Source organism: Lissotriton helveticus, chromosome 4_1 (assembly GCF_964261635.1).
Source record: "Lissotriton helveticus chromosome 4_1, aLisHel1.1, whole genome shotgun sequence".
NCBI lineage: Eukaryota > Metazoa > Chordata > Amphibia > Caudata > Salamandridae > Lissotriton > Lissotriton helveticus.
Window position 1 is genome coordinate 253,708,007 of NC_136063.1, and position 144,179 is coordinate 253,852,185.

The following is a 144,179-nucleotide window of genomic DNA, read 5'->3' on the forward strand; positions in this document are numbered from 1 at the left end:
CCACCACTGCTTCACACCCACTTTTCATCCCAGCCTCATCCTTTTCATCTCCCCCTCCCTCTGCCAGCCCCTGGGAGGAGCTGCAACAAAGGTGTGAAAGTGTGTCCTCATGTAACGTAACTGGTGCTATGTAAAGTGCTCTGTTACCTGATTCGGTTCGGGTCTAGTTCGCGCTATATAAAACTCTGCAAAAAAAAAAAGGGTGAGTGAGAAAGTTATTGCTATACTGTTCACTTGGTGTTTTACCTACAGCAAACACCGGATGGAGCCAAAGCACTACTTAACTCTGCACCCAATATAAGACTCATTAGCTCAATCCGCATTAAAACACTGGAACTGTCAGCATGGCTGGGATAATGAACGCAGTGTCCATGCCCAGCACCTTTTTGGAAGTCCCTGGCCCACTTACAGAAAGTTGGACACAGAGGGTTAAATGTTTTGAAAAACACCTGGAGGCAATTGATGGAACTGAATACAACCCAGTCAGGAAACAAGCCATGATGCACAACTGTTTGGGGGTAGAATGAAGGAGGTTATTTGATCCCATAACTCCCATTGAAAAAGAAGAGGAGGACGAAGAGTGGAATGTGTTTATTGAAGCCAAATTGAGGATGAAGAGTGATAATGGAGAGGTACAACTTCTACTACAGGCACCAAGCACCGGGTGAGGCAATTGAATCTTACGTTGCTACACTAAGGATGTTGGCCACAACATGTGCAATCAGAGATGCAAACGAGGTGATGAGCGATCTGGTGGTGATGCGCACCACATGTGTGAAAGCGCAGGAGAAGCTGTTATGTCATAGGAACCCGAACCTAGAAAAGGTGATTTCCACCATCAAGAGCATGGAAAGATCAGCTAAAGGAATTAAGTTATTGCACAAACCTGACAACCAACAAGTCTGTAAGGATGAAGAATCTAAATCCAACAGACCACGCAAGAATTTCACTAGGAAGATCTCCAGCACATACAGCGGAAAGCATAGCTGTTACCGTTGTGGATCCAATGCGCATGTGGCATCAAACAAAGAGTGTCCTGCACGGGGCAAAGTCTGCCAGGGATGGGGAAAAATGTGAAATTTCCTTAAATTTTTGCAGACCTTCGCGTACGAAGACGTTTATACAGTGAATGAATCAAATCAGAAGAAGACTCAGATGAGAGTGAACCACTGGAGAACTTGCTACTGCTGGTTGCCATCATTAACAAGTGAAGATACGCACAACCAACCCAGGTGTAATGTTGGCGTTAACTGAGAAAATGTCGAGATGTTGGTGGATACTGGGTCAAGGATTACAAAAGACCTACAGTGGTCTTAAGTGCAAGACACCGTTGGAATGCAGCAGAATTGTTCTAGGTGCATATGGCGGACACAAGATAAAATTGGAAGGGATATTCAAGGCGGATTTGTCTTTCAAGGAGAAAAACACTTCCACAAGGATCTTTGTAGTGGATTACAATGTGAACATTCTGGGTTGGTTCGAAAAAAAACTGAAGATGATGATCAACCCTTGCCAACCACCGTATGTATTCAGCATTGAAGAGGACGACTTGGAAACCATTCTCAAGGAATTGAAGGGGGTCTTTAACGAGCAATTGGGATACTTATGGGACTTCGAACACCAGATTGTCCTGAAGAGTAATGCATGCCCAGTGAAACAAAGGGTCAGGAACATACCATTATCTGCCTGCGCTGAAGTTAAGACAATTCTAGAGAATTGGTGCATGGACAATTTAATCGAACCAATCAATGCATCTGAGTGGTTATCGCCATGGTTATTGCGCAGAAAAGAAATGGAAAGATCCGCTTATGCATAGACCTTCCCGAACTAAACCACCATGTAGTAGCTGATTGCCAACCCCTACCTCTGATAAATTAAATGGTGATGACGTTAGGTCAAGCAAAGATCTTCACTACACTAGACTTCACCGCAGCATACCATCAAATACAACTACAAGATGAGTCCAAGAAATATACAGCGTTCATCACACTAGAAGGCGCTATATCAATTTTGCAGATTATCCTTCGGGGTGTGTTCAGCACCAGCTGTATTCCAGCGCACAATTAATCAATTGTTCAGCAGCATGGCAGGTAAGTCATTCAAGGATGATGTGCTGATCTACAGCAAGACGGAAGAAGAACACCTAGCCGTTTTAAGGAAGGTTCTTCAAAGGATTCAGGACAGTGGTCACAAATTCCTAAAATGTACTGTAGCGTACTTAGGTCATCTCATCGATGAAAATGGAGTACGACCCAAGCCGTTTTTGATATCTGCTATATCCTGTTCACCGAATCCCAAAAATAAGGAAAAACACGCATCCTTCAAGGCATGTGTGAATTCCACCCCAAGTTCATACAACATTACGCAGCCAAGGTCGAACCACTTCGAAAAATGATAAAGAAGGATGCAAAGTTAATTTGGAATGAAAAATGTGAAAAGACCATAAAGAAGGAACTGAGCAAGCACCATCATGCCAGTCATTCAACGAAAAATTGCAAAGCACTGTAACCACAGACGCCAGCCATATCGGGTTGGGGGCTGTGCTCCGCAAAAGGACTGAAAAAGGTGATAAAATCATCACATTTGCACCCCGAAAGTTAAGGAGCCCAGAGATAAAGTACTCAGTAATTGAGCGTTAATTATTGGCTTGTGTTTGGGCTGTTACAAAATGTAAAAAATGTTTGTGGGGCAAGTAGTTCACCAGCCACAAACTGTTGGTCAGTATACTTAAAAGAAAGGGTTCTAGCCGACCCTCTCCAAGAATTGCGAAGTTGGCATGCAAATTGCAGGAGTATCAAGTTAGGATAAATACATTCCAGGCAGAGTGAATGTGTCAGCAGATTACTTGTCACGTAGCCCCAGTAAGGAAGTATCTGAGTGTGATGAGGATGAGGAAGATGATTTGCTTGTTGCATGCTTGTTTGAAGGTCACGAGTCCAATGGTAGAGATATGTGGTCAAAGGTTGGCCATGTGAAAGGACACTAGACGAGGCTCTAAGACCATACTGGAAAATTAAGGATGACATCGGTGTTGTCGAAGCTATCATTCTCCGGGGTGAGACTTTGATAGCACCAATGTCCATGAGGAGCAGGTTGGTAGCATTAGCACACGAAGGACATGTGGGGATGACCGGCACCAAACAGAGATTAAGCGAGAGGCACTGGTGACCCTCCATGGATCGTGACGTTGATGTATTTGTCACTCATTGTTCAGTTTGCGATGAGGCAGACAAAACAATGATGACGCGCCATTGCCCCATGACTTCTGTTGAACTACCTGAGGGTCCATGGATCAAAGTAGGCATCGACTTTATTGGACCAATGAATGCTTTGAGTCTAGAAATATGCTATGCCATAGTATTAATTGATTAATTCAGCAAGTGGGAGGAAGTCACATTTGTGTCTCAACCCACCACACTTGAAGTAGTTGACTTCTTGAAGGGATTGTTCTGCAGAGAAGGTTTCCCTCACCAGCTCATCACCGACAGTGGTGCGCAGTTTGTATCCTCCGAGTTAGTCTCATTCCTAAAATAAAACAGCATAGAACATGTGATGTCCTGTTTATACCACCCACAGAGCAATGGCCAAGTACAATGGGCCAATTGCTTAATCAAGGAAACTATCCAAATGGCTTTAAAATCACACATTCCTGTTGAAGCAGCACTATGCACCAGGTTGTGTTCATACCGCACCACCCGCACAATACCACTGGTTGAACCCCATTTGAACTAATCAGAGGTAGAGCAGCGGTTACACGTTTGCAGCCACATTGGTCATTGGCTTGGAGAAAATGGGCAAACGAGAACCACAAAGAAAAAGAGAGCAGAATGAGAAGTCTGGTGGACAAACGCCAGGAGCTCATGCACATTCATTACGATGCAAGAAATGTAGTGAAACAGATGTCTGTGAAAGCAGGTGATGTGGTGAGAGTGAATTATCCAAGGAAAGGAGCTAACATGAGCAAGTACAGTGAACTTAGGTGTGTGGTCAAAACTAAGGGCACTGCGGTCCTTCTCGACAATGGCCAGTGGTGGAACGGTTCAAAGGTTCCTAGAATCACGGTCCCTGAGCCTGTGAGCAGGACTTACGAGTTGCAGAACAATGTTTTGGCATCCCCAGCAAAGGCACGCGAAGGTGAAGTGTGCGGTGCTAGCACCTATTCTGCAACTGTTGGTGATCTCTCCAATGTGTCTCCTCCAGGGCTGGCTAGTGGTCCTGTTGATACGGTTCGGGACAGGAGAACAATTGTTCCCCCTGTAAAATTTGAAGATTATGCAATGTACTAGTTCACTCTTAAAGAAAAGTAGAAATGTATTTCCTCTGCTTATTTGAAAACTGTGTAATTTCTTAGTTTGTCTTAAAAAAACGGAAGATGTAATATGCTGTCAATGCTTAACCCTTTGCCTTTGTCCCTTCCCCGCTCCCGTCCCACCTACTGTTTCTGTGCGTGTGGGTCCCGGCGCGCTGTTGGAATGTTCATGTGGGAGCGGGAGTGTGCCGTTGGTTAATGGCATTCTGTGAGGACTTACAAATAAAGAAGGTCGCATCCTCATCCTCTGCTTGTCGCCTCATTACTACACCTGGTAGTTCCATGGGCTTTTTCGACTCCAATCATCTTGAATCATAAAAGTCACAAAAAGCACATTCCAAATGCACTCCTGTGGCTGCATCTGGCAGGCACTAAGGCCATCTGGTGACTGACCAGTTCAAGTCCACTGTTGTCTTTCATGCTTGCTCCTTGCAATGGTGGGCACACATACCAACCTTTTCGTGCAGAGACCCTTCTACAATCACAGCTGACAACAGGTTCGAGGAGCTCTTTTTGAGACCTTTCTATTTCTCCCTTGAGAGACAGGTCAGATCTTTCTCTCAACATAAAAGTTAGACCTAATGGTGATGTTTCTTGAATTGAAAGGCTTCCTGGCAGTTCATAAGAACCAGATAGATGATGACACAGCAACAGCATCACTGTTTTCTTGTAAGTGAGAAAAAAAGGGGATGCACACTTGATGTAGCCCTGTCAGCTGTCAATAAACCTGTGGGAATGCGTCAGGTATTAGCAACATAGGATTTTTTTGACAATCTGCCTGCTCCCTAGTATGCACCTCTACGCCGACCAAAGGGGTAAGCTGTAAGCCAGCATTAATTGAATTTCCCAGGGGTAAGATAGAATGGATTCAAGAGAGAGAAGGAGAGAAAGTTTGGCTTTTAAACACAACCAGAATGGTTTTTTTTTTCCTCATAATATGACCAGGTAATAGGATGCTGTCAAGTGCTTGCTTCTTGCGGTTCTTAAATATAGTTATCACAAGTAAATATGAACAGTTATACGAAAAACACTTGCAGCAACAGAAGATTTCCCCCCTTTGTTTTAGTACTCACAGGCTTCCGTTCAGTAGGGCACAGTGAACCTAGGGCCATCAGATCCATGCAGTGAGGGGTTACCAGGCATTAAACCTCATTACTGGTCTTAAATGCTTCTCTGTCTTTGTTGACCCGGAAAGCCCAGCCTTTGACCTGTAGGCCACCTATCACAACACCCACTGCTCTGACAACCCAGTCGCCATACGATGGCCCGCCATAGATGCTTCCCTGCCTCGCTGTATTTTAGGCATTGAGCCACTCTAGTGACTCAATACCACATATTCCTAGAATTTCGGACAGAATGGGTGCTACAGCATAGCATGCAACAGGGCATAATAAAAAGAGCAAGATGGAGAGGAAGGTCTTCCATACACCTGGTTCCCAAAATATGGAACTCACTACCCAGGGATATGCACATGATAACCAACAAATTAGCTTTCAGGAAAAGACTGAAAACATTGCTCTTTCCCTAAAACTCCCGTCTTCAGGCAGCCTGACCTAGTCCACCGTTGTTATGTTTTTTCTTAGCGCTGGGAAGCCTAAGAGCAGCAATGCGCTTTACAAATCCATAAACATGTTATTGCTGGTGTCCCAAATCTCTGGCAGCAGCATCACCAGAGTAGAATCCTGAGCAGATGTTTGCATTCTCCACCCAAGTGAGAAATCTATAAGAAAGCCCTTGACACTAATGGCAAGGCCTTAGCTGCCCAGCAGTAGACGCCTTTGCCACCCATTTAGCCATCAGACATATACCCACTTTCCCTGTTAAATAGGTAGATGGCCCAGGCCTCTATCAATATTTTCTTTAAATTATTTGCTTGCAATGTAAGTTATTACGCAAGCCATTGACTCAGCACAGTTTTTTTCTTTTTATCTAGCAATTTTTCCCTCAATACAAACTAGGCTGCCTTTCTAATGTTCTTCAGAGGTGTTTTGGGGTAGCCACTTTGAGACATTCCGTCAATGCGAGTGCAAAAAGTAGTCTTCTGTGGTACAACAGTTACTTCGGAACAGTAAAAATCGTCTAAATGGTGGTTAAGTAAATTCCTCGGGTGAAAATGTCTGTAAAGCAGACTGTTTTTACCCATTGCTTTAGTGTGTAGCGAAGTGTGAGGTCCTTCGCCTCACTAGATCCAGCTATCTAGATAGCTGATCTTTTGTGTGCTCATGTGCATAGTGCACTTCATGTCTGGTGATTGATTGTTCAACCAAATCATATTCTTCAAGTTCGTTTTTTTCCTCCTCTTCAAATGCAAAGAACATCTTTAGTCGACAATTGGAACACATTGCTGTGGTGTTGATGTAGATTATTTAAAAAAAAGAAATCGTTTTTTAATTTTGCCTTATAAAGAATGACCAATTCTGTTGCAAAACAGCATCCTATTGCCACTCCTTTGTTTGCAGGTAGAACGCTCTGTTGAAAATGAATAATTATTTTACAGTGCAGCCTTTGCTAAATCAGTGGTGAAACCAGTGGGAACCCAGTGTGGGCTTGTTCGCCATTCCCGGTTGGGTTCAAGCACTTCTATAGCTTTGTCTTTTGAAACATTCATGTAAAGTGATTCCACATTGAGATTTACCAAGATTTGTTGGTTTGCATCAAATTTGAATCCTTTATTTTCTTAATTGTGCTTTTGATTGGGACCAGTCATTAGGAATGAATGGTTTGAGAAACAGATCAGTGTATTTGGCAACTGGATACAGTACTAATTAAATCCAGATACGGTTGGGCAACCAGGTGGATATTCAGGATTTTGAATGACTTTGGGAAAGGATTACAGTGTTGGTAGGCATGGATGTTTGTTATTCCTAAAGTGATATTTCTCTTAGCTTAGCTATCCCTTTTCTAAGCCCTTGTGGATAAGATCATTAGCCATGTTCTTTTAATTTCTGTTTTGGGTTATAGTGAAGGTTCCCAAAGTAATTTGTGTTGGAAACCTGTTGCATACACTCTCTTAGACATGTATCTTTATCTTGAATTCCTATGCCTCCACCTCTATCTGCAGGCTTAATTGACTGCTTTGACCATATTAGGAATTTTCTCTGGGAGGTATTCTGATTGTGCTTGTAATTCCTTCTCTTGGTTTCCATTTTTTTGTTTCATATAGAATTTGTTTTCAAAAGCAATGATCTGTGGCAGAAAGTGTAGGCTTGGGATAGCGAAAGAGAGTAACAACTAACAAGGAGTGGAGGGTCTCAGGGAACGTTTAAAGACCAAGCGCGGATCTATTCCCCAATAGTAACTATCAAAACAATGAAAAAATCTGCGGGTGTAGTGAGTCAAACAAGACTCTTATTATAGCTCAAGACCTAAAAAACTGTAATGCTGTCAACAAGGGAAGGACAGTCCTCAAAACATGGGACCCTTACAAAAGGAAATCTTTAAAAATAATCTTTAAAAAAAAGGACGGATTCCCATCACTCACAGAAGTGACATGCTTCATCATCTGGGTCTCCTAGTCACACACTAGTGTAACCAAGGGCTACAACCTTCTCAGTCAGAAAAGGGAGCTTGTGCATGTTTTTAAAATAGTGTGACGAAGGAGAAGAGAGAAAACTCTCTAAGGTCTCACAGATGTGAAGAGAAAGTTATGTAAGAGTGATGGGCGCAGTGCATGAAAGTGAGGTTAAAAATGGATAGCAAGAGCAAAAGACTAATAGGTATCTCCTGTTATCCATATTAAAAACAGTTCAAAAGCAGTTTTGACAAAATAGCTGCAATTATGTAATAACTAGGTCTACATGTTTCTTCCAAACAGATTGTTAATCCTTGGTTTTCTTCAGGACCACAAAAACCTATATTGCTACTGCGTCGTGAAAAACAAAAATGTAAATTTAAATGAAAAAAAGCAAGGTTGGAATGAATACAACCATGTAACCGGGCTATCAGGTGCTCAAATCCTCCGTAGTCCACGAGATGCTGATGGCACCTGTATCTTACGAGGAGTGGGCCTCACCTCACCTGGCGAAAGCTCAGGATAAGAGGCCAGCTCTTTGTCCGGGTCTAGGGTACCGACAGACAAACTGAGATGGGTGGGGTGCAATCCTGAGAGCACGGGGGTGGCGTGACTATTTGGAGGTAGGGGGTAATCAGCACACAATTTGAGAAAGCGAGAAAACACATGCACTCTCATGGACTGCTGAATTAAAAAGAAAGCAGTTCTCTGAATGTGAGAAATCGAAAGATACAAGTGATCCAATCTTAAGGATATTAAAAAGTCTTTGCTCCAGTGGAGGAACCATCACAAAAAGACGAAGAAAAGCTATTGAATAAGAAATTAGCAAAAGAGAGTGAGAAGAAAGCTAACCAATGGTAAGCAAATGGTTGGGCTCTAAACTTACCGAGGGTTTTTGGTATGGTCCACAAGGGGTCTTTCAACAATTGTCAGCTGTATGCAAGATTTGAAAGGATGGTTGGCATCTTCAGAGAATCGAACCCTAGGCACTTGAGCCATAAAAAACATGTTTCCTCACACAATACAATCCAAGTTCATACTTAATATGGAACCCTAATGAATTATACTCTCAGTTATCAAATGTGGATTGACGGATTCTTGCCTATTTTTTCCAATAATGACTTTGTAAAAACTTACATATATAAATGTATGATTTTAATTGCATCACTGGGTGGTTTTTCAATTTTCATGTGGCACATTGCATGATCATCCATTTAACATTACCATAGTTTTAATTGATATGATTGGGCATAATAGACTAAATGAACTATAAACGTAGTATATTGGGCCTCTTCCAGTTCGTATCATTTTCGAAAAATAATTAACTATATTCTTTAAATCTGATCAAAAATGATGCTCTTATAATTGTAATTGTAATTGTAAGACATACTTTTATAGCGCGAACTGTCACCCAGAGGGTATCCTGGCGCTTTGACTCTACATACAATCACGCAAAGACGGAATCACACTGCCTTAGGAAAAAGGTGGGACTTCAACCCTTTTTTAAAGAGAGACAATTCATCCAGACTCCTCAAGGAAAGTGGAAAGGGATTCCAGAGCTTAGCAGCAGTAAAACCAAAGGAACGGCCGCCCATCCGTGTCCTCTGGATTCGAGGAACTGCCGCCAGAAAAGCTGAAGAAGACCGTAAAGGTCTGGCTGCTGAATACCAAGAGAAGCGTTCTTGAAGCACGAGAGGTCCCTGTCCATGGAGTGCCCTGAAAACTATACAAGATGCCTTAAAGCAGATGCGTTGATGGATGGGCAGCCAATGAAGGTCCCTAAGCACCAAGGTAGATGAAGATGAGCGCATCCAGGAAAGAGCCAACTTTGCTGCCATGTTCTGTATCCGCTGTAGCTTTCTAATCAGGGAGCTAGGGGCACCCAGGAGCAGTGCGTTGCAGTAGTCGAGTCCACTAAGTATAATACTGCGCACTACTTCAGGTCTAGCCGAAACGGGTAGAATAAGAAGGATCTTACGCAATGTCCGTAACAGCATCATGCATGGCCCAATGTTCTTGTTAACAAAGACATCCAACTGGAGGTGTGGGCCAAACATGACGCCCAAGTTACGGGCAGCGTCCGCTGCTCCGACCGTGACCAAAGAGTGGAATGGCCAAAAGTCCGTGGGCAGAGGACGAGGGATTTTGTCTAATGAGCAATGCAGTACCTCTGTCTTAGATCCATTGAACTGGAGAGAATTATGTCGCAACCAGTCCGCTGTGGCTAACAGACAATGATGAAAAGTCGCCTTAGAGACGGCATCTTTACCTTCAAAGGAGAAGATAAGCTGCGTTTCGTCGGCATAGTTTATTGCAGAAATGCCAAAGGATTTAATTAGCCTGATCAGAGGACAGAGGTAAAGATTGAACAGAATGGGACTAATTGCCGATCCCTGTGGCACGCCTTGCCCCACCTTTCTGATACCAGATCTAAAAGGGGGCAAAGCCACCACCTGATGCCTGTTATGAAGGTAAGAGACTAGCCAGTCCTGGGCCAAACCAACAACCCGTTCTCTTCCAGTCTGCTAATTAGAGTAGAGTGGTTGACCGTATCGAACGCGGCCGACAAGTTGAGCAGCACCAAAAATGCTGCTCGACCAGTGTCGACACGCGAACAAAGATAGTCCAGGACAGCCACCAGTGCAGATTCCGTACCATGAGCTGGTCGGAAGCCGAACTGAGCTACATGTAAACAGGCATTAGCCTCTATAAAACTAGATAGTGATTTGGTAACAAATTTTTCCAAGATTCTAATTGGAAAAGGCAAAAGCGAAATAGGCCTATAATTCGCAGGACATAGAGGATCCAGTGTAGCCTTCTTCAGCAGTGGGGATACCACCGCCAGTTTCCAGCGATCGGGAACTGTAGCAGAGCTAAAAGACTGGCAGCAGATGGAATAAAAGGGTGGAAAGAGCTCCTCTTGGAATAGTTTCCAGAATTAATGAGGCAACGAGTCCAACGGGGAACCCGAGGAGACACAGTTGGCCATGGTACAAAAGTCCTCGTAGGAGGGGAGGGTAAAACTGGACAGCGTTGAGTGCACACCAACTTCCCTGGTTCGTGCAGATAGTAACTGAGAGACAGACTGGGTACTGGAAGTGCTAGAAGCAGCAAGGCCGTTCAGAATGGTGGTGATCTTGTCCTCAAAAGTAGAGGCCAAGGAATCACACAATGTCTGAGAGGCCGGAATGCTGTTAGTTGCACAGGCAGGATTGTAGAGATTTTTAATGATTTTAAATAGAGTTTGTGACTTATTAGCGGCCCGTGCCAGCATATCCTCCAAGTATTTGGCTTTAGCTCGTTTAATCTGTGTTTTATAATTCAAGAGCAATTGTTTAAAGAGAGTCTTCTCTGCCTCAAAATAATGCTTCCTCCAAGTTCTTTCAGCCTGTCTGCAACGTAGTTCCAGCTGAGAGAGTTCATTAGAGTACCAGGGGGTGGCAAGCTTGGGTCTATCCTTCACTTTCCTTAAAGGGACCACTTTATCTAGAGATTCTATAATCTGTTGGCAAAGGTTAAAATAGCTTTCCTCCTCCCCTTTCTCCAGTGAGAAGCCACCAGGTAGCAGGGCAGGCAGTGTAGAGCATTTCAAAAATCTAGACCACTGTCTACCGAGTTTGGTGTTACCTATGCAATTATAATGCATATTATAATGAAGACATATATTTGCCTACTCCTTGGTATCTACAGAGAGGTACCTTCTATAAATGTAAACTGCACTTTGAGCCGACTCAGATGCTATATGCCTGCAGAATTAGTTATCTATTCGAATAGAATCGATCGTTTGTGTATAGTTATGGGGAAGTCAGTGTTTGACAAAAGGAAATATTAAATCCATGGTGTCTCTCAGAAATCCCATTTTGTCTCTTCATGGATGCCCCTTCAAGTAAGTGACTGCAACATTTTTCAATCACAGCCCTCATATGCACCATGTAATCAAAAAGCGGAGCATATGTGGACACGACTTTTTTTTATCTCCACTTATGTTCAGGGGCACATTTATTGAGAAAGGAAACAGAAGTCATTCAAAACATATTAAGACTTCCACCTATAATTAATAAATGCAAATTGGAGAATAACGTACATTTTATGATAATTAATTTCACTGACACCATCCTATTTCCCATGTTGCCTTTTTTTGGCCTCTAAGTGTATATATGGTAACATTACATTTGTATTCGGAATTACTTTGTATAGTTGAGGTATATTTCTGTGAAAATAACTTTAAAAGTAGAAAAACACGCCAGCCTGTTGTATGAATAATAATGAAGCTGAGCAAGTTATTTAAAAATGAAAAACAAGTTAACAAGAGTCCTTGGTGATTCGTGAGGGCATCGGTGCAATTATTCCTGCATTGTTCTTATATCGTTCATTTCATCATCCTTCCTGCGCCCATGTGGCAGTTGTCGAAGAAAAGGTGGTAATCTGTTCCTCCTTCCCTTACAAAATCACTAACCGTTTTACCTTGCACCGGCTTTGACTGGATAACCTAGAAATAAAATCTAAAATCAGTGAAAGTGAATAGAAATCATAACTATTTGAGAATGCATAGGAACATTGCACACAAGCACACACACCACATAAACACACACATCCATAGACATGCAGTGCTAAAAGCAAGAACATGCCCCCTAATGCAAGCTTCATAAATAATATTAGATCTAAAGTAACTCAGACAGAAATGTATCAGTCCATACCTTCATTAGAGCATCACAGGGATTAACAGAGAACCTAAAACAATGAAAATATGGAACCCCACTGGAAAAGTGTCCCCTAACACTGCGTGTGTGGCAGAGGTTTTGGAACACAAGCATGTTTATATATTCTCCTGGGATGTCGCACTAAATTGAGAACGTGTTTTGGGGATTCCAGTTAATGATCAAATGGCCCAATAATAACTGTAACACAAATTCATACACTTAGGTTTTTTTAGTTCCTTTAAAACCTTTCAAAATTCTAATAGGTAACATAACAAATAACCTTTTCCTCCCTCAACTGCGAGCCTCTTCTGCTCTATTGGCTTAGAAAGGAAATAAACGCTTCCAGTAACACTTCAGCCCTCATTACGAGTGACACTTTTAACTACAGGACAGAGGTGTGCACTAAATCTGCCCTTCAAAACTCAGTTCTGTTACAAAATGCATTTAGCCGGACAACAACGTACTATATGGTCTAATATAGCAATGATTTTAATTACCACCAGCGTTATTGACAGCTTCATTTGTTCAACTTTGTTTTCCCAATAAATTCATAGGCAAGAAATTAGTCCAAGATATTTGACATTTGAGCGTCCAGCTGGGAAGTACAAATACAAAAAATATATATATTGTAAATTCTTCTTTCTTTCTTGTGGCTAAGGTCCTTATTCAATTTTTGACGGACAGCACTCCATGGGACAGACAAAATCATTCGGTCCTCATGGTGAAGGGAACAGCCATCCAATTTACATATTAGCACCAAGTAGGTGGTCATTTATAATGCATGGCCATCACGGTGGTTCCTGTCAATGCATATTGCTGTTTTGTGCCAGGCAGTGTCAGCAATACGCAAACCTGCACCAAACCATTTTCTTTTTTATTTAAAAAAAAAAAAGATTGGAATGTTCTTTTTGGGAATAAAAGAAATAATGCCCCCCTTCCCCACCATGGGAATTATCTTCTATGGCGGGGAGGAGCATTATTTGATTTTTACTCTCCCTCACCACCAGGGCTTGCCTGGCGGCGACAGACAGTAAACAAATGGGTACATGCCCACCCATCCTGATTGGATGGGAGGACATGTAGCCATTTCTCCGACGGCCCTTACTGCATCAGAGAGGTTTGGCTATGGCAGTGATGGAGTAGTCGCTGCCATAGCCAAACCAAAGCTCCGCCTACATTTAAATCAGACGGCCTGTCCTGCATGTTGGTGGTGTGTATACTCTGTCACGACAGATTATATATACTGCCCACGTTTAAATCGGGCTCTGAGTCATGTGGATCCAGTGGCGTCACTAGGGTTGGTGTCACCCGGTGCGGGTAACTCATGGTGTCACCCACTCACGACTTTCCGCATGGACCTCCTCCGCTCCGAGTCCACCAGTGGGCACAGTTGGCAAATAACGGGACCACAGGACAACACAAAACTAGAAAACATGGCAGCATACCACCAAGGTCAACACCAGAGATCCACATTATAGCATCATTGCTTTGGACAACTTAAAACATGGAGCCACAACGCACAACACAGCATGAACATTACACTAGAAGATATGAAGCCACAGTGGAAAACGTGATGGCACCATATTAAACACTCTGTCCATCACCACCCCTTGTTGTTAATTATTTTGTCCACCCTAAGCGTGGAAGGGTATGCTCAGACATGAGTCCCTTGCTCACTGCACCATCAGGATTCAAGCAAGCCGGGCCGAAGAGGCTGAAATGCCAGAAACCGGTCCCCGGTAGCTTGTTTCCTTTCCAGTGTAAGAATTGGCTTTGTAGTTTGGTTTGCCCTGTTCCCATCATGCACTGGGACAGGAACAGACTAATTTGCATACAGCCAGGTTCTGAAACTGGGATGATGCAGTGAGCTAAAAAACGGTGTTGGATCTAGCCCTGATCTCTTGACTGGGTGAGAGTTTTCTGCTTAATTCAGAGACTCTGTCCATCACCACCCCTTGTTGTTAATTATTTTGTCCACCCTAAGCGTGGAATGGTATGCTCAGACATGAGTCCCTTGCTCACTGCACCATCAGGATTCAAGCAAGCCGGGCCGAAGAGGCTGAAATGCCAGAAACCGGTCCCCGGTAGCTTGTTTCCTTTCCAGTGTAAGAATTGGCTTTGTAGTTTGGTTTGCCCTGTTCCCATCATGCACTGGGACAGGAACAGACTAATTTGCATACAGCCAGGTTCTGAAACTGGGATGATGCAGTGAGCTAAAAAACGGTGTTGGATCTAGCCCTGATCTCTTGACTGGGTGAGAGTTTTCTGCTTAATTCAGAGACTCTGTCCATCACCACCCCTTGTTGTTAATTACCATATTAAACATGGCATCACAATGAACAGCACAGCAACACACTAGAGAGAAGGACACCACAATAGACAAAACATCACCACACTAAATGCAATGGCCCAGCAATGGATGATATGACACCAGCTTAGCAACATGACACCACACTAGACGAAATGGCACCACTCTGGATACCCCGATGGCGCAACACTGGTCAATATGGCACCAGACTAAACAGTGTGGTACAAAACTTGCAGGGTCAGCCCTTAGATGGCTGGAATCCTTTTTGAACAAACGATCTTTCAGGATTTGGGAAAATTGCATCATGTCTAAATCTACTCCCCTCCAGTGTGGAGTCCCCCAGGGCTCGTCCTTGAGCCCTACCCTATTTAATGCTTACATGGCCCAGCTGGAGGAGGTAGTAGCCCCTTTTGGGATTAAATCCATCACCTACGCAGATGACACACAACTAGTCATCTCGCTGACGCAGCAAGCGGGATGTGCAGATAACCTCTCGGCCTGCCTAATTGCAATTTACTCCTGGATGACCGGATCAAAGCTCAAATTGAACGGAGCTAAAACCGAGATCATGATTCTGGGCCATCAATTTACATATTTGCCCAAAGCTTTCTGGCCGCCATGTATGGGCGAGTTGCCCCAGCCAAAGGAGAAAATTAAAAGCTTAGGGGTCTGGTTCGAACCTGAACTAACTTTTAGGACACATGCCCAGAAAGTCGCAGGGGGGTGCTTCGGCTTGCTTCGGGCAGTTCGGAAAGTTCTCCCCCTCCTGCCTTTTCAGTCCAGGAAGCTTTTAATCCAGGGATTAATCCTATCCAGGCTGGATTATAGCAATGGTCGTTTCCTGGCAGCACCGAAAGCCACGATCAATATCTTGCAGCGGGTGCAGAACGCTGCAGCTAGGTTGCTTTTGGGGGCTCCAAGAAGAGCGTCAGCCAAACCATTGCTGAGAGCTCTCCACTGGCTTCCAGTCCATGAACGAATCGCCTTCAAATCATCTTGTATTGTTCATAAGACACTTCAAGGCAAAGGTCCTCCGGTTATGAGGAGCCTGATTCGTCCCTACAGACCCGCCCGGGTCCTCCGATTGGATGGGGATAATCTTGCCATAGTCTCGAGAGTGAGGAAGGCCCGTACAGGAGGCCGCCGCTTCTCTATAAATGCGACAAAAAACTGGAACGCTCTCCCCAGGGATATCCGGAATGAATCTTGCTATCTTAAATCCCGAAAATCACTTAAAACTTTTCTCTTTCCTAAAACCCCATAAAAAAATTCCAGATCCTTTAGAGTTTTCTGTTATCAGTTAGGTAGCGCTGGGACGCTCGAGGGCAGCCATGCGCTTTACAAATCAAATTTCATTTCATTTCATTCAATACTGACCCACAGTAGGCCTCAAGAACCCTCACTAAACCATAACACTCTACTGCACCCCATGTTATGTGGCACTAGTCAAGAAAAACAGCACCACACTGCACAGGCAGGCGCGAGACTAGACTGAAAGACACTGCACTGAACAACACGGCAGCAACACCCTTGACAATATGATGACACAGTCTGGCTTGACAACACAGCACACTCTGGGCGAAACTAACTGCCACGTTCAAATGTTGCGAAAGCTCCTAATACAGTACCTCGAGACTGACAAAGCAAATAGGTACGTAGCTGTTCTTAGTACAGCAGTTGCAGTGGCACTGGGGCTCTGGGGTGTAAAGTGCCCAATCTCAAGTCAATTGTCACTATTTATTGCTCTCACACATGGAGGTGGTGGTCACATTTCCTCCTGCTTGCACTAGGGCCCCTAGTGCCCCACGGAAAGCATAAAAAAAACCAGTAAATAGCCATTGCAAAAACGTCCCGAGTTTCAAAGCGCAGCCCTTCCTGCGGGGGGAACACACTTGGCAACCACTGTTTGTGGAAACCAATATCCATCTAAAACTGTTTCTTTTCTAATCACTGTGCTAATAGTCTATTCGCACGGCGTGCTGCAAAAACTGCAAATTAATGGGTGCCCTGTCTGAGTGTATATGCGTGCAGAAAAAAAACCACACACATCACGGAGGGCAAAGAGAGAGAGAGGTGTGGCGAGGCGCAGAGGGCTCGAGCCACCAGCATCCTGAAAGGAGCCCAGGCATGCCTTTCTGGAAAAAATCATCGTGTACAGCAGATATCTGTATTATTTAAAGAAATCCATATTTATTTTTTTCACACTTATGTGTATAATTCAGGAATTCATAGAATTAACTGAGATAGACAAATATTTGTTACAGCCACTCAAATGTTTTAAAGTGGTTTAGCAATCAAGCTGCTCCTGGATTTTTCCCTAACTTTGCTACTTTTATTGCAGGTCTATGGCCCCTCTGAATTTAACCATTAATCAATTCCAGCCTACCCCTCTTCATAGGAGCACTCTGTTTCGGTCCATAAGATTTAAGAATGGAGTTTCCACTAGTATATTAGACTGCTACTGGACTTTTGGGAATAATAACCTGAATTTTATGACAGCCCAATGTGGCATCAATAAGGACCACGAATTGTAGGAATAAAGATGAAGCTCCAGATTTCAATATCAGGCTGTGCAGTATCTCACCTCAGTTACCCATTAAGGACTGATTGGGAATCCTCAGGTAAATAAGGTGGAAATGGCTGTAGTTGCTGCTATTTAGATTCTGGTTCAAAGATTTGTGGAATCAAAACTAGTCATTACCGCACGTATCTTGTGGCAGTAAAGGGCTGCTTGAGACACCTATGACACTATCACGTAGTGACATAGTGATACCACACCCCATGTGTTACTAGAGTTTCACCGTTGGGCAAACTCATGAGATGATGTTTATGTTGCAGTGGTGAAACGAGTCAGAAAAGCCATTTTTACCAGCTTTGCACCTGGTTCGCACCACCTGATCTCCGCACCTACTTAGCGCCTCGCCGCTCCCGCTTCCGCGGGAGCCACATCGCTGTTTGGGACGCTGGTTGCTGCCTACAGAGGAACAAGGACCGGAGGACTACAACTCCCAGGGGGGCACGCTGTTAAGCCCACACCTGGTTCACACCAACTGATCTCCGCGCCTACTTAGCGCCTTGCCGCTCCAGCGGGAGCCGCATCGCTGTTTGGGACGCTGGTTGCTGCCTACAGAGGAACAAGGACCGGAGGACTACAACTCCCAAGGGGGCACGCTGTTAAGCCCACACCTGGTTCGCACCACCTGATCTCCGCGCCTACTTAGCACCTTGCCGCACATCGCTGTTTGGGATGCTGGTTGCTGCCTACAGAGGAACAAGGACCAGAGGACTACAACTCCCAGGGGGCACGCTGTTAAGCCCACACCTGGTTTGCACCACCTGATCTCCGCGCCTACTTAGAGCCTCGCCGCTCCCGCTGCTGCGGGAGCCGCATCGCTGTTTGGGACGCTGGTTGCTGCCTACAGAGGAACAAGGACCGGAGGACTACAACTCCCAGGGGGGCACGCTGTTAAGCCCACACCTGGTTCGCAACACCTGATCTCCGCGCCTACTTAGCGCCTCGCCGCTCCCGCGGGAGCCGCATCGCTGTTTGGGACGCTGGTTGCTGCCTACAGAGGAACAAGGACCGGAGGACTACAACTCCCAGGGGGGCACGCTGTTAAGCCCACACCTGGTTCGCACCACCTGATCTCCACGCCTACTTAGCGCCTCGCCGCGCATCGCTGTTAGGGATGCTGGTTGCTGCCTACAGAGGAACAAGGACCAGAGGACTACAACTCCCAGGGGGGCACGCTGTTAAGCCCACACCTGGTTCGCACCACCTGATCTCCGCGCCTACTTAGAGCCTCGCCGCTCCCGCTGCTGCGGGAGCCGCATCGCTGTTTGGGACGCTGGTTGCTACCTACAGAGGAACAAGGACCGGGGGACTACAACTCCCAGGGGGGCACGCTGTTAAGCCCACACCTGGTTCACACCACCTGATCTCCGCGCCTACTTAGCGCCTCGCCGCTCCCGCTGCCGCGGGAGGCGCATCGCTGTTTGGGACGCTGGTTGCTGCCTACAGAGGACAAGGACCGGAGGACTACAACTCCCAGGGGGCACGCTGTTAAGCCCACACCTGGTTCACACCACCTGATCTCCGTGCCTACTTAGCGCCTCGCCGCTCCCGCTGCCGCGGGAGTCGCATCGCTGTTTGGGACGCTGGTTGCTGCCTACAGAGGAACAAGGACCGGAGGACTACAACTCCCAGGGGGGGCACGCTGTTAAGCCCACACCTGGTTCGCACCACCTGATCTCCGCGCCTACTTAGCGCCTCGCCGCTCCCGCTGGAGCCGCATCGCTGTTTGGGACGCTGGTTGCTGCCTACAGAGGAACAAGGACCGGAGGACTACAACTCCCAGGGGGGCAGGCTGTTAAGCCCACACCTGGTTCGCACCACCTGATCTCCACGCCTATTTAACACATCATCACCCACGCTGCGCGGACGCGCGCGGACGTAGCCCGGGCCAAGGGCGGGCCTGTTATAGCCCGTTGGAGACCGGACCGGGCCACCCCTCTTACTTGGTGCTGTAAACATAGGACGTCAACGTGTTCAACTGTAAGTACCTGTTGGGTTATTCTGATGCACTGTAATATGTCAGCACGCGACAGTAGAGGCAAGGGAGCGATTCCAAATGGGAATCTAACTGGGACTTTGGACAATTTTATTATCCGGGCAAACTCTGTCATTGACCAAGGTATTATCCTTATGGAACGCCGGGTCTCTCAAGATCTCGCCCTGGCAAAAAGATCTTCCATGGGATATTTCGCTAATGCCCGCAGCCCAGAGCCTTTATTACGAGCAAACCTCACTGATGTCCCGGTGATCGTACATAAGCCTTCTAACCCCCAGACCCATGGCCCTATTTTATTAGTGGACCAGTCTAATACAACTATGGCCGCAGAAACGACTATTGTGTCTAATTATAGTTCACCTGAGAGGGCGAATACAAGGCAGACGCGAGGGAGGCGTGAGGGTGCGATACCCAAGAGAAAGCGGGGGCCAAATGATGCCACTGGAGGAAGGAAGCCTAAACTCGCTAAACAATCTTTTAACATCAATATATCTTCAATGGGTCTGGGTAGGGTGAGTCTAACTGAGATAAATGGGCCACCTTTGTCTCCTGATACTGCCTCATGTGTGACTAATCCTGAGGACACAGCCTTGACATTGGAGGGTTCAGACCTTGCCAATTTTGGCCTTCTCTTAAAGTCCTCTTTTAAATCATTTGAAGACAGGCTCACACAGATTGAGAACCGGTTAGCCAAGATAGAGGATGTAACACTGAAGATTGCGGATAATGTCAAGTTGAGTGTGCTGTCTCTGGGCAATATACAACAGAATACTTCACAGGGGGGGGACGTACCGTATAAGGTTAATGTTATTCCCTCTTTAGTTACATCCACTCAAAATGTACCTGTAGATATCCCATCTGTTCCCGTGCAACCAGCTGCTAATACAACAAGAGGGGTCAATGCTGACAAGTCAAAAGAACCCCTTAGAGCGTCATCGGAAGCAGGATACCCTGAGAACCTGGGAATTAATTTACCACCTGAATCGAACCCGTATACTGTAGTTTTAGCAGGGGTCCCTGCAATTTGCAACCCAAATAAAGAATCATTCGTGTCTCTAAGAAACAAAGCTGCAGACTGGTTGAACAAAAATAGACCACTCCCCCGTAATGTTTCCAGTGAGATCCTGATGGTGCGCAGGGTGCCTTGGGTGGGGAATAGACTCAAAAATATACCGGGTGATTGTGTGCTTGTGAATAATAGAGACACTCGTACTGTGGGACACATCTGCAATTGGAATCACTATATTTGTGACAACACGGGATCCTCCATCCAACCCCTCCCATTGACATATTTTTATCGCTTGCCCAATCGTCCAGAGACGGAAGGGGACTGGACGATAGTAAAGTATCAGGGAAGAGGGAGGGGGGAAGGAGGTCGACAGGTGCAACCGTACATATTCAATCAAATACCTTCACAAAACAGGTATAGCGGACTTGAAATGGTCGATTGACTTTATCATCTTGGTGTCAGTGGCGGAACTGTGTGTTATGAGGGAGCAAGTGAGGTACGAAGCAGCGAACCATCCTGTGTCCCCCCCATCGCCCACGAGGGCTCCCTTTGCAGTTAATAATGTTGGGTCCTTAGGGAGTATGTTGGTAACCCAATCGCCACTTCTAGGGGAAAGCAAGGCAATGAGTTATAATGTTATCTCCTGGAACATTGCCGGGCTGGCCGGAATGGTCAAGAACCCGAGGTGGGTAGATTTCATTAGATCTTTTTCAGTAATTTGCTTGCAAGAGACATGGCTGGTGGAGAACGACATATTTATAGAAGAATATAAAAGTTTCTTTATACTGGCCAAACCATCACGAAGTGGTAGATCAAAAGGGGGTTTGGCTCTGTACATTGATTTAGCCTTCGTTTGTGTTGTTAAAATAATTTCCACTAACAATACTGACATTCAAGCTGTAACAATTAAAAGAGGGAAAAAAATGGTCTGCTTGATTAATTTAACACTGTAAATGCCAAGGGGGAATGCAGGATTGAAGATCTGGGCAACTTCATTAGGCATCACTGTGAGAGCCTCTCCCATCGGGTCATTATCACTGGGGACTTTAACGTGCACCCTTGTGGGAACCCCATGAACACTGCAATTGGAACACTGGGTTGCCACAGGATGGGGGGGCTTCATTATGAACACTCTGGCCGGGGAGACATGCTGAATCAACTCTTGAATGAATTTGATCTAATTTCTGCCATGTCCCTGGCGGATGCTAGTAGTTATCAGCCCATCCCTACATTTGAAGGATATTCAGGGGGATCTTTTATTGACCACGTCCTTTTTTCTAATAGCCTTCACAAACTTTTGTCGGGTTTTAAAATCCTGGAGAGCGCACATAGTGATCATAATCCTGTCTGTGTCTCAGTGGTCGGCAACCTCCTACAATCACGGGTGAAGACGCCTAATTATGGTGTCTTGAAAAGTATGGATGGAAGGCGCCGCTTGAAATGGCCTAAGGTGAACCCGGAATCACTTTATGACAAGATAAATAAATCCTGTGCCTCCGAGTTATCACTATGCGTTTCTCCTGTATCTTTTTCACCGGACATTCTTCTTGCTTTTGATGGCATTGTGTCTAAAGTAGGTGTTATGCTAACCGTATCATCATCGAGCCCTGTCAGTAGGGACCCTAAATGGTTTGATCATTCTTGTTCTAAATTAGGCCGTGAATTAAAAGCGGCTTTGAAGTCAAGATCTAGGAACCCCACTCTGATTAGGTCATCGCGCCTGGCCTATAAAAAGGCCCTGATCCAACGCAAGGCAGAAGTAAAGGATAAAATCTGGCATGACCTGTTAGACCCTGATACTCTTTGTAATAGTGAAAGATTTTGGGGTATCATTAACAAACCTCTATTTGACACAGTAGATGACAACCTAATCGGCACCAACATCACTGAAGACGAGTGGGTATCCCACTTTAGTCTGATTTTTAATAGTAACAATCCGCAGAAAGACTTCGATAGAGGCGCACAATAAGAAAGCTTGCCCCTCTTTACTATCAATGAGGTCGAGAAAGGCATTCTGGGACTGTCAAGCAGGAAAGCACCAGGCCCGGACGGTATGCCCCCGGACCTATTTAAATCCAAGGTTTCACTTTGGGTGCCAGTCCTCACCGTCGTGATGAATGCAGGTCCTGGGGGACCTCAACAATAGTACCAGTATTCAAGAAAGGGGACCGGAACAGCACATCCTGCTACAGGCCAATATCATTAATTGACTCTGTGGTCAAAGTAGTGGATGGTGTAATCCTGAATAGATTGACAGCCTGGGCCAATGAACACGGGGTAATTTCCAAAATCCAGTATGGATTTCGGCCAGGTCATTCAACAAGAGCGCAGTGTGTTAATCTGTACATGATTTTGGGGAAGTATACCTTGGCCCGGCAGGGCACCATCTACATGGCGTTCATGGACCTCTCCTCAGCATTCGACTGTGTTAACCGGGAAAAGCTCTGGGAGGCCATGGGCGCCATGGCAGTTGAGTCGAATCTGGTTAACTTCCTGCGGGATATGCATCAGGACACCAGGGCTAATGTGAGGTACTCTCAGGACCTTAAAGTGTCCAGGGATTTTTGCGTCCACAGGGGTGTCAGGCAGGGCTGTATTCTGGCCCCCTTTCTTTTTAATCTATATATCAATAATTTGGAGGAATTCTTAATAAATACTGGGGCGGATTACCCCTATGTTGGCCGTAAGGGTTTGCCTGTTTTATTATACACGGATGACGCGGTTCTTCTGGCCAGGACCCCAAGAGGTCTTCAAACTTTGTTGAATGCTTTTTACAGCTTCATGAATGCCCGCGATTTATCGATTAATAACACTAAATCGTTTATAATGCAGGTGGGTCAGCATAATAAGAAGCTGGTTACATTTAGGGTCAATGAGGAGAGGGTCCCTATTACTAGAACATTCTCATATTTGGGAGTTCTATTTGATGACCAGTTAAAATGGGGAGCTCTACTCCAAAGGAAAAGGGGGAGATAACCCCGTCTAATGCTGCTATTTTTAATTTTGCCCGGAAAATGGGTAAAAGACCAATTGCCGCACTATTAAAGATTTATCAGGCGAAGAGTGTGACAATAGGAAGTTATGGCAGTGAACTTTGGGGGTTTGTGGCTGCTAATGACATTGTGGTCGCCGAGAACAACTTTCTGAAACAGATTTTGGGGGTTCCGAAGGGGACTCCCAACTTAATAGTGCATGAAGAAACTGGTATTCCTTATATAAGTGACACCTTAGCACTACGGCCACTAATCTATTGGTTAAAATGTTGGTTAAATAAAGATCTGACCTTTATCCATCTACTCTTGAGGGATGGTTTATCCATGGATAATCTACCTAAAATTCCGTGGCTAAAATACCTGAAAGATTGCTTTTCTGGTATAGGGCGCTCAGAACTCTTTTTAAATCCTGACTCAATCATGCGCGCTGATGTAGAGCTTGTGAGGAAAACTTTCCTCTTATCAAAAGAAATGCAACGTGAAGAGGTGGAATTGATCAAACCTAGTATCAGAAAGTATGTCATATTGAAAACTACACCCCAAATGGAGCCCTATCTATCCTGGCCTATGGTGGGCTTTGACCGGTACTTGCTAACCAGATTCAGATTGGGCTATTATCATCTTCTGCTATCAGTCCCAAGGGGCTCTCACCGAGGCCAAGTGTTACCTGCCTGCGGCTGCGACAATGAGTCTCCGCAGGATCTGGTGCACTTTTTATTTATCTGTCCTTTTTATGATTTACCTCGAAGGTTTTACCTAAAGCCCCTTTTAAAAAAAACTTAAATTTGACCAGGTTAGACCAGCCCTTTGTTATCTCCAGCTTTTACATTTTGATTGTACACTATTTGTGATTGGCTTCTTAAAATCTGCCTTAAAATTTAGAAACAGTATGGAGGGTTAATTGATCGTTTACTATTGCTGCTATTTTTATATTTGTTCACATGTGACTGTTACTTTTTAACCATGTGTTTTAATATTCGGGCTGTTCTTTTAATGTCTGTACATCAAGTCTCATTGTGTTATTTATTAGATGATATTGTGCTTTTATGTTTTTTCTGTTTGAATAACCGAATAACGATCTTTTGATTGATTGAATGTGAAATCTAGCTGCATGTTTGGGCAGACATGTTTTACTAGAGTCTGTCCTCTGAAATCGCACTGCCATATACATTTCCAAATAAATGAAAATTGGCTAAAGCAGAATCCAGAAAAGACATTCATATCATAAATTGTGGTCAATTATTTCTGGCTTATGCCTAGCATAATAAACAGGTATGTGTGTTTAGCATGTAGGGCAATTTACAAAAGTACATCAGTGATGATCTAAATGAACAGAAATGTGTGAAAATGGAATGTTAAAATTAGTCAATGTCTGGTTACGTGTGGGAAAGCCTGTGTTTTCTGGTGGCTGGCCACCCACTCTTTGTATAACTGTGTGCATGGAGAAGCTGGGAGTGCACACCCATGAATGAAACAGGTTGCTTGTGTTCCGGTCCAGGGAAGACCTGGCTTGGCAGTTCGGGCTGGACTGTTTGGATTGGAGCAGGATCAAAACTGATTTGCATGTAACCTGGTCCAAACTGAGGTGACACAGTGTGCAAAAAAACAATGGATTGTGATGCGACCCTGAGTAATTATCATCGGCTGAGATCAGCATTCCATAACCCACTTTTTTATAAAGTGCAATTTAAGAGGCTGCTAAAGATGCAGCTCTCTATAGAACGCTACATCTTGATGCAGTAACAGTGGCCATACGCTGACAGACCCCAGATACCTCTCCAATCATCTATTTACTATATAACTATATCTTTGTCTTGATTTCTATTAAAAGCCTGCTATGATCCGTATGAAGCCAAACAATCAATATTAAAAGCGATAAAGACATAAATATCTAAAAAAAAAAATTGAAAAGCCTCAAGTTAGAAAAATTATATTTGGAACTCTATAACAAACATTTAAAAAATGTAGCAAGTAATTGCTGCAGTAAGAAAGGATGTATGCGTTATGATATGGTTTTTAGGAGTAGCTTATTTAACTGAAAATTACACTATTGAAAAATAAAAACAACAAAAAAAGTTACATTTCGAACTTCTAATTTGGAACAAAATACAAAGACAGTATTGCATTTGGAGTTTAAGGTTTTGAGCGTTTTTCTTTTCAAACGAAACAATTCAAACTTTCAGTCTGGACTGCTGGAAGTTGCTTAGCAGTTCCTCCCGAATGTTTTGGGGAAACATCGTTTACAACGCAGTGTTTACAACGCTGTGTTTACACCACGTTGCCTTTACAACGATGCCATTACAACGCAAGTTGTTACTACGACTTGCGCTGGATGGCGCTGTTGTATAAGGAATATTGTAATTTTATATTCCAACACCTTCCCTACTGTTACGTGGGCTGGTGTTAGAATATAAAATTATAATATTCCACAATCCACGCACACCAACGAAAGTCGTTGTAACGACTTGCGTTGTAATGGCAGCGTTGTAAAGTACCGCGATCTAAAAGATCGCGTTGTACTAACGTACATCCATGTTTTGCATACTGTGCAGGGAAGCTCATTACTCTAGTAGGTTTTAGACTAGAAGAAATTGTCACACTAAGAAACAGTGTATCATTATGTCTAGGAAACAATGCACCCTCTGCAACAACGTACCCTGTGGTCAACACATGTTCCTCATCACATATTGCAAAACGTTAAACAATTGTTACCAACCTCCCAGTTTTTAGACATATGCTTAGCATCAACAACCACAGTTTCTGATTGGATACCATAATTCTTGCCCTTGTGGATTAGATATCTGCTGCCATCTTCTAGTGTAACCCTACAAAACAAAAGAATATGGAACTATTTGGTACAAATACAAATGAAAATATTACAAACTTTTAATGGCATGCAACAACAGAGCAGCTTGTATTGTGAACATAGATCACAAGCGTGCACATTTATATTGCTAATACCATATTCACTTAGGATAGGTCTGTGATGAGAAATGCCCCTGTCAGAGCAGCTTGCTATGATGCACACATGTACATTTGCCCCATAATGAGTGGAAACTCCGACCTGGTCAATATGGATACTGTTTACAGTCTGGGCTTTTGCATGATAACTTAATGCATTCTGGGTGTTGTGGTCTTGTTTTTCTTCCATTGAACTAGAGTGCTTACTATAAAGCACTGTTGAATGGGCCTCACAGTCACGGATCTATGCTATGCTTAGGTAGCACACAAGGACCTTTTACATTCTGGGACTAGGAATACAAAACTAAAACTTCCATGATGCAAAGAAAAACAGCAGTAGTAGATACACTACTCATACCTAACAAGATCGCAGGGAATGTGTATTTAGCATAAAGGGCAATGTGCAAATGTACATTAATGATGATCTAAATAAACAGGGATGTGTGAAAATGGAAAGTCAAAAATTAGCCAGCATGTCTTGTTATAAATGGGGAAGCCTGAATTGCCTGGTGGCCGCCCACCCTCCCTTCGTATCATATGTGCATGCGGAGTAGCTGGGAGTGCGCACCCTTGAATGAATGAAAACGTACAAAGAGCAAACTGATACCCATGGTGCTGAAAGGACTAACCAAAGAAGAGCAAAGCACAGACAAATTACGAAAGTTGTAAAATCCAAGACAGTTTTACATTTGTTTTCCTGAAAAGGATGGGATTATGAAGTCCCCTGCTCGGGCAAGGGAAGGGAATTCCATAATTTGTCTGAGAGGTAAAAGAAAGACCCATTATTCTGGACACTGTAGGGCATATTTATGGAATTATCACGCAGCGCAGCAAGTCATCTTGATTGCTGCGCTGTGCTGCGTGGTAGGGAAAGGGCAGGTATGTGCCGTACATAACAATATACGGTACATGTCTGTCATTTCCCAGCTCTGGCGCACAATGTGATGCCTAGCGCCAATGCAGGCACCCGTGCACAAGGTTTTTATGCAGGAAGGGACACTTTCCTGTACGAAAACAACCCTGAGAGGCATTTTCCTCTTTCTATGTGTGTTGCAGAATGAAATTAAATGAAATACTAGTATTTTTAAAGTGCACAGCTACCTCCGAAGGGGTGTCCCAGCGCTGGGGGCCCCAGCGCTGGGGGCCCTCTGGAAGATTAAGCGAGCTATTGTCCAGAGTTACATGATGCTGGGCTAACCTGCCTCCAGAGCCGGGGATCGAACCGTGAACCTCGTAGTCCGGAGTCAGGCACCCTGGCCGCTGCGCCACATCTCTTCCACTTCAAGAATGCAGCACTTAAAGAAAGAGGAAGTAACGGGGATAAATAAATATATTTCTCTTTGTTACGCTTCACCTGGGGAGGCGCACCATTTTGATGCATTCCCTGGTTTACCAGTGTTGGTAAATCTGGGAATGCACCGAAATTCATGGGTCGATGCGTGGGAACCACCACGCTCCATCCGTGGAACGCCTTCTCAAGGGAGAGAAAAACAACACAGCAATTTTTGTGCTGCGTTGCGTTACTCTGGATTTACCGAGCCATTCAGGGGCATGCAAAGTGGCCGTGCGTGGCTTGATAAATCCAACTTAGATTTTGCGTCGCCCTTGCGTCCCCTTGCGTGCTGCAAGAGCAACGCAAACACCTACATAAATATGGCCCTGTATCTGTAAAGTGATTTGGAATCTTTTTCAAACAAAGCTTGTTATGGCTCCTGTTTACTAACAACATCAGTGCAGGAGTGGACTGCTAAGACTTCAGAAGCTCCGGGCAGAATGTCCTCCAATGCAGCACTACACTATGCACAATTCGTGTCAGCAGTGACATGGTAATTAGGAGGAAGGAACCACTCTAGAAATGGTGTTAACACAATGTGCCTTTTGACTGGTTTTCTCTTTAGTGATGCAACTAAGGGGACCATCTAGAGTGGAGATGCACTGAAGCAGCAGGGGAGTGGTTCAAAGCCGTTGAGCCAATTTTACCCAGGTATTAAGGGCCATATTATCAAGAAAGGGCGATACATTATCGCCACTTTTATCGGCAGCAAACGGCCGCTAAAGCGGCGATAATGGGCTTGATAATATGCCCATGTGATTTCCCATAGAAGCCCAGGTTAACACCACTACCTGGGCTTCTATGGGAATTCACAAGGGCATATTATCAGGCCCATTATCACCACTTTAGCGGCAGTTTCCTGCAGATAAAAGCGGCGATAATGTATAGCCCATTCTTGATAATATGGCCCTAAATTATTAACACTCATAAAATTGGCTCTGGATATTATTTTATACCAAAAATGATTGTTTCATGTTTAATCCTTCGTACATCTTCGATGGTATGTATAACTATCCCCACAAAATTTACTGGTCACAAATTGGCATCATGTGAAGCTGCATTACACAGCCTAGGCGCCTGATGCATAGATCTGGACATCCACCAAGCCTCAGGGTATAATACTGGCAAGATAGATCAGGGGGTTAATGCACTTGTTCCAGGGTTCTGAGAGTTAGCATTTATTTATTCACAGGTTTCAATTGCCTTAAAGTAGCCTGAGGTGTTGTTATGCTTGATACAGATCACTGTGTGTAACCTGCATGTCATTTGTTTGATTGCTAGTGAGGTTGCTCGGTGGGATGTTGTGTTTAGTGCTGAAGTTCTTGTATAACATACTGCAGACAGCTGCTCCTAAACTGAAAAGGCATACATGTAAAGTCTTGACAGTTTTGATTCAATTTCATGTTTCCCTTCATGCTGGTAAAAGGTACTCCACGTAGAAGCATATTCTACAAAGGCCAGAAGCAATTCACTTTGATATATGTGCCATATAAAAGTTTGCTGTTTGTGGCATCACAGTAGAGGCCTACACATCTCATATAAATTACAGAACTAAAGAAAGTAAAATGCATCCCAGGGCTGGCATAGCACCCCACTCTCTGAATGCAAGCACACAATCAGGAGGATTCACACGAACCCACACACAAGAGCTTGCTCATTTTTACGCCAAGTCATGACTTTTCTTATGCAGAAACATATAATGCTTGTTCATATTGAAGGAAAGAACCTCTCATTACAGGAGAGGGTGATGCATGCAAATTTGAAGCTAAATGTCTAGATTTACTGAAACAGTTCCATGAGTTTCAAGCTTTGAACCTATGACCAGGAACAGGAATCACGTTAGTCTGATTTTGAAAACTCGACACTATAAAACAGAGTCAATTAATCAACCGGTAATACATGTCTCTGTTCTATGATCAATGAGTAGTTCAGAATAGTATTACCTTACTCCCGAGTGGCTCATTACTCCCACAGATACAGGCAAGCTGCCCATAGGTCTGGTTAACCGCTCTGCAAATACAACAGGTTGATTGTAAAGCTTGGTTAGCTGGGATTTCGTTTTCATGTCATGTGGAGGAACCACACCTGGAATAGAATATGCTGGTGGTTATCAAACAACTCATAAAGTTTACAAAAAAATATATTTTGGACTACTTTTAGTTAATACGAGTAATAAATACTCAAGTAATAAATATAGTGGACATGAAAGGCTAGAAGTAAGTTAGTTCACATTTGGTATTAAAAGGTCAAATCATTGTTATCCTGTAGGACGAGAAAGGTTTTCTTTAGATTAATCAATTTTTGTTATTTCCAATAAAGTTTCTCTGCTCTGTGCCTTCGTATCCATTCTAGGACAAAGATTGCCACTCTCTGGCTTATAATTAGTGTCACTTGTAATGAATGCTTCGATTCCACTGCTGCTCAGGTAGTATCTTCACATTGATAGTGGTGCACACTGGACGGCAGATCAAGGACGGCCATACTTTGCCTATATTTAACAATTAGACATCCCCTCTTCTCCAGCTTCAGCCCTGCTTACTTTCTTTTGATTACTACCCTCTCCCTGACTCAAACATTAAAGGTCTGATTATGAGTTTGGAGGGCTGACCGGCCAAAAACTCGCATCTGCACCCACCAGGAGCCCACAGACCCCCGTATTACGAGTTACCTGGTGCCAGCGGTGTGAATGCAGAGATCTTGTGGCGGTGGTGAGTACTTTTTCTAAATATATCAATGCCTGTGTGTGCATTTCGATGCATATGTGTCGGATGCACACATATGCATGATACATGTGGAAATATACCATCTACCCATTACCTGAGTCCGACACATATATGGCCAGTCCTGGCAATGGGTATATGGTAAAAAACTGATTCACCTGTATATCGTCGCAAATAGGGTCACAATCCTCAGGGTGAAGATTCTGCTGTGAAGGGGAGACCTGAAGAAAGAGGCCCATGTAGGAGTCTGCCTGGAAGAACAAAAAAGGGGTGAGTATGCAGACAGTCCGACCGCCGCGGTCAGCTCATGAAAAAGGCAACTCGTAATACGGATGGCAGTTCAGCTCCCCTGTACTGCCCTATGGTGACTGCCTTTCCCGACCTCGAACCCAGTGATTTTGGCTGTTCAGCCTCGGTCTTCGCAATGGCCATCTTCTCAACTCATATTACCGCTGTCAGGCCGCCAAGCTCTCCGCCGTCTATCTGCCATCGCTGGTCAGACCGCCAAACTCGTAATAAGGCCCTAAATATGCGTTTAGATGCACACAGCCAACTGAATGTTAAATTGCTGCTTTGATATATTTTACAAAAAATTGGGAAAGACATACAGTCTCTGGTTCAATGTCTTGATGATAATGATATATGAAGGGTGCGATCTAGCTAGTTAAGCCTGCTTGCCCCTATGGAACTTCTCTCTTGTGGCTGTGGAGTGCAAAATGTTCTGCAGGACCGTGAGTGTGATCCACTTAGAATAAAACCAGTGAACCTGTTACAGCTGGACCATTCTGCTTCCATAAAACTTCTCTCCTGTTGTTAGTGGTTGAAGAAGGTCTTGTGGACAGAGGAAGCTGGTACCAACTGGAACTAGACATTTTGCTGTGGACCTGTACTGGATTTGTGGAGATCCACCTCGAACCCGAAACATGAATTTGTGTCTGGGTTACCAGTCACACAGCTTTTAACATCTTAAACCAGTGTATTTTTTTATCCGATTATCTAGGAAGTTAAGTGTTTCGGCTGCAAGTTAGTGTAACTTATTCTTTTCAAATACATTGTTGCTAAAAAAACCTTTTTATTTTTCTAATGAAGATACTGAGGTCACTGCTTCCTTTCAAAGTAAAAAATAAATGCACTGCTGATCCCTGCGACTCTTTTTCAGAACACTTTGCTTTCTACACTCCATTTGTGCTTGCTATATTCTTTAGTCCTTAAGACTTCCTTCTTTTTTGTGACATTTAACTTTTTAAATTAATCTCCTTCTAAATTGGACTGGACTATTTATGACCTTTATTTATTTAAGAAGCTTATAGAGCTCACAGCTACCCAAAGGGGTCTCCTGGCGTTAGAAGCAGACAATAAGCAGAGATGCTAAGGCAAACTGGAGACACAGCACCATACCAGGTGACACAAACTAGTCAGTGCAATTAAAGTGCATGGTGTTAAGGGTTCATACTGAAAGTAAGCAATGAGTTGCAGTTTCTGAGAGCTAATGGAAGAGAGTTCAAGAGTTTTGGCCCTACAAAGTAGGAGCGCCCCTTAATACAAGCCTGACGAAACCTAGGCATGGTAAACAGTGCGAGGTTGGATGATCTCAGTGATCGGGTGGGGACATAAGGAGACACCAGATCATGGATGTAAGAAGGGGCAAGTCCGTGTCTAAGTCAAAACATGTAACATAAGGCCTTGAATTTAATATGTTTATCAACCTTGATACAATGTAATTTGTGGTGTAAGGGTCAGACAGAAGCATATCTTGGCATCTGGAAAAGAAGGCGGCTGCAGCATTTTGGATGATTTGCAAGTGATGAACCAAGGATTTATTAGCGCCCAGACACAGTACATTCCCATAGTCCAATCTGGATGTTACTAGGGCCTGTAGCACTGTTCTCTGGGCACTTAGAGGTATCACCAGAGGATTTTCTTGAGCCATTTGAAAGTGGAGAAGCAAGAGGCTGTGTGTTTAGAGACCTGCAGGTTAAGAGAAAGATTCTTATCAATGATGAAGCTGACGTTCTTAACCTTATTAACCTGCACGGGTGAAGGCCTCAATGTGATAGGCCAATGGTTAACTCCCCAATGTTCAGAATTCTTTCCCAGGATCAGAACTTCGGTTTTAGTGCCATTAAGTTTCAGGGCTTTTCTGTTCCTCCGAAGGGCGACATTAGACAGGCCTTGCCTGAGTGGTGAAAGATCTTGAGTATGAGCATAAAATAGTGAAAAAATAATCTGGGAGTCATCCACGTACGACAATACCGTGAGACCAGACTCTTCAATCACTTCCATCAAGGGGCAAAGGTAAATGTTAAAAAGCAGGGGACTCAATATGGATCCCTGTGAAACCCCCAAGGTCAGTGTTAGGGTCGTAGATGTATTGTTAGCTGATGAGACCTGAAATGTTCGATCTTTCAGAAAGGATGACAGAAACCTCAAGGCAATATCAACAATGACTGATGCCTCTAATATTTTCAGAAGAATGGAGTCTGAGGCTGGATCGAAAGCTACACTTCAGATCCAGAAGGATAAGGGTGGCGGTCCTACCAGAATCGAGTTCTTGCCTAAGGAGTTTTGTGATTCTTAGTAGATAAGGTGGCCTGCCCTAAACCCTGAATCGGACGTATACAGCAGATTATGAGCAGTGGCAAAGGAGAAGAGGTGAGTGTTAACGTGTTTTTCCTAAATGTTTGAAAAAACAGAAAGGAGAGAAATTGGCCTAAACTTTGACGATAAGGGTCAAGGTCACCTTTATTTTATTAGCTGCATCTTTATCTTTTCTAGTTGTTGTTTAGGTGCAACAGACATTTTTCCTGACCGAGGAAAGCATATAAATGGCTTATAGACTTGAGCTGTGATAACAGCGGTAAGCCATTGATTCTCTGAGAAACCAGATAATCTTCTAGGAGTCAGGTAGCTTAGGTACAGCTCACTTGAAACCTTATCCCCAGTGGTGTAACAAAACTTGAGCAGGCTCCCCTGCAAAGTACACAGAGGAGCCTCCCTCCAGACTCACTTAGGAGCTCTCAGGCCAGGGTACTATGCTGAGGGGGCCCTCTGGAGCTTGCCCCCTTACACTGAGGGGGCTGCCGGGCCTTTGTTACACCACTGTATGTCCCAGGAGCACTGTACAGTAAGTGCCCAACACATCTACAAGGAAAAATATTTGACCCGTCAGTGACACCCTGGTATAAATTGCAAGCCCAATAAAGGGTTTATTTTTGCACCAAATTTACCCATTAGTGTAGATACACATGGGAGTAATATGCACAATTTATTTTGCACTGGTTCTGCAAGCACTATTACCACATATTTTATTTTTATTCTGAGCATTGACCAATGGTAATTGGACAAAATATTGAGTTACAAATATCGGGAGACAGAAATATCAAAAAGAAATGTTGTGATGCAGCAATATTGTTGTCACTAATATTGTTTTTTCCAGGTTAGCAATGTAGTTGTTGAACATAGAATTTTCAATAGTATAGTTGTAAAGAATATTGTTTTTAATTAATTTAATGTTGTAGCTTATATATTAATGTTATGTTAGTATTATTTGTATAATTGTTTTTCATCTTTTAAATATAGTTTGTGATTTTAAGTGATTTAGAATGATTCCTTTAATTGTCAATAGTAATTTATAGTGTCATAGCAGGTTGTTGAGGGATAGGGTGGGAAGTGAATAAAGTTATAATTTGTTATTAATTAATAATTTTTAAGTAAGTATGTGATTTATATATTAATTATGCATATTATGTAATATTGATTTTTTACAATTATATTATAGCGGGTTGCTTCATTTTTAGGGGTAAGGAGGGGAATTTAACTAGCTAATAATTCATTACAATTAATTTATAATTGATCAGTAATCCTTTAATTATTAATTATGTAAATTTGCATACGTAATTTGTATTGTAAATTGTACCCATCCGAAGTCCACTGCTTTCCCTACTCTTGCACAGACTTGAGGGGCAATAATATGTTTAATCCCTCAGAAGTCCTACAATTTCTCTACTTTTGCATAAACTGGAGTAGGAATAGTGTATCTATTATTCCCATATCGTAATACATTTCCTAATATTGGTTAAATATATTTTTCAAACGTTTCTTTATAATATTAATTTCATAGTATTTGTTTCTACATTTTTGTAAATGTGTTTTTATTTTTTTATTTATTTGGCAATTTATTTAATGTTTTGGAATTGAATTCTTAATAATTCTTCTGTTTTGTGTAAAATAAAATATATAAGTATATTTAATCTGCTTTTTATAGTAGTAAATAAAAGTAATTAAAACAGAACGCTACATAAACACGGCATCGGCAAGCTCTTAACACCCGCAGAGACGGCGTGAGGTCAGGTAGATGTATGGGCCTCCTTTCCTATGAGGAACTGTAATTAAGAGATATCTCTCTGCTGCATTGTCTGCTTAATCGGCCTCCTGAATGGCTGCCTATTACTTTTCCTTTTTCATCTACCACCGCCTAACTTTACGATGCTTGTAACAGATCTCAAGGTACCCACAGCTGATTCTCATGGGGATTTCTTCCCAATTAATTTGGGTCAGTGCATTACGACAAATACTTACCTGTCCTTTCTTGTACACAGCGACCTGAGGTTTGCCATCAATGGTGGGACCTAGTTTAATCTATATGTCATATGCACTATAGTTTGCCTACTGACCATGGCGGTCTTGATAGTGATACTGGGTACCATATGTCCTATTTCTCCTGCAATCACAATTCGGCACATTTGCCATGGAGCGAAAATGACTACACGTAAGCCTATATGTTTTTTCGGCCTGTATCATTATTTTTGCTCAGTAGCTCACTAAAGCTTCACATGATATATGCTAACAACAAACAAAGACGACCATGAGCACCTGGTCCACCAATGGGGGAACCAGGCCCCTTTTTTACTGCTGGAAAATTACATACATTGAAACTCAATGCCATTTTGTTATGCTTTTGTCGTTCCAGAATACTGCTTCCTGACTTTCTTACTGGTACTAGATTAATTACTACAGGCCACGTACCTGATCTATCTATCATTACACATTTTCTTGGTCCTGAAGAAGCTTGTGGGATCTCCTCCTGAGACCGTTATATTGTGCGAAACATGTCGACCTAAAAACATACCCACTAGGGGTGTGTCACAAACCTAGCTACAGAGGGACATTACATCCCTCACAGCAGCACCACATTATTGGTTTTTACTGGAAAAAGGGACTCTTGTCTTCAATAACCTCCCTAGGCACCCCTCCAGTGATTTTTTAACTCATGTTAGGACACCACTGCCACTCACCCCCATGCTCCCTTATGGCTTTTTCTTGAAGAACTCTGAAAAAGTGACCCTTCCGGGGAGCCATTGGGCACTGCAGCACCAGCCCGATAAGGAGCAATAGTCCAATGATGAAGCATGACTCCTTCAGGGTGTGTGAGGGCATCAAGAACAAGACACACTGTCCCCAACAATCACAGTACTAGAACGACAACAGCTTTTTGTCTTTGCTTTTTTCTGATAGGAACAGTGACTCTCGTTGGTTATAGAAACTTCTCAGGAGCAGGAGTCACTGGACCTTTATGTAGCTCCCTGTCCCCCCTCTTATTGTTTTTGTGTAAATTTAAATTAAACAGAAACATTTATAGAATACAAAATATGTATTTATAATAAGTGTCCTACATTATATATATATGTGTGTGTGTGTGTGTGTGTGTGTGTGTGTGTGTGTGTGTGTATGTGTATATAAATATATATACATACATACACACATATATATGTGTGGGTTTATATAAGTATATAATTACATATAGTATTACATATTAGTGAAATTTTTTTAATACATTATATTAATGATATGTATTAGAATACATAAGATTTATATTAAGAAACAACGTGTAAGTGTTTTATCGATATTAGTGAAACAATATTTTTTTCATATTTTTGTACTTCCCTTTAAAAGGATAGAAAATCAATATTTTTGTAAACGATATTTTTGACACAATATTTGTTACATGAGATTGTTGATTCCGATATTATCTCAGTAATACTTTACAAATAGCAAAACACTGGTAGTAACAGTGATGGAGCAAGGACTCGTAGAAAAGAGACTTGCTTGGAAGAAAACCTCTCATATAACTCGTAAATCCGTATTAACTGTGTATTGTGTAAACTAATATGCACCACACACCATATGATAGCAAGATGAAGCTTGCCTTTGTGTCTTAACTAACAAGTAACCCGAGTGAAATCTAAAATGGCTGCTAACGTGGGGAACTGTAATGCGCATTAGTCAACTACATCTACGTAGTATGACGAGCTGTCGCTTGGAGGGAATTCTTTGCACTTGCGCAGACACTTCAAAAATGGCCGCTTAGAAGCCTACATGCTAAGCATCTGCTTCACTGAAACTAAACCATGCTATTTACTAAACTGCTAATGCAGGGAAAGCATTAATAAGTAAATATGATTAGAGATGAGATAGACGTTATACAGTGAAATCATTTTATTTTGAAATTAATATGTTTGTTTTTGCCTTCCTTATTAGTTCGTATTTGGGCCTTTGAGAGAGACCGAAGTCTGTATCCCATGTGACCAGAACACATGTGCAATGAGAACAAGACAGAAGCCATGATGTTATTCTTGAATCCCGTCCAAGGACACATTTGAAACATGTCCTGGGAACCTGCTCGACATCCTGCATTTTGAATGGAACAAATGTTAAATGTTTACTTTTTTACTGATAAAGATGTGAACACGGGTGTGAAATAAAATCTGTGAAGAAAAATTAAGGGGCGGGATCACTGAACAAAGACCTAAAGAAAATGGTGATATTTTAGCATGGTGTGATGATCATCCCCCCTTGCTTGTCCAATCAGAGTTAGATATTCTATAATTTTGAAACATTAATGGGTGGAACATGATTGTAGAAAAGTATAATTGATGTAGTTCTAGTTAGTTAGTTAGTCGGAGATGCTCGGAGACCAGGATGCTGTACGAGAGCTGAGCGAATGCTGAAGAAGAATCGAATTGCAGAATTCTGAGCCAAAACTTAATTAATAGGAGAAGATCGCAGAAGTATCTCGAGGAGGAAGAGAGTGTCAGAGAGGGAAGCAACGCAGGTGTCTGTGTTAAAAAGGTCATCTATCCTGTCCTGAACCTGTCCTGAAGTCTTGGTTGCCTGATCTTTCCCTGGGGACCCTTCCCAACTCCTTGGATAAGGGGTTGGTTTTCCCACCATCCTAGGTGAATATATTTCTGCACATGTGTAATTGTACTTCTCTCTCTATCCTCTCCTTTCTGAGTACCGTAATTGTGAAGTTTTGCTTCAATAGATGACTGATTTATTAATTGAATTTCCTTCCTTTGAGAAACGGGGATTTGTGCTGTACTTTGCATTTGGCTCACATGAATTTGATTTAGATAAACATTTAAACCTTTCCAGAGTCTGTGATTATTTAAATACTGAAGTTAAGTTAGCTTAGTGTCATTTCACCATCAACTAGTTCCAACTATTAGGTCCATTGACCAGAAAAAAGAACTTTTTGATCAGTGAATAATTAGTTAGGGATAACCGGTAACTAATCTTGAAATAAGAGTGTAATACAAAAAAACTGACCAGCAGCAGTATTTACTAGCTTGTGTAAATCTGTGTTTATGGGTCCAGGTGAGTATCTGGTTTTTGAGTACTTGTGGCTGGTAACCTGCTGGATCAACAGCATATGCTTAAAGCTGACTATCATAATTTTCACTGGGCTCGTAATAGTAACTTGTGCAAATGTGGAAAATAAGCTCTCTACTTGCATTTTGGCACTGCAGATGGGCCTAAACAACAGTTTTAGGTGTTTCTAAATCATACAACCGCAAGCTCATAAAATATGCACATTTAACATATAGTATTGTTGTTTACAAAATATTCCAACTTGGGGCAGATGTACAAAGTCTGCAATTTGACTGCTGAAGGGCTTATATAAATGTGCTCAACCTATTTTGTGATGCGCCAACAGGTTACCGAATTACAAAATTGGTTGTGATTGCATTACTCATCACAATTTGGAAAAAGTGTAGTGGGTCCCGTCCAAATTTTAATTCACAATGCTATGTATCAGTAGTTTACAGCCTCAGTTTCGGTTGCAAACCAGTGGCAGGTTGCCTCCTCCTCAAAGAAGGTGGTAACCCATTTGCAAAGGAAAAGGGTTCTCTATGGGACCCCTTCCCCTTTGTGAATTAAAAGAAAGTTTGTCTAGGAGTGGGCAGTGGTCCAAGGACATACTGCCAACTCATGAACAAACTGTTTTTAAAGCACTTATTTTACTTAAATGCAGGCCTTATCCTTTATGGGAAACAGGCAGCATTAAAAAACTTGCAGTCACAGACATGATGGTTTGCTGACCCCAGCAGGCCATTATTATGGTGTCCAGTGGTATTATGGTGTCCAATGGAATTGCAATTTGTGATTTACCTTATGAATACTAATGAGGGAGATCGAATTGCGAAACACTCTGAATAGTGATTTTGCAAACTGACCTACCATACAAGCCTTATATCGGTGCTGCCCTACGTCAAAAGAAAAGGGAAGGAATGCCCCTTACCTAGAAGATAGAGGGCATTCCTTTCCTTTTTGCCAGTGATGCCGCATAAACTGCAGCTGAGCACTAATGCAGACATCCTTGCACCATGGTTTCTGAAATTCTTGGAAAGGTTTTCAGCAATATACATTTTTTATAGATTTCTTGCTCTGCAAGCCAAGTTGCTTGTTACAGAAAAAAAACAGTCTTCAACTGACACCTAAAGGCACATGGAGGCCTATTCACAAAGACATTAGGCAAACTAATGCAAGCAATTCACAAATGATGTACTTGTATCTGTAAATCAATGTATCTATGTATAACATTACCCCACAAAGTGTAATATTCTTCATGTATAAATGTTACTACAGGGGTAGGGAAGGAGGCTGTCATGGACAAGTAAACACTCCCAGAATTCATGGTTTCCTGACTCAGTTTTTCAATCAAAAATTGCTTTATTTCAGTTATCACCTGCTTCATTTCCTCCACTACAATTACACATGTGGAAAGCACAGTTGGTTATTCTCAAAACCTCTTTTTTTCTGATTTCTAGGAGCTCTCTTAGAAAGGTTTGTGAATTCTTGATAATCACAAATCTGCACACGTATGGAGGTGCAGATTTAGGACTATGGGCCTTATTACAAGTTTGGTGGTATTCGCGCCATCCCGCCACTACAGCCGAGCCAAGTACTCTGTCAAGTTGAGGGTCTCTCTCTCTATATTTTTAGTTGACACCGCTGTCCTAGCGGCAGTGTTTCTGATGGCAGTGGACCTGTGCAGGATTGGTCCGCAATTTAAAATACATTTGTCCATATGTGTCAATGCAGGTGTGTGCCCAAATAAGTATAAAATGTACACATATGTATAATCCATGTGGAAAAAATATATTGTACGAGTAATTTGCTAGAGTCCGGACCATATGTGTCCAGTCAAGTCAATGGGAGTAAAGAGAGAAGCAGACTTTCCAGGATTTTGGTGACAGCTGTATCGTTTCCTTTGTGGTCCCATTGCGGCTTTGCTGTGGCCTGGGAAAGGACCGCAGCACAAGCCGCAAAGGCATTTTGCAAACATCCATGCACTGTGTTCACAAAGTGCATGGATGTTTGGGGGGCCTTAGCTGAGGCCTACAGGGGATGGGGACCTGCTAGTGGCCCCCAAAGTCCATTTCTGTCTGCCTTTACATGGCGGTCAGACCACCATGTAAAGGCAGAGGGAAAGGGATATTTTAATCCCTACGGCAGTGCCTCTGTAGGGATTACGGTCTGACCGACTCCCCGACAGGCTCCTTGAGCCTAGGTGTCAGTCAGTCCCGCTGACCTCTGCGTTCCGACCGATCGCATCATAATGCAGTAGTCGGACTGCTATGCTGGCTGTCGGGCAGACCGCCACTGACGGCCTGTGGCGGTCGGCCCCACATCCTAGTCAGGCCCTAAGTATTTCGAATGCAAGACTGGAATTGTGGCTTGTGGCCCGTACATCACTACTAAGACCATATACAGCACAACACTGGGTCACTACAATAGTCCCAGTGCTATTACTTCACCACAGTTGAAGATACCTCAGTTTCAATTTAAAAAGAAACATCCTTACAACCTGGGGAAAGGATAGAAGAACGTGTCCTAATAGAAGAGCAACACAATACAACTCTCACCAGGAGCTCTATGTTTTCTACACACCCATTACAAGCCAGGAACACTGCAACTTTCATGCGATCCTGTGCTTCCACTGTGGTGCACATGATAACATGGGCATGGCACCGAGGGACAGGAAACGTCGTTTACAACGCGGTGTTTACACCGCACGACGTTTTCCCCGCCGCTATTACAACGCAAGTCGTTACTACGACTTGCGCTGGATGGCGCTGTGGGATAAGGAATGTTTTAATTTTATAGTCCAACACCTTCCCTACTGTTACGGGGACTGGTGTTGGAATATAAAATAAAAAAATTCCTGAATCCGCACCCTCCCACGCAAGTCGTTGTAACGACTTGCGTTGTAAAACCTGCGATGTCAAGTACCGCGATCTAAAAGATTGCGTTGTACTGACATACATCCCCGAGGGACAGCTATCCGATAACCACAAACATCTCACATTTTTCACCATGAGTAATCCTCCTTCAGCAGGGCTATTATTGATGCACTGGTCCTTTTGTTCTGTGCCTCAGGACAGGACATATCAAATAATGTCTTCAGATCTCCATACTTGCTTACGACCATGAATTGCACCATTGCATGTCGGGTCCAACGGAAGATTTACATGAAGCCTTGGCTCCTTCAACTTCATAGCTGTAGGGTGAGGTTCCTTTCTAAATAAATACATCCCCTGGTTCTGGATGTAGAACAGGCCCTTCATGAATATCTCACAATTGCTTCAGGAGAGGCATAACAGGGTCGCTTGTGTTACAAAAGAGGCGCAATACTCACACCAGGATCAAGGTTACGCATGAGAAACTTGAAGCTGTAGCCGAAGAATTATATGAAATTAAAACATTACTCACAGTCTGCCTCACCTTGTGAGGCTAGTGGATTATTGTTTTAGAACATAAATCATGAAATATAAGTTTTCATCATGGAGACCCATTCCAAGAATTCATTTCAATGGCATGCATTAAATTAGCAAACTACCCAATCAATTACGTTTTGGTTGTTTTTTTCTGGCATTTCTATTTTTGTTTTTGTTGCATCTTTCGGGGCACACATATTTCACTTTCATTTACGATTGGGATGATTGTTAAGGGTTTATGAGTTTAAAAAGATTAGAAGTTGTTTCCCAGTATTAGAAGTTACTCTGCATAGCATCCAGTAGGACTAAACAGCATCACAAATTTCAAAATGTTTTGGCCATAAACTATAGTTATGTGGTGGAGACAAACTTTTACTTTGTACATATTTTATTTATTCCATGTTGAAATTATTCATAATTTGTTTAATCTGAAAAATAAACGTAAACTGACATAAGCAATCCAAGTAATATAAGATATATTTGATACATTTCTTTGTAGCCTTCAGTAGTTGAGATTATCAGTGTTGCAGATAAGAAATAATAACATGTTGTTATTAAAGTGCCACTGTTTTCAATGTTAATGGCAGTCTATTTATTTACCTTGGAATGTCAGCATACTGAGATACGAAGCCCTTCATGAATCTCAGTGCCAGCACTTAGCTCATAATGTCTACAAGGCTCCACTCCTGCCAACATGTGCATGGAGGTCACACTTACCTTTGGAAGAGCTGGAGGATGAGCTCATCTTGCTTTGCTTTGTTTTCTTAGTTGAGAAGTTGAGCAAACACTGAAATAAAGTAAATTGGCATTTATTTTTTCTTTCGCAAATGCACAATTTAAAAAACGTATCAATACTGGTTCCTTGGTTTATCAATTGTGCTTCATATTATGAAAATAATTCTTAGAAAATAGGTTGCAGTGTAGACATCTGTTTTTAATGCGGTAATTACATCTTGACCTTAAGTATAGACGATTATGTACACAATCCACCAGCATTGTTATCTCGATGGACTCCTAACTCAAAATATATAGATACTGAAACAACACTGCCTTTAGGTTATAGTTAGATTGATTACCCCACAAGGAATGCCATTTTTTTGCTAATAGCTTTTGACTAAGTTGGATGAATCATCAAAAAAGGAAAAGTTTGAGTCTGTTGGTTCTAAATATTGTTTCTCAGCTTGAGTTCTTTTATGTAGTTTTGATATTCTGTCAGGAAAGAAAACAAATTTGGCATGTGCCCAATGCCCATTATCTTCTGAGTGCCATTATCATACAATACAAATACATTGACAATAACATGCCTGTTCCCATGAGGAAGAGCCAGGCTCTAGACTCATACTGTAATCCACCAACCTCCCATTTAGGACTTCTAGAAGGTGGAACGGTAAAACAAACTCCCAGATCAGTCAGAAACAAGGGAAGAGGGATATAGGTGTAGGGAAGGTGAAGGATCACTGACATAATATCGTCAGTCAAAATATCAAGGTACCAGAATATCGTCTCCAAAATATAGGTAAGTACCAAAATATCGAAACCAAAATATCATTGTTAAAAATATAGGGGCATATTACCAAGGCAGGCGAAATAAAATTATCGCCGCCTTTGCGGCCGTTTTGGGGCGCAAAGCGGCGATAATTTCATTGCCCTATAAGCAAGCTGTCTCCAACATCAGTACGCGACAGCTTTTAGGTGATAGCGAGCGGTTTGGGTCCCGCTTTGCATGTCAGCGATATTTATCGCTAATGACATGCAAAGTGGGCGTACCCAACCTGTTAGTGACTGTAAGCAGTCGCTAATATCGCTATCGCCTATTATCAACGCAGGCATAGCGATTAAAATATTCGCGCTAAGCGCGAATATCGCCAAATCCTAACGCCTGCTCAGACCACTTCTTAGCCTGTATATCCAATGGGAGGTGGATATTCAGGTTAAGTCTCTATTAGCGATAATGCCTGAATATTGCTGAATTTCCAGCGATATTTACGCATTTCGCCGCTATGGCCGGATACTTTATCGCTTTGGAGATAAACGCTGCTAATAGCATGTTATCTCTGCGATAAAATCCGGCGATGCGCGCCGATAAAAAAAATTTCGCTAAGCTTATTTAGCGATAAATATTGCTAGTTGTTGATAATATGCCCCATAGTTGTATAAAATATCGATTTTTTTAATGTCTTAAAAATAATATAACATTAAATAAATTATATATATAATAGTTAGACATACTTAGAATTATTTTTTAAATGTTAAAATTAATAAAAAATAAATGTAAAGGGAAAAAATATTAAACATGCACAATTACAATTACATTTATATATATATATATATATATTAATTTCATAATATTAATAAATAATGATTACATTTAATTATACAATGTTAAAAACATAATTTAAATTATAATTACATATATATCTAAATAAACCTGTAATATAAATTTAAAAATTATTTTTATATATAATAAATTAAATTATTTAATTAAAAAAAAATATTTCACACTACAATAATTAGAACAGTAGGGTAAACATTGCCTAGCGTAGGGGATCAAATTACTTTTCCCGCTCCCACAAGTGTAACAGTAGGGAAAGTGTTGCATAGCGAGAGGGTAAAAATTACTATTCATACTCCAGTGAGTGCAAAAGTAGGGAAAGTGTTAGATAATGGGTGGGTAAAAATTGCTATTCCCACTCCAACGAGTATAACAATAGGGAAAGTGTTGGATAGCGGGGGTGTAAAAATGCCTATTCCCACTCCACCAAGTGCAACAGAAGGGAAATTGTTGGATAGCGGGTGGGTAAAAATTACTATTCCCACTCCAGCGAGTGCAACAGTAAGGAAAGTGTTGGATAGCGGGTGGAAATAATTTACTATTCCCACTCCACCAAGTATAACAGTGGAAAAGTGTTGGATAGCGCAGGGGATTAGTTTATTATTCCCACTCCTGCAATATAATTAACATTAATTAACTATTAATTAATTTAAAAATAATAGTTTACCACCCACCATATTCCCCAATAAACGTCACCACCAATATTGTTAAATATTAATTAATTAATATAATGAATTATCAACTAATTAACTAATAACAATTAATGATAAAACTAATAACCATCAAATATAAATTAATTCACACAATTAACACTATAAAATAACTTTTTTTTAAAGTATACAAAAAATATTACTTTTAATAATAATGAAATTACTTACCACCCTACTCGTCAATCAACCCTCAACCCACTCCTAAAAAAGTACACAATTCACATATTTACAAATTGATTATTAATAATATCAAATCAATAACTGTTTTAACACAATTAACATATTTACCAATAAATTATTAATTATTATTAATCAATGTATAATTAATCAATGAAGTAACACAATTAACAAGATACATTATTAAAAACAAAAATATGAATTACTTTATTTATTAATTAATAAATTTGAATTAAATAACTTCCCACCGTATTCCCATATAAACCCAAAACCCCGCAACAATTAATTAACATATAATTAAATAAATAAAAAAATCTGAATTAATATATTATAATTAAATTACTGCCCACCCTATTCCCCTATAAACCCACAACCCGCTATAGAACTAAAATACGGAAAAATAATTTAACATTAAATTCATTACTTAAAAAAAATTAAAACGTACATTACAAAAAAATTATATACTTTTAACACATATACTACCATTTAAAACACTGAAAAAAATCGATATTTTTGACAACGATATTAGGACTAACAATATTACTAACTTCGATATTATGACAAACAATATTTCTTACCTGCATATCGATATTCTGTACCACTATATTTTTGACAGTCAATATTCTGTCCTCTCGATATTTTAAACTCGATATTTAGACTATTTATCGAAAGTGTGATAGAAACATACCATATCAGCAAGGACCCGTCATAGAAGATTCTTTTTGCAAACCTGGAATGGATGAGATTGTAATAAGCAATCTCAGAGTTGGGACTAGAGGTCTGGGTACTTCAGAAGAGATGGCAGTATTGAGCCCAAAGGCACCAGGAAACAGCCTGAGGCCCGGAAGCACCGGTAAGACTATCAAGCAAAGCAGCGCTAGTGATGGGACCTATCCAGCCAGGCACCATGGTACGTACCCATAGCCTTTTTTATTGTGACTAGGAGGGGGCATGCTCCCTCTCCAAGCCCTGACTGAGAACTATCTGTAGGGTTGAAAACCCTACTTAAGCATCAACCACAATCCTTGTCAGAGTAAACCATAAAATTCACCAAATTAATCTGTGCTAACCCTCTGATAGCTTGGCAAAAAAAGCAGTCAGGCTTAATTTAGACCCATTGTGTCAAGTATTTATGGAGCACACAGACAGTAATAAGGTGAAAACTATTTGGAAAAATAGGATACATTTTAATAAATAAAAGGACACCAAAAATAATTAAATCCAATCAGTAGAACCGGAGTTATGAATTAAACGTTTTTAGTCAAATTTAGCACCTAGAAGATCAAAGCAAGATCGAGGCAAAGTCAAAAGTTAATGAAGCATGGGTGAGATACAAGAGATGAATTGGTTCTGGTCTCTGTTTACTTTTGGACTTAGAACATTTCTTGAAGAAAAGTCCAAAAGAAGGTAGAGTTCAGTGGGGTAAGGCAGCAGACTCTGTCCGAGGAGAGGGCATTGTTGCCGGAGAACACTTGAGGAAGTCTCCTGAAGCCATCAACAATGGCAGGAAAAAGTTCAGAGTGGATGTAACCAAATTTCCAGGCCGAGAATGTTGTTGTGGTCAATGGGGACTCTATCTCAGTTGAGCTCTGTGAAGATGTTTCCCATAGGACTTGGACAATGTTGTGGAAGTCGAAAACCTCTAGTGGGACAAGGCTGAAAGAGGGCTCCATGAGGCCGGATACCGTCGCTTGAAGGTCCAGCTGAACAAGATGTGATGCTACAGAGAAGAGCGTCGCTGGAGTTACCGTAATGTCAGGCCGACAGGCGATGAGCCTTAGGCAAATTGGCTAGCAGGTAGGTCCCAGTCTTCAGTCAGTTCTTCTGGTACGTTTTGGTGAACATTTTTCTCAGTCTCTAGTACAAGGATTAGCATGAGTACCATCAAAAACACCACCTCCGAGGGTGTAGAAACTGGAAGGCAACACTTTGGGGTTAAGACTTGCTCCAGTAGAGCTCAGGTGCAGGGTTCAAGGCATCTGCAGCTTGTCTGTCCCTGTAGCTCACACAATAAGTCAGCCAACTAGCCCTTAGAGTCACTCTGTTAGTCCAGGGTCAAGGAGGTGGCCCAGTCCTCCTTCAATGAGCAAGGCAGGCCTATAACAGTAGAGCAGTCCTCTGGGGAGCAAGGTAGGCCTTAAGCAGCAGGGCAGTCCTCTGCTAACACAAGGACAGTCCTCAGCGAAAAAGGGCAGGCCTCAAGCAGCAGGGCCATCCTCTGGGGCTCCAGGCAGTTCTTCTGAAGTTTTCAACTGGTCCAAGAGTGTACTGAAGAGGTGTTCTGAGGTTCCAATATTTATACCTGGACCCAGCCTTTGAAGTGGGAGAACACCTTGTCCTATCAACACATCTGGTTCTGGAAAGTTCTTCCCTTCACCTTCCAAGGCACTAACAACTTTGGGGTGACAAAAGGTTAGTTAGTGTCAGGTTTATTTGTGTGTCCAGAAGGCAAGCTCGTTGAAGTATAAGTGAGGCAGGGAACGGCTCCTACCCAGTCATCTTGGCAGGAAGGCCCATCCTGTCAAAATCTAGTCTGATTGTCAGGGAGTAATACACCTATCCCAACTGCAGAGCCATTCACAGTAATGTGACCCTGGATACTAGAAGTAGGCACGAAATGGATAGTGGCATTTTCAGAATTGGGACTTAAAATCTAACTTTACAATTAAAGAGAATTTTAAATAAAAAGTTAATTGCAGTCCAAACTTGACACCTCTGCCTGTTCCCAATCAAAAGTTAGCATTTATGAGATGTAATGAGGTAACCCCATGTTATCCAATTTGAGGGCTAGACCTTACAGTAGTGAAAAACAAATTAGGTAGTTTTTCACTTCCAGGGCATGTAAAACTTAAAAACATGGGCCCTACTTTTTAAATACAATGCACCTGCCCTATCGGTGTAAAGTTCCTATCCTAGGGGTGATGTATTTGTATAAAGGAAGGTTTAGGCCTGGGAAAAGGCTTATTTTGCCAGGTTCAAATAGCAGTTTAAAACTTCACTACAGGCTTAAATGGCAGGCCTGAGGCATGTTTTAAAGTACTACTATATGGCTAGCACAGAGATTGCTGCAGCACCTCTAGTAGCATTTAATTTACCAGCCCGCCCTGTGTACATGTAGTGTTATAAACTAGAGACTCACGAGTAAATAAATGTGCTCATCTGGTTTAGGTTCACCATGTTTTAGGGAGAGCAAACAAGAACTTTAGTAATGGTTAGTAGTGGTCAAGTGCATAGAGACCTAATGCCAACAAAACATTTTTTTTAGAAAAAGGAGATGGAAAGGCAATAAGTTTGGGAGAAGACTAAACAATGAATGCCAGGTCCAATACTTATATATAGGGAGACATACAGAACATTTGGTTTCTACACATCGGGGTAAGGTTTGCTCTTGAGTCTGCCCGCCATTGATGCAGAGCCTGGGACTGTCGCTTGTAAAGCGGCTGTCCCGCACCCCAATTACGATGCGGCCGCCACTGTGGCGATCGCATCACCCATACTTTGCATTGTGACCGGGAAGCGTTCAGCAGCCCCCGCCACAACGCAAAAATGAAGACACTTGCAAATCCTTGCACTATGTGGCAGGCACCTTGTGGTTAGGGTGACCAACTGGCATTGGTGCAAATTCAGGACGGTGAGTGTAAAAATTCAGGACAAAGGGTCAAAATTCAGGACACAAATTCAGGACAGGGGGTCAAAATTCAGGACAAAACTTCATGACAATAGGTAAGTTTTACAGACACATCAGAGGTCGCGCAATAGTATATAAGTAAGCCCAGCCATTTCCAAACATATTCAACCATTTGCAAACCTATCCATCATGTATCCTTCCATCTATCATTTCAATCGTCCATCCCTTCATCCATCCTTTCACTCATCCATCATCCATCCATCCACCCTTTCACCCTATCCATCTGTACACTTATCCATCCACTCTTCATCCCATCACTCATCCATCCAGCCATTTACCCTTTCACCAATCCAGCCATCCTTTCACTTACTAATCCTTTCACCCATCCACTCTTTTAGTCATCCATCCATCCTCCCTTTCTCTCTCCATCGACCTTTTCACTTAGCCAACCTTCCTTCCATCCATCCATCCATCCACCCACCCATCCATCCATCTACTCATCCACTCATGAATCCATCCATTGACCCTATCACTCATCCATCTATCATTTCACTCCTTCACACATCTATCCATCCTTGTGTCCATCTACCCTCCCTTTCACTCACTCATCCATCCTTACATCCACCCTTTCACTCATACGTCTATTCATTCACCCTTGCACTTATCAACCCATCAATCCATCCATCATTTCACTCATCCACCCACCTGCCCACCCATCATCCACCCAACCATCCACCCACCTATCCACTCATCCATCCTTTCACCCACCCACCATCCACCCACCCACTCATCCATCCTTTCACCCACCCACCATTCACCCAACCACTCATCCATTCATCCTTTCACCCACCCACTCATCATTCATCAATCAATCCATCCTTTCACCCCCCCACTCCTCATCCATCCAGCCATCATTTCACCCACCCACTCTCCATCCATCCTTTCACCCACTCACTCATCATCCATCCATCCATCCATCCTTCCCCTCATCATCCATCCATCCTTCCCCTCATCATCCATCCATCCTTCCCCTCATCATCCATCCATCCATCCATCCATCCTTTCACCCATCCCCTCATCATCCATCCATCCATCCCCTCACCATCCATCCATCCTTCCCCTCATCATCCATCCATCCTTTCACCCACCCCCTCATCATCCATTCATCCATCCATCCTTCCCCTCGTCATCCATCCTTTCACCCACCCCCTCATCATCCATCCATCCTTCCCCTCATCATCCATCCATCCTTCCCCTCATCATCCATCCATCCATCCATCCATCCCCTCATCATCCATCCATCATGTCACCCACCCCTCCATCCATCCATCAAACCTTCCCCTCATCATCCATCCATCCATCCATCCTCCCCCTAATCATCCATCCATCCATCCACCCCCTCATCATCCATCCATCCATCCTTCCCCTCATCATCCATCCATCCTTTCACCCACCCCTCCATCCATCCATCCTTCCCCTCATCTTCCATCCATCCATCCTCCCCCTCTTCATCCATCCATCCATCCTTCCCCTCATCCATCCATCCTTTCACCCACTCATCCACCCATTCTTCCCCTCCATCCATCCATCCTTCCCCTCATCCATCCATCCTTCCCCTCATCCATCTTTCCCCTCATCCATCATCCAGCTACCCTTCCACCCATACATCCAGCTATTTACATTTTCTCTCATCCATCCTTCCCCTCACTCATCAATCCATCCGTCCTCTCTCGTTATCCATGTATTCACTCTTTCATTCATCCATTTACCCTTTCACTAATTCATTAAGACATCCACCCATCCATCCTTCCCATCATCCATCCATCCATCCACCCCCCTCATCATCCATCCATCCATCCTTCCCCTCATCATCCATCCTTTCACCCACCCCTCCATCCATCCATCCTTCCCCTCATCTTCCATCCATCTATCCTCCCCCTCATCATCCATCCATCCATCCTTCCCCTCATCATCCATCCATCCTTTCACCCACCCATCCACCCATCATTTCCCTCCATCCATCCTTCCCCTCATCCATCCATCCATTTACCCTTTCACTAATTCATCCAGACATCCACCCATCCCTTCACTTACTTACTCGCCCACCTTTCCATATTAATTTTGAGCTGAGCCCTTTTGAGAAGAGGCCCATCAAGAACTTCACCCTCGCTGCAGGAGCCATTCCGGGACTGGGACAGAAGCCACCCAGGGCAGAGACATGATCCACCACAGGGGGGGCAGGAGCCATCACAGGTGGGGGTGGGGGGGTTGGGTTAGGACAGGAGCCACCACAGGGGGGGATAGGAGCCATCACAGGTGGGGGGAGGGGGGACAGGAGCAATCACAGGAGGGGGAACAGGATCCACCAGGGTGGGCACAGGGGTGGGCATGCAGTATTCTAGTATCATCTTGGGCTCCTCGCCCCCTCCTGCACAAGACAAGAAGACAGGCTCTCTGTCCAAAATGCCATCCCCCACTGTGATGTACAGTACTAACAGGAGATACTCTAAGAGAACTGATTGAACTGATTGTCCTCCATACTTTGTTAATCAGTGTGGGTGCGATTGTGCCTTTTCTTTATTTTATTACATTATAGACTGCATGTTTGAAGAACCAAGGTTTGCTTACAACTTAGTGACAGTAATTAAGCTCTGTGAAGAGAACCACGTGCTGCCTTATTGTAATCTGGCGGAGTCTAGGATGTTTGGGGCCTCTCTAAATTGCAGAGACGTGACGCATTCAGGGCTGTTTGCATCTGAATGGATGCCCCGGCTCCTGAACCTGCAGCCCCTCCTTTCAGTCACCTTCGAGCACCTCTTAACAGCTCATCAAGGGCTGGGGGTGTGAGGGGTGCCATCCCGCTGTGCCTCTCCAGTGCTGCGGGGTACCTGAGCTTTGATACAGCATCGGAGTCAAGAAGGGAGGTGGGTGCAAGCTGTGCTGGCTTTAGGGTGGGGCGACCGGTGCCCGGCTAAAATGACGGACAAATGGCGTCCGTTAAAGAATCCTTCACGGACAACGGACAGACGGACAGAATTACGGATGAGAGAGCGCAAACTGACCTAAATGTATGAGTGCATCACACTTACCTGTAGTAAGCACAAATCATGAGGAGAAATGCCATGAGTGCTAATAGTATCTATAATTATATTCTGAATGTATAGCTAATGTAGAGATTTAAATAGAAGTGGAACTAATACAGAAATGTGTGACACTATATGATTTTAGTAGATGTGATTATTTCTGAATCCATGTCGTGTAGCTGTTAAAATGTAAGATGGTATGTGGTTAAACGCAGAATGTGGTAGGCCTCAGGGCCAGAGCTAAAAGGGAAGGTGTTTCTTTTCACGACATAGATTGTATTAATGTTTTGGTCATTGCATTAAATGGGCCATGATTTACAGAGATGTTTACTGAATAATAGAATAAGAGTATTAACATGCTTTAATTAATGAAGAAGTTGAATGCTATAATCATGATGAGAAATATTATAGGCCTGAAATGTTTTAGCATTGATTTACACGTACATGTCTGGGCCAAGAAATGTTGCAGGCCTTTTTGGAAGTCTATGAGAGTTGGGTTCTTGGCAGCAGATGTCTGGCTGCAAGGAAAGGGGGGATCCAATTATAAATGAATGAATAGAGGTCTGTTCAGTAGGCGGCCCAGACATGGAGGAGGGTTCCGGAATGTTTAAGGGGTATCAGCGGGCCGGAGAAGAGTCTGAGAAGCAAGGTCAACTCTAACGTATGAGGCCCAATACAAAGCATCATGGAAAAAGCCAGAAGCTACACCACGTGAGGGGCGTCTCGCAAGGGGCGTCTCAAATGTTGTTGACTGTTTTGTATTAGGGACAGCACCCCTGGGTGGAGTTAGAGCAGATACCTGAGGACCCTCTAGAGAGCGGATGGGTAGGCAGAGAGGGGTCATGACTGGAGAACTATAGGTTTTCACCAAGAGACTTAGAGTGAGTGACTTCCCTTGGGGGTCATTCACTGCTGACACCTTTGTTAGGTTGGGTTTTGGTTAAGTAGGGATACCATCTAGAGCAGGGTAGGGACAGCCTAACCTGTGCGTTTTCCTCCAACTTAAATGAAGGAGAGATATGCGTCAATGCTGATAGCTTTATTATTCTTAGAACTTGTGTTAGTGATTTCCGTTGCTCGTCTGAGGGCTTTCCGAGAGCACATGTATGTAATTGGACCTGTGTATCTCGTGAATCTCATTCTGAGATGCTTGTATTTGCAGCTTATCATATCTTTACAATAAACTTTTGAAAGCTAGAAGTTGTTTGTGATCTTTGGGAGCAGAGTACTTTCTTGGGTGAACTGGTTTGGTACAGGGGCACTTTCATCCTCCAAGACAGGCAACAAAGGTTCAGTCGACCAGATCGAGGTTTGGATCAATAGTGATGAAGTATCGATCAAAATCTCGCCCTTTCAGTTGGTAGCAGAGGATGGTTGCCTTCTTGAGGACGGTGACCTAGGCCAGGTTAGCTTACCCCAAGGCCCCTAGAGATCGATGATCGGAAGAACAGCCCGCCGAAGAAGATCCGGATGACGTGAGACAGAAAAAGCAGCAGTATCGGTCGAGAGTGAGTATAAAGGGTTATGCGTGTTAGATTGCGGTGTTTTGTATTGTATCTATGTTGTAATGTCTGGCGGAGTTGAATGTCTGTAGAGTGACTGCGGAACAGGTTGTGAGCGCGCGCAACCGGTGGAAATCTTAAGTTCAAGGAGAGCTTAAGTGGTTCGGGTGTATCGGACACCCAGAGTAATTGTCAACTAGTGTGAAGGGGGTCATGAGGTACCATTGATCACCCGAAAGACCGAGATAGGGGGAACGTAAGAGTGAGTGCGTGAGTAACGGACGCTGGTCGGAAGTTACTGTGTGTGTAAGCAACCTATCAGAGAGACGATAGACATTTCGTCAGTTGTGTTGACAATTACATATAGACTGTGGACGTACAGTCGAGAGAAGTGACCGCTTGGTCGGAAGTAGTCATTTTTCGGTGTATGAATGGGACGCATGCATAACCGGGAGACGAGTTGAGAAAGGAGGGGTGCTGCTGCGAAGCGGAGAAAAGTGACGTCAGAAAGTGTCGCGACGTGATTGGCCGACCGGAGAAAGACCGCGCTGTGATAGGCCAGCTAGCAAAGACGTCAGACAGGGTCGCGACGTGATTGGCCGACCGGAGAAAGACCGCGCTGCGATAGGCCAAGCTAGCAAAGCCGCGACAGGATTGGTGGATTGTCATCAGGAAGTAAACAGAGTAGCGAAGCTGGATATTGTGCGCATAATTATGAAGTGTTTTAAATGGCTGAGAGCGGTGTTTAAAAAAGAGAAGCGGGGATCGTATGAAGGGGAAGAAGCCCCGCCGGAGGGTACGCCAGCTCGTTATATGGCAGTGAATGTTGGGCTGCATACGATCCTTTGGATATCAGAGTGGAGTAAGATTACTGAAGGAAATGAGGAACTGACGTTCCCGAAGTACGGGACGTTTAGATTAGAGGTGTTGCATCGATTAAAATCAGTCATGACCTCAATGAGACCCTTGCCTAGACCGACCCAGTTTGAAGCTCTTGAAGCATGGGTTAGGGCAGCGCATGAAAAGAATATGAACAGACGACAAGAAAGGGTGAAACGATCGGTAAGGGCAGTGCAGGATGCCAGGTGGGATGCGGATGCTAAAAGATGGAGAGTGCATAACCTGGAAGTAAATAAACTGTACCCAGTGTTAGAGGTACCCGTAAATAAAAGCCCCCTAGAAGAAGATGATGAGAGCGAAACAGAGGACAGCCTGATAAACAGATTATTGACAGACAGGCCACCCCCGTATAATAGAGCAGGGGGAGAGGTCGAGCATACGGAAGGAGAAAAGGGGGGCAATACAGGGGAGCATAGACCGCTTCCCAGTTCAGAGTGGGATCCTGAGGCAAAGAAAGAGCTGTCCCAGCCTAGTCAGGTGCAACAGGTAGTCGGGAGGTTTGTGGTACAAAGAGCGCCGGAAACGGAAAGCGCCACATCCTACGCATTACCAGATGCACTACAGGTACCTGTTACCATAGGTCCTATAATATCGATATATGACCAAGAGAGAGCAAGAGGGGAAGAACGGGTACGGAAGGACAGAGAAAGAGCAGAGAAGGCAAGAAGGAACGATACGATCAATTCCCCAAGTCAGATGCCGATACCGAGAGAGTGGAGCACCCCGATGCACACAGCAGGGGACCCAGGAGGGGATCCTGGGGGCCCTAGATGGCCAATGGATCTGAGGGGATCTGGACGAAAATCCTTTCAAGAGCTAAATGAGTACATGAAGCAGTGGGATGAGGCAGTGAAGGCTCAAAAGAGCATCATAGCTGCGGAAGCTGAAAGGGAAAGTCAGGACAGCCGAGCTCGGACTCACTGCGGGGCTGGGGAGAGCAGCCCGGAGTGGGACTGTAGAGAGAGAGAGAGTAGGGGAGTCACCCATTGGGCCCGGAGGGGAGATAGAACAGACCTGGAAAACGGGGGCCCCGGGAGGGGAGGGGTGGCGCGCCCAATACTCAGTGAAGAGGAGAGGAGAGCGCAAGAGTACAGAAACAGCTTTAAGTGTCCACACTGTGTGCCCGGCACCAGAGAACTGAATGGGAGTTGTGAGAGGTCGCACCATAGTCCCTGTGATGACGGAAATGAGCGCAGCCCAGGGAATATGGGGAACCAGGAAGGATCGTATCGGATACTGAGCGATACTAGGCAAAGAGAGAGTAGCGACCAGAGGGAAAATAACAGAGAGGTGTGCGGTGAGAGGAGAGAAGAAGAAGAGAGTGGGCAGAGCAAGAGTAGGGGTAACAGGCCCGTGTTCCATCACCTTCCAAGATCGGATGGCCGAGCATGGGACCTGGAGAGATGGGAGCAAGGGAGGGCACCCTTTAACTCTCCCGAGCCCAAACGTAGAGCTCGAAGTTGGGATGGTAGGGAGACCAGTGAGCCCCCTTCGAAAGACGTATTGCGAGCTGAGATAAAAGCCAAGAGACTCGATGTCGCCAGTTTAAGGTCAGACCTGGATGATATGGTAGATGGTACCCTGCCTTTAGAAAGAATGGAAATGTATGAACAGGATGAAATACTGTATATGGCAAAGGACATTACTCGAAAAGCGAGAGCAGTCCATGAGAAGTTAGTCGAACTAGCAGGCAAATATATGGTGGACTTGTCAAGAACCAAAGCATTACAGGGTAACCACAGGCTACATTATACAGATCGAGACCTAGATGAGAGGAGAACGATTGGGCTGAAAACGCACATAAGGGAACTGATCACTGGAATAAGGACATGGAGGGCACTAGATAAGTGGGAAGAGAGGTGGTCCAAGAAAGGGACCGGCAGGAGAAGCACGCTTGGTATGACACCAGGAGGACAGCAGGGAATAGAAGCTTACCCTTTGCGCGAAGTCGCAAATGGGAACTATGTACATGTCCCTTGGAGTAGGGGAGATTTAGCTGCTTTTACCACCTCCTTCCCCAAATTACGGGAAAACCCAGTGGAGTGGTACAAGCAAGTGGAGAGATTTGTAAAAATCTCAAAGGTCCTATGGATAGATCTGAACACGCTGTTTGACATTGTAGTACCAGGAGATCTGTGGACCGCATGCAAGGTTAGCGCTGAGTGGCCCACAACGGAGCCAGAGAGAGATGCTAAGACTAATGGGCCGTCCGAGACTGTGATGGCAAAATTCGAGAGAGTGATGACTTGGCTGAAAGAGAAAGTGCCAATGCAAGACATAGATTGGGTCAGAATAGACCGAACAAGACAGGAACCCAAAGAGACAGTCCACGAATATTACGAGAGATTGCTGAAGGCGTTTAAACAGTATAGCGGCTTGGATGTAATGGATCCAAAAGACATAGGGCAATTTGTGTCCAAGTTCGTCCTGGGACTGAGACCGGATATTAGTTTAATGATTCAGCAACACTCGATTTGTTGGCAAAGTAAACCCCTAGACGAAATACTGAGATATGCCAGGTACTGCTGTGATGAGATAGACTCCAAGGCTAAGAAATTAAAAGAAAAGTTGATGGTGGTACAGATGCAGGCAGCAGGGAAGGGGGGACAACAGCAACAGCAGCAAGGAACAGGTACAGGAGGAAAGAAGCAGTACAGTCAGAACAAGGGCAATGAGGATAGTTCCACCTTTAGACCCAGATTAGATATAGCTGCCTTGAAGAAAACGACTAGGTGCCACCAGTGTAACGAGGTGGGGCATTGGAAACGCGAGTGCCCCTACAATGTAGAGATAGGAGAGCAAGAGATAGAGGAGGAAGAGGTCCAGAGCGCGCCTACAAGAGGGGTGACGCCATACCAAGGAAAGGTGCTCAAAGGGGGGGGGGCTCCTCCCCGAGCCCAGTTCCCGCAACCTCCTCGAGTAGGGACTATGGGTAAGACCTATAGACAAATGCCCCTGTTTGTAGAAGGGGAAGAGTGCTATTATGTGGACCCATTAACCGGACAGAGGGTGGAAAGAGAAGACTGCACCCTCGGGGCAGCATTGGAGGTGGACCAGAGGGGACCCTATGTGGAAGCAGAAGTAGCAGGGTGCCCTACGACATTTCTGGTGGACACAGGAGCCACTAGATCCACGATCAGATCAGCTGCAGTTCCAGACCTGCCCATGTCTGGAGAGACCATACAGGTGGTAGGGGTCGCAAACAGGAGAATAACCAGCCAATTGACAGAACCAGTACAGGTGAAAATAGGGAAGTACAGCGATGAGCACCAGTTTGTGGTTTGCGATTCAAGTCCTGTGTGTCTGCTAGGAAGAGACCTGTTGTGTAAATTGAATTGTACTATATATTGCACACCTCAGGGAGTGGAGGTATTGACCAATGATGATGATGCAGATTTCAAAGTTGCAAACTCAAGAATATGCGTGGAGCTGTATCCTACTTTAACAGTAGATGAGCTCCCCTGGGACTTGAGAGAGACAGTGGCACCAGAAGTATGGGATTTCACTGGGGAAGAGATAGGATTGGTAAAAGGGGTGGACCCAGTGAAAATAGTAGTGAAACCGCATGCTGAGTTCCCAAGAACACCCCAATATAAATTGACTCCAGAAACGATTGCAGGCATAAAACCCGTGATTGAGTCCATGATTAAACAGGGAATACTGAAAGAAATCGTGGGTAGTCCATGCAACTCCCCGATTATGGGTCTGCAGAAACCAAATGGGAAATTTCGGATAGTACAGGACCTTCGAAAGATTAATAACATAGTCGTTTCGTGTTGTCCAGTGGTACCGAATCCATCAGTGATACTGTTTCAGATTCCATTCCAAGCTGAGTGGTTCACTGTGATCGATCTTTGTCAGGCTTTCTTTTCGATCCCTTTGGACGAAGAAAGCCATTTTCTTTTCGCATTTAAGCTGGAAAATCGCGTCCTAACATGGTGTCGTATCCCTCAGGGGTATACAGAGAGCCCATCGATCTTTAACCAGCTTTTGAAGAAAAATCTTGAAAGTCTAGTACTGCCCCAGAAGTCAGTTCTGGTCCAGTACATAGACGACCTCCTCGTGGCGTCAGAAACAGAAGAAGCTTGCAGGGAAGACTCCATTGCTTTGTTAAATCACCTAGCTGCCAATGGGCACAAGGTGTCCCCGGGGAAGTTGCAGTACTGCCTGACAGAAGTGCAGTACTTGGGACACAGAATAGAGAAAGGCAAACGAAAGGTGTCACCAGACAGGATAGAGGCGATCATGAAAATGAATGCGCCTAAGACACAGAGAGAGGTCAGGATGTTCCTAGGGATGGTGGGTTATTGCCGACAGTGGATCGTGAACTTTTCACTGAAAGCAAAGCCCTTGCAAAAACTGACACACAAGGAGGTGAGCGATCCGGTACCATGGGACAAAGACTGTTTGATGGCATTCCTACAGCTGCGAGAGGACCTGTGTCGGGCTCCGGCATTGGGAATGCCTGATTACAATAAACCATTTTTTCTTTACTGTTGTGAGAGAGAAGGTTGCGCGTTGTCTGTGTTGGTCCAAATCCATGGGAATGCCCGTAGACCAGTTGCTTATTTCTCGGCTACTTTAGACCCAGTAGCCGCAGCGTTGCCCGGATGTCTCAAATCCGTTGCTGCAACGGGTGTCAGCATTGAGAGATGTGAAAATATCGTCATGGGGCACCCGTTAGAGGTATGCGTGCCCCATTCTGTTGAACTGTTGATGACCAGGACCAAAACACAGCATCTGACCAACAGCAGGCTCACGCGATATGAGCAAGTTATTCTTGCTGCAGAGAATGTGACCCTCAAGAGATGCTCTGTTTTGAACCCTGCTACCTTGATGCCACTTCCAAATGATATCGAGGATGATGATGAATGTACAGACCATGACTGCCTTGATGTGACTGAACTATGCACCAAACCCAGACCCGACATCGTAGATGAGCCACTGACCGACCCAGACGAAATTTTCTTTGTCGATGGCTCATGTGTAAGAGACGAAGTTGGGCAGTTGAGAGCAGCTTATGCTGTTTGTACAATTACTGGAGTTGTGGAAGCTGGGTGCCTGGAAGGAGTACACTCCGCTCAGGTAGCTGAAATTATTGCCCTGACACGTGCTTGTTTGGCAAGCAATCAAATTCGAGTCACCATATACACCGACAGCCAATATGGTTATGGGGTAGTTCATGATTACGGACAGTTATGGTCTCAAAGAGGCTTCATGACCTCTTCAGGCTCTCCCATTCGCAATGGAGAGTTTGTGCGCCTGTTGTTAGAGGCGTTGCAATGCCCAGCAGGTATCGCAGTTGTAAAGTGCACCGCACATACCAGAAATGAGGACTTCGTTTCAAAAGGCAATAGATATGCCGATGAAGTTGCGCGGTATTGCGCGGAACAAGGGTACTCTTTCACAGAGGTGGAAGTGGGTGGAATAAATGTAAGGACTGAATTAGCCATGATACTGGAAACTGTTGATACTTGGGATGAACTGTCAAACATGCAAGAAAATGCTCCTGATTCTGAAAAAGAAACATGGGAAAAGGCAGGATGTGTAATGGGTGAGTCCCATTTTTGGGTCTCAGCAGACGGCAGAGCAGTGTTGCCCAATGAGATGGTGAATCCAATGGCTAGACTCATACATGGTCCCGTACACTTAGGGAGAGATGCTATGCTGAGAGTGTTTAGACAGACTTGGTACAATCCTAAGTTTAGAATAGCAGCAGAAGCAGTGTGCCAGCGTTGTGTAACCTGCCAGCAGCTGAACGTAGGAAAAAGAACACCAGTTGCGCTGAGCCACATAGGAAGGTCTGGAGGTCCATTCAATCGAATGCAGATAGATTTCATTGAAATGCCAAGGTGCAACCGCCTCCGCTATGTCCTGGTGGTTGTTTGTGTGTTCTCCAGATGGGTTGAGGCATACCCTACACGTAGGTGCGACACCCTCACAGTGGCCAAGTTACTGCTCAGGGAACTCATTCCGCGCTTCGGGGTGCCGGCCTTTTTGGAATCAGATAGGGGAACCCATTTTAACAGCGAGCTTGTGAAAATGATTTGCGCAGCTCTGAATATTGATCAGAAGTTGCATTGCAGTTACCGACCAGAAGCCTCAGGAATTGTGGAGCAGATCAATGGCACGATCAAGGCCAGAATAGCCAAAGTTTGTTCCTCAACGACCCTGAGTTGGCCTGACGCCCTGCCATTGGTTCTCATGAGCCTTCGTAGTACCCCAGACAGAAGAACGGGGTTATCACCACATGAGGTGTTAATGGGGAGAGCAATGAGGCTGCCATCTGTCCCAACTACTGCACTGTTAAATATCACAGATGATATGATCCTGGACTATTGTAAGGGGCTGTCTGACGCCATTCGTTCTGTGTCCCTTCAGGTGCAGGCTGCCGAGGTTCCAGCGTGCCAGGGCCCGTGCCATGACCTGTACCCTGGGGACTGGGTCCTGGTGAAAAAACATGTGAGAAGAAGCTGCTTGGATATTCGTTGGCGTGGGCCCTTCCAGATCATCCTGATCACGAACACAGCTGTGAAGGTGGGAGGCCTGCCCAATTGGATCCACGCGTCACATACGCGAAGGGTTCCAGCACCTCGGGAAGAAACAGCTCCTCTCTCGGATAGACGTCCAGAAGAGGACCGAGAAGCCATAGAGGGGGCTAGCCAAGCTGTAGAGGTGCCAGCGGAAGCAGGGAACGAGTCTGACCAAGCTGAGGACGGTCAGTACAACAGCGAAACGGAAGACGCTACTGAAGGGGAAAGTAGCTGGGAATACGAGTCAGACACTGACAGGTCTGACAGAGAGCGAGAACAGACAAGAAGGAGAAGGAGTAGAAGGGCACGTGGAGAAGCTAATTGGCCGCAAAGAAGGAGCTCTAGCCTGAGGTCAACTCCAGAGGTAACCCTTCCTCCGATATCAGAAGACTCAGACCCAGAAGAAGGTGCTCAGGGCGCTGAAGCACCCGACCGAAGAAGGTCAAGAAGAGTGCGTGTGCCTAACAGAAGATACTCCACACCTGAGTGGACATATCTGGCGACAAATGTCTGTGAAACCGGAGACAGGGAGGATCCGAGTGGTGGTGGTGTCCAGTTCTGAGCCCATTATCACCGTGGAAATACGACTGTTGGTACCCGGAGTCGAACAAGAAGGGTCACTAACATTCATGCTCCCCAGACCTCCCCGCCTCAGCAAGTTAAAACACATGTTCCTTTCAGAATTGCAATTCCCCGACTTTGGTACAACGATAACAGCACATGAAGAGCACAATCTTCGTTTGGAAATACTGAACTATGCTATTGAAGCTGCAGGCACAGGCTTGATAGTAGACTGTTAAAGGACTTTGTAAATAAAGTGAACAGAAAAAAGAAGATTACCTAGCGCCCAGGAAGCAGAGAATTTTAGGGAACTTCCCTTGAGTTGATGGAGAAGGGCTAGGGTTGTCTTTATTGAACTGTTAAAGGACTTTTGCGAAGAAGGTTGTCAGCTTCCAGTTGTGTGGACTCTAAAGACAAAAAGGATTAAAAAGAGACTGTAAAGGAAAAGGAGGAAAAGAACTTTTTGCTAAGATAAGAGAGAGCCACATTGTCTGACGAAATGGAGGCCGGCACCCAGAACCGCAGAGCTAAATGTATAATAGGTACACTAATAGTAGGAGTGATAATATTAATAGCTTTAGTGGTAACAATTTCTTATGTAAAGGGACATGAGGAAGAGGCAAAGGTAACTGATGTGAATTCTGTAGAAACGCTTACACCTACTGTTGCTGGTGAGAAAAGGGAAAACACTCAAGAGAAGGCGTTATTAGCTGCAGAGGCCCGTAGGTTACACGTAGATGAGTCCCAAGGAGACTTTAGGTCAAATGCTTATGCTAAACTCTTATATGAATACGTGGATGCCATGGAGGTTAAGGATTGTTACGTCTGCATGCAGTTGCCGGCGTCTGTAGATGAGGGCATCCGATATCATCACCTCCCGCTGACATATGGCATTACATGTAGCTTATTGCTTAGTATATTTTATGAGAGAGATAGTTTTGAATACTATTTCTCCAATTATGATTCAGTGTTGCCAGAAGTCCCAAATTATAAGCAGATGAACAAATGGGACTACTGGAAGAGTGAAGACAGATTGGCCAAGTTCTTCATTCCTTGGATTACCTTAGATACTTCACATGCCCGTAGGAATAACCTGACATGCAAGGTGTCAGAAGTCGAGAAGAAGTTCATAGGGCAGGTGGATGATCGTTACAGGAGACAAAAGATTTTGAAAAAATCAGGACAATGGAAAACAGATTGGACCGAGGAAGAGAAGGCACACAAGAGAAAGGGTAGTAGTGGTCCAATAGCTTTAGATAAGACGCAGAGAGGAAAGCTATGTCTTCACCGAGCCAAAACGTATTATGAAAATGTATACGTGGGAGAAGTTGACGGTGAACATGCTTTCAATATAGAGTACTATACTAAGGATTTCCTGAAAGGAATGCAAGTGATTCCAAATGTGTATTTTGTATGTGGAAGAAATGCCTACGTGAGACTACCTGACAACTGGTATGGGTCATGTTACTTAGCAATTGTCTTCCCCAAAATATATCATGCACAAGACTTAGTGATCATTGAGGGCAAGACATCATCGAGGGGAAGGAGAGATATAGGAGATGCAGAAATGGTTGGAGATGTCTTTGGAGCTATGTTCCCTCTTTTGGGAGTAATCCTTAATGATGTTAAAATTAGACGACTGGCAACAGTTGTCGACAGGTTGTCTGCCAGCACTGCTCAGTCCTTAATGCTGGTAGAAGGAGAGATGCAATCGATAAGGGCTATGGTTCTTCAGAACCGTCTTGCGTTAGATGTCCTACTAGCAAAAGAGGGCGGAGTCTGTAAGGCTTTGAAGGTCCAGGAATGCTGCACTTACATTCCAGACAATTCGAAGCCCCTTGAGAAAGTTATTGGGAACATAACTAATATTCACAAAGAGATCGAAGATTTGAGTAGAGAAAATGTCTGGGAAAAGGTGGGCCACGGAATGAGTGCAGTTGGAGGGTGGATTTCCACCTTAGGCAAAAGCTTTGTGTGGTATATACTAAAACCTATCATCATAATATTGATCTGTGGGATTATATTGTGGGGATTGGTGAGGGTATACAAATGGTACAGAGCAAGAAGGTCAGAAAGGGCCCAAAGAGAACAGCTGCAGAGATTGGCTGCCATACAAGATAATCAGTACAGGAGTCTGAGGGCTCTAGAAGCGCAGAGACAAGTTATGCTACCAATAACTGCAGTTTAAATGTTAGTGATGACCCCGAGAGGTCATCAAAGGGGGGAACTGAGAGAGCGCAAACTGACCTAAATGTATGAGTGCATCACACTTACCTGTAGTAAGCACAAATCATGAGGAGAAATGCCATGAGTGCTAATAGTATCTATAATTATATTCTGAATGTATAGCTAATGTAGAGATTTAAATAGAAGTGGAACTAATACAGAAATGTGTGACACTATATGATTTTAGTAGATGTGATTATTTCTGAATCCATGTCGTGTAGCTGTTAAAATGTAAGATGGTATGTGGTTAAACGCAGAATGTGGTAGGCCTCAGGGCCAGAGCTAAAAGGGAAGGTGTTTCTTTTCACGACATAGATTGTATTAATGTTTTGGTCATTGCATTAAATGGGCCATGATTTACAGAGATGTTTACTGAATAATAGAATAAGAGTATTAACATGCTTTAATTAATGAAGAAGTTGAATGCTATAATCATGATGAGAAATATTATAGGCCTGAAATGTTTTAGCATTGATTTACACGTACATGTCTGGGCCAAGAAATGTTGCAGGCCTTTTTGGAAGTCTATGAGAGTTGGGTTCTTGGCAGCAGATGTCTGGCTGCAAGGAAAGGGGGGATCCAATTATAAATGAATGAATAGAGGTCTGTTCAGTAGGCGGCCCAGACATGGAGGAGGGTTCCGGAATGTTTAAGGGGTATCAGCGGGCCGGAGAAGAGTCTGAGAAGCAAGGTCAACTCTAACGTATGAGGCCCAATACAAAGCATCATGGAAAAAGCCAGAAGCTACACCACGTGAGGGGCGTCTCGCAAGGGGCGTCTCAAATGTTGTTGACTGTTTTGTATTAGGGACAGCACCCCTGGGTGGAGTTAGAGCAGATACCTGAGGACCCTCTAGAGAGCGGATGGGTAGGCAGAGAGGGGTCATGACTGGAGAACTATAGGTTTTCACCAAGAGACTTAGAGTGAGTGACTTCCCTTGGGGGTCATTCACTGCTGACACCTTTGTTAGGTTGGGTTTTGGTTAAGTAGGGATACCATCTAGAGCAGGGTAGGGACAGCCTAACCTGTGCGTTTTCCTCCAACTTAAATGAAGGAGAGATATGCGTCAATGCTGATAGCTTTATTATTCTTAGAACTTGTGTTAGTGATTTCCGTTGCTCGTCTGAGGGCTTTCCGAGAGCACATGTATGTAATTGGACCTGTGTATCTCGTGAATCTCATTCTGAGATGCTTGTATTTGCAGCTTATCATATCTTTACAATAAACTTTTGAAAGCTAGAAGTTGTTTGTGATCTTTGGGAGCAGAGTACTTTCTTGGGTGAACTGGTTTGGTACAGGGGCACTTTCATCCTCCAAGACAGGCAACAAAGGTTCAGTCGACCAGATCGAGGTTTGGATCAATAGTGATGAAGTATCGATCAAAATCTCGCCCTTTCAGGGACTGTCCGTGAAATTTACGGACGGTTGGTCACCCTACTTGTGGTGCCTGCCACAGGGTGCAGGGATATGTAGTTCACTTGATCCACGCCCAGGGATGAAGGGTGGCCCGCTATGGGCACCCAAATCCGTTTCCGCCTGTCTTTTCATGGCGGGTTGACCGTTGCGAAAAGATAGTCGGAAAGGGATATCGTAATCCCTACGTCGGCACTGCCGCAATGTTAGACAATATTTTCGTTCCTCAAGGTGGTCGGAAAAGGACCGCCTTGCAGGATTGTGGCGGCGGTCTTCATGGCCGCCACGCTTCACCAACGATTCCCCCCGCCATCGTGGTGGCAGGCCCACTGCCATCGTAATGACCCCCATATTTGTATTTTGATTTAGACTAGCACAGATTCCTTAAAATTCCTTTTTGAAGATTTAGTAAAAAGGATCTCATCTTGAAATCCCTTTGCGAAAACTGGCTCCAGATTGCTTTATATTAAACCTGTAAAAGCTGTTTTTTTAGCTGTCAAAAAACCAATACCCCTATTTAGAGATATGTCAGTAGATATATATACACAATGTCAAATCCACTGTAACATCTTTTATTGTAATCGCACAGGGTTTGGCTAATGTTTATAATGCACGATGTGTCACTTAGTTCTCTTCTCTTACTCAAAGGATAGCTTCGTCTTATTTCTTGAGGCGTTAGACCCGTTTCCAGTTGCTGACTTGGTAGCGCCCTGCCCCAAAGTTCGGGTCTATAGTTGAGTCCCTAACAAGAGTCACATGCATCGATGGTGCTTCAAAAAGTGCTGGCCAGCGTGCAATGTTGTCAAGCCTCCCAGTATGGCGGAGTAGGTGCAAAACCCCCGGGCACACCGATGGCAAATCGTAATCGCTTAAATGGGTATTCACGTCGAATATGCAGAAATCATAATTTACAGACCACGCGTCGCCTGGCCCACCCATACTCACGCGTGCTGCCCTCCCCGCTGCTGTGTAACAGATGGAGCACGCGTTGTAGGCTGATAACGGTATCTCATGGTACAGATGTAACCAGCCCCACTGTGCTCACTCAGGCTTTTGTTTGCCTGCCGGTGGACCCTCAGACTCCGGGGCCCCTATGCGTGTCGCCTCACCGCGGGGAATGGGGGTCACGCAACACATCTGCAATCCCCCCCTCGCCCTCCCCCCCCCGCCCCCCCCGTAAAAGGGACCGCCAGTGCCTCGGATGACGTGCTGGGCGCCTCCATCACGTCTGACAGCCAGTGGGCAACGAGGCTTTTAGCCCATTCGTCGTTTTAAATAATTTGCTATTTATAAGAATTAGATTTAAGAATAAAAAAGTTAACCTTACACTAATTTCGAAGTCAGCAGTTGCGTTGTTCCTGCTTGAGGTGTAAACTGGCCGACGGCTCCGCTTTCTCGCCAGGAGACCCCCGGAGTCACCCGCTGCTGTGCTCTCAAGAGGGCGTTGCATCGGTTTATATAGGGGCGTCCACCAATCAGATGGCCGAGCACCTGGCATGAAATCAGCGGGGTTTCCCCAGCCCTCTCTACCCACTCTTGTGCTTACTTTTATTCGCCAGAGGTGACATCATCTATTGGAACACTTTACTAAACACATCACCCTGCAGTGTGGTTGTTGAATAGCTGATCACACTGCAACGCTGATAAACTTCCCTTTTTAGCGCGAACTTGACCCGAAGGTTTCAGGTATCAGAGGCTTTACACGAGCACCTGTTGCGTTACATGAGGAGATATTCGTTATTGTTAGGCATGGGGAGATTACGTGATTTGCCCAGAATCACAGGATGTTCAGCGCCATTGCCGAGACTCGAACCGGTTCCCCAGATTTGAGCCGTTAGGCCAACTCCTCTCCTCTTCCCTTTAAGTGTTTCATTTATATAGCGCGTCATACCTCTACTGGGGCGCTGGCGGCCACTTGTGGTCAAGTATTATTTATTCATGTATTCATTCATGCAGTTTTATATAGCGCGGACATCACCCAATGGTGCTAAGGCGCTTTACAGTAATCAAGATTCTTTACATAAGATACAAAATTAAAAACATAACATAGGGCCATTGTTATCCCCATGCCCTCGGGGTTTAGAGTGAGGAGGAGAGGCCAGATAAAATGCCTTTGAAGGAGGATTTCTCCGATTTAAAGATAACCGTCGAAGTGTAGCAGGCAAAGCCCTATGGGTGCTTGAAGGAGAGGCAAACCGCGGTAGGATACGACGCCACGAAGCAAGCTGCTAGACGAAATGCAATATGTTGGACTTGTAAAAAGCCAGCGCATCACAGTTCATTCATCATCGAAAGATAAGGAGATATTAACCAGGAGAAACTTTGTTCTGAATTTATAAGCAAATCAGCGACACAGGATCGCACCTAATGTGCCAAGGAAGTAACTAATACGAATGGTTACCTTAAGAAGAACCAGTAAAAACGTCCCTTCTAATATACCAAGAATTCCAGACAGCTATCAGTTCGCCCTGAAGAAGTCCTTTTATGGACGAAACGCGTAGGCATCGGCTACAGTCTGTTTTTTATGAAGAAAGAATCGCTTGTTGAACCAAATAAAGACTTTATCACTCTTCCACTGAAGACTCGTCATTGACCGGGACTGCAATTATTGGAATACCATGCTACAACATTGTTTATTATAAATTGTTATGGTTGTACTGTACAATAACAGATCACTTTCATTTTGTTAAAGAGTGCTGGACATTTTTTTGAATTTTAAGTGTTTCATTTATATAGCGCGTCATACCTCTGATGGGGCGCTGGCGGCCACTTGTGGTCAAGTATTATTTATTCATGTATTCATTCATGCAGTTTTATATAGCGCGGACATCACCCAATGGTGCTAAGGCGCTTTACAGTAATCAAGATTCTTTACATAAGATACAAAATTAAAAACATAACATAGGGCCATTGTTAACCCCATGCCCTCGGGGTTTAGAGTGAGGAGGAGAGGCCAGATAAAATGCCTTTGAAGGAGGATTCCTCCGATTTAAAGATAACCGTCGAAGTGTAGCAGGCAAAGCCCTATGAGTGCTTGAAGGAGAGGCTGTCTCTATCCTGTGACTACATGACCAGGGATGAGCTGGAGTTGCATTAGTGTAGCGCTTCATACCCCACCGCGAGGCGCTTAAGTGCTACATTAGATTGCTAACCCCCCACATTGTGAGTGCTTGGTTGGAAGGGTGTTGTGTTGGCATGAGGGCTATAGGGGTAGGTTGTTTTGGTGGCACGCTTATCTAGTCTTAAGTCTCAGCTCTTAATAGTGCTACGGTTGGAAGAAGAGTGAGTACTTTACATTAATCAGTTGTTTTGAAGGGCATAAGTGAGTTTACAATTAAGCAGCAGTTTGTATGTATTTCAATACAAAGCAGTTTTTGCAAAGTTATTCCAGGATGACTGCCTTATTGCCATTTCTCTGGAAATTCCCTCCATGGCACGACGTGCCAAATCAATATTTAGCCAGAAAGGCCCTCCTGCCCAATTGCTGACCTAAGGTATTGAAAGGAAGTGACAAATCTTCTGGTGAATTAAATCTTTATTTTTATATTTTTTATTGAAAATCTACAGTATCCACAGTATCAAAGCATTATATACATAGTCAATAAATCATAATTCCAAAGCCAATAATATATACATATAAGTTCATTCCATTCCATACCATACACATCTCTTCAGAGAGTCAAATGATCACACATAGGACCCCATATTTGCATACCCAGCGCACGCTTCCGTGAACCTTTAAGCAAGTACAAACTAAATTCTAAGTTCAAAATGTTATATAACATATCACGCCACATTTCAAAAGAAGGTGCCTCTGGGTGCAGCCATGTAGATGCTATACATAACCTTGCTACTCCCATAGCTACAAAGATAAGATACCTGTACTTAAACATCAATGTCCCTTGACACAGATCCTCCCCAGTACCTAATAGCATGATCGAAGCAGAAATATTTATAACCACACCCGTAACCTGTGACAGAAACCTCTCAATATGCTGTATATATAAGGCTAATTTAGTGCAAGAATAAAAAACATGCAAGATATCAGCATAGTTGACACCACAACGAAAGTATTTCCCATCGTACTGGCTTCCCCATTTCTTCATCTTTGCGGGGGTATAATATAAATTAAATATTGTTTTATAATGCTGTGTTTTTAGGTTTGCCGCCATAAAGATGTTACCTGCTAGGTCAATCGAGTCCTCTAAAAACGCATCTTGTAACCAAAGGACCCTCCCCCACTTAAGATTATGTTTCTCAAGATCATCTGTTTTGGCAGCTTGTAATATGTTATAAAGAACTCCAATGCTTCACTGTGTTCTAATAGCTTCAACAATCTTATATGGTTTTAAGATAGTGAAATGTTTATTTAGAAAATCACGTATCTGAAGGTATTTAAAAAAAATGGCTTAGGGAGCTTATATTTAAGCGATAGGTCAGAAAAAGAACTAAGCTGCCCTCCTGCATCCATAAATGTCCCAGTTGTGTGATTCCAGAGAGTCTCAATTTCCCTGCCACACTATCTTGAAATATTGATGGGAGAATCTCTACAGCAGACAGGGGTGTATAAAATGAGAGTCTGTTAAACTGCAATTTTTTTTGGTCTATTCTCCAAACTCCATACACAGCCCCCACGATCTTAAAACGAGTTCTCTTGTAGTAGCTACCATCAATTCTTAAAAAGAGACAGTTTTTTGCCTGAGACTTCAGCACCATCTGGTAAATTGATGGAGCTTCGGAAGGATTGTCCACTACCTCGCCCGTTAACAAAAGTCGTATATTGGCTAAAATACAGGCATAGTAATAAAACGTGAAATCAGGACCAGACCACCCCCCTCTAACTCGGGGTGATGTCATAAATCATGCTGCCCTCCGTGGTTTCCCTGGGGCCCACAAGAATCTAGAGCAAAGAGATTGCAGTTGTTGTAGTTGCGAGTGGGAAAGTTCCAAAGGTACTGACCTAAAAAAGGATAACACTTTTGGCAAAACATTCATTTTAAGCACATTGGCCCTTCCCACCAACGATAGATGGAGGCATTGCCACCCCTCAAGAGCTTGTTTAATGCTTCCAATCAAGGTCCCCCAATTGGCATCAACCAACTCTCTTAAACACACCCGAATATTAATACCTAGATATATAACCACCTTAACAACTCTAGGTTCATTGATGATATTTTGGTTAGTATAGAGAACCTGAGTTTTACAAGTGTTAAGCTTATAGCCGGCCAAATTTGTACGCAAGATATTCAATTTCGGGTAGCGCCCTCATTGTGTCAGATGTTATGATGGCAATATCGTCCGTATATGCACAGACTCAAAATTGATATTGCCCCACCATAAAGGGTCTTATCCTAGCGCTTCGCTCAAGCATGTCTAAAAAAGGATTGATATAAAGCGCAAACAAGAGCGGAGAGCAAGGACAGCCCAGACGTGAGCCTCTTGTGATCTGAACTACCTTTGATGTTAAGCCCATAGAACCGATCCGAGCCACGGGGGAATGATATAGAACCTGTAAAGCCTGGATATAACCCTGAGGAAAACTCATCGCAGATAAAACTTTCCACAAAATGTTCCATGATACCCAGTCGAACGCCTTCTCGACGTCGAGCAGCACTATTCCAATGTCTCTGGCCTCCGCTTGGGCAATGTCCAATATGGTGATAACTCTTGCTATGTGATTCACCATCCCTCTGCCAGGAATAAACCCATGCTGTCTAAGGTGATATAACCTTGGCCATTCTATTCGCCAACATTTTTGCATAAATCTTCCCGTCACAGTTTGTAAGTGAAATTGGGCGATACGACCCAGGGTTATCAGAAGGCTTATCCTTCTTTTTAAATGCAATAATGGTAGCGTCACTCCATGATTTAGGTGCCACACCAACTTGAGTAGCCTGGCACACTGCCAAAAAAGAGATTTTGAGGTCCTGAAAAAAGATCAGATAAAGTTCTGATGGAAGCTTATCTGACCCCGCAGCTTTTCCACGAGTCATAAAATTAATAGCCTGCTCTAGTTCATCCATTGTAATAGGACTGTCTAATGCTCCAACCTCCTCCAGAGCCACCCGCTGAAAGTGGACATCCAAAAGTCCAAAGCCCACGTCATCAATTTCTTCATCCTGTTCAGTGTAGAGTTTTTGATAGAAGCTATGAAAAAGGTCTAAGATCTCCTGGGGACCATGTGTGAGTCTACCCAAAGCATCCTTCATACCTTCTAATCTTTGTGCTGCTTCTTTGGAGCGTAGCCTTTGAGCAAAACAGCCCTCTGTGGCCTCCCCATAGTCATATCGCTCTTTCTTAAAAAGCTGGTATTTTACAGCAATCTCCTTGCTCCATATCAAACTAATGTTGGCTTTACATCTGGCCACTTCAGTTTGTCCTCAGTGAGGTTATTTCCGGACTGAATCCCGCATACTAGCTTTCACTCTGGTAGTTTCAATCTATCATACAGCTCCTGAATCCTCCGTTTGGCCTGTTTCTGTCTATACAATCCAAAATTCAACACCTTCCCTCTAAAAGAGGCTTTAAAAGCATCCCAAACATTTCCACCGTCTGTAGAGTCACAGTTATTTAGAAATAAATCTCTAATCCATTTACTCATATGCTCAATAAAACCATTATCCAAAAGAAGTTTTCTATCAAACTTAAATACCCTTGGTACCACGTTGCACCCAAAGCTGGGATATCCACAACAATTTGAGCATGGTCAGAAGTGATTCGGGGAAAAACTTGGATTTGTGCTTCTGTAAATGATTAAGGAGAGATACAAAAATAATCAAAACAAACTAATTTATTGTGCGGGTGAGAATAAAACGTATAACCAGGATCAAATGTTTTAAGCGCACCCCACACATCGACTATCCCATGATCCAAAATTAGATGAGACAACGCCTTAAACACCTTGGGGTTCTGACCCTTATAGTGCTGAATGCCTGCCAATAGTTCGCCGCGTGCCAGATTAATATTGAAGTCCCCACATAATACCAGAGGGACGGACCATGATGCAAGTTCAGTATTTAGGTACTCAAGGACGGGGGCTTCGTCCAGATTTGACCCATATATTGTACACAACATAAATTTAGAGCCCCCCTTATGCATTCAACAATTGCTCACCGCCCATGGCTATCTATAGCTGTACGTCCTGAAGTTTGTATAGCAGGTTTAGCCAATACAGCCACCCCCGATTCATAGATGTCTTTTGTGAAGTGGCTAGAAGTGTATAAACCAAGTCTAATAACACTTTGCATTTCCCCCAGAGTACATGCGATTCCTGTATGCATACATGATCTGGTTGTATCACCCTGAGCTCTGCAGCAACTCTTTGCCTTTTATTAAAGTTATTGAGCCCACAAACATTAAACGAGCATATTTGAAGCCCTACTTTAGCAGGAAACACGATGAATACCTCTTCAAAATGGCCACTGATTGCGTGCTAACGTAGCTTAGGAGCAGGATCAGGCAGGACAGGCATTGCCAGGTAACGAGGAATGCAGATGGAAGAGACGCTGCGTAGAAAATAGATATGACGTATGGTAGGAAACAAAGTGGTCTATGACAATGCGCAAGGAAATAATTTGAAACCTCGTGGTGCGCTCGAGCCCATTGGCGAAATTAACGCGAGACAAAGAACAAATAGTACTTCTGAGAAATTAAAAAAATATATGTAGGACTTGGCCCTTCTGGCAGGTTCACCCCTGAACTTATTGCCTTTTAATATTACCTAATTGTAGTGATTTCTGGTCTCTGCGCACTTTAGCACTGTGGCCCAGTATAAAGTGCGTGCGCTCTCTGAGTGCGTGTGGTGAGATTGGCCTGCCCTCCCATAGGAATGCATGGGGAATGTGTGTGTCCATGGTAGTTCCTGATGTGTGGGGAGTGCAGGGTCGAGTTTGATATGTGCGAACTCGTGACATTAAATGCTGCGCGATGATGTGCGTGGATTTATTGTGTCTAGTGTGAAAGTGCCACTTTTAGAAGTTGGCATGTCTGTGCAGTGAATGTGAATTGACTGTCTGGCTTGTGATTGGCTGGAGCTGGCTGGTGTGCCTGGCTCCAGGAGTCAGGATGGGTCTGCCCCGGTGGTGAATGGAGAGACCTGCATGTTGATGATAGGGAGGAGTGCACCTGGGACCTGAATAGGGCTGGGCCTTCCCTCCACAATGCTGGCTCCACCCCCTGTGGTGTGTTGATGTCCCTGACTCATCCTGTGAATAGGCAGAGGGGCTGAGCAAAACAAAGTGCTCCAGAACCAGTTGCATCTGGTTCGCCCCTTGCCTGCACCTTTGTAGACAAAGGATTTCTGTGTATAAAAGAGGGGCTGTGACCCCATGAAAATGTTCTTGTTTTCAACTCGAAATTACCAGGGGCGTGCTGCTGCTGGGGCCCAGGGGAGGCTTGCCTCCCTGGGCCCTGCCCAGCCCCTGGATTGCTGGAGGGCCCGTAAGAGCCCATGCCGCAGTTTACAGATCCCAGCTGCCCAGCAAGTAGTGGGCAGCTGCACCGTTTAGGTTCTTTCTTTAAGGGGACCTGTCTTTGTGAATCAGGAGTGAGACGCACTCCTTCGCCCCTAACTTGGCCTTCCTCAGCTGCGCAGCACTTAGTGCCTGCTGCAGCGTTTAGGCCCCAGTTCATTGTTCCCAGCTGCCCAGCAAGTAGTGGGCAGCTGCCATGTTTAGGTTTTGGCGCAGTGGTGCAACGTTGACCTTCGCTGCTTAGGCAGCAGCCCTGACTCTCTGGATATAGGGCGTTTGAGCCCCCCTCACTTGAAATGGCCAGTTGGCCAGGGGGATTGTTATATTTATAGGGCGCAGTCCCTAATGTGATTTATGTGCTAATGCTTGTGGGTGCTAGGAAATGTATTGTGTATAGTATGTTCTGCACACTCTGTTTTGATACCTCTAGATATGGTTTAGGCATAGGAGGTTGTTTTACCTATTTAGGTTTGCGTTAGGAAGATTATACTTCCCTGTGTGATTTATGCCCCTAGTGTAATGTTTACTTAGGTGGTTAGGGTCTAATGTAGTTAGACTTGTGAGATACTGTGCATGATGGATTTCATGTCACAGACTGTTGCAAAGTACAGTGATTACCAGTGTTTACTGGTTGTACGTTTTATGGCCTGTTTTACTTTTTCCAAGTGATCTAATTTACTATTTCTTTACCAAGTGCTAATTCTGACAGTGGCCCATGTGGCCCTGTCCTGTGTACATAATCCCCTGTAAATATTGCCCTGTGCCAGATGGCACAGTGTACATGATGTGTTTACTATTCTAATGTGTTTTGAGAATACAAAGGCTATTTTTGATATAACCATGTGTGGAGTTCCTTTTGTGGGGAGCCTGGGATGTTGTTGTTGGTGGGTGCGTGGGCAAATGCTTAACTTACAATGCCTCTGGGATAGGACTTGACTGCTCTCGCCACGCTACCTAGAGGGTGAGCAGGGGTTCTTTTTGGCGTGTAACTCCCTTGCCCTGACTAGAGTGGTGGTTTATGCCTTGCTTTGGCGCAAGCCTCAGCCAATCAGAAATCCCATTTCTAACACTGGAAGCCAACGGAAGGGATTTGGACTTGTGTTTGAGCAGTACCACAGTGACAACTGGCTTCACTGCAAAACTCTGCATTTTAGATAGTCACATGGAAAGGGATTATTGTTTTTAAGTTGGTTCTAAATGTAATTTCTTTGAAAATGTGTTTCTTGTGCACTGTGAGTTAGGTGTCACTAGCTCGGGAGGGTAGATTATCCCCCAAGTGCAGTGTGCGTTTTCTGGATTCACCAGTAAGGGTGGGATCCAGTGGAGGCAACTAAAATGTGTCCATTGCATGTGTTCCCCATCCCATTCCCGGAGTGTGGTACCTGGTGCTCAGTAAGAGGGGTGCAGGTTGAGATTCAGGGACAGTAGGTACTGTCTCACCGGTCTGGGGGGGGTGCGTGTGGATGAATGGTGTGTTGCACTGGATGTGTTGGTGTGAGTTCTTTGAAAATAGGAGCTTGCTGAATACTTGGGTTTGAGTTCTCTGAAATAAGGAGCTTGCTGAATAATTGGGTGTGAGTTCTCTGAAATAAGGAGCTTGCTGAATACTTTGGTGTGAGTTCTCTGAAATAAGGAGCTTGCATGGGGGAGTGACCCTAGGGGAATGGTGCAGGTGTCTTCCAACCCAGGGTGGTGGAAGATGTTCAGAGTTAGGTGCAGTTATAGTGAGGAGGTTGCAAGGCCTCACATCATGTCCTGCGAGGAAGGTGTGAGACTGGGTCATATTCCGAGCCTCAATCTGTCTCCAGTACTGGATGGTTCTTAGATGGAACACCAGGAAAGGAACCTAGTCTGTCCTGTTTGACTGTTCTGTGTGGGGGGATCTCCCCGTGTTAGAAGATCTGAAGAAGCATTGAGGAGTAAGTCCACAAGGAGTGGCTGAGGTGTCGTCTTGCCCAGAGTGGTGGAAGAGGTTCAGAGTAGCCCAGCTAGGTCCCGGTGTAGGGGCCCATGTCCTGTCTCTGAGGAGAAGGAGTGGGTGGGACTGCGTGTCTCCATGTGCCTGAAACCCTGTCTCAGGACCTGAATGGTTTCTTTAGGGAACATCAGGTGGGGAGCCTAGGCTGTACTGTTAGGCCATTTGAGGAGGATCTCCCAGTGTTTAGAGAACGTGGAGCCTCTATAAGCAGCGCTCCAATAGTTCTGGGGTCTGGCAGTACCGCTCCAGTTGGGAGGGTGCAGAAGTCCAGAAGGAAGGGTGAGAAGGGGAAAGGCTCCCCAGTGGAAGAACCAGTGGGTCAGGGGCCAGCCATAAGGGCTCTGTCGCCAATGAGTGACCATGGTGACGCCACTTCTGTCTTGAGAGACAGGCAGACTGTCACAAGACACATTAGTTATGTGTCACCCTCATGAAGTCTTGTTGTGCCAGGCATCCGACCAAAGGGTGGTGCCCCTGGGTTGGGGAGCCAGGTTCAAGTGTTTACCTGTCCTGGAGGTAAGGGCAACTGTAATCAGTGTCCTTGACATTAGTTATGTGTCATTCTTGTGAAGTCCTGTTGTGGCAGGCATCTGACCAAAGCGTAGCCTCCCTAGGTTGGGGAGCCAGGTTCAGGTGTTTGCCTGTCCTGGATGTCAGGGCAACTGTAACCAGTGTCCTGGCCGGTTTTGCCTTTTAGAGGTACCCCTGTGAACACAGGCGGGGCTCATCTTAAGTGAAGAGACCCTGTGTTTCCCATAATGGGTGGTGCAGGCCTAGAAAGGATCTTTAGGGTCCTTGGCTGAGTGTTGTGGTACTACCCTGAGAGCAGGTGGGGCCTACCTTAAGTGGAGGGACCCTGTTCTACAGTGGGAGGGTGCAGAACTCTGGAAGGGGGTGCCTCGCCTTTGACCCCTGTGCATCTGGTGAATGTGGATCCCAGGTGGTAGACCAGTTCATGGAGAGAGGTCCGGATCTGGTGGAAGAGTTGTGTTCTGGAGGGTGCTTCTCCTGGGAGAGTGCGCAACCCCAGAAGTAGAGGTAGGGTGGGGCACTCTTGCCCGTGACCTCTGATCAGCCTGAGTGTACCGACCCTAGATTGAAGGGTCAGTGATAGTTTGGAACTACACTGAGAAGGAGGGTGGAGAATGGCTATTGTATGCCAGCGGTTACTACCCCCCACTCTGTGGATTGGCAAGGACCAGTGGTATCTGGGTGGCCTAGGCCCTGGTCCTAGCCGTGGACAACTGAGGAGTACTGGTGGGGTAGCCTAGTTGGGCCTGAGTTTTTTTTTAGGTGTTTGTTTTGTGGAACAACGTGGTGTAGAACCGGAGGGTGTCCTTGCAGTGCAGGCCTGCGTCCGTGTTCTATCGCCCTAAGCAGGGAAGCCCATCACAGTGGTTATTGGACTGCCCTTTGTTTTGGCTGGAAGGGGGTTGTGTTGGACTTGGCCCTTCTGGCAGGTTCGCCCCTGAACTTTGTGCCTTTAATATTACCTAATTGTAGTGATTTCTGGTCTCTGCGCACTTTAGCACTGTGGCCCAGTGTTAAGTGCGTGTGCTCACTGAGTGCGTGTTGTGAGATTGGCCTGCCCTCCCATAGGAATGCATGGGGAATGTGTGTGTCCATGGTAGTTCCTGATGTGTGGGGAGTGCAGGGTCGAGTTTGGTATGTGCGAACTCGTGAGATTAAATGCTGCGCGATGATGTGCGTGGATTTATTGTGTCTAGTGTGAAAGTGCCCCTTTTAGAAGTTGGCATGTCTGTGCAGTGAATGTGAATTGACTTTCTGGCTTGTGATTGGCTGGAGCTGGCTGGTGTGCCTGGCTCCAGGAGTCAGGATGGGACTGCCCCGGTGGTGAATGGAGAGACCTGCATGTTGATGGGAGGGAGGAGTGCACCTGGGACCTGAATAGGGCTGGGCCTTCCCTCCACAATACTGGCTCCACCCCCTGTGGTGTGTCTGATGTCCCTGACCCATCATTTGAATAGGCAGAGGGGCTGAGCAAAACAAAGTGTTCCAGAACCAGTTGCATCTGGTTCACCCCTTGCCTGCACCTTTGTAGACAAAGGATTTCTGTGCATAAAAGAGGGGCTGTGACCCCATGAAAATGTTCTTGTTTTAAATTCAATTTTTTTTATTGGGTTTTAGAAATAGCTCAGGCAATACATTGCAAAAGGAGGGTTCCACATACAAGTAGCGTGCGAGACAGACAAGCATGTCTTCTCTATAATGCAGACAGTTATCGGAATACATGGACCGAGCCATGAGTGTAAGGCAAAAGACATATGCATAAGGCCTGGCAGGCCTTATGCATATGCAAATGCAATCTGAAGAACATAAGCCAACCCCCCCCCACTCCCCCACCCTCCCGCCACCCCAACCAGTGTGCCAGACTAATAGAGCAAACATCCATGCTGTTAAGGCCCATTCAACTTGTCTCTTCATGAGATAGGCGAGGATCAGCTGGAATTTCTGTAAGTCGCAGCAATCGAAGATACCCGGGGCATGTGATTTCGTTAAATTCCTTCGAAAGAAGGTACAATAGTGGTAACCAAGTCTTGCGAAACGTGTCAGCTGACTGTGTAAGTGTGGCCTGGATTCGTTCCATCCCCAGTGTAAACCAGATTTTGTGTAGCCATCCGGTGTGAGTGGGTCTAGTGGTCGTGCCCCAAAGTGACAAAATGTGTTGGGATGCGGCTTGCATGGCAATCCCCATTTGACGACCGCGTATGGATTTCAGGGGGAAGGTGATCGCATTAGGAAGGCCCAAGAGTGTGTAGGCAGGGAACCTCTGGATTTCAGTGTCGAATGTGCAGTCTATGTCATCCAGACCAGTACCGCTTTCCAGTAGTCTCTGACCTCTCGGCAATCCCAGAGGAGGTGGGTCAGTGTACCCCATTCCCCGCAACCCCTCCAGCGGAGCGCGCTCCGAGGCGGGTTCCCTTTGTTGAGCCGGACAGGGGTGAGGTGCTAGTAGATAGCTAGTTTCACTGCCGCTTCTTTACCAGCGGTATTGCGTGTCGTGTGGGAAGCTCTGTAGTATACGTAGCGCCATTCCCGGTCTGTCAATGACCTCTCCAGCTCTGCCTCCCAACGTTTCTGTCCGCTGTGTGACCTTTTGTGAGTGGGGGTGTGAGCATCTGGTAGAGTTCTGAGATGAGGCGTTTATCCGAGTCTTTTGTCACTAGCCAATGTTCGAATTCTGTCATTCGTCTGCCAACTAATGGTGCATAGTCAGGGTGAGTTAGCCAGTGCCGGAGTTGGAAATATTGGAAGAGGTGGGGTGAAACAACACCGTACCCTTGAGACAGATCTGAGAGGGGGAGGAAGCCCTGTAGGTCGAAGAGATGCCCAGCTGACCTGCAGCTGGTGCCGCACCATTGTGAGAAAGCTTGTGGGGCAGTGCCTGGCGGGAAGTCCGGATTATCGAAAAGGGGAGTGAGCGGGGAGGGAAAGGTCGTAAGGCCTTTCCTGATGGCGACTGTATCCCAGATGTGCAGGATAGTGCGGGTAATAGGCGATTTCTGGAGGTATCGCGGCCTTCCGCGGCGGCGGAGGAATGGGATCTTCCAAAGGGGCGTCTGGGCCATTGCCCTGTCTTGGAACAACCATCTCTTTTCAGACTCCGGTCTATACCACTCGACGAGGTAGCGGAGCTGGGTTGGCTGAAAATATTGTTGAAGATTGGGGATCCCGAGACCCCCCTCATCCTTGCCCCTATAAGCTAGTTTTTTGTGCAATCGCGGGCGTTTCCCCCCCCAAATGAAGTGCTGAAAGGCACCCTGTAGGGTGGCAATGGCGCCCGTCGTGGGTTGCACAGGAATAGTTTGAAAAACGTATAGGATCTTGGGCAGAGCTAACATCTTCACCGCCGCAACACGCCCCAGTAGAGAAAGAGGCTGTTTGGACCACTGTGCCACATCTGAGCGGATTTGGGATAATAGGTTTGCGTAGTTCAAGGTGACCGTCGAGTCTGTGGTGGAAGTGAGGGTGATACCCAGGTACGGAATCTGGGATCTCGTCTGCAGGCCCCCTCTGTACACCGGCACGTCCTCAGAGGGACGGGCATTGCTACCCAGGGGCAGTATGAGTGACTTTCCTCTGTTTATCTTAAAACCGGACACCGCACCAAAGGACTCCACCTCTCCCAGAAATGCGGGGATCGAGCGATCTGGACGATCAAGGGCGGCTATGATGTCGTCAGCGTAGAGGCCAATCCTATGAGGCTCTCCGCCAAAAGTGATGCCCCGTATCTCCGGGTTGTCGCGGACCTTTTGCGCCAGCGGTTCCACATACAGAGCAAACAAAAGGGGAGAAAGAGGGCACCCCTGTCTCGTGCCACGTTGAATCTCGAAAGGGCTCGAGCGCAGGGCCCCCAGTCGAACCCGCGCCTGTGGGCGGTGGTAACAGCTCGCGATCCAAGATTGAAAGCGCTCTCCCACTCCAAAGTGGGCCAAGACCCGTTGCAGGAAAGACCAGTTAACGCGGTCAAACGCTTTCTCGGCGTCAATGGCCAGTAGGGCTGAATCTGACTGTTGGAAATGGGTCTTGTCCACCAGGTGGAGGACTCGTTTGGTGTTATTGCTACATTGGCGGCTCGGGACGAAGCCCGACTGGTCATGTTCGAGAACCCTAGGCAGGCACGGCCCGAGGCGCACCGCTAACACGCCTGTGAAAAGTTTCAGGTCCAAATTGAGGAGGGAGATAGGGCGAAATGCCGAGCATTGTGTAGGGTCCTTGCCGGGTTTGGGTAGCACCACTATCTCGGCCTCCAACATGTCTGGGGGGATGGAGCCCGGACCACTAAAGGAGTTGAAGAGCCGAGTAAGGACTGGGGCTAATAATGGGCTAAAGGTTTTATAAAAACCGGCGGAGTAACCGTCCGGACCCGGAGATTTAAGTGGCTTGAGGCGGGATATAGCAGCTACTACCTCATCTAATCGAATGGGGGCCTCCAAGGCCTCTGCGTTCACCGGGGAGAGTGCCGTGGTTGCCGCCTGTTCCAAATATGAGTCAATGTCCGCGCTCGGAACAGCATCAGCATGGTACAGAGAGGCGTAGAAGTCTCGGAATGCCTCCGCGATCTGTGTCTCCTCCTTGATCTCATTGCCCTTTCCGTCCTTCAGGCCCTGAATTTTTGAGCGCTGGGTTTTCGCTTTCAATGCGCTAGCGAGTAGCCGGCCCGTCTTGTTCCCCCCCACATAGTAAGTGTGGCGGAGGCGCAGGGCGGCAAACTCTGCCCTATCCATGTCTAAGCTGGCCAATTGGGCTCTGGCTGCTTTTAATTGTTTCCAAATGCGCGGCGCCCCGGTACGGCTATGAACCCGTTCGAGTTCGGAAACGTGGGCTGTTATCTCGGCCCATTTCGCTGTGCGGGCTTTAGTGTCTGCCGCTGCTATCGCGATAAGCTCGCCGCGGGCCACCGATTTCAGGGCGCCCCATAAGGCTGACGACGAGGTCTCGGCCGTGTCATTAATGGACAGATAGTCAGTGATGCACTTGCGGAGTTGTTTGGTAACCTCCGGACGTTGCAAAAGAGTTTCGCGTAACCGCCATTTCCCGGAGGGACGCCTGGTCTTGGGGATCTGGAGTGTAAGTTCTACTGCATCATGGTCGGAAAGAGCCGCTGGCACAACGCAAGCATCCGCCAGCAGGGTGAGCAAGTCAGAGGACCCGAGAAAGTGGTCTAGTCTGGCATAAGTGCGGTGCGCATGTGAGTAAAACGTGAATTGTGATGTCCCTGGGTGTTTGGCCCTCCATAAGTCCACCAGCCCCCGGTCGTGTAGCCAGGACTTACCCGCCAGAGTAAGGGCGCCCGTGTCTCCATACCTATGCCCTGATCTATCCGCATTATTGTCCATCACCAGGTTGAGGTCCCCCCCAAAAGGAAAAGAGGATCAGGGGATGTGAGTGTTTCGGAGATGGCAGTTTTTAGAAAAGGTTCCTGGCCTGTGTTCTGGTTGTACAGGGAGCCTATTGTCAGTTGTTGGCCCCCTATCAGGAAGCTACGTGTCAGGAGTCTGCCCTTGATCTCGCCCATCTTGTCGCCTATCTGACCCTGGAAGCGTCTAGATACCAAGATAGCCACCCCTGCTTTTTTCTCTGGTAGTGAGGAGAAGAATTGGTGGGGGAAAGCGCGGGATCGCATCCTGTGCCAATCCTTCGCAAGTAAGTGGGTTTCTTGGAGTAAACAAATCTCGGCCCCCGAATTTTCCAAATAAGAGAGCACTGCTCTCCGTTTAATGGGGTTATTCAGGCCTTTCACATTAAGGGTCAGTATTTTCAAGACAGAGTCTGTCATCTTACATGGAAGGGATGGAAGATGCTATATTAAAAAAAGTGATAGCTCTGCGACAAAATTGGAATATGTAAAGCAAGCGAGTTCGCCCATTGAACCCCCCCGGCACACTGGTTCCCACCCTGGACCCTTCCCCCTGACCCACCCCCCCTGGCCCCAAACCCAACCCCAACTGCCCCCCTCCCTCCAGCCCCAACCTGCAACTCACCAACCCCTGGTCCCCTCTCCCGAACCCCAACTAGGAATCCCCAAATGCAACCCATTGTCCCAGGTTTATCAGACCGTAGTCCAAACCTGTGGAGTCTCAACATGGAGGAGTATGTGGCAGTGGCAGCCCTAATGGCCCCCCGCCCGTCCCCCCAGCCTTACAAATTCAATGCGATGTAGGCAAATTCCCTTTAGTCAGTGACTCAGTGCGGGCTCGATGTGTCTCTGACCACCTCTTGAATGGCCGCTGCTTGTTCGTGGGCCATGGTCGTCGGATCAGGTTTAAGGTCCTCCTTGGGAGGGCGTCGTCGCCGCACCCGTTGCCATCCACCCCATTGGTGCTGCATAGATCCCTCCTGCGGCCGCCGCGGTGAGTCCTCTCCCGGTAGCTCATCCTCCGCAAGTTCGATGCCCAGCAGTGTACAAGTGTCTCGGAGCGAGCGCATTTGGTGTAGGGCCCCTTTCCATTTAAAGACCAATCGAAATGGGTGACCCCAGGAGTAGGGCACCTCGTTGTCCCGCAGGTATGTTGTGGCCACTCTGAAAGCCCTCCTCTTCTGAAGGGTGATAGCCGAAAGGTCCTGGAACAAGACCACAGGATGGCCTTGGAAGTGGAGAGGTTGTTTCTGGCGGGCCTCCTTCAGGATCGGCTCCTTTAAGGGGAAGTCAGAGAGATATGCCAGGATGTCCGGCGGAGGGGCAGGTGCACGCCGCGCCAGGCCGACCCTGTGCGCACGATCAATGCAAATGTCAAAATCAGCAGGTTCGCCAAGAATCTCCCTGAATAGTGCCTGAAGATAACAAGTGACGCTGTTCCCCTCGGCATTCAGTGGCATTCCCCGGACGCATATGTTGTTCCTCCGAGAGCGATTTTCGAGATCCTCAGCATGTGCCTGGAGGTCCACCTGTTGCTCCCGGAGGCGGAGGACTTCTTGCTGCAAAAGTATTACCTCCTGGGGCCTGATGCTCTCTGGTCCGTCTGTATTTCCGCACGACAGGCTCCGACCCTCAGCGCCTCTGCAAGTCGCCTCCTTTCTGCCGGGGGCCAGGTGCTCCCGGGTTCGAAGCCTCGGCCTCAAATTTCGCGACAGTCCGCGTCACCAGTGTCCGCCCTGGCGCCCAGTCTCAGACCCCTAGGTGCCGGTGGGCCACGGGGGTCAACATCCATCCACCGACACGGGCATTCGCCGCGAGATCTGCCGTCCCCTAGCAGAGCGCAAGCCTCTGTCGGGCGAAAATGCTGTGGCTCGGCCTCACCGGTCCGCGTGTACCAGGCCCGAAGCCGGGGCCTCGATTTTTGCAATGGCCCGCCGAGGGTCCCCAGGGCGCCGCTGTCTCCGGCCTCGGCCGTGCACTGGTCGTGGTGGGTCCCGACTGTTCGTTTCGGGTCCCGGTCGCAGCGACCAGAGTCCGCAGTCCTAGCCGGCTCCCCGCAGGCCCCTGTCTTCACCAGAGCCAGCCCAGCCGCCGACAGCTCGCGGTCGCCATTTTGCCGTCCCTCCCGGGCCGGCACCCGTGTTTCGGTGTGCGCAGCTCTAGCAGGCGTTTCAGCATGCACCGGCGAGCCAGAAGGATAGCGCCAGAGAGTGCCGCTCAGCGGGTTGCAGAGCTCACGTTTTGAGGGGCTTGCAGGCTATTCGAAGGGCAGTGTGGGGTTCAGGGCTGGGGAGCCTCGCGGAACACGTCTAGTCAGGCTGCCATCTTAGCCACGCCCCCCAAAAATGTTCTTGTTTTCAGCTCGAATCTACCAGGGGCGTGCTGCTGCTGGGGTCCAGGGGAAGGCTTGCCACCCTGGGCCCTGCCCAGCCCCTGGATTGCTGGAAGACTTCTTCCTGGGATCTCTTCTGCCTGGCCTGAGGATGGCTGGGAGACTTTCTCCTTGCTCTGGAAACCTTTTCCTGTGTTTCCCTGCTTGTTGCTGGGACCCTTTGCTCTAGGGGGTCCTTCTTTGGGGGTTTTATGGTTGCTGTGCCCCCAGCGCCTTGTGAGTGCTTTATTTTTCATTTATGGGCAGAGCGCTGATGTTTTCCCTCTGGGAGAAGCGCTCCTGCCCTTTTGTTGCCAGCGCGGGTGCCCACCCTGCTCATTTAATTAATTATCACCGTGGGTGCCCACCCCACCATTTACTTTCTATACCGAGGGAGCATACCCCTCGATTTGGCACCCGGGAGTTCAGCGCCGCAGCCCGAGCTGCCTGGCCAAACGTTGCCGGGCCGCTGCCTAGCGCGACCCAGAAGTGAAGGAGGTGGGCGGGGCCAGTGCTTGAAAGCACGTCTGGAGCCTTGAGGGCTCCCATTTCCAAGTCCCGGTCCCCGAGGAGAGAGGACCGGGTGAAGACTGGTGCATGGAGACGGCGGGGCTCCCATGAGGAGAGAGAGCCCCGCCAGCGCCACAGACGATTTCCTGCGGGCGGGGTGCGAGGCGCATTGCTGATGCCTGCCCCCGCCGCGTCTACCCGGAGGAGCCTTTCTCCCGCCGAGAGCCGGTAAGCTGAGACGGCTGGGGAGGGGGGAAGGCCACATGTGCACCCTGGGCCTGCAGTGGCGGGCCGGCCCTGGCGGCAGCCTTTTTTGTTTTAGAGCCGTGTGGCCCTAGCGATGGGCTAATCCGAGTGAAGGGGCCCCTGTGGGGGTCCCTCAGGCACCAGAGTGGTGCCCTTTACCTTCGCAGAGCAGCCCCGGATGACAGCGGGCCGCTCCTACGTTTTGGGGGCATATTGTTTGTTTAAGGAGCCTAGGTGGCTCCCCCACCCCCCATGAGTTTCCGAGCCAGATGGCTCCAGCAAGGGCCAGGTTACTTTAAAGAGCCCCAGCAGGGCCCAGAAGCCACCGTTGTGCCAGGCCCATTTTGTCCTTTCCCCCGCAGTTCCTTGGTGACATGCTGATTTCCAGAGCCTAGATGGCTCCAACCTGCGGCGCAGTTGTTCCTCAATCAATCAATCAGTACATTTATAGAGTATGCTACTCACCTGTGAGGGTCTCAAGGTGCTGGAGGGAGGGAGGAGGGGGGGGTTCGCTACTGCTCGAAAAGCCAGGTCTTGAGGTGTTTCCTGAAGGTGAGATGGTCCTCGGTCAGTCGTAGGTGTGCGGGGAGGGAGTTCCATGTCTAGGATCTTCCTCCGGTGGTGGTTCTGTGGATCCGTGGGATGGTGGCGAGGGCGAGGCTAGCGGAGCGTAGCTGGCAGGTGGGGGTGTAGAACGAGAGGCGGTTGTTGAGGTATTCGAGGCCATTGTCGTGGAGTGCTTTGTGTGGGTGGGTGAGAAGCCTGAACGTGATCCTCTTGCTGACGGGGAGCCAGTGCAGGTTTCTCAGGTGGGCGGATATGTGGCTGTGGCGGGGGATGTCGAGGATGAGTCGTGCGGAGGCGTTCTGTATGCCCTGGAGTCGTTTCTGAAGTTTGGCTGTGGTTCCTACGTATATGGCGTTACCGTAGTCCAGTCGGCTGGTGACAAGGACCTGGGTGACAGTTTTTCTGGTTTCGGTGGGGATCCACCGAAGGATCTTACAGAGCATGCGCAGGGTGTTGAAGCAAGATGACGAGACGGTTTTGACTTGCTTGGTCATTGTGAGGGAGGAGTCCAGGATGAATCCCAGGTTGCGTGCGTGGTCCGTGGGTTTTGGTGCGGAGCCCAGCGATGTTCGCCACCAGGAGTTGTTCCATGCGGAAGGGGATTGTCTGAGGATGAGGACCTCCGTCTTGTCTGAGTTCAACTTCAGGCGACTGAGTTTCATCCATTCTGCGACGTCTTTCATTCCTTCCTGGAGGTTGGTTTTGGCGGTGGCTGGGTCTTTGGTGAGGGAGAGTATCAGTTGGGTGTCATCGGCGTAGGAAATGATGTTGATGTTGTGTTTGTGTGCGATGGCGGCGAGGGGGCTCATGTAGATATTGAAGGGGGTTGGGCTGAGCGAGGAACCTTGGGGTATGCCGCAGATGATCTCTGTGGCCGCTGAGCGGAAAGGAGGTAAGCGGACTCTCTGGGTTCTGTCGGAGAGGAATGAGGGGATCCAGTCCAGGGCCTTTCCTTGGATCCCTGTGTTGAAGAGGCGGGTTATCAGGGTGCGGTGGCATACGTTGTCGAAGGCAGCCGAGAGGTCTAGGAGGATGAGAGCGGTTGTTTCTCCGTTGTCCATCAGGGTCCTGATGTCGTTGGTGGCTGCGATGAGGGCGGTCTCGGTGCTGTGGTTGGCTCGGAATCCGGACTGGTACGGGTCGAGCGAGTTGTTTGCCTCGAAGAAAGCAGTCAGCTGTTTATTGATGGTCTTCTCGATGACTTTAGCCGGGAAGGGTAGAAGAGAGATGGGGCGGAAGTTCTTGAGGTCTTTGGGGTCCGCTGTGGGTTTCTTCAGAAGGGCGTTGATTTCTGCGTGCTTCCAGCGGTCAGGGAAGGTGGCGGATGTGAGGGAGTTGTTTATGATGTTCCGGAGGAGGGGCGCGATGATGAGGACGGCTTTGTTGAAGATGTGGTGAGGACTGGGGGGGCTCATGCCGCAGTTTACAGATCCCAGCTGCCCAGCAAGTAGTGGGCACCTGCACCGTTTAGGTTCTTTCTTTCAGGGGACCTGTCTTTGTGAATCAGGAGTGAAACGCACTCCTTCGCCCCTACCTTGGCCTTCCCCATCTGCGCTGCACTTAGTGCTAGCTGCAGCGTTTAGGCCCCAGTTCATTGTTCCCAGCTGCCCAGCAAGTAGTGGGCTGCTACCACGTATAGGTTTTGGCACAGTGGCGCAACCATGACCTTCGCTGCTTAGGCAGCAACCCTGACTCTCTGGACATAGGGCGTTTGAGCCCCCCTCACTTGAGATGGCCAGTTGGCCAAGGGGGATTGTTACATTTATAGGGCGCAGTCCCTAATGTGATTTATGTGCTATTATGATTTATGTGCTAATACTTTTGGGTGCTAGGAAATGTATTGTGTATAGTATGTTTTGCACACCCTGTTTTGATACCTCTGGATATGGTTTAGGCATAGGAGGTTGTTTTACCTATTTAGGTTTGCGGTAGGAAGATTATACTTCCATGTGTTATTTACGCCCCTAGTGTAATGTTTACTTAGGTGGTTAGGGTCTAATGTAGTTAGACTTGTGAGATACTGTACATGATGGATTTCATGTCACAGACTGTTGCAAAGTACAGTGATTACCAGTGTTTACTGGTTGTACGTTTTATGGCCTATTTTACTTTTACCAAGTTATCTATTTTACTATTTCTTTACCAAGTGCTAATTCTGACAGTGGCCCATGTGGCCCTGTCCTGTGTACATAATCCCTTGTAAATATTGCCCTGTGCCAGATGGCACAGTGTACATGATGTGGTTACTATTCTAATGTGTTTTAAGAATTCAACGGCTATTTTTGATATAACCTTGTGTGGGGTTCCTTTTGTGGGGAGCCTGGGATGTTGTTGCTGGTGGGTGCGTGCGCAAATGCTTAACTTACAATGCCTCCGGGATAGGCCTTGACTGCTCTCGCCACACTACCTAGAGGGTGAGCAGGGGTTCTTTTTGGCTTGTAACTCCCTTGCCCTGACTAGAGTGGTGGTTTATGCCTTGCTTTGGCGCAAGCCTCAGCCAATCAGAAATCCCATTTCTAACACTGGAAGCCAACGGAAGGGATTTGGACTTGTGTTTGAGCAGTACCACAGTGACAACTGGCTTCACTGCAAAACTCTGCATTTTAGATAGTCACATGGAAAGGGATTATTGTTTTTAAGTTGGTTCTAAATGTAATTTCTTTGAAAATATGTTTATTGTGCACTGTGAGTTAGGTGTCACTAGCTCGGGAGGGTAGATTATCCCCCAAGTGCAGTGTGCGTTTTCTGGATTCACCAGTAAGGGTGGGATCCAGTGGAGGCAACTAAAATGTGTCCATTGCATGTGTTCCCTATCCCATTCCCGGAGTGTGGTACCTGGTGCTCAGTAAGAGGGGTGCAGGTTGAGATTCAGGGACAGTAGGTACTGTCTCACCGGTCTGGGGGGGGTGCGTGTGGATGAATGGTGTGTTGCACTGGATGTGTTGGTGTGAGTTCTTTGAAAATAGGAGCTTGCTGAATACTTGGGTTTGAGTTCTCTGAAATAAGGAGCTTGCTGAATAATTGGGTGTGAGTTCTCTGAAATAAGGAGCTTGCTGAATACTTTGGTGTGAGTTCTCTGAAATAAGGAGCTTGCATGGGGGAGTGACCCTAGGGGAATGGTGCAGGTGTCTTCCAACCCAGGGTGGTGGAAGATGTTCAGAGTTAGATGCAGTTATAGTGAGGAGGTTGCAAGGCCTCACATAATGTCCTGCGAGGAAGGTGTGAGACTGGGTCATATTCCGAGCCTCAATCTGTCTCCAGTACTGGATGGTTCTTAGATGGAACACCAGGAAAGGAATCTAGTCTGTCCTGTTTGACTGTTCTGTGTGGGGGGATCTCCCCGTGTTAGAAGATCTGAAGAAGCATTGAGGAGTAAGTCCACAAGGAGTGGCTGAGGTGTCTTCTTGCCCAGAGTGGTGGAAGAGGTTCAGAGTAGCCCAGCTAGGTCCCGGTGTAGGGGCCCACGTCCTGTCTCTGAGGAGAAGGAGTGGGTGGGACTGCGTGTCTCCATGTGCCTGAAACCCTGTCTCAGGACCTGAATGGTTTCTTTAGGGAACATCAGGTGGGGAGCCTAGGCTGTACTGTTAGGCCATTTGAGGAGGATCTCCCAGTGTTTAGAGAACGTGGAGCCTCTATAAGCAGCGCTCCAATAGTTCTGGGGTCTGGCAGTACCGCTCCAGTTGGGAGGGTGCAGAAGTCTAGAAGGAAGGGTGAGAAGGGGAAAGGCTCCCCAGTGGAAGAACCAGTGGGTCAGGGGCCAGCCATAAGGGCTGTGTCGCCAATGAGTGACCATGGTGATGCCACTTCTGTCCTGAGAGACAGGCAGACTGTCACACGACACATTAGTTATGTGTCACCCTCATGAAGTCTTGTTGTGCCAGGCATCCGACCAAAGGGTGGTGCCCCTGGGTTGGGGAGCCAGGTTCAAGTGTTTACCTGTCCTGGAGGTAAGGGCAACTGTAATCAGTGTCCTTGACATTAGTTATGTGTCATTCTTGTGAAGTCCTGTTGTGGCAGGCATCTGACCAAAGCGTAGCCTCCCTAGGTTGGGGAGCCAGGTTCAGGTGTTTGCCTGTCCTGGATGTCAGGGCAACTGTAACCAGTGTCCTGGCCGGTTTTGCCTTTTAGAGGTACCCCTGTGAACACAGGCGGGGCTCATCTTAAGTGAAGAGACCCTGTGTTTCCCATAATGGGTGGTGCAGGCCTAGAAAGGATCTTTAGGGTCCTTGGCTGAGTGTTGTGGTACTACCCTGAGAGCAGGTGGGGCCTACCTTAAGTGGAGGGACCCTGTTCTACAGTGGGAGGGTGCAGAACTCTGGAAGGGGGTGCCTCGCCTTTGACCCCTGTGCATCTGGTGAATGTGGATCCCAGGTGGTAGACCAGTTGATGGAGAGAGGTCCGGATCTGGTAGAAGAGTTGTGTTCTGGAGGGTGCTTCTCCTGGGAGAGTGCGCAACCCCAGAAGTAGAGGTAGGGTGGGGCACTCTTGCCCTTGACCTCTGATCAGCCTGAGTGTACCGACCCTAGATTGAAGGGTCAGTGGTAGTTTTTGAACTACACTGAGAAGGAGGGTGGAGAATGGCTATTGTATGCCAGCGGTTACTACCCCCCACTCTGTGGATTGGCAAGGACCAGTGGTATCTGGGTGGCCTAGGCCCTGGTCCTAGCCGTGGACAACTGAGGAGTACCGGTGGGGTAGCCTAGTTGGGCCTGAGTTTTTTTTTAGGTGTTTGTTTTGTGGAACAACGTGGTGTAGAACCGGAGGGTGTCCTTGCAGTGCAGGCCTGCGTCCGTGTTCTATCGCCCTAAGCAGGGAAGCCCATCACAGTGGTTATTGGACTGCCCTTTGTTTTGGCTGGAAGGGGGTTGTGTTGGACTTGGCCCTTCTGGCAGGTTCGCCCCTGAACTTTGTGCCTTTAATATTACCTAATTGTAGTGATTTCTGGTCTCTGCGCACTTTAGCACTGTGGCCCAGTGTTAAGTGCGTGTGCTCACTGAGTGCGTGTTGTGAGATTGGCCTGCCCTCCCATAGGAATGCATGGGGAATGTGTGTGTCCATGGTAGTTCCTGATGTGTGGGGAGTGCAGGGTCGAGTTTGGTATGTGCGAACTCGTGAGATTAAATGCTGCGCGATGATGTGCGTGGATTTATTGTGTCTAGTGTGAAAGTGCCCCTTTTAGAAGTTGGCATGTCTGTGCAGTGAATGTGAATTGACTTTCTGGCTTGTGATTGGCTGGAGCTGGCTGGTGTGCCTGGCTCCAGGAGTCAGGATCGGACTGCCCCGGTGGTGAATGGAGAGACCTGCATGTTGATGGGAGGGAGGAGTGCACCTGGGACCTGAATAGGGCTGGGCCTTCCCTCCACAATACTGGCTCCACCCCCTGTGGTGTGTCTGATGTCCCTGACCCATCATTTGAATAGGCAGAGGGGCTGAGCAAAACAAAGTGTTCCAGAACCAGTTGCATCTGGTTCGCCCCTTGCCTGCACCTTTGTAGACAAAGGATTTCTGTGCATAAAAGAGGGGCTGTGACCCCATGAAAATGTTCTTGTTTTAAATTCAATTTTTTTTATTGGGTTTTAGAAATAGCTCAGGCAATACATTGCAAAAGGAGGGTTCCACATACAAGTAGCGTGCGAGACAGACAAGCATGTCTTCTCTATAATGCAGACAGTTATCGAAATACATGGACCGAGCCATGAGTGTAAGGCAAAAGACATATGCATAAGGCCTGGCAGGCCTTATGCATATGCAAATGCAATCTGAAGAACATAAGCCAACCCCCCCCCCACTCCCCCACCCTCCCGCCACCCCAACCAGTGTGCCAGACTAATAGAGCAAACATCCATGCTGTTAAGGCCCATTCAACTTGTCTCTTCATGAGATAGGCGAGGATCAGCTGGAATTTCTGTAAGTCGCAGCAATCGAAGATACCCGGGGCATGTGATTTCGTTAAATTCCTTCGAAAGAAGGTACAATAGTGGTAACCAAGTCTTGCGAAACGTGTCAGCTGACTGTGTAAGTGTGGCCTGGATTCGTTCCATCCCCAGTGTAAACCAGATTTTGTGTAGCCATCCGGTGTGAGTGGGTCTAGTGGTCGTGCCCCAAAGTGACAAAATGTGTTGGGATGCGGCTTGCATGGCAATCCCCATTTGACGACCGCGTATGGATTTCAGGGGGAAGGTGATCGCATTAGGAAGGCCCAAGAGTGTGTAGGCAGGGAACCTCTGGATTTCAGTGTCGAATGTGCAGTCTATGTCATCCAGTACCGCTTTCCAGTAGTCTCTGACCTCTCGGCAATCCCAGAGGAGGTGGGTCAGTGTACCCCATTCCCCGCAACCCCTCCAGCGGAGCGCGCTCTGAGGCGGGTTCCCTTTGTTGAGCCGGACAGGGGTGAGGTGCTAGTAGATAGCTAGTTTCACTGCCGCTTCTTTACCAGCGGTATTGCGTGTCGTGTGGGAAGCTCTATAGTATACGTAGCGCCATTCCCGGTCTGTCAATGACCTCTCCAGCTCTGCCTCCCAATGTTTCTGTCCGCTGTGTGACCTTTTGTGAGTGGGGGTGTGAGCATCTGGTAGAGTTCTGAGATGAGGCGTTTATCCGAGTCTTTTGTCACTAGCCAATGTTCGAATTCTGTCATTCGTCTGCCAACTAATGGTGCATAGTCAGGGTGAGTTAGCCAGTGCCGGAGTTGGAAATATTGGAAGAGGTGGGGTGAAACAACACCGTACCCTTGAGACAGATCTGAGAGGGGGAGGAAGCCCTGTAGGTCGAAGAGATGCCCAGCTGACCTGCAGCTGGTGCCGCACCATTGTGAGAAAGCTTGTGGGGCAGTGCCTGGCGGGAAGTCCGGATTATCGAAAAGGGGAGTGAGCGGGGAGGGAAAGGTCGTAAGGCCTTTCCTGATGGCGACTGTATCCCAGATGTGCAGGATAGTGCGGGTAATAGGCGATTTCTGGAGGTATCGCGGCCTTCCGCGACGGCGGAGGAATGGGATCTTCCAAAGGGGCGTCTGGGCCATTGCCCTGTCTTGGAACAACCATCTCTTTTCAGACTCCGGTCTATACCACTCGACGAGGTAGCGGAGCTGGGTTGGCTGAAAATATTGTTGAAGATTGGGGATCCCGAGACCCCCCTCATCCTTGCCCCTATAAGCTAGTTTTTTGTGCAATCGCGGGCGTTTCCCCCCCCAAATGAAGTGCTGAAAGGCACCCTGTAGGGTGGCAATGGCGCCCGTCGTGGGTTGCACAGGAATAGTTTGAAAAACGTATAGGATCTTGGGCAGAGCTAACATCTTCACCGCCGCAACACGCCCCAGTAGAGAAAGAGGCTGTTTGGACCACTGTGCCACATCTGAGCGGATTTGGGATAATAGGTTTGCGTAGTTCAAGGTGACCGTCGAGTCTGTGGTGGAAGTGAGGGTGATACCCAGGTACGGAATCTGGGATCTCGTCTGCAGGCCCCTTCTGTACACCGGCACGTCCTCAGAGGGACGGGCATTGCTACCCAGGGGCAGTATGAGCGACTTTCCTCTGTTTATCTTAAAACCGGACACCGCACCAAAGGACTCCACCTCTCCCAGAAATGTGGGGATCGAGCGATCTGGACGATCAAGGGCGGCTATGATGTCGTCAGCGTAGAGGCCAATCCTATGAGGCTCTCCGCCAAAAGTGATGCCCCGTATCTCCGGGTTGTCGCGGACCTTTTGCGCCAGCGGTTCCACATACAGAGCAAACAAAAGGGGAGAAAGAGGGCACCCCTGTCTCGTGCCACGTTGAATCTCGAAAGGGCTCGAGCGCAGGGCCCCCAGTCGAACCCGCGCCTGTGGGCGGTGGTAACAGCTCGCGATCCAAGATTGAAAGCGCTCTCCCACTCCAAAGTGGGCCAAGACCCGTTGCAGGAAAGACCAGTTAACGCGGTCAAACGCTTTCTCGGCGTCAATGGCCAGTAGGGCTGAATCTGACTGTTGGAAATGGGTCTTGTCCACCAGGTGGAGGACTCGTTTGGTGTTATTGCTACATTGGCGGCTCGGGACGAAGCCCGACTGGTCGTGTTCGAGAACCCTAGGCAGGCACGGCCCGAGGCGCACCGCTAACACGCCTGTGAAAAGTTTCAGGTCCAAATTGAGGAGGGAGATAGGGCGAAATGCCGAGCATTGTGTAGGGTCCTTGCCGGGTTTGGGTAGCACCACTATCTCGGCCTCCAACATGTCTGGGGGGATGGAGCCCGGACCACTAAAGGAGTTGAAGAGCCGAGTAAGGACTGGGGCTAATAATGGGCTAAAGGTTTTATAAAAACCGTCGGAGTAACCGTCCGGACCCGGAGATTTAAGTGGCTTGAGGCGGGATATAGCAGCTACTACCTCATCTAATCGAATGGGGGCCTCCAAGGCCTCTGCGTTCACCGGGGAGAGTGCCGTGGTTGCCGCCTGTTCCAAATATGAGTCAATGTCCGCGCTCGGAACAGCATCAGCATGGTACAGAGAGGCGTAGAAGTCTCGGAATGCCTCCGCGATCTGTGTCTCCTCCTTGATCTCATTGCCCTTTCCGTCCTTCAGGCCCTGAATTTTTGAGCGCTGGGTTTTCGCTTTCAATGCGCTAGCGAGTAGCCGGCCCGTCTTGTTCCCCCCCACATAGTAAGTGTGGCGGAGGCGCAGGGCGGCAAACTCTGCCCTATCCATGTCTAAGCTGGACAATTGGGCTCTGGCTGCTTTTAATTGTTTCCAAATGCGCGGCGCCCCGGTACGGCTATGAACCCGTTCGAGTTCGGAAACGTGGGCTGTTAACTCGGCCCATTTCGCTGTGCGGGCTTTAGTGTCTGCCGCTGCTATCGCGATAAGCTCGCCGCGGGCCACCGATTTCAGGGCGCCCCATAAGGCTGACGACGAGGTCTCGGCCGTGTCATTAATGGACAGATAGTCAGTGATGCACTTGCGGAGTTGTTTGGTAACCTCCGGACGTTGCAAAAGAGTTTCGCGTAACCGCCATTTCCCGGAGGGACGCCTGGTCTTGGGGATCTGGAGTGTAAGTTCTACTGCATCATGGTCGGAAAGAGCCGCTGGCACAACGCAAGCGTCCGCCAGCAGGGTGAGCAAGTCAGAGGACCCGAGAAAGTGGTCTAGTCTGGCATAAGTGCGGTGCGCATGTGAGTAAAACGTGAATTGTGATGTCCCTGGGTGTTTGGCCCTCCATAAGTCCACCAGCCCCCGGTCGTGTAGCCAGGACTTACCCGCCAAAGTAAGGGCGCCCGTGTCTCCATACCTATGCCCCGATCTATCCGCATTATTGTCCATCACCAGGTTGAGGTCCCCCCCAAAAGGAAAAGAGGATCAGGGGATGTGAGTGTTTCGGAGATGGCAGTTTTTAGAAAAGGTTCCTGGCCTGTGTTCTGGTTGTACAGGGAGCCTATTGTCAGTTGTTGGCCCCCTATCAGGAAGCTACGTGTCAGGAGTCTGCCCTTGATCTCGCCCATCTTGTCGCCTATCTGACCCTGGAAGCGTCTAGATACCAAGATAGCCACCCCTGCTTTTTTCTCTGGTAGTGAGGAGAAGAATTGGTGGGGGAAAGCGCGAGATCGCATCCTGTGCCAATCCTTCGCAAGTAAGTGGGTTTCTTGGAGTAAACAAATCTCGGCTCCCGAATTTTCCAAATAAGAGAGCACTGCTCTCCGTTTAATGGGGTTATTCAGGCCTTTCACATTAAGGGTCAGTATTTTCAAGACAGAGTCTGTCATCTTACATGGAAGGGATGGAAGATGCTATATTAAAAAAAGTGATAGCTCTGCGACAAAATTGGAATATGTAAAGCAAGCGAGTTCGCCCATTGAACCCCCCCGGCACACTGGTTCCCACCCTGGACCCTTCCCCCTGCCCCACCCCCCCTGGCCCCAAACCCAACCCCAACTGCCCCCCTCCCTCCAGCCCCAACCTGCAACTCACCAACCCCTGGTCCCCTCTCCCGAACCCCAACTAGGAATCCCCAAATGCAACCCATTGTCCCAGGTTTATCAGACCGTAGTCCAAACCTGTGGAGTCTCAACATGGAGGAGTATGTGGCAGTGGCAGCCCTAATGGCCCCCCCGCCCGTCCCCCCAGCCTTACAAATTCAATGCGATGTAGGCAAGTTCCCTTTAGTCAGTGACTCAGTGCGGGCTCGATGTGTCTCTGACCACCTCTTGAATGGCCGCTGCTTGTTCGTGGGCCACGGTCGTCGGATCAGGTTTAAGGTCCTCCTTGGGAGGGCGTCGTCGCCGCACCCGTTGCCATCCGCCCCATTGGTGCTGCATAGATCCCTCCTGCGGCCGCCGCGGTGAGTCCTCTCCCGGTAGCTCATCCTCCGCAAGTTCGATGCCCAGCAGTGTACAAGTGTCTCGGAGCGAGCGCATTTGGTGTAGGGCCCCTTTCCATTTAAAGACCAATCGAAATGGGTGACCCCAGGAGTAGGGCACCTCGTTGTCCCGCAGGTATGTTGTGGCCACTCTGAAAGCCCTCCTCTTCTGAAGGGTGATAGCTGAAAGGTCCTGGAAAAAGGCCACAGGATGGCCTTGGAAGTGGAGAGGTTGTTTCTGGCGGGCCTCCTTCAGGATCGGCTCCTTTAAGGGGAAGTCAGAGAGATATGCCAGGATGTCCGGCGGAGGGGCAGGTGCACGCCGCGCCAGGCCGACCCTGTGCGCACGATCAATGCAAATGTCAAAATCAGCAGGTTCGCCAAGAATCTCCCTGAATAGTGCCTGAAGATAACAAGTGACGCTGTTCCCCTCGGCATTCAGTGGCACTCCCCGGACGCATATGTTGTTCCTCCGAGAGCGATTTTCGAGATCCTCAGCATGTGCCTGGAGGTCCACCTGTTGCTCCCGGAGGCGGAGGACTTCTTGCTGCAAAAGTTCTACCTCCTGGGGCCTGATGCTCTCTGGTCCGTCTGTATTTCCGCACGACAGGCTCCGACCCTCAGCGCCTCTGCAAGTCGCCTCCTTTCTGCCGGGGGCCAGGTGCTCCCGGGTTCGAAGCCTCGGCCTCAAATTTCGCGACAGTCCGCATCACCAGTGTCCGCCCTGGCGCCCAGTCTCAGACCCCTAGGTGCCGGTGGGCCACGGGGGTCAACATCCATCCACCGACACGGGCATTCGCCGCGAGATCTGCCGTCCCCTAGCAGAGCGCAAGCCTCTGTCGGGCGAAAATGCTGTGGCTCGGCCTCACCGGTCCGCGTGTACCAGGCCCGAAGCCGGGGCCTCGATTTTTGCAATGGCCCGCCGAGGGTCCCCAGGGCGCCGCTGTCTCCGGCCTCGGCCGTGCACTGGTCGTGGTGGGTCCCGACTGTTCGTTTCGGGTCCCGGTTGCAGCGACCAGAGTCCGCAGTCCTAGCCGGCTCCCCGCAGGCCCCTGTCTTCACCAGAGCCAGCCCAGCCGCCGACAGCTCGCGGCCGCCATTTTGCCGTCCCTCCCGGGCCGGCACCCGTGTTTCGGTGTGCGCAGCTCTAGCAGGCGTTTCAGCATGCACCGGCGAGCCAGAAGGATAGCGCCAGAGAGTGCCGCTCAGCGGGTTGCAGAGCTCACGTTTTGAGGGGCTTGCAGGCTATTAGAAGGGCAGTGTGGGGTTCAGGGCTGGGGAGCCTCGCGGAACACGTCTAGTCAGGCTGCCATCTTAGCCACGCCCCCCAAAAATTTTCTTGTTTTCAGCTCGAATCTACCAGGGGCGTGCTGCTGCTGGGGTCCAGGGGAAGGCTTGCCTCCCTGGGCCCTGCCCAGCCCCTGGATTGCTGGAAGACTTCTTCCTGGGATCTCTTCTGCCTGGCCTGAGGATGGCTGGGAGACTTTCTCCTTGCTCTGGAAACCTTTTCCTGTGTTTCCCTGCTTGTTGCTGGGACCCTTTGCTCTAGGGGGTCCTTCTTTGGGGGTTTTATGGTTGCTGTGCCCCCAGCGCCTTGTGAGTGCTTTATTTTTCATTTATGGGCAGAGCGCTGATGTTTTCCCTCTGGGAGAAGCGCTCCTGCCCTTTTGTTGCCAGCGCGGGTGCCCACCCTGCTCATTTAATTAATTATCACCGTGGGTGCCCACCCCGCCATTTACTTTCTATACCGAGGGAGCATACCCCTCGATTTGGCCCCCGGGAGTTCACCGCCGCAGCCCGAGCTGCCTGGCCAAACGTTGCCGGGCCGCTGCCTAGCGCGACCCAGAAGTGAAGGAGGTGGGCGGGGCCAGTGCTTGAAAGCACGTCTGGAGCCTTGAGGGCTCCCATTTCCAAGTCCCGGTCCCCGAGGAGAGAGGACCGGGTGAAGACTGGTGCATGGAGACGGCGGGGCTCCCATGAGGAGAGAGAGCCCCGCCAGCGCCACAGACGATTTCCTGCGGGCGGGGTGCGAGGCGCATTGCTGATGCCTGCCCCCGCCGCGTCTACCCGGAGGAGCCTTTCTCCCGCCGAGAGCCGGTAAGCTGAGACGGCTGGGGAGGGGGGAAGGCCACATGTGCACCCTGGGCCTGCAGTGGCGGGCCGGCCCTGGCGGCAGCCTTTTTTGTTTTAGAGCCGTGTGGCCCTAGCGATGGGCTAATCCGAGTGAAGGGGCCCCTGTGGGGGTCCCTCAGGCACCAGAGTGGTGCCCTTTACCTTCGCAGAGCAGCCCCGGATGACAGCGGGCCGCTCCTACGTTTTGGGGGCATATTGTTTGTTTAAGGAGCCTAGGTGGCTCCCCCACCCCCCATGAGTTTCCGAGCCAGATGGCTCCAGCAAGGGCCAGGTTACTTTAAAGAGCCCCAGCAGGGCCCAGAAGCCACCGTTGTGCCAGGGCCCATTTTGTCCTTTCCCCCGCAGTTCCTTGGGTACATGCTGATTTCCAGAGCCTAGATGGCTCCAACCTGCGGCGCAGTTGTTACTCAATCAATCAATCAGTACATTTATAGAGTATGCTACTCACCTGTGAGGGTCTCAAGGTGCTGGAGGGAGGGAGGGGGGGGGGGTTCGCTACTGCTCGAAAAGCCAGGTCTTGAGGTGTTTCCTGAAGGTGAGATGGTCCTCGGTCAGTCGTAGGTGTGCGGGGAGGGAGTTCCATGTCTAGGATGCCAGGTAGGAGAACGATCTTCCTCCGGTGGTGGTTCTGTGGATCCGTGGGATGGTGGCGAGGGCGAGGCTAGCGGAGCGTAGCTGGCAGGTGGGGGTGTAGAACGAGAGGTGGTTGTTGAGGTATTCGAGGCCATTGTCGTGGAGTGCTTTGTGTGGGTGGGTGAGAAGCCTGAACGTGATCATCTTGCTGACGGGGAGCCAGTGCAGGTTTCTCAGGTGGGCGGATATGTGGCTGTGGCGGGGGATGTCGAGGATGAGTCGTGCGGAGGCGTTCTGTATGCCCTGGAGTCGTTTCTGAAGTTTGGCTGTGGTTCCTACGTATAGGGCGTTACCGTAGTCCAGTCGGCTGGTGACAAGGACCTGGGTGACAGTTTTTCTGGTTTCGGTGGGGATCCACCGAAAGATCTTACAGAGCATGCGCAGGGTGTTGAAGCAAGATGACGAGACGGTTTTGACTTGCTTGGTCATTGTGAGGGAGGAGTCCAGGATGAATCCCAGGTTGCGTGCGTGGTCCGTGGGTTTTGGTGCGGAGCCCAGCGATGTTCGCCACCAGGAGTTGTTCCATGCGGAAGGGGATTGTCTGAGGATGAGGACCTCCGTCTTGTCTGAGTTCAACTTCAGGCGACTGAGTTTCATCCATTCTGCGACGTCTTTCATTCCTTCCTGGAGGTTGGTTTTGGCGGTGGCTGGGTCTTTGGTGAGGGAGAGTATCAGTTGGTTGTCGTCGGCGTAGGAAATGATGTTGATGTTGTGTTTGTGTGCGATGGCGGCAAGGGGGCTCATGTAGATATTGAAGGGGGTTGGGCTGAGCGAGGAACCTTGGGGTATGCCGCAGATGATCTCTGTGGCCGCTGAGCGGAAAGGAGGTAAGCGGACTCTCTGGGTTCTGTCGGAGAGGAATGAGGGGATCCAGTCCAGGGCCTTTCCTTGGATCCCTGTGTTGAAGAGGCGGGTTATCAGGGTGCGGTGGCATACGTTGTCGAAGGCAGCCGAGAGGTCTAGGAGGATGAGAGCGGTTGTTTCTCCGTTGTCCATCAGGGTCCTGATGTCGTTGGTGGCTGCGATGAGGGCGGTCTCGGTGCTGTGGTTGGCTCGGAATCCGGACTGGTACGGGTCGAGCGAGTTGTTTGCCTCGAAGAAAGCAGTCAGCTGTTTATTGACGGTCTTCTCGATGACTTTAGCCGGGAAGGGTAGAAGAGAGATGGGGCGGAAGTTCTTGAGGTCTTTGGGGTCCGCTGTGGGTTTCTTCAGAAGGGCGTTGATTTCTGCGTGCTTCCAGCGGTCAGGGAAGGTGGCTGATGTGAGGGAGTTGTTTATGATGTTCCGGAGGAGGGGCGCGATGATGAGGACGGCTTTGTTGAAGATGTGGTGAGGACTGGGGGGGCTCATGCCGCAGTTTACAGATCCCAGCTGCCCAGCAAGTAGTGGGCACCTGCACCGTTTAGGTTCTTTCTTTCAGGGGACCTGTCTTTGTGAATCAGGAGTGAAACGCACTCCTTCGCCCCTACCTTGGCCTTCCCCATCTGCGCTGCACTTAGTGCTAGCTGCAGCGTTTAGGCCCCAGTTCATTGTTCCCAGCTGCCCAGCAAGTAGTGGGCTGCTACCACGTATAGGTTTTGGCACAGTGGCGCAACCATGACCTTCGCTGCTTAGGCAGCAGCCCTGACTCTCTGGACATAGGGCGTTTGAGCCCCCCTCACTTGAGATGGCCAGTTGGCCAAGGGGGATTGTTACATTTATAGGGCGCAGTCCCTAATGTGATTTATGTGCTATTATGATTTATGTGCTAATACTTTTGGGTGCTAGGAAATGTATTGTGTATAGTATGTTTTGCACACCCTGTTTTGATACCTCTGGATATGGTTTAGGCATAGGAGGTTGTTTTACCTATTTAGGTTTGCGTTAGGAAGATTATACTTCCATGTGTTATTTACGCCCCTAGTGTAATGTTTACTTAGGTGGTTAGGGTCTAATGTAGTTAGACTTGTGAGATACTGTACATGATGGATTTCATGTCAAAGACTGTTGCAAAGTACAGTGATTACCAGTGTTTACTGGTTGTACGTTTTATGGCCTATTTTACTTTTACCAAGTTATCTATTTTACTATTTCTTTACCAAGTGCTAATTCTGACAGTGGCCCATGTGGCCCTGTCCTGTGTACATAATCCCTTGTAAATATTTCCCCGTGCCAGATGGCACAGTGTACATGATGTGGTTACTATTCTAATGTGTTTTAAGAATTCAACGGCTATTTTTGATATAACCTTGTGTGGAGTTCCTTTTGTGGGGAGCCTGGGATGTTGTTGCTGGTGGGTGCGTGCGCAAATGCTTAACTTACAATGCCTCCGGGACAGGCCTTGACTGCTCTCGCCACGCTACCTAGAGGGTGAGCAGGGGTTCTCTTTGGCTTGTAACTCCCTTGCCCTGACTAGAGTGGTGGTTTCTGCCTGGCTTCAGCCAATCAGAAATCCCATTTGGACTTGTGTTTGCGCAGTACCACAGTGACAACTGGCTTCACTGCAAAACTCTGCATTTTAGATAGTCACATGGAAGGGGATTATTGTTTTTAAGTTGGTTCTAAATGTCATTTCTTTGAAAATGTGTTTCTTGTGCACTGTGAGTTAGGTGTCACTAGCTCAGGAGGGTAGATTATCCCCCAAGTGCAGTGTGAGTTTTCTGGATTCACCAGTAAGGGTGGGATCCAGTGGAGGCAACTAAAATGTGTTCATTGCATGTGTTCCCCATCCCATTCCCAGAGTGTGGTACCTGGTGCTCAGTAAGAGGGGTGCAGGTTGAGATTCAGGGACAGTAGATACTGCGGGAGAGTTTTTCGAGTGGTTGGCTAAGCCGATGTTTCAATTTGTTTACAGAAGCCCCTGATGAAGAACCAGTCGGTTCGAAATGCATTGGGTTATATAAAGAGTCCTGTTGTCAGATATGGTTAAACGTACGTGCTCATGTAAAAGCCTGGATGGGCTACTGAAGGCATCTGAAAATGCATGAATAAAGAATTCTGCTCAACCGTGCTGTCTCCAGATTGATTCTACAAACATGGAAAGATATGATTATTATAGACTCTCTAATCGTTTGGAGTACTATGGATTAATTTGGTTAACACTGTAAGATTGGGTTCAATTTGGAGTATTTCTCTCACTTTCGCAGTGCAGCAGCTGGGTTCGCTAATCGTAGCACCCTTTGGCATAATCACACAGTGTGAGTTGGCAGTTATGGAAATATTCCCTGGGGGCAGCTCATTAGTGAAATGCAGATTAGCTGTTTGAAGGAGCCAGTCCCTTTTTCTCTGTGCAGGTGGCCATGTCCTGCATTTCAGAGAAGGGACAGTGAGCCCCCTGTAGCCAGGTGCAGTGAGTGACTGCACCCGCCTGCAGGGGAATGTTTTGGGCATCCTTGCAGGGGTTGTACTCAGGGTTGTACTGAGTTTGAGCCACCTCTTTGTAGTGGCACACAGTCAGTGCGCCTCTTGAAGGCCTCTTTACCTCTGTGCCGCATCCATAATAGGATGCAGTGCAAATACAAAGTATTTCCCTCATTAGCATGGGGTCACACCCTTGTGCTAAAGAGGGAACATCCCCTGAAGATAGCGCAGAAACTATATGTGCTCCGGCATGGTCTGGATTACAGAATAGGGCACAGTCGCTGACATTGCAGGTAAGTGCTGTGGGGTGGTGGAGCGGGGTGGGACGGGGAGGGAGTCGACAGAGGACGGAATAGTTTTTATTTATTTCTTTTTACCTATTCCGTCGTCTGTCGACTCCCCCCTCCCACCCTGCCCACCTCACCACGTTTACCTGCGCCGGTGGCGGCTGATAGTGCACACAAGCATCTGCACCCTCTTCTTTAATACTACAGTCCCCATACACGGCATGTAATACCCCAGAGGAGATACAAGGGAACAGAAAAGTGTGTTGAACGTTACCACAGATATGCTCCAGCATAAGACAGGACACAGGGAAACAACCATTTCAAAAATTCTCCAAATTACTATTTCGGAGCACTTTTAAAGACAATACATCAGCACTAGAAAGGACCGTCATTATTAAATCAATTTCTCATATTACAAAATATAAAAAAAGCATAGTTTAGTAACATTTCTTCACAGTCCAAGGACTTCAGTATTCTGCTCCAGAGTTCTTGGATAGCATCACCAAAGGATGTGAACTTCAAGGCAGTATTTATTCTCAACTTCCTTCTGAAATCATCCACCTCAGCTGCATTCAGTGAAGCACCAATGGGCCAGTTAAAACCAATAAATGTCAAGTATTGCCACAACAAGAAGATACGAGGAAATCAACCACCACCACTGACAACTGCCTGTCTGAGAGACCTTAAAGATACATGACACCTTTTCCCAAAACATTTACCGATCCTTCCTCTCTGGTAGAACACAATTGGTCAGACTCACTCTTTTCCTCTTGGAACCCACACCGACCACCAGCGGAGTCCCCCCAGGCTCCTCCATCAGCCCGACCCTGTTCAACATCTACATGGCCCTGTTCGCCTCCATCATCAGACCACACGGACTCAACAATGTATTGTACGCAGACGACACCCAACTCATGCTCTCCCTGTCCAAAGAACCCAACCTCACCAAACATAACTTTCAAAATGGTATGAAAGCAGCCGCCAGATTGATGAACAACAGCTGCCTACAACTCACCACAGACAAAACAGAGGTGCTCATCATGGGCACACACCCCAACGCCTGGAATGACACCTGGTGACCCCCTGCCCTGGGTAAACCTCCCACCCTAACGGACCATGGACGCAACCTTGGATCATCCTGGACTACGAACTCAAAATGGACGGCCAGATCAACACCTTCACCTCTGCCTGCTACCACACCCTCCGCCTACTCTGAAAGTCTTTCAACTGGATTCCCCTCGAACATAGGAAAACCATCACCCACATCCTAATCAGCAGCAGACAATACTACAGCAACACACTCTACTCCGGGATCAACAAGAACCTCACCCGCAAACTACAGAACGTCCAGAACGCTGCCGCCAGACTAGTCCTCAACCTACCGCGCCCCTGCCACATCAGCCAACACATACGGACTCTACACTGGCTCCCCATTGAGAAGAGACTCACCTTCAAGCCCTCCACAACACCGGATGCGCTTACATGAACACCTCCTCACGTTCCACGCACCCCTATGATCCCTCCGTTCGGCCCAGCTCTCCCTTGCAACGGTACCACTCATAAAGAAGACCAGATCAGGAGGATGCTCCTTCTCCCTCCCCGCGGCCAAGGCATGGAACTCCCTTCGCCTCCACCTCTGGCAGATTCCATCACTCCCTAAGTTCCTGAAGAACCTCAAGACCTGGCTCTTCGAAGAAACTCCGTAATCTTCCAGGAGCTGCGCTCCCCCTCAGTGCCTTGAGACCTTTTTAGGTGAGTAGCTGCGCTCTCTAAACCCCTGATTGATTGATTCTTGAAAGCCGGCCTTCACTCAAACAATAAGTGAGTATTCTAAATACGCAAACTCCACGTGACAGCCTCGGAGAGTTCTCCTCGCTGGTCAAGAGATGCACAGCTTCTGAATGTTTTCAGAGAGGGAAGCATGTGACAGGGCAACACATGAATGCCCTAATGGGACAGCCACCACTGAAAGAGATTTTGTAGTAATATTGCAAGAGAAGAACTATAATACTTTTTAAACACATCTTGGCTCAAGACATTTGACACCCAAAAAATCTACTGTGAGTTTATTTTTTTTAGTGTGAAAGGTAGTATTTTGTTTTTCTGCCTTAACATGACTTTTGACAATAAGTGTTACAGCTAATTTTTGCTATATAATGTTATTTTTCTTTGTCAAACTTTCAATTGATACATATACATAATTTGTACATTTGTTATTTTTTTCTTGCAATATTATTGCATTGTATGTCCAATGCTTCTACACTTCTCCGGAGGATGTTTTGACTTTTTAACATGCTTTCTGAGGTAAAATACTTTACTAAAACCTGCTTACCTTTGAAGATTTCCCCTTCATGGGTCAGAGCTTAGTCGGAGCCCACCGGAGGGCAGTGACTTCTTTCCCATTCATAGTCTTACAGATCAATTTCTTACAGTAACATTATTTTGGGTTGAGACATGACCAGAACAATGACTGTATTTAGTGGCTATGGAGGACACTTACTTTTCTGTGCCATCCTGCACGAATACAGAAACTACCTTGACGGAAGACTGTACGTTTATGACATAACACCACTGTGATTCTTCTTTCGTGGTAGCCTAATCAAGAATTGTTAAACAAGAAACTATCTCTGATTCACAGTGAGAAATCCACACTACCAGCAGAGAGTGCAGGCATTCAGTCTCAATACAGCCACTGACATCCTAGTTCCAGAGGCACCTTTCTGCAACTGCAGATGATTCTCAGCTGCCATGGCCATCTACCCTGATGACTGTCTAATTAGAACTTCAAGGCAGCAAACAGAGTCCTGACGCATCCTGAAATGCAAAATTGGGTCCAATGTTGGGTTTTTCTTTACCTAACTAAATTCCACCTCTGTGCCCTCTAATACCATTCAGATGATTGGCAGGTCTGCACTCAACAGCAACACAAAAAGATGATGGACGCAATGATGAACATTGCCAACCATTCATCCCCAGTCATAGATATGTGCTAAATCCATACTTGGTTTGCTCACCAGGCCTCCCCAGTTTGGACCCAGCTCCCCATGGGAGCAGTGTAGCTCAAACTGCCAAGCTGGATCCTCCCTGGACCGGAGACAAGCATCCTGGGACCGATTTCGGGGTATCACTCCTCAATCAGCCAGGCCAACTTGAATCCAGTAGCACAGTGAACACCGGACCCATATCTGGGCATACCCTTCCCACTTAGGGCAATTATACCAACAAAAAGAGATGATGGACGGAATGACGAAGATTGTCAAACATTCACCCCCAGTCACAGATCTGGGTCAAATCCATTGCTTTTTGCTCACCATGCCACCCCAGTTTGGACCCAGCCATATGCAAATCAGTCTTGGCCCTGCTCCCCATAGGAGCAGTCCAACTCAAACTGCCAGGCCAGGTCCTCCCTGAACTGGAAACAAGCATCCTGGGACTCGTTTTGGGGCATCACTACTCATCAGCCAGTAATTTTTCTCTGAAAAAATATCTAACACCGAACTCTCTCTCAACCCACCCACCTCACCAACCTACACCAAGGATGCCCTCACAAGCATAGAATGCCCACCCAATGCCCTCCTCCAACCAAGGGCTGTCTCCCATACCCCCCCTCTCAGCAACACAGAACACAAGCTGAATCCCAGTGAAATTGGAAAAATGATGCAACCTGGACTGATTTCAACTATATCCCTGAAGATGAAATCGTCAAAATAATAGCTTGCATGAAACCGTCCTTGCACATTTTTAACCCCCTTCCTGCTGCAATTGTAATCTCAGTCACTTCATCTCTCGTACATTGACTAAAATTATTAACGCCTCTTCATCGAGGGGCTCCATGCAGGTCTCCGTCAAATTTGGCGAAGAAACCCACATAAAAACAACAGACGCCGACCAGAATGATCTCAACAACTACGGACCTATAAGCAATCTCCCTCTCCTCACCAAAACCACTGAAAACTGTGTGCTGGTACAACTCAACACCCACATTGAAAAACACAGCCTGCATTACACCTTCCAATCTGGGTTCAGGAAAGGCTGCAGTACAGAGACTGCAATACTAAACATCACAGATGGCCTAAAGATATCTCTGGATGATGGCCAGGCCTGCCTCCAAGTCCCCCTTGACCTATCAGCTGCCTTTGATAAACCTATGACATTCCCCTAAACTCCCTCTAATGACATGCAGATATCAAGGGAACAGTCTTCCAGTGCTTTGCATCATTTTTGAGCCAATGCTCAAAGGTAATCAAACTAAACAACTACACCTCTAAAGCAACAACAGTCTCTCAAGGAGTTCCTAAAGGGTAAGTCCTGTATCCTGCCCTATTTAGTCTCTTTAAGGAACCCCTTGCAGAGATCCTGAAACAAGCCAGAATTGACTATGACCTCTATGCAGATCACACCCAACTCTACATGAAAATGTAATCAATCTAAGAAATCTAACACCTAAATAACACTCTCTCCACGTTGGAAGCCTGGCTGACCAACAACCACATGAAGCTCAACTCCAACGAATTAAACTCCTCCTCAATCAACTGAAAGGAAGGTATTTTCCTGTAGATATCTGGCTCATCAACCTCACTGCAATAAACTGCAAACTATCTGTCTCCAACTCTGTCAAATCTCTGGGGATTACACTTGGCAAAAACCTGAGCATTAAAGAGCACACCAAAGCATCATCCAAAAGTGCATTCTACTCATTGAAGCACCTGAAAAAAGTCAAACCCTCCATCTCCATTGAAGACCTGAAGACTGTGGTACAACCGATACTCCTCTCCAAGCTGGACTACGGTATCGTAATGATGACAGGTGCCCTGAAAACACACCTCGTGCCCCTAATAGCTACATTGTATGCAGCGACCACACTACTGTTGGGGGAGAGTCACTTTGAGAACATCATCCCGACTCTCAAGAAACTCAACTGCCTACCAATCGAGGCAAGATGTATTTTAAAAACTGCTTGTATTACCCACAAAGTGCTCTAAATGGAAAATCCAGTCTACCTTGCAAACCAATTATCAAAAGACATCCAAAAGAGACCTCTCCGAAGCTCTAACAGTCTACTCCTGATCCTTCCCATATTTAACAATGAAAAACCTCGCACCAGCTCTTTTTCCTGGAACGCTCCCAGAATCTGGAACTCACCGCCTCATGATTTACGTGAAAACCCATCATTCTCTCACTTAAGCAAGAAATTTCAACTCCTTCTTCTCAATAAATACCTAAACCCTCCCCCTTAAACTCACTGCATGATCCAACACTCCTAGCCCACATCCTTCAAATAAATCTGAGCATCACTTCTCAGGGAAAACTTTGCCTCTAGTCTCCCCACATCTACAGCACCTTTCATATCTACCTCAGAACTATGTCTCCCTCATATCTTACTGTATTTTGTAGGTAGCTACCTCTGATCAATTTAGTTAACATATCCTACTGTCGTTCATATACCTCTGTTATATAGTTACTTTATATTTTTATTTACCCAAATTGCATAATTTGCTGCTGTGCTATGTATGAAAAAGGCGCTGATGCCATCCGGCTTAGCTCACTTTATCGTCCCAAGCGCCCACTGTTTATGGTACACTTCTCTTATTTATTGTCACTTTGGGGTCTATTACGATGGCGGGCGGATCGGCAAATGGGACTGCCTGCTATGTGTGCGGCGGTCCTGCAAAACCAATTAGGATGCGCCCACCACACTGGCAGGCGCATCCTGCATTCTTTACATTGCGGCGGGGAGTGCTTTCAGCAGCGCCCGCCACAATGTAAAAAAGGCATTTGTGCATTTGTGCTGTAACATCGCTGGATGTGGTCTTAAAATACGTGATGTTTCCCCCGGTACCGGGGGGGGGGGGAGAGAGGCGCGCCTCCACTGTACTGTCGCTGTAGTCTGCGCGACTTTGGACAGTTGCGCTGATGCTGCCAGTTGCCTGTGAGGAGCGCTTCTTTCTGAGGCCATTTTTCATCCCCTCTGACTGACTGTAGCTGAACTTACAATGTCGCATACACCCTGCCTGAGTTCCAGATGGCCGACTCAGTGACACCCTCTGTGATGTTTTTGTTCCTCCCCTGGTCTTTATTCATTGCTCTCCCCAGTACCTCAACCAGCCTTCGCCCGTCCCTGACCCCGCCCACCCACCTGGTCCTTTTCCCTGCTTACTTCCCTAGACAGCTGAGACCTAGCTACTTTTGTATGATGCCCGGTGGAGCTATCTCGCGAGCTATAGGGGAGATTGACTTTGGACTCCCTCCTTTGACTATCACCTACCCAGCCGGACTTCGGGCAAACGCTCCCACGTCTCTCCTGACCTTATCTTCCCCCTCTCCCCTCACCTCCCTCCGCTCCCACTCTTTCCAGCTTCTGTCCTTTGCCCTCATCTGCCCTTGCCCTTTGTCCCCACCCTATTTTTCTGTGAACCTCTTCCCATACCACTTGAGAACGAACTATTTTGTTTGATGCTCGATGGAGCTACCTGGTTTAGCTATAGGGGAGATGGGCCGTGGATTCCATCCTTGGCCATCACCTACCCAGTCGGTCTTTAGACAGACTTCTTTTCGTCTCTATGGTTGTCTCCTCCCTTATCCTCACTTTCTCACCTCCCCTACCCCCCACTACTTGTCCCTCTCCTTTCTCTCCTCTCCTAATGTATCGCTGATTATTTGATGTAATGTGTAATTGTTTATCTTCTTCTGTTATACTGTTGAACCATATTGTTGAACTTCCTTTCGCCTCTCTTGTCGTCTCCTCCCTCACCCTCCCTCTATTTATGCCTCTCCCTCTCTCCTCTCTCAATGTACTGAGACTGAACTATTTTGTCTGACGCCCGATGGACCTACCTGGTTTAGCTATAGGGGAGATGGGCCGTGGATTCCCTCCTTGGCCATCACCAACCCAGTCGGTCTTTAGACAGACTTCCTTTCGTCTCTACGGTTGTCTCCTCCCTTATCCTCACTTTCTCACCTCCCCTACCCCCCACTACTTCTCTCTCTCCTTTTTCTCCTCTCCCAATTGTATTGCCTATTTTTTGATGTATTGTGTAATTTTTAAACTTTCTGTTACAGTGATGATTCTCATGTAAAGCGCTCTGATACCTTCGGGTCTAGACAGCGCTATATAAAACTCTTTTAAACAAAAAATAAAATAAATAAATAAAAATGCTTCTTTCACGTAGAGCAATGCGTAAAAGGGGGGCATATTTACAAGGCCATAAAAGCCATGCGTGGTACCTTTGAATGGCCTTGTAAATATGGCTCAACATTGTGCGCCACCGGAGCGTTAAAAAAGGTGATGCTCTAGTGGTGTAGGGGACTTGTAAATATGACCCCTAGTATTCTGATGTGCATGACTTCATGCTTGAGCTACTCTTGCAGTAGTGTGCTCTCTTTGAACCTCTTGTTAAATGGAAGCCAGAGGTTTCCTTTGCTCTCTTCGCCATTGCTTGGAAAAATGTACAGCGTTCTCCAGAGCTTCCAACTCTCCTCAGAAGACAAAGGGCCATATGTATGAATTTTCCGATTTGCGATTCGGAATTTGCGATTTTTACCGAATCGCAGATTCAGAATCGCAAATCGGAATGTATCAACATAATCGCAAATATTTAGTGATTCGGATAAAATCGCTAAATATTTGCGAGAAATAAAATTGCGATTCCTTAACGGGAAAAATCGCAAAATTGCGATTTTTCCAAAATCAGCCAATCGCAATCATGATGCAGTTTGATGACATCCCCATCCAGGAAGTGACTGACTACCCATGCTGCAACAGTCTTGTTTGTTAGAGAGTGGGAAAGTGAGGATTGCTACTGAGGAGCCATGGCTGAGAGTGGGAACAAGGAATTGCCTGCAACCCAGCAGGAGCAGCAAGTAGGAGAAACTTCTAGAAAGAGAAAGATGAAGTTCTCAGAAGCTTAACTTGAGACACTCATTACTGAGATGGTGCCAAACCACGATTTGTTGTTTGGAAAGAGCTCACACAAGGTGCCTGAGGCAAGGAAAAGACGCATCTGGCAGGCATACAGGCGAAAGTCAATGCCCTGGGAGTTACACACAGTAGTGTGGAGGTACTGCGCAAGCGCTGGTACGACCTGCGCCAGCGCTCTAAAGAAAAGTTGGCAGCCAGGCTGGAGCAGTCACAGCGCATCGGTGGAGGGACCTCCAATGTACCAGATTCTACACCGCTTGAGGAAATTGTAGAGGGAACACTGGCTCCAGAGAGTGTGGCGGGCGTGTCTGTGCTAGACAGCTCCGACCAACCAGCTTCAAGACCAGGTAAGATGAATGCCATCACACCCCAACCCCCCTGCAGCAACCTAGGGATTAGGGGAACCACGTGTCACGCTAGAGCAAGTACACAGGCAGTCACAGCAATGCATTGTGCGAGATGTAGTCACATGAAAAATATATGTTGCGAGAAACAGCCACGCTAGGCAAATTTCACATGTGCAGGTCAGGAAAGGGGAATAACAAAAGTAAAGTAAGGGTAAACTGTGAAATATTTTATTTTCACATTGGAAATTAGTAAATTACATTAATGTGTGCTGTTCTATCCACAGCACCTGCAACTAATAAGCCCACAGGCAGTGGAAAAGACACAGTACCTCCAGACTCTGGAGACGCTGGGCAGGTGCAGGAAACAGATGGGGAGGACAGCCCTGTCATTCCACCAAAGGGACCCAGGAGGAAGATTGTGAGGCCATTGGCAGTCATGGAGGACGATGATGAGGACAACAATAACAATGTGCAGTCTGATGCCATAGGTTCGCAGCAGGAGTCAAGGCCACAACACAGCCAGGGTCCACAGGTCACAGGCAGGCATAGACCCCGCACGGCCAGCAGCTCCGTTGATCAGCAGGAAGACTCGGTTTTTGCAGGGCTGGAATTACACATGAGGTAACGCCCTACGCGCCTGGAGAGGTACCATACCTGAGAACACTTTGGCAGCCTGCACAGCAACCCCTGAAAACCGCCCTACACTCTGCTGATGAAGGACAATAATCCTGAAACACCGGTGTCCAGAGTTGGCCTGCAACCTTGCAATTACACTTCGATTCTTTTGAAAAGCGCACCCGCTCTCAAGAAAACTGCATTAACCATGATGCTCTTGGGGTATACACGCTGGAATGGTGGAGTAGCGTGCGACCTACGGACCCCTTACTGGAATTACACATGCTCCAGGTGCAGCGCCTACAAGTCAAGCACATGAACGCAATACAGCGTGAGATGAGGGCAGGGCTCAGGGGCATACGGGAAGAAATGAGGGGTGCTGTGCAAGTGCTTTCTGAGGAGTTGCGTGCCGAACACGCTGCTAGGCGCAAGGAGCTGGCCCGCATGGACATGTACACGCGTGCAATCAACCACCTGGCCTCATCAACCAATATTCTGTCCAGGCGCACCATTGAAACACAGCGTGAGTTCTCACACGGCATACAGGACATTGCCACTGTCGTTGTGCAGTCCACATCTGCTCTGGATGAACTGCGTGCCCTACGTACCACAGGCCCAGGAGTACTGACTCCAAGTGAGGAGGACTCCCAGTCAGTGCGGAGCTCCACCACCCCACCACCCACCGTAGAGAGGCGCCGTAGTGGCAGGAGCAATAGGCCTGCTACATACCATTAGAATGTGCAGCCAAATAACAATGATTAGCAGGGGCAAAATATGGCCAACTACATTGTTGACTTTGCAGTCACTCCAGTTACATAGTAGCACTGTGAATTGAACATGTGCATTACATTGGGAGTGTATGTACTTGCCTATGAGGATGTGTGGCATTGTTGCTGTAGCTATTAAAACACAGTTGCACAGATTGAAGTTGTCATTGTGTCATTATTACTCACCTAGAAGTAGTTGCGCGTAATCTCATCACGCCTCTGCCACCCAGCTGCACACCAGCTACACCAGCTGCCATGCGTCCAGGTCCAGGCCCCTCCACGTTAGAGGATTCAGATTTGCTCAACTCCACTGGTGTGCCTTTCCTGGTAGCGATATTGTGCAGCATGGCACATACTACAACAATTTTGCAGCAAGTTTCGGGGCTGTATTGGAGTGCCTCTCCACTTTTATGAATGCACCTGAATCTGCTCTTCAATATGCCAAAGGTTCTCTCAATGGTGCCTCTTGTTGAAATGTGTGCCCGGTTGTAGCGCCGCTCCCCAGCAGTAGCAGGATTGAGGTAGGGTGTCATGATGAAATCCCGGACTGCATAAGCACTGTCGCCTGTGGTTAGAAATGTAATTGGTAAGTCACTGTAATGCACATGCTAGTCAGTTGAAATGTGGACTATGTATGAGAGCATTTACCTAGTAGGTATCCCTCGCCAAAATCACCTCTTGAGAGTCTACGGTATAGCCCACTGTGACGGAAGATAAACGCGTCATGTGTGCTTCCCGGATACTTTGCCACTATGTCAGTGATGATGTTTTTGGCATCACACACCTTCTGTATATTAAGTGAGTGGTAGCATTTCCGGTTCCTGTATACGTACTCATTTTTTGAGGGGAGGGACATTGCAACATGTGTCCCATCGATGCATCCTATGACGTGAGGGAATTGGGCGATGTTGTAAAAGTCCTGCTTGGTCTGTGCTAGTTCCTATGGGGTGCTGGGGAAGTGTATGTGGTGTTGCATCCTCTGTGTCATGGCATCGAGGAACGCATGGAAAAAGCACGACAGGGCACTTTGTGACACCCCTTCTGCTGTGGCTATCACCCCCTGAAAACTACCTGAGGGCAGCAGGTGTAGTGAACACAGGACCTGGGGAAGTGTGTGGGTATGGCTTGTGTCCTGCGTGTGGGGTGTTCTAGATAGGGTCTGAGTTCTTCAATTAATTCTAGTATGCTCTCTTCCTCCAGTCTGTAGTGGGTGTAGATGTCCTCCTCAGTGCGCAGGTAGATGGTGATGCGCGCACGGAATATCCTCTCCTGCCGTCTCCTCCTCTAAGCCACAGCTCTCACTCTTCGCCTCCTCGCTATCACGTAGAGCCCAGACATTGTGGAAAAGAGTGTGTTGCTTTGTGGGCTTCCTTAAATACTTTGCACCTGGTTACCACCTGCTCCCACTTGGTGGTAATTGCGATTTCTAGAAATGCGAATTTCATGAATTCGTAATTTGCGAATTTTTGATACATATCATTGCGAATCCTTAATTGTGATTTCCGGATTTGCGATTATCGCAAACTGGTATAATCGCAAATTTGAGAATCGCTATGGAATTCGCAAATTTCAGGCTCTCGCTATTTTTGGGAATCACTATATCAGCGATTCCTTGATTTGCGATCAATTTTGCCTTCATACATTGTAAATTGCTAATTTTCAGTCGCAAACGCTATTATTACCGATTCGCAGCGTTTGCGACTGAAAATTAGCTTCATACATATGGCCCTAAATCCTGTTCTTGACAAATTATCTTCTCTCTGCGGTGTTCACTAATGAAAGTATGGCACGTGAATGCAAACAAAAAGGTGACATTTCTTGAGCCTGTATTTTGGGCTGAGTTGCTGACTGAAATAATTGCCTGACGTTTTACCACAGGTTGCAACTTATCCTTATTAACTAACTTTGATTACTAATAAGGACAAGAAAGGAAAAAAAGAAAATTGTATGGGCTGTATGGCTTGGCTCTACAGCCTGCCATAGGGATCATGGCCACAGTTCATCTGATCACCCTACATCAGCCAAAGGCGTTTCCTACCGTACCGAGCAATCTACTCCTTGCTTGCCCCGAAAGGTATTGTGGGGAGAGTGGTGTGTGGGTGGAGTGGGACAAAAGCCAGATTGCTGGAGTTTTTTGCACGCTTAAACACCGCAAGTATTTTACAACAAGATATAGACCAACATGTCGGCGGACACGCTGAGACACAGGGAGGCGGCAGCCTCCGAGATGTTCAGCAACATTCCTTCTAGCTTTGCCATTTTCAACTAACGGGGAATTAATTCAAACTCTGCTAATGATACAATCAAAGACAAAATGAGAGCGTTAGAAAAACTGATGCGTGCAGAACAAGGGGAATGGTGGGAACACAAGTCCCTGCAAAGTATTTTGATGTAGGGAGGATCCCTAGAGGAATAAGGATCCTCACAGCACCAAGCTACGAACAACCAAACCTGGATATGATGCGAGACTGGGCACAATGCAACCTTGACTGTCCACTGCAGGCACTGCAGGTTCAAATGGAGTCACTGAATGAAGAAATTGCCAAAATTAGCAAAAGTGAAGATAAACCAAACTAAGAGAGAAAATAATGATCAGATTGCGCAAAGAAGAAGATAGGAACGTAAGGGGTTTAAGTTTCACCGCGATAGGATGGATTATGAGACAGGGCACGTTTTCACCTTTTCCAGAAAATATGATGCAATGAAAACAACTAAAAATAAAACAAAAGGTGAACAGCAATCAGGGGCTCTGACAAACTTACAAGGACAAATCAATACATCCAACTCAGAAATGAGCTCTGCAATAGAAAGTGAAGTAGAAAATGAAAATGTACAGGCAATTGCAAGCAGAGCGCGTCCTACATTAACCCCGGCAGAGGAGTTGAATTTTTTATCAGAGGAGCAGAGACAAACTCTCTGTCCAAGGACTCTAAAGAAGACAGCAAGAAGAGGCAATACCATTGGCACCAGCAGAAGCGAAAAGCAAGAGGAAAGATCAGCCTCCAACAAGTGAAGAGGAAGGGGGTGGAGGAATCGCAATTGATTGATAATGAGGAAATTGAAAAAACAGTGATCAATTTAACGAAAGTAGACCTCAATAAAGCAATAAAACAAATCTTAGCATTGAGGCTCTCCTACTGCCCGGATAGCTCCCAGGAAATAGCCTCCACGGCTGAGCTGTCTCTACTGGAAACCCTGATTGAATTGCAGGAAGAAACCATCGATATACGTGACCAAGGGGGTTCCCAGACCTCTAATCTAGATGAGATACAAGCACTAAGTACCATCATAAAAAAAGACTCCTTTTAAGAAAAATTCAACTTTTACCCCTATCGCACCAAAGGATGGAATAGACATTTTTAGTGAAAACGTTATAAATGAAATAAAGAAATTGAATTTAAAGACAACACAAAACATCAACAGAAAGTCAAACAATAGAAATTGACAATATAATCAACTGATATCTAAACTACGGAAAGACAGCAATATTGTGATAAGAAGCTCCAACAAAGGAGGCAACGTTGCTTTGTGGGCAAAGAAGGAATATATGGAGGAAGCACTATCGCAGTCAAATGACAGAGCATGTTACCGAATAAGCAATGCACTGGCTTTAAGAGGGATATACAACGACTTCTATGGAAAATTAGTGGCATGGAAAAGTGCGTGATTTTTAACAATGGATGAATATCAATTCATCAGAAAAGAAAATCCTACAGTTCCAAATATATATTTTATCCCAATGATTCATAAAAATGCACAAAAGCCACCTGGAAGACGGATTATATTGGCATAAAAAAGCCTACTTGAAAACGCTTCAAAATATATAGACTTTTTCTAACAGGATTTTGTACAACGGTTGCCTTCATATATAAAGGACACCAGTGATTTTATTTTAAAACTGAAATATTTTAGGTGGAACAAGAACTACTTGTTAATGACTCTTGATGTAGTGTCTTTGTACACTTGTATTAACTGCAAAGATGGGAAACGTGCACATGAATATTATTTTGGAATGAACAAAACAGCACTGTCCCCACACAGTATGATATCAGTGAACATGACAAGTTTCCGTTTGAATAACAATGTGTTTATGTTAGAAAAAACATATTACTAACAGATGCGAGGAGTAGCGGTGGGGGCCAGCTTCTCCCCCAGTTATGCCTGTTTGTTTATTGGTTGGTGGGAGGAGCTGGTCGTAGGCATCACTCACAAGCATTTTATGGACAAAAATGTGAAATTATTGTATTGATTTATCGATGACTTGTTAATTTTGTGGGAGGGCACTGAGGTAGAAGTTACCGACTTTGTTTGAGCTATAAATAGTAACAACATCAACTTGAGTTTACTTCAACTATTAGAGACAAAATCATTAAATCCCTGGACGTTGAGGTATACCTAGATAATAAAAAAATGGAAACTAGAGTATACAGGAAGGAAACAGCCGGAAACTCAGTACTTCACTCTTCGAGTTTCCATCCAAGACATCTTGTTGAGAGTATCCCCTATGGGGAAATGTTGCGACTCAAACGAGAGTTTGGGTCAGACATACAGTGTAAAAGAAACCCAGTGTTTGGACCAAATGCGAGCTGATATGCGAACCATATTTTGACCACATTGGGTCCCAAAAGTAGACTCTGAATACGATTAAGAAACGCTGCCCAAAAATAAAGTTTTGAAATCGGGGAGTAGGAACCCGCCTTGCTCGTATGTCAGCTTTATATATCTAAGAGCTCTCCTAGCTCGACGATAGCCCCAAATAAAACCTCCGATAACAGAATCAAGCTGTTTAAAAAATGACATTGGAACTCTTAAAGGAATAGAACGCAACAAGTAAAGAAATGTAGGCAAAATGTTCAATTTCACTATGTTGCATCTCCCAATGATAGTCAGGGGCAACCTGTGCCACCTACGCAAATCAGCAGTAATTGTTTTAAGCAGTCGTTCGTAATTCAAGGCCATAAAATCCTCAGTACAACCACTAAGACAGACACCAAGATAAATAGCAGAAGCAGTAATACCTAGCTGAGGAGGAGTGGGTACTGGTATGTAATTAAGAATAGACTGCATTTTATTTAGATTAAGCTTATAGCCAGAAAAGGAACCAAAAAGTTGTGCCTCATGTGTTAGTACGGCTTTAGCCATCTCTGGCCCAGTAGTGAATATAGCGATGTCGTCTGCATAGGCAGTAACTTTTAACGTCATACCATTGAAAGACACTGGCAAGATAGAGACATTCTGAAGGAGATACCTAATAAACGGCTCAATGTAGAGAGCAAATAGTAAGGGGAAAAGCGGGCACGGCTGGTGCATGCCCCGCTGTATACTATCAGCACTAGATAAACAGCCGTTAAGTTTGATAACAGCAGAAGAATTGAAATAAAGTTGCTGAACCACCAAGACAAACCTCTGACCGAGGCCTAATGATAGCATAGTACACCATAGAAACCCCCAAGCAACTCAGTCGAAGGCCTTCTCGGCATCCAGCATTAGCATCTCGATCCGCTGACCCAAATGACCAGCGTCATCAAAAGCTGCAAATGCAGTATTTATGTGTGCTACCGTGTCCCTACCGGGAGCAAAACCGTGCTGTTCTTCTGAGACAAATAAACAAATAAGTGGGGCAAGGGGAGAAGCAAGAAGCTTGGAATTTATTTTTGCATCCGCATTAATAAGGGATATCGGTCGATATGACCCTAAGGCCTCCACAGGTTTGCCCTTTTTGGGGAAGACCACAATATTAGTTCTATACCACAAAGGGGGTGCATCCCCTCCCTGCAGTATGTCGTTAATCAGCTCAAGGAGATCTGGCATCAACACATCCCTAAAAGGTTTATAAATCTCAAGCGGGATGGTGTCCTCACCCACAGCTTTGCCACTGGGCAGAGCCCCAATTGCTACGTTCAATTCCTCAAGGTCAGCCTTACTCTCTAAGCCCAAGGCATGTGACACATCCAAAGAAGGTAAGACGCTCTCTTGTAAATATTTCTTAGCCATTTGTTGGTTATAGCTTCCGGCTTCCTTATATAAGCTAGCGTAAAAAATGCTAAACTGCTCGGCTATGTCTTTGGACTTCGTGTAGATAACAATCCACACCTTTGATTTTCTTAATGTGTGATTTAGCCCTCTGGTCAGCAAGTTGGCAAGCCAGTGCCCTTCCCACCCTCTCTCCATACTCATACTGCTTCGTTCTAAACTAAAGAAAATTGTTGGCAACTTTATCCTCCAGCCTTTCTATGAAGTTTTGCTCCAGCATCAATAATCTGGGCATATATATGTTGTTCACTCGTGTCTTTTGACGCTATTGCACGGGCATGTTGCTGTTCTAACTCGATTAATTGCCTATGTTCATTATCCAACTGATTACTATTAAGTCTATTCTGCTTGACTATATACTGGAAAGTAGCCCCTCTCACACATACTTCTAAGCAGTCCCATACCAAAGAGAGAGAGGTTGTTCAGAATGTATTCCTTCAAGACCTCTTGCATGTAAGTTACAAAAGCAGAATTACTTAAAAGGTGCTAAGGGAACGAGAATTCCCTAGCTTGATCTTGTCTAAGCGAACCAAAATATGCAGTGAGCATGAAGGGATTATGGTCCGAGGTTACCTTTGGACATACGACCATTGATGCGTTGGCCAACAGTAACTAATTAGTAAAAATCATGTAATTCCTAGAGTACTGTTTATGGGGGTGAGAAAAAAAAGTAAACCCCGATGTTGTAGGGAACAATGTCCGCCAAGCATCATCCAGTTGATGGATATGTAATAGATCTCGTATGGCAGCCCTTACCTGAACCATTCTAGCTCTTGCAAGCGTTTTTGTAGTATAACTTTTTTAATCTAAAATGCTATTGAAGTCTCCCATAACAATGAGATCACCAGCCCATTCTAAGACTTCAGAATTGAAGTAAGAGATACCCTCAGGACAGTCAACATTAGGGCCGTAAACCATACATACTGCAACCTTACTTCTGAGAATTAAAAGCTGCGCAATTGCCCACCTACCACGACTATCAGCAAGGGATCGCAGTACAGTTATTTTGGAATATTTATCCTCCAATAGAGCGACCCCCCCTTATGGATGCCGTCTGTGAAGTACAGACAAACAAATCATAGCCAAGTTGTTTGAAAAAGCTTTTATCTTTATAGGCCAGATGCATTTCAGTCAATCCAACTATTTGGGGCTTAAATCCTTTAAGCTCTTCAGCTACCAATCGCCTTTTACTAGCCAAGTTCAGCCCACAGACATTCCAGCTCATAAATTTGACTCTAGACATTACCAAAATTCTGAAAAGCCGAATCGTGCTCTATCCGTAACCACAAACACAATTTATCCCCCAACCGATGCTCATTACTACTTTCAAACATTTTCTGCGCTACTTTAACAGAGCTGTGACTATTTAACCTCACCATACCCCCCAAACCCCTCAGACCGCCCCCATCCCCCACCCCGTTTCTTGGAAAAGGAATCACCCCCTTAAAGCTGTCCTAGCCCGACAGCAAATAAAAAACGCCACAACCACCCCCAAGAGACCCCAAACAAACCCACACACCATGCCCCCTCCGTTCGCACCCACCCAGTACATAAACCGCAAACTAAAAGTGCAGAAAGATCATCTTTCATTATTGCATTACTGCATCCCGAATGACACTTCCAACCCCCCTATGCCCACAAAAAAGAAGAGATCAAGCCAGGATGTTATATTAATCAAGGATTGGGTGTGGTTTGCCAATTAGCCAATACCCTTTAAGCCTCCTCCTCACTTAAAAAGAAGTATGAGCGACCATCCTTGATAACTTTAAGCCGGGCAGGCTCCTGCAGAAAAACCTGAGAGCAAACAGACTTAAATGAATCCATGAGCTGGCGAAGCTGCCATCTCTTATCCATAGAAGACTTACACAAATCAGATCTCACAAAGATTGGCACAGAGTCAACTTGAACAGGAGCCATTGGCCGGGCCTTAGGGGGGAAGAAAAAGAACCAAGCACTGCAGGTGGAGTGTTAAATTCAGCTGGTGTTGACCCCTTAGAATAGAAAAGCACCCTATCAGCAGTGTTTTGACCATGATCGGGGCCGGCGCCCATGGCCGGAGATTTTGCACATTCCATATTGTGTAAGCCGGTAACGGCCATGGTAGAATTACTAGTTGGTTAATGGGCTGAAGAGGGGACACAGGCCGTGGTAGCCAGCGAGTCTAAACGGCAGTTCAGTGAAGTGGGGGCCATCATGTCACCCTGTGAACCTACGTTAGATAGTCTGGAGACAATAGTTCGTACTTCACCCTTTGATGACACCCTTTTCCGTAGCGGACTTACCCCTGGACCAGCCTTAGAGGAGCTTGATGCACCCTTCAATCGTCTGAGTGCGTCTATAATCTGAGCCGTATTTCCAGTGCCCCCACGGCCTCTACCACCTATCCCAGTCCGACCTGATTTAGGGCCTTTTTCTTTCGGGGTTCTCCCCCCCTCGGGGGTATTACCCCCTGGACTATGCACCTCATTATTATTGTTCCTGATATTAGCAATGCCCAGACCAGATGAAGAAGAGTTAACAGGAGAGTACAAACCGTTCCCTATTTCCACAAGTACGTTTGCCTGCTCCTTGCTACCTCTAGATCCATCGCCAATAAGGCAGTTGCCAACAATGCCTGGACTAATCTCCTGCGCAACTCCATTTGAATGACCAGAAGAGCCTTCATTATTTGGTCCCTCGACTTGAGGGATGCATTCCTAAACAGGAGAGATCATTCTGGTCTCGTCACCGCCAACATCAAGTAGCAAAGGAGGAGGAAGAGGTTCAACAGGGACCAGATCCACCAAGCTCACTCCCACAGAAGAAACATCCGTACTTGGGATACTAATGGAATCCTCCATGCCCCCCCAGCCCTCATTAACTGCAGCATTAAGTACTTCGTTTTTTAATAGTTAAGTGAGTATTTGTATAGGAGAGTGAATGTGTGTGTAGTTGGGTGGGAGGTGTGTGACTGTCCAAAGATGTGTAAAGAGTTGATACAGTAGGTATATGAGGTTTAGACTGCAATTGAAAACAGTTGATTGGGTGAGTGAATCTCTTTATGGGTGTGTTGATAAGTAAATATATTTCTCAATGATACATGTCCAGCAAAGTAGAAATATAAAACGCAGTGTATGTGACAGTTGTTGTATATAAATAAGTATACATAAGACTCAGTGATTGTATGAGTGACTGTATAGATAAATGTTTACTTGTAATAGTGATTTTATAAGTCACTAAGTTTGATTTACTATCTATATGAATAAATAAAGTGGTGTTTGTATAAGTGTGTAGCTGACTAAATGTAAGTATGATCAATTGTTTCTATAAGTGAGTAGAATGACTGTTTAGGTCAATAAAATGTGTGCTGGTGGGTAATGTTGATATAGGTGTTTAAGTATATTTAATAGTTTTCTATTGATCTTTGTCAACATGTATGACTGAATTTATAGGTAAGTGTTTACATGTGAGTGTAGACCTAGGAATCACTGAGTGGGTTTTTAGAAACTTTTATTGGTGTATCAATGGTTTAAGCAGGGCACTCTATATTTTATAGTGAGTGATGAAAGGTTATACTAGTGTATGATTAGGTGTATCTGATTGTCACGTTGATGATGTCATCAGTGTTGTCATGTGAGATGTCATCAGTGATATCATCAGTAATGTCACTGACCATGTCATGAAAGATGTAATATGTGACATCATCAGCAGTGGATTGCGGGCACGCGAGTTATAGTTAGTACAACTATCTATAACGGAGGAATTTCAATGGTTTTGTACGAGTGAAATGTCCAGCTAACTATAACACCTCTAAAACTTATGGTTTTTTCAGTGAATTTCAAAGGATTTTTAAATGCTAATTCCTAACTATAACATGTCTGAAACCTATGGTTTTTTAAGTGAATTTCAAAAGTTTTTTAAATGCTAATTTCTAACTATAATATGTCTGAAATCTATTTTTTTTCAGTGAATTTCAAAGGTTTTTTCAATGACAATTTTTAAATGTATTAACTGTTATATTCATTTTTTGATACTGATTTACAACATTTTTTTAAACTATTTATTTTTAGATATATTTTTTTAAATGACATTACATATTTTTACCATAAAATGAATTTTTTTTTTAAATATTGACATTTTATATTTATTTTATCTGATTTTTTATAATATATTTATAATATTTTCGTTTTTTAAAATTGTTTTTGGAGTCGCGCACCCAAAACGCACCTACTGCACAGAACCTAGCCACCATTTTAGGATTGTTGTGTGGGATCCGCATAGGGTGTGCGATGGGTGCGTATTTCCCTGCGCGATTGCTATGCGACCGGTACGCGACTCCTGGCGCATACGCCACATGTACCTATTATGCTACGAGACGGTCGCGCGTTTCCGTGTGACGTCATATACTTATTCGACGCGGTGGGTGCGCGACTCCCGTGAAATTCTTTAATGTCTAAAAACATATATATATGTATTTAATATAAATATTAAGGCAAGACATTATCTGAGATAATTATAAACATAATAGTCTTTTAGTTTTAATAAAGTAATATTACTTTTAAATGCAATTTCGCGAAGTCGCGCTGGGTGCGTGCTGCGTGGGTGCACCCTACGCGGATCCCATGTGACCAGAAAAAAGAGATTTGATTGGTTCATAACACTTCCGATTCTAACTATTGAAGGACCCCACCCATTTCAATCACTCTTCTTAGACCTTCCTTGGGAGAAGACCTGTGCTAAGAAGAACCTAATTTTTTTGGGATTGCAGACTTGGTTTTGCTCTAACTTAAAAAAATGGCTTCACAACAACAACAATCTTCAGAATCTGAACACTCCAATGAAGAGGGATTTGTTCCAGAACCACCACGTCCCCAAAAGTATGTCTCCATTGTCTGGAAATTTTTTACCTATCCAGAGGGACTTAAAAAAGTCAACGCCACAAAAGTAACATGCAAAATTTGCAAAGCAGTTTTATCTTGGGGAGACCGCAACCAAAAATATTCTGGTGGCACAGCAAGCATGCTGAAACACTTCTGGGGAGTCCACTTCGAGCTCCAATTTGGACATACGTCCCCAACTGGCTAACGCAAAAATTCACTGTGTGAAATGTAATAGATTGCTGTGCTACGGGGAGCAGTCTGTTGATTTAGCTTGCAGGGCAATTGATAACCATCGCTGTTAGAGTTTTGTTTTTTTGCCCTGAAGTTCATTGTTTTGTTTGTCCCGTTTACTTTTTTTTCCTTTTAAAAAAAACCCCAAAATCTAAAAATCGTTACAAAAAAAATATATATATATAAAACTATAAAAAAGAAAAATAAAGTTCTTTTCAGAACTAACTACTCTGGTTAAAAAAAGAGCTATATTTGTATGATAGTGGGTGAAAGTTTAGATGAATGTGTGTAGTGCATAATTGACTGAAAGAATGCATTTGTGGAGTATGGTGAATGTATAAGTACATACCTATAAGGAAGTGCTGTAGCATAACACTGTAAGCTCTTTAGCTACAGCGTGCTGTGGTACTTCCGAAGCACAGGGATGCAACATATGTCCATAAATATGTTGCAAGTCTATGCTTTGCTCTGCACTGCTACTTAAACTGCACCCATGTGGTGACACAGGCACCCTTGCACCATGGTGCAAGGGTATCTGTGTCGTGTGGAGTTTGTTTTTGTGCAAAAAGACAAACCTTCCTGCACAAAAACAATCAGTGAAGGCATTTTTCTCCTTCAATGTATGCTGTGCATTTTAGCATATATTCAAAGAGAAACAATGAGGGAAATGAAAATAATTCTCCTTGTTTTGCCTTGCTACACCAATTGGAGGATGCTGCAGCATTCACACACATGTCCAGATATATAATTTCTGATAAATCTGGAGATGTGTGTTGTTCTATGTGTGTTCCGTGCAAACACGCACAGCAACACCTATCGAACGCCTTTTCAACGCAAAGTGGTATGTATGATGAGGTCGTATTTACATGGAAAAGAAAAGGTACACAGACTGTCTTTTCCTCTCTTGTAAATATGAAAGAGTGTCTTGCGCTATAACTACATTACAAAAACTGACACATTGTTGGTAGAGGATGCTTCTAAATTTGTCCCATAAGTGCTTAGGTATTGGCAGACTGTTACAAGAAGAAAATATTGCAAGTTCGTTGTTTGAAAAATTGCATGAGATTGGAGGTAAGCATTGGCTTATGCCTCCAAAGTTGCTCAAAGAAGAATGATTGAAATGATTGCGGTTCTTTAATAGGTACAATGGGAAATATTATGAGCCAATCAAATCAGATCACATGTTATCCTATAACAGTGAGATTCCAAAGCTTCATAGGTATAAACTGGGTGTTTTGAAGACTGTGTTAATACTTTGTAGCTTCTTGCAGACCTGCTTTCATAGTATATAAAGACATTAATTTGTACTAGGGTTAATGGCTAGGCCAATCCTTAAGTATATGATAGGACACGTTTATAGATTAATGACGGGAAGGGATGGGGCCTGATGTGACATGTGTAAACACACTTTGTGACGTGTTTTAAGTTAAGGAATTTTGTCTCTTTTAATCCTGAAAGTCCTTGGTCCTTACTAGCCCACCATGTCTCTCTATTAAATACCATACAGTTGCGTTGCAGAGAGGTGCTCTGAAGGTTTGTCCTATTTTATACCTCTCTGCAATGCAACTCTCTGGCACTTTCTGCACATATCTGGTGGATTAGTTGCCCCTAGTGATACTCAGTATTTATGATAACTGTATCCTGTAACTTAAAACGCCCACAAAGTATCTTTCCACACATATCTACTCCGTCCATCTCCCCTTTCTTCAACTGTGTGCAAACACAGGCCATTGTGCATTTTAATACTTAGTTAAACTGGAACGGGTGTCGATGCAGTCGACTTAACATTCTTCTACCCACGGACTATCACGACCACTCCTACCATCCACCTTGGACAACTCCCTTATAATAGCAGTCCTGGGGGCCATTTTCTCGTAGAAAACATCGTCCACGGTCACCCTTCCCCGGGAGTCTTTTCACAGCAGTTATATCCAGCTCCAGTGATACAGAATTGGGGTTCCTGGGGTTGCTGACTCTGTGACGCTCCCGGGGAGGCCCTCGTGGTTTTGAGTCCCGCTGCCGAGCCTACACCCTCCTTAAAACCCGTAGCCCCTCGATTACATCACAAAGCCAGGCTACTGCCGAGTTTGTAAAAGAGCAAGGGGAGACCGGGGCATCTTCTGACCTTCTGGTTAGCCTCCCTGGTGTGGGTGCTGTGGACACGCCGCACCCTGTCGAGGACTGTAGCATTACGGCTGTGACGGACCCCCCGATTAGGGTTTTCAGCTGGAATGTGGCGGGCCTCGAGAGGAAGCTAGCGCTGCCGGACTGGAATGCGCTAGTGGAGCAACACTCCATATGCCTGTTTCAGGAAACCTGGAGTGGGGTGCCCCTGCACAAGGCAGGATATTCCACCCACTTTTTGCCAGCAGTTCATAGTGCAACTGGTAGGGGCCGCCCTTCGGGTGGCCTCTTAATTTGGGTGGCTTCAGAACTCAACTGCAGGGTGGTGGAGCGGGATACCAAATGCCCGGATCTCCTCAATATATTGCTGAAAAATCCCCAGGGCCGAGTCATCCTAAATATTTTTAACATTTACGCCCGAGGCACAAAGGGGGGTAGAGAATCTCCAGTAATAGCCTGTCTAGAAGTCCAGCTTCGCTCGTCACCTCATAGGTCTTGTACCTTGTTGGCGGGCGATTTCAATTGTACCTTTGAGCCCCTGGACCTTGAAATTCTAACTGATCAAGAGGAACATGACATCAGGTGGGGGATTCCGTCCCTTGAACTCAGTCCCATCAAAAAGTGGACAGAAGTGGCCCTCCAGATCAACTCATTAGCTATGGAGTTTGGTCTGAGGGCTGCCAATGGTAGGACTAGGTCCGACAAAGTAGGGGCCCATACCTACAATAGGCCAGGGCATACGTCACGGATTGATTACTTTCTCCTTGACATACACCTGTGGAGCATGGTGGAGGACATGGTGATTATACCATCTGTCGAGAGTGATCACAACCTCCTCTCTCTCACCTTGTCTCACAGGCGGCTAACTAGCACTGTGAGCAGAACTTCTCGTAACCCCGCCCCGGACCTGTCAGTAGTCGCCAACTGTGGACGGCGGCTAAAGTGGGCGAAGTTGGCACTTTCAGAGGAGAAAACTTCTGCCATCAGGCAGCTTCTTGCCTCAGCCCTAGACAATCTTGACCCCAAGAGGATGGGTTGCTGGAGGTGGCCCCAAGGTTTTGTACTATAACCCAGGCTATTAGTGACCTCTTTGTAGTTCCAGCTAATACGAACAGAAGGAAACCAAGCTCACGAGCTAGACAGGGCTGGTACAACCAGAAGTGCAGGGAGGCGAAGTCACTTCTCATTGAAGCAGTCAAGTCCAAACTACCGTCCAAGACTAGGGTGGCCAGGAGACACTATGCACTCTGCCAAAAAAACGCTAAGATGGAGTGGGAGGATAACTTCTGGCAGGACCTCCTGGCTGCCAGTCGTGGGAAAGACGCCAAAGGTTTTTGGGACTTGGTGGGCAATAGGAACCGTCCCGATGACACCCTGAGGACCTGTACCATCAATGCCCATACATGGTTCTCCCACTTCCAAAAACTTTATTCTGCCGCTGAAGGCCCACTAAACGACCCTTTTAACCTCCCGCCCTTTACCCTAGTTCAAGACCTGGAATTTTTTTCTGTTTTGGATGTTACAAAGCAGATTAAAACCTTGGTACCATTAAAAGCAGCTGGTCCGGATGGCTTACCAGGCGATATCCTCCGAGCATATCCGGAAGAATGGGGGGTACTAATCTCTGCACTCCTCAATGCAATCGTTGTGGGAGGCCCTGTGCCAGATTCCTGGAGAGGTGCGGAGGTGGTCCCCATCTACAAAAAGGGCAGCCGGGATTTACCTGGGAATTACAGGCCCATAAGCCTAATAGACTCGAGCCAGAAACTGGCGGGGAAAGCCATTTTGGGGAGGATCTCTCAATGGGTGGACGATAACCACATCCTGTCCGATATGCAAGCCGGGTTCCGTTCAGGCACAGGAACTATCGAACAGGTCTTTAGGCTCCTGCTACTATACTGGAAGGTGGTGGAGCTGGGCAAAGGCAGTCTTTACTTGGCCTTTATTGACCTAAAGACTGCCTTTGACCTGGTTCCTAGGGAGGAACTTTGGAGGGTGCTTCACGGACTAGGGATGCCCCCGTATATATTAAACCTCCTTATCAAACTGCACAACAACACCTATGCCCAGGTCAGATGGGGGTTGAACGGGGAAAAGACCGATAAGATCAGGGTCGAGAGGGGAGTAAGGCAGGGTTGTGTCCTGGCCCCTACCCTATTCTCCCTCTATATCAATGGAGTGGTAGACCATCTACTCGGCGAACCAGCAGACGCTCCCACTCTGGGAGGCGTAAAAATTCCAACTTTGCTGTTCGCCGACGACACCCTCCTCATCTCTAAAACCCCCCAAGGTCTCCAGACATTACTGAACCGCTTTCAGGACTTTTGCACCACCAAGGGACTTGTCATCAACGTGGAAAAAACCAAGTACCTAGTCATGCATCCACCACGCAAACTTGGCCGCCCTCCCATTCTGAACTCCATACCCCTTGAAAGAGTGGCAGAATTCGACTACTTGGGAATTCGACTTAACGACGCGATGAGCTGGACCGCCCACATCAATAAAATGACAATGGCCCACAAAAGGGTGGGGGGGGCCCTCCTCAAGGAGTTCAACAACTCAACAAAACACTGTGTTGCCCCTCTACTAGACATATACAAAGCACGTGCGGTCCCTGCGTCACTCTATGGAGCCGAACTGTGGGGCCTGGGCAAAGTGGACCTACTGAGCAAGGCCGAAAACAAATTCATTAAAGATCTCCTTGCTATTCCGTCAAGTAGTCCGACTATCCCAGTGCTCATGGATACCGGCTGTAAAGCTATAAAGGATCAGGCCCGTCTTCGACCCCTCTTGCTCTGGGCTCGCCTGTGGAGGGTCCCTGAGCTAAAATCTTATGCCAATGGTCTAGCTGAGGTGATGCACTCCGACGGTTGGCATAGCATTAAATGGCTGAAGGACATTAAACACCTTTTAGGGGACCTAGGCCTGGACTCCTGCTGGCATAGCCATTCCGCTCCCCCGAAGGAGACCTTAAAAAAACTTTTTTGGGAGTGGGTTTGTGTGAAGCGCATCAGTAGCCAGCAGCACTGCAAAACCACCGCAGCTTTTCTGTTGTTAAAAGATGTCGTCACCTACGAGCCGTACATGGACATAATAACAATTGCCATGGATCGGTCCTTGTACATCAAATTCCGGCTAGGAACCCTACCCTTGGCCGACTTCTGCTCCAGGTGGAATAAACCCCAGTCCCCATCATGCTTTTGTGCTCTTTGTCCCGATAAACCAGAGACGGTGCCACACTTTCTTTTCGAATGCCCGGACTATGGTCGCCCAAGATCACGTTGGCTTGGTCCTATCTGCAGAGAATTGGGTACCCGCCAGCACTCTGTTGCCCTCCGGATTCTTTTAACCAATACAGCCCCTCCCATTGTTTGTGCTGTTGCCAAATTTTTAAAATGGGCTTGGTTGATTAGACATAGAAGACTGTCCATATCAATTTAATCCTCTTTTTTAATTAATTTATGCTGATCTAATGTGTTTTATTCTTTCACCGAATGTACAGTCATACTTTTTTTCGACATGCTGTTTTTATCTTTTGTACTGCTTTTATGATATATGCATATCGAAATAAAGCAATCAATCAATCACTTAGTTAAACTTACCTTCACAGTTATAGAAACAAAAAAAGATACACATTTTTTCAGTTGTTTTTTTATAATCTAAATTGCTGAAAATTTCTAATTTTAGAATTAGGATCTGTGAAAGAGAAGAAAAAATACAGTTATAATATATAATATTATATTTATAACAAAACAGCATAATTTTAACATTTTACTAATTATTTTCTTTGCCTTTTTTGCTGTTCTCAGAACATATTGAATTTCACTTGAAACAGTGATTTCAATCATACTCATCACATAACAGCGGGCAAAAAAAACAATCAATAAAACAAGACTACATCCTCAGTAACATACCATATAATGCAAATCACACATATATAAAATGCTTACTCCTAAGAAAATTTTTGAACGTAAATTTATATGCACTGTAAATGTTGTTGTTTAAAAATATACGCTGAGAGAATGTGCAAGAAAAAGTCAGTAATTCAAACGTACACCTCTACTCTTGGCCAAATGGTATTCTTGAAATCCTTTATATTGAAATTGTCCAATAGTAACCGTATTAATACATAATAATAAATTCCTCAGGGGCGTAATTATGTTCCTAAAACTTTGGCTTTCAAAATATTAGGTAGGAATTTGGTAATTCGCTTGGCAAACGTTGTTTAAAGACCAACTGAGCATCATTACAATATGTACAGCCTTTGTCACATTTTAGATAGACAGTGTAATGCCCAGATGTTGTGGAAGGACCATCATAGAAAATTATTGCTACAGCTACAAAAGTCCTTCCTGATATTGATAGTTGACGTGCTACAAAATGTTTTATTAAAGTGTACAATTTTCTTCCATCAGCTGTACAACGTTGCATCATTAAAAATATATATTGTCCATATCTTTGTATAAATAATGTTGATAACATTTCTGATTTGCATTGGCTACACTCCATTTTTTGATTTGTTGCTTTAACTAGTTTATTGAAAGATACTGATTTACAGTCTGGTAATGTCAAATATATAAATCTTTCAGTGTCTATATTAGTGCTATATGTCTACATACAGTTTTCACAATAATGTTCCCATTTATAACAAAGGCCAAAAAGATTTTCAATTTCTATTCCTTCATTTTCCAATACGGTAAGCATATACATTAGAAATTCCTGAGCATCTTGTTGGATATTCTGCGTATATTGTGTCGAACCAGAACATACATCCAAAAGATTACAAATATCACAAACGCTTTGTATTTTAGTTTTATCAGTTCTCAATTTTTCATAAATACAATGCAACAAGGAACAAAGGGTCAGATTTACAATAACTGGCACATCCCTGCATATCAGCAGGGATGCACCAGTTATTGTGCGCCGCGGCTCCGTCACCATGGATGCGCAGCATTTACAATGCGGTGCACCATGGGGCAAAAATGGCACAGATGCATCATGCATCTGTGCCGTAAAGGCGGCACATTGCTGGAGTTGCGTCGCAGCTCTAGCAATGCTCTGGGGGGCCCTATCTTTGCAATGCTGCGTAAATCCTTATGCCTGCTTCAAGCAGGCGCAGGGTTTTGACGCAGTATGGGCTCAAAAGTGACTGAATTAAATCTTGTAGATTTCGCTCAGCCATTTTTTTACTAGGCGTTACTGTCCCGGAACGCCCTCCCCACCCCCCACGCCGGAACGCCTACTTCTGGCGCAGGGCTTTACAACGTGACACGTCTCCCAGATGCGTCACGTTGTAAATACACCGCACCATGGCACCTCTTTTGCGCCGCCGCTGCGTCACAAAAGTGCCACAACGGCGGCATAAAAGAGGAGCAAGGGGCTTGAAAATCTGCCCCAAAACCTTTTTTCCAGATTCTCCATAATTTGCTGTTGCAAACTTTCAAGAAAAAAAACAACATTGACCACTACATTAGCATAGCAGTTGACACCTGAATTATTTTCAAACTGATAACCAACAATCTCTTCAAGAGTATCCTTTTTCTTTTTGCTTGCAATAACATTATCTTGTTTTTTTCCTTCTCTATACCTTCATTACAGATATTCTCATACCTTCTTTTTCTACTTACCACACACTTTTCATTCAAATACAGGATATTGACCTAAATTGGGAGCATACACTCTTCTTAACCTATTATACTCTTTTACACAGTTTGAATCTGCAGTAACCTTTGTGTCATCAAAATCAATCAAAAACAAACAAGATAAAGTTCTGACTCAGGACAAAGCAACATATGCCATTCCCTCTTTAAACACGGTACTACCAATGTTCACCAAAGCACAGTCTACACTTAGACCTTGAGATTTATGAATAGTCACTGCATATGTCAGAGAAAGTGGAAACTGTTTTCTACGGACATATAAATCTTTAACAAGCAAAAAACGAACTGAACAACAACCAATTTGTTTTACTTCTTCAATCTGATCAAATTTAATTTTTGAAAATTCAATTCCATCTTTATTCTGATAATTAACAAAATCCACAACTTTACCCACTGCTCCATTAACTAAGCCTTTTTCTACATCCAAATTTCGTCTTAAAATTACCCAACAGTTTGTACATGCATATAGATTCTTTTCTAAATCAGCAGTTTTAGATTTCGATTTTTCTAAAGAATCCAATTTTGTTTTCAGTTTCTCTGTCAAAATAATAGTGATTCCTTCATGCTGTATTTTATCCATGGCTTCCATTTTTATTATTTCTTCATTTTTCAGCTTCAAAAGTTGTTAATTGAATATAGATCACTCGCGCAGTGTTGGCATTAAGCAGATTATAGATTTGTTTTCTGCAATTTTCATATATATTTTTTCTGGAACTATATTTTCATTTAGAAACAAATTGGAAAGTAATCAACTCGGCAAAGCTACTTTGCCATGTTCTGTCAGTACTCCAATTCTTATATCTTGAAGAATAGTTACATAATCAACATCATTTGCCTGTCTCATATTTGTAATGAGTTTCTTGTATTCAAAATATGACCAAATGTTAACATTTCCAACACTACCCAAAGATTTTCTGGTGTCTTCATGCACAAGTGTTTTAAATACTGGTTGTCCTTCTACGGGAGTAAGTTGCAGAAGATCTCCAAAAACTATGACATGTTTTCCTCCAAATAATACATCATACTCTGTTTTAAGAATTTGCTGCATTCTTAAATGCACAAAAGCAAGCATTAAGGTTGAGACCATGCTTACCTCATCAATAATCTGTGGTTTCATTTTCTTTAGCACTCTTAAAACTTCACAACAAGTTTCTCCAGATAGCTTGTGATATTCCAATGTGTTTTCATGCTCCGCAGGTAGCATAAGTAAACAATGTAATGTAATTCCTTTAATGTTGTGTGCTGCCAACCCAGTTGGAGCAGTTACAACACAAGACAAATGTGACTCAGTTGTTTTCTGTAGATAACTGGTGATTACTTTAATTAAGAAAATTTTTCCTGTTCCAGCTTGTCCACTCACATACATTCAGATAGGTTGAAATGATGTGCACAACTCAGTTTCCTGTGATTAATCAAATTTCCTTTTGTTTGTTTCACCAAACATGCTTCAGAACATATCACTCCATATTTTCCATTATTGATGTTCTTTGTAGTATTCTGTTTAAAAGTGTAGTTTTGCAGCACTTCATAGAGACACATGTTCTCAAGATGATTACTTCTGTTTAGATAATATGTGTCCAACATATTCGTTTTCAAAATATCTGTACTTTCTGGATCTTTTTCTGCTAAATATTCAATTTCTTGTACAGATTTAAGTACTTGATTTCGCATTGCAGCAAGACCTAGACTCACCCAAATGATTCTTCTAGATTTGGAGTATAGACTTGCAGATGATAACCGATCTGAGCATTACTATGCTTCGATTTCTCGGTGGGATAACATCTTCAAACTGAAACTGTATAATTTCTTACTTAGACTCTTCTCGTGAGAAATCTCTTCTCACATTTCTTTCAATTCCGTCTTTTCTGATTTTGTAATGTAGGACGTCACATATCGAGCAACAACAATGGAATTGTCCGCAACGTACGGAATATCCATGTTAGCATTCCACAGAGACAGAATAACTGGATTGTAATCATTTATGTATTTTGACTCTTCGCTTCTTCTTAAATTGTAGGTATTCTTTGGAGACTTTCTTGTGATGGTTAGTCGCATAGCAGACATAAAACTGTTTACTCTTCCTTTAGATAATACAGAACGTGGAAAACCAAAACGACATTTGGTATAAAACGTTTCCTTAGACTTGTACTTTCGTCGACAGTATTTTCCATAACAATGGCTTTGGAATCGTAAGATTTGTTGTCTTAAGTTGTTTTCTTCTGTGCTTTTGGGTATAGCACATGTGGCATATTCTTCAATAAAATACAAAATAGTATCATCCGAATCTGTTCCGAATTTAGGGGCATCCTTGATCCATATCAGCATATGTATATGAGGAGCACCTCTTGCTTGATACTCCTTTCTCCAAAAGAAATCCACAACTTCTCCAAGAGGAGCATTTTTTTATTGCAGATAAATGACATCATAGCTTCAAATCTATGATTGAAATTCCTGCATACATTAACAGGATCCAAAGAGCACAATTCTCCTGGTGTCTTGTATTCAATATTTTTTATATTGGAATTTGCCTCTCGAAGAAATTCAAGTAAATCATCCCACGCGTACTCAGCACAGCTTTGGGTAAGGAACCATGTAGGAGTTCCTAAGTTCCTTAGCATACATTTAAGTTCTCCATGACGACGGTACCAATATTCATTAGTCCCACGCTGACATGCCATCAGATTAATCAACTGAGATTCTAAATGATCATCTCTCTGGTGCACTTTATACATAAAATCCTTTGCAGAAACATTTTGCAGATGTACTCCTGTTTTGAATATGTGATTGACTGCATATGAAAGTCCAGACAAGTCACTTTCAAACAAAAGATGAAATATATGGGATACATTGTCGAAATCTTGGATCTTCTGCATACAATCTTGTTGTCCGATATTCAGATGCAGGAATCTGCACAGGTCGTTCATCATATCATCCTCCTTTCCCTCTTGGGAACAACTGCGGAAAACAACGAGCTTCCAAGCTTTCTTCCCATACACTCATGGGACTTCCCTTCTCTTTTTTAATTTGGAATAACTCAATATATTCCCCATCACTTCTTTTGAATGAAGTGGATGTACACTGTAATGTTAATAGATTTCTTCACTTCTGGACATGTCCACTTTTTTAATTTGTCCAATTGACATTTCAGTATCTTCTGCTAAAAGTATTTCTTCTTCTCCCATACACATTTTTATAGTACTCATTGTTTTTAATCAAATACAAAGTCGCCTTTTGCACTTTCCTAACATCCACTGACTTCTGCCAGGTTGTCTTACTCTTAGTAGGCATGCCATTAACTAGAATGACTAGTGGTTTATTTTCTACACACTCTACACCAATATTTTCAACATTTTTCTTTAAATCTAGAGGTACATATACAACTCTTCCTTTTGATCCTCTCAGTAAATCTGAAGGAGGCAATTTACCTGTTTTAGGCTCCCTACGAACAATAGCCTGAAATGGGTGTACACATCGAATGAGAATAGACTCATAGGTGTTTAAATCCATCAATTCTGTAGGAATAGTTACCAACTCTAGATTATTGTGGATAGCTCTAGCAGGCATTTTATTCTCATCAAATTTATTGTAACAATATTTACAACTACGCTGATCAGAACCCAAATCAAAACAATTCTCTACCAACAAATAAGTTGCAAATTCCTTCCACATATCATTATTTTCTCTTTCACTTTTTAAATACAGATCAACACTCCTAGTCTGATTTTTATAGTGAGTTCACCGGCAACAAATACAAGAATAATTTGGCCTTTCACCTGAAATCACCTTAAACTTTGTAATTTTACCTTCAAATTTTTTGTACTACTATGTTCAACATTCTCTTTAATATTTTCTTCTATCAATGTATCAATTTCTGTAATCTCTTGTTCAGGACCAAAGTAACAAACTCAATTTCATCACAAACCTTCTTCACATCTAATACTGATCCACGCAAAAGAGCACTGTTCAACTCACTTAACATTAGTGCTGGACTTTTTGCATAATGCAATCTTCTAACTAATTTCCGCATTTGAGTATGATGTACTGCTAACATCCTGAAATGGTGAAAAACACTTTGACATACTTTTCTAGAAAGACAAGCCAGAGAATGACCTTGCAAACCAGTATTTTTTCTCACTCTGCAAGGGTCTAGTCCTTGCAACATCTTAATCTTTTGTTTAACACTTTTTTTTTTACTGTTTTCTCGTAAGAAATTGCGTAAAATATCAATAGATTCTTGTTGTACACTACAAATACTACTGCAATCCCAAGTGTACATTGGGGCTTTAGGACGTCTGCCTAAAACTTCAGCAGCTATCACTTCTTCTGCATTTCTGGGAACCATTTTTTCTTTGTCAATCGGACAACCATTTCTAACCTCATAAGCTCGACCACTGGTGTCAACTGCATGCAACAAATCATTGGTCTGAAAATAACTCTCTTCATTAAAGAAAGGCTCTGAACTTGAACTGTGTTTCCATTCCCCCCAAAAAAATCACAAAAATGTGTTCTGTTAATTACTCTTTTCCTCTTACTTTTGCCTTCATTAAATGGATTGGTTTATCTAGTAATCGAATTCTGTTTAAAACTAAAATAAATAGTTTCCTTTTTACTTCAAAAGCCTTTTCAACAATGGATTCAATATTATTCTTCTTTTTATAAAATATTGCTCTTTTTCTATATTTCTTCATATCTGTGAGCAAATTATGTACTACTCTATTATAAAAAAAAATTGTGTATTTCTTTATACTGATTTTGTCTTCTTTAACCATACGTTGTATGTTTTGATTGTAAATTTACTTTTTTTACTTTCCTGTTATTTTGATTATTTTTTCTGGTTGAATCATTGTCAGTAGTTTCAACATTCTGAACATTCTTTTTGGGCTTAGAAAGATTTTTAATAAATTCCTTAGTTATCTTACCAGAAGTTTTTTTCTTTTTACCCACATGATGTTGGTCATCCAATACTTGTTGCTGAGTTTTCTTCAAGTAACTGCCCTTTAGATCTCTTTTTCTCTTTATTGATTTTTCAGGCATGATAACTTTATTTTAATGAAGATAAACACTATCTGTAAAAAATAAACATAAATAAATGTATATTAATAACTTTATAAATTATACTTTTCTATTACTATACAAACACATCTACATATATAAAAAGCAAAGTATGTCAGTTTGTCTTTTATGCATTACTACACCATTCATCCGATCGGCATGAAACTTTGGAAAGTTGTCAAGTACACTCCCGAGAAGGTTTCTAGGTTTCTAGCAAAAAAAAAAGTGTTAAAAGTTGTTGAGTACACTCCCGCAAAGGTTTCTGAATTTTTTTTTTTTAATTGTTAAATATCGGCCCCCCGGCCACCCAGGGCCCTCATAATCTTTCCAATACTAAACGTTTACACTTTCCGGTGCGACTCGCTTTTGCAATGACCATCAACAAAGCACAAGGACAATCGCTGCAAGTGTGTGGACTAGATTTGGAGAATCCGTGCTTCTCACATGGACAACTGTACGTGGCCAGCTCACGCATCGGAAACCCTTCTGATTTATTCGTCCACGCACCAGACGGAAAAACAAAAATATCGTGTATCCACAAGCACTCAAATAACAAAACAGAATTAAAACAACACTTTTAAATGTTTTCCATATTAAAATGAATAAGTTTCAATAAAAATGACACAATGTAAATTGAATGTTATCATAACAAGTTTCCTTAAATGACCTTCCTTCTGAGATCGCAGCAACGCGCGACGGGTAAGCTAGTTCTATATAAAAATCATTTAACCACTTTTTTTTCTCATCACTAATTGAAATTGTAATTCAAGGTGTATACATAACTGTATAGTTGTCCTGGTACTTTTAGATCTGTCAGCGGCATTTGACACAGTGTCACACGACATCATGACCTCCAGACTAGTTGACATCGGTCTGGAAGGCAAGGCTCTGGCCTGGCTAAGGAGCTTTTTCATCAAACGCACTCAGAGAGTCATTTTGGGACCATATCAGTCAGAGGAGGTGGAGATCTCTAAGGGGGTGCCACAGGGCTCTTGCTTGAGCCCTACGTTATTTAACATCTACGTGGCACCCCTAGCTAACATCATGAGATCCTACGCGTTTATTCCTGTATCGTATGCGGATGATACCCAACTCCTCTTTCCCTTTAAAATCATGACCCCTGAAGTGCGTGACTCCTTTGCCCGGGGGATGAAAGAAGTGGCACATTGGATGGCAGCAAACTTCCTACAGTGTAACGTTTCTAAGACTGAGGTCATGCTCTTTGGGGAAGCCAAACGCCTGTGGACTCCGGACTGGTGGCCTCAAGATCTAGGCCCCGTCCCTGAGCCCAAAGTGGTAGTAAAAGACCTGGGAGTAAAGCTGGATCAGGAACTTGCCCTGAAACAACATGCCAATCAAGTGGTCAGCTCCTGTTTCCATGCCATTGGGCTTCTCCGGAGAGTATTTCCCCTGTTACCTGATACCACCAGGAAAACACTGGTTCAGTCGCTAGTGTTGAGCAGGCTGGATTATTGTAATGGTTTGCTGCTAGCTGCCAATGAGGGGATCTTTGCCAGACTGCAGGTTGTGCAAAATACTGCTGCACGATTAGTTCTTAATGTCCCGGCTCGTACTCCCTCAAAACCATTACTGGCTAAACTCCATTGGCTCCCAGTGAAACAGAGGGTGATGTTTAAAACTTGCTGCGTCATCCACAAGTGTCTTATTGGAAAAGGTCCAGGTTACTTAACCGAAAAATTCATCCCATACGTCCCCTCTAGATCCCTGAGATCGGGAGATCAAGAATTGTTATGTGTCCCTAGGGCCATGAAGACAAGAAAAGGGGGAAGGGCCTTATCAGTAGCTGGCCCAAAGCTATGGAATGAACTTCCTAAGGAAATCAGAGTATGTAGGGAACATTTTCCCTTTAGGAAAAAGCTAAAAACCTTCCTCTTCAATTATTAGATGTCCCGGTTAGGTAATCAAGTGACATGACTGGGCCTTCTCTGTTTCTCAGATGCTGCCAAAGGCGCGGAGATACTCCTTCGGGAGTCGATTCCCAGCGCGGTACAAGTATGCAAATAAATAAATAAATAAATAAAATAGGAATGCAAGGAGAGTAACAGTGTGTTTGCTGCAGTGTATGGATACTGACTGGGGAATTGTAGGCCTGAAACACAATTGTGTATTTAGTTAGAGCACTACATGCACAGTGCATAGGATTTTGAAGCAGTCAATGCCCTAAAGCCTGGCTCACTGCATGCGTATGTGCATACGAACTGAATGATTACAGTACTATAAGGAGAGACACTAGGTGAATTTATAATTGGTTGAGTTTTTATTCAACGAATGGATTAGTACATGTAGCTGAAAGAGTCACTATGGGATTGCAAGAGCAGTGACTGGTTGTTTTCTGGAGTGTATGGATACTGACTGGGGAATTTTAGGCTTCAAACACAAATGAAAAGGTGGTTAGACCACTACATGCCTAGTGCATAGAAGTTTAAAACAGTCCATGTCCTAAGGCCTGGCTCGCTGCATGAGTACATGGATACTGACTGAATGATTAGAGTACTACAAGGAGAGACACTGGGTGAACTTATAATTGATTGAGTTTATCCTCAGTGAATGAATTAGTATATGTAGCTGAAAGGGTCACTATGGGATTGAAAGAGCAGTGACAGGGTGTTTGCTGGAGTATATGGATAATAAGTGGGGAATTGTAGGCCTGAAACACAAATGAAAAGGTGGTTAGACCACTACATGCATAGTGCATAGGAGTTTAAAACAGTCCATGTCCTAAGGCCTGGCTCGCTGCATGAGTACATGGATACTGACTGAATGATTAGTAGGCGAAGGGCAGTGGCAGTGCTCCTAGTCTGCTCGCGGTCTCTCTGCATGCAACAGCAGCACTTTTAAAACATTCGTTTCTATGGGCTCGATTACCTGGTCTCCCTGCCTCGGTCCGACGCGGCGCTGCAGTTGAGCAGAGGGCGGAGGAGACAGAGCCAGGTACTTCCTGTTGGGGAGGGCAGTGTTCTAGTTGTTGGGAGGGCTGTGCCTTAAATTCGGCTTGACTGAGCGGCCGCGTTGTGGGCGAAGGGCAGTGGCAGTGCCCCTAGTCCGCTCGCGGTCTCTCTGCATGCAACAGCAGCACTTTTAAAACATTCTATTTTAATATTGCACATTGACTTGTTTTAAAATCAAATTACTCCAGAGTGGGTCTGAAGTGGAGCTACACCTACCTGGGCTCGATTACCTGGTCTCCCTGCCTCGGTCCGACGCGGGGCTGCCGTTAAGCAGAGCGCGGAGGAGACAGAGCCAGGTACTTCCTGTTTGGGAGGGCAGCGTTCTAGTTGTTGGGAGGGCTTTGCCTTTAATTTCACATGCTCCAACGGGGCGCGCCGAAGGCGCGCTAAAGGCAAGCCCGTCTGCGCCCGTCTGCGGCCGACCGGGGCTATGGGCCAGAACCCCTGCTGGATCTGGTCCAAGACACCATTACAGCTTCCAGAAACTCTGTGCTCTCTGCCCATTTATTGATACTAAGTGTAAGCACACCATTAATGCTTATATGTGGCGTTAGAACAAGTAGATATCAGGGAGGGAGGCCCCGCACCCAGATTAGCGCTGATCAATTGTAGATCTATGAGCACAGGATCGAGATTCATGATACATTACTTGAGGGTCAAATTGATGTTATGTTTCTTACGGAAACATGGCTGGACGATGACTCTGCCCCTGAAATTTTAGAGGCACTCCCTAGTGGTTACGGGATCATGAGAGTAGACCGAATCCTGGGAGGGGGGGCATCGCAATTATTTACAAGCATGTTATTCGATGCTCCCTTGTACCTGTAAGCATAGATGATGGGGAGGCTGGTTTCTTTACCATCAGACCTGCCACTGATTATGTTGTGTAGGGGCTCCTGATTTATAGACCCCGGGACCTCATTCACGTTTTATACCTAGTGTTGTTGATTACTTTATCCAACCTGCTCTCTGGTATGAAAAGCTCCTGGTACTAGGGGATTTTAACGTACATTTTGATGATGCACGTGACCCTGGCGTTCATGAGTTGTGCCAGGGACTTGAAGTGCTACAAATATTTTTAAAATCAGAACTCCCGACTCATAAACTGAGGCACTTACTTGACCCTATTCTCGCCAATTGGGATGCTATGGAAATTAAGCCTCCAAGCCCAGTGTTGTGGTCTGATCATTTTCTGATCACGTTTGTGATAAAGCTACCCAAGCACAAAAAGCAGGAGAAAGTTCACTGCGACATAAAGAGAAGGAAATAGGCAGGCTTCTCACAGGGGGACTTTAACCTGGCCTTATTAAAGGATGATTTGCCTCAGGGCCAGGATGTAAATAGGGCGTGCAAAGATCTCGAGGGGCGGATAATCGCCGCTCTTGACTGTACGGCACCCTGGTCAACAAAATAGTCGCAAATCAGCCCCGTGGTTCAGTGAAGTGCTACCAGCTGCTAAATCGACCTGTAAACAATTAGAAAGGCGATGGAGAAAGCAGTTTTCAGCTGATTTGGAAGCTGAATATAAAGTCAGCTGTAAACACTATCACTCACTCATTAGGAAGGCTATGGCGGCCTACTTTAATAATAGGATCCAAACAGCGGAAAACTCCACAAAAGAGCTGTTTAAGATATTTAAAGAGATATCATCCTTGACATCTGCTGCAGCGCCTATTATGGGCTCTGTAGAGTCGTGCAATCTAATTGCTGAATATTTCGCAGAAACGGTTGAAAGGATTTACTCCTCTTTTCCGCAATCGGCCCGTGAGGGTAAAAGAGATGATAAGGAATGTTTGGTTGCGACTGGAATACAAGGTCTCCACAATTTCACTGTACCCTCCACGGACATTCTTTAAAGGGTGGCGGCCTGCATTAAGTCGGGATCACCTAGGGACCCTGCTACGCCGAGAATACTCAGAGGTAGCATAGATGTATTAGAACCTTCTTTGCGTCATCTCTTAGAACTGTCCTTTAATTCTGGAGTGGTTCCTGAAGTGTGGAAGGAGGCCGTAGTACTTCCACTACAGAAAAACCTCACATTAGCTCCGATCAGCTTGATAATGTGCGGCCCATTTTCTTGATCCCTTATTTTGCTAAGGTTGCGGAAAGGATCGTAAATACTCAACTGGCTACACACATCTATACCACAACCTCCTCCATCCTTCGCAGTCGGATTTCCGGGCGTTGCATTCCACCAAATTGTCCCTACTCTATTCCGCAGAGATCATCGGGAAGCATGTGGATGAAGGACAGACAGCGGCCTTAATTCTTCTAGACTTAAGTGCCACGTCCGACACTTTCGCCCATCACACTCTACTTTCTTTACGATCCAATGAGAGGGGGTGTAGCGGACGAAGCATTAAAATGGTTAGAATCATTCTTATCTGAGCGCAGTTTCACTGTTATGCAGGGCAACTTCCATTCTAGAAACATCAAGTTGACCCAGGGGTTGCCTCAGGGCTCTATTTTGAGCCCTACTCTATTCAATCTTTATGTCGCCACCTTGGCTAAAATCTCAGATAAGTTTGGGAATAATGCTCTGTCTTACGCTGATGACACCCAGCTGGTGGTCTCCTTGACCCAGGCCCAGCCTGGTGCGGCCTCAAATTTTGTATCCTGCTTTCAAGAACTGGCGGGCTGGATGGCCAGCAACTGCCTCAGGTTGAATGACAGTAAAACCGAGGTATTGGTGATAGGCAAAGCCAAGAATCTTGGGATCTGGGTGGATAATAACCAGATTGGGCGAGTGGCAGGCGCCTGCTTTGGTATTCTGAGGGGCCTCCGTAAGACCCTTGATGCCCTTCCCACGGAATCAAGGAAAATACTGGTTAATGCGATGGTAACCTCCCGCCTGGACTATGGTAATCTCTTGTACTTGGGTGCTTCGGTCAAAGGCCTGAGGTGCTTGCAATGCATTCAAAATGCAGCTGCAAGATTAATACTCATGCTCCCAAAAAGGGCCTCGGCAACTAAGGCACTGGCGTCATTGCACTGGCTTCCTATTAGGGAAAGAGTGAAATTCAAGGCTCTGTGTGTAAGCCACCGCATCCTTCAAAGGAAAGGTCCAGCATACTTGTATGGTCTTCTGACTCCTTACAAACCTACTAGATCGTTAAAGTCCAGTGGAACAGGTAGGGTGTGTGTTCCTAAAATTAGAAGAGCCAGGATGGGCGGACGCTCGTTCTGCTATTTAGCAGCTCAGCTGTGGAATTCGCTTCCTCAGGCACTCAGGCTGGAGAGTTCTGAGCCCATTTTTAGGAAGGGTCAGAAGACGTACTTATTCCCAGTTTCCTACATTTTGCCCTGGTCCTTTTTGTTGCTGCTGTTGTGTTCTGTTGTTACTGTAGCACGGGGACACACTGGTCTCAGTGCAACCAGGCGCTTTACAAATGTAACTATTATTTTTTTTATTATTAGAGTACTACAAAGAGACACACGGGGTGAATTTATAATTGCTTGAGTTTTACTTCAGTGAATGGATTAGTACATAGTACTGAAAGAGTTACTATGGGATTGCAAGAGCAGTGAAAGGGTGTTTGCTGGGGTGTATGGATATTGACTGGAGAATTCTAGGCCTGAAACACAATTGTGTTCTTGGTTAGAGCACTACATGCATAGTGCATAGGAGTTTGAAGCAGTCCATGTCCTAAAACCTGACTCACTGCATGAGTACATGGAAACTGACTGAATGATTAGAGTAGCATAAGAAGAGACACTCAGTGAATTTATAATTGCTTAAGTTTTCCTTCAGTGAATGGATTAATACATGGTGCTGAAAGGTTCAGTAGAGGAGTGCAAATGGAATAACATGGTGTTTGCTACACTGTATGGATACTGACCGGGGAAATGTAGGCCTGAAACACAAGTGTGAAGGTGGTTAAAACACTACATGCATAGTCCATAAGGGTTTGAAGCAGTACATGTGCTAAGGCCCTGAATGCTTGCATGAGTACTTGGATAATGACTAAATGATTACAGCAGTACAAGCCCACATGAAGTTACCAAATGCTTCTCTCACAATGCTTTACAAATGCACACACACTCACAGTGTGATTCTAGACAAGCAACACTATTCACTAGTCTACAAGAGTTAAGTTGACTGCACACATTCCACATATTTCAGTACTGCATTTTACTGTTGAAGCCTAACTCATTTTGCAAAATCATAAGCAATGAATATTTTCTAATTCTGCCAAAACTTGACAACAAAAAAGGTTTTCAAGCACTTATGTGTCTGCAAACACATGAAGCACCTAAATGCTTCTCTCACAATTTTCCCAAATTCACACTGACTCACAGTGTGATTCTAGATAAATAACAGTATCCCTAGCACTTTACAAAAAAAGATTTACTAGTCTGGAACAGTTGAGATGACTGCACACATTCCACATATTTTAGAACTGCACTGTACTGTGGAAGCCTTACTCATTTTGCAAACACATAAGCAATGACTGCTTTCAAATTCTACCAAAACTTGGCAACATGATAGGCTTTTAATCAGTTATATATCTGCAAGCACATGAAGTACCCACAGGCTTCTCTCACAACAGTTCCCAAATGTACACAGACTCACAGTGTGATTCTAGAAAAGCAAGACTATCCCTTGGACTTTATCAAAACACATTTACTGATCTAGAAAAACTAAGATGACTACACACATTCCACATATTTCAGTACTGCATTTTAGTGTTAAAGCCTAACTCATTTTGCAAATACATAAGCAATGACTATATTCTAATTCTAATAGAACTTGACAACAAGAACGTATGTGTCTGCAAACACATGAAGCACCCAAATGCTTCTCTCACAATTTTCCCAAATGCACACTGACTCAGAGTGTGATTCCAGACAAATAACAGTATCCCTTGCACTTTACCAAAAAACATTTACTAGTCTGGAACAGGTGAGATGACTACACACATTCCACATATCTTAGAACTGCACTGTACTGTGGAAGCCTTACTCATTTTACAAATACATAAAGAATGACTGGCTTCTAATGCTACTAAAACTTTACATCATTACAAGTTTTAAAGCAGTTAGCTGTCAACAAACACATGAAGTTACCAAATGCTTCTCTCACAACGGTTCCCAAATGTACACAGACTCACAGTGTGATTCTAGACAAGAAATTCTATCCCTTGGACTTTATCAAAACACATTTACTGATCTAGAAAAACTAAGGTGATTGCACACAATCCACATAGTTCAGTATTGCATTTTAGTGTTAAAGCCTTACTCATTTTGCAAATACATAAGCAATGACTATTTTCTAATTCTACCAAAACTTGACAAGAAAGGTTTTTAAGCATTTATATGCCTGCAAACACATGAAGCACCTAAATGCTTCTCTCACAATGTTCCCAAATGCACACGGACTTATAGTGTGATTCTAGACAAATAACAGTATCCCTTGTACTTTACCAAAAAACATTTACTAGTCTGGAACAGGTGAGATGACTGCATACATTCCACATATTTTAGAACTGCACTGTACTGTGGAAGCCTTACTCATTTTACAAATACATAAACAATGACTTGCTTCTAATGCTACTAAAACTTTACATCATTACAAGTAGTTAGCTGTCAACAAACTAATTAAGTAACCAAATGCTTCTCTCACAATGGTTCCCAAATGCACACAGGCTCACAATGTGATTCTAGACAAGAAAAACTACTCCCTGCACTTTAGCAGGAGAACCACATTACTCTTACTAAAAACGAAATGCACCACGTATATACCCTCACAAATGAATAACTCACCTTTCAAATTGTTTTGTAGATTAAGAAGTATGTCAGTCACACACCAGATTTCCTTATACAGAATCTCTATATTGTACTGCTTTCAGGAAAATCAAAGAATGGCAAACTTTCCCTAATATTCCGCACACATATACATGTAAATATCAAATCACATTGCTTCCCACATTAATTCAAAAGCAAACACACATTTCTATTGGTTACACATTTCAACCCTTTCCAATTGACTTATCCTATGTAATGTTCATTTCAAACAATTTTTCTTAACCAATAAGAAACATGCTTTTAAAAAACAGAAACATGCAGTCTAGTTTTCAGACTAGAAGGTAAGGTTAAGAAATACAAGAGGAGTGGGCTAATTAATTGGCCATTGAAGAATATATATTTTTTTTTACCTGATTTTAAATGCAAATTAAGATGGAGTTCAGATGAAATTTAATACTATTTTTAATTCTGTATATATGTGTACTTTTATGATGTTTTTTAACCATCGAATAAAGAATTACTGAACTGAACTGAACTGAACTGACTTATCCTATGTAATGTTCCTTTCAAACAATTTTTCT

General features: G+C 45.5%; 1 protein-coding gene across 1 annotated transcript; it reads right to left on the reverse strand.

Moving 5' to 3' along the window:
* Positions 1-8,953: 8,953 nt before the first annotated feature.
* On the reverse strand, positions 8,954-65,967 carry LOC144828510 (uncharacterized). The gene is made up of 5 exons (XM_078686745.1): positions 65,868-65,967; positions 42,193-42,262; positions 29,639-29,780; positions 26,118-26,226; positions 8,954-12,309 (listed from the first exon to the last, which is right to left on the reverse strand). Exons 2-5 carry the CDS (start codon positions 42,218-42,220, stop codon positions 12,190-12,192), a joined length of 399 nt encoding a protein of 132 aa, XP_078542871.1. The 5' UTR covers positions 42,221-42,262; positions 65,868-65,967; the 3' UTR covers positions 8,954-12,189.
* Positions 65,968-144,179: the final 78,212 nt, after the last annotated feature.

What these genes read in the sequence shown, in the direction of transcription:
- LOC144828510 (XM_078686745.1), bottom strand. Translation starts at nt 42,220, where the DNA reads ATGAGCTCATCCTCCAGCTCTTCCAAAG. An exon ending in ATCCTCCAGCTCTTCCAAAG is followed by an intron (nt 29,781 to 42,192) that starts GTAAGTGTGACC and finishes ATTCTATTCCAG; the next exon opens with GTGTGGTTCCTCCACATGAC. An exon ending in ATATGTCTAAAAACTGGGAG is followed by an intron (nt 12,310 to 26,117) that starts GTTGGTAACAAT and finishes TTTTATTTCTAG; the next exon opens with GTTATCCAGTCAAAGCCGGT.